The following is a 144,179-nucleotide window of genomic DNA, read 5'->3' on the forward strand; positions in this document are numbered from 1 at the left end:
TATATATATATATGGAAAAGGTGACATTATACTAAAACCTAAGCTGATGTTCTATTTTTAGCATATGAGGATGAGATGGCTGGATGGCGTCACTGACTCAATGGATGTGAGTCTGAGTGAACTCCAGGAGTTGGTGATGGACAGGGAGGCCTGGCGTGCTGCGATTCATGGGGTTGCAAAGAGTCGGACACGACTGAGCGACTGAACTGAACTGAACCACCCTTTTGCTCACTTCTGTTGTACATGACAGTCCAGACTTGACTGTGTAGGGACAAGAAAACTCGTCTGCCTGAAGTGGAGCTGATGATGGAAGTGTGACGTCTATTCAAGAAAGAGGATGAAGGTCGTCTTTTGCCCCTCTCCACTTTTCCTTTGATTATGAAACTGGAGCCCACTAATTTCTTTAGGTGCAGCACCCTCTTACCTGCCTGCTTATAAGTCATATAAACTTCATATTCTAATAAATCACTTCATATCTATCACATTGCCTCTTGCTGAATTCTTTCCTGCGCTCAGACATAAAGGACTTGGAGGCCTCAGAAATGCCACCTGGTGGTTACATTATAACCAAATTGAAACTGTGCACCCCATTCCTCTGTCCATGGAATTCTCCAGGCAAGAATACTGGAGTGAATTTCCACTTCCTTCTCCAGAGGATCTTCTCAACCCTGGGATGGAACCTGGGTCTCCCACAATGCAGCCGGATTCTTTACCATCTGAGTCACCCAAGAAGCCCACACAAAAACCAGTGATAAATGGATTATTTCCTGCCATATTAGTAAATAGTGATGTCACAGTGATCAGTGATTGCAGCCACAGCTGATGGTGAGCCGGTGTCCCCGAGGGAACTCAGGAAGGAAAAGAATATCTGCCTAGCAGCCATCAGACTATAGCTACACCCTAATTGAGCCCTGAGGAAACATGATGTGAAAACAAAGAATCCTGGCCCCAGATAGGTGAGATGCATATCAAAGGAATAAGATTTCAGTGAGCCCAGACTCTTGCATCTTCCCAAACATAGAAAGTGCCAAACTCCTTAACTTCAGATATCTAGTTTTCTTTTAGTAGCAGTAATCTTTTGATACTCCAAATACCTGCCCTTTGCTGCAAAAACGTCTATATATCCTGGCTCCCCCCATTGCCTCCTCAGAGCAGTTCTCTCAGGTTTACTTGAGAGCCTGCCTCCCAGGCTTTAAGTCCTAAAAATTCCTGCTGAATAAAATGTAACTCTCAACTTTTAGGTTCTAAATAATTTTTTAGTCAATGTATGCAACCCAGATGTGCCTGTGCAGAATGCCAATGACCACCTTTTTCCTCCATCTCCATCACCTTTCCCCAACTCTAAGACCACCCTGCTTATCCCATAAATATCCCAACTCCCTCATATTCTGGGAGGTGGATCTGAGACTTGTTCTCTCTTCCCCACTCTTGGCTGCTTTGTGAATAGACTCTTTCTCTGCTGCAAACACACCTAGTTTGGTAACAAAACCCCAGTCATTTGAAGCTAATTGTTTCAGGAGTTACTGTTTGACTTCCCAGACTATTGGAAACAGCAATCTGATTTCCTGCAAGTTGGCCTAAGACAGGCTGGCTTCCTTGGTTGGCCACCGCAGAAAATGGATTGGTTTCCTAGACAAGTCGCTGCAGCCTGGAGGTCAGATTTTTCACATGTGGTCTGACCGTTCACTGTACGTTAAGCCTCTGACAGCTTACAAAGAAGGGGAGGAGGTGAGGAAGTAAAGTAAAAGAGCCTTAAGTCCCATAAAGTATCTCCTGGTTTCACCAGTCTTAGGGAGGGGTAGGTTAATTTCTTCTTTCCTGCAGCCATTCAGAAGTGGGTAGGTCAGGGTGTCTCCCTGTGAAATGAACAAAAACAGTTATGTTTAACATTCAGGCAGAGGGGCAGGGTTCCCTGAGGTCCTGTGGGGGCCTTTCTGTCTCCTCTCCCCTTGGACACTGCAGACCTGCTCCTACAGGTGAAATCTCCTTTGATCAAAATCTGGTGATCTGCCTATGCTTAAATATGATCCCTCCTGAAGCTGATTCCAGCCTCTCTACCCCCACACTGAATTAATTTTTGGAGACAGATTTGGATGAAGTAGAAAAGAATAGCTTTATTGATTTTCCAGCCAAAGGGGGCCACAATAGGCTAATGCCTTCAAAACCGTGTGTCCCAGCTTGGAGAGGGTAGTGAGAAGTTTTAGAGTAATGATTCAAAGAGGACATGGTCAGTTTGCGGACATTCTTCTCATTGGTTGGTGGTGAACCAACCTCTGGTTCCAACTATACTGGAGTCTATGCGCTTATGGGCAACATATCACTAATTTCTCCCACCTGGCAAGAGTTTCAGTATCTGCAGAACAGCTCAAAGATATTGTTTTATACATCCCTTGATGGGGAACCAGGACCCTGGTCCAAAGCTGTACTATTGCCTCTCAACTGTTTCTCCCTTGTCTGAGCATCACCTCCCTTCCCTAATCAGCAACTGCTGGAACTCAGGAAGGGAGGCTGAATGAAGCCTATTTTCTGTAATCAAGAAACAGGGGACACAGAAAGGCTTTTGTGCTCAGGAATCCCACAAGATCCTGCTCAGTATCACTCTCTCCCCTTCCTTCCCTTGAGATTCCATATTGGGGTGGAGGTGGGGAGGGGAAGGAATATTCTCCCCAGTCGATGGTGCAGTGATAATATACAGACTCTGACTCCGCGTTGGATCTGTTTCTTTTACGTTGACCTTTGCTCTTCATTGCTTTTCTTCTGTCTATAGCTCTGTTGTCATTGTTTAGTCTCTAGGTTGTGTCCAACTCTTTGTGACCCCATGGACTGTATCCCACCAGGCTCCTCTGTTTGTGGCACTTTCCAGGCAAGAATTCTGGGATGGGTTGCCATTTCTTTCTCCAGGGGATCTTGCTGACCCAGGGATTAAACCTGAGTCTCCCGCACTGCACGCAAATTCTTTACCGCAGAGTCACCTGGCAAGCCCATAATGGCCTGCCTTGGGGACTGTGCCTCTCTACCTGAATGTTAAACCAAACTGCCTTTGTTCAGCTCACAAGGAGACACCCCGACCTGCCCTCTGAATGGCTGCAGGAAAGAAGAAATTAACACAACTCCTCCCCAAGACTGTGAAACCAGGAGATGTTTTGTAAGACTTATGGCCTTTTTATTTCACTGCTTCACCTCCTCCCCGTCTCTGTTCTATAAAAGAAATTAGCATCCAGACCCTGGTAAGATGGTACTCTAGAACTCTAGTTCACCATCGTTATGCCCAAGTCGCGAAATCTCCCAGTGACCACCAGGGAGCCGGTATCCGATGCAAAAGCAAGAGAGTTTTTATTACCAAGCTCGAGCTGGGGCTCCCACCCTTACCGATGCAGCGGCTAAGGAGAGGAGCCCCAAGTTTTGGGTTACACTGCTTATATAGGGAATATTCAGGTGAAAGGGTAACAATGGGAGTGTTCAGGCTGAAGGACTACTGATTGGTTACCCTCATCTATAGGGTTGTGTGTGGATTTCTGATTGGTTTTTTTACTTCCACGGTAGATCATTACTTCCAAGGTAAATCACAAAGGTAAATCATTACTTCCAAGGTAAATCACAAATTCTTGAACTTAAAGTCAGGAGGTTTAACCTAAGGGCTGATTGGCTCATGCACAGTGGGGCAAGTTTAGGCAATATCCAAAGTCTAAGTTTGTTTGCCCGGTACCTTTGCAAAATGGAGTTCTTTTACAAGATGGAGTAGCTCAGGCTCTTCACCATCTTCTTGGATGGCTAACTTTTTGATAAAGTCACTATTCTTTGTTATAGCTTACGGTGAATGGTGCCAAGCTCGTGGTCTCTAAAGGAGAAAATTTCACTCTGGGACCAAAGACACAGTCTCAGTCACTCAGAGCTTCATGCAGCATATATTTTATTAAAGTGAAAGGATAGAGAAAGCTTTTGACATAGACATCAGAAAGAGGTAGAAAGAGTACCCCTCTTTTTGAGGTTAAGCGGAGCTTTATACATTTTTCAGTTGGCTACTAAGAATAGGTAAAAGAATACTTCAAGATTGCAAAACTTTTGCCAGACCTCTTTCCCACAACATATATCTTAGATAATATCGGCATAAGATTATCCAAGGAGAATGGGCTCCTGGGCACTGTGTCTTCAAGTGAGAAAGCAGTGATATGGGAAAACAGACTCCAAGGCAAGATTTGTTACAAATATAATCATTAACGTGGAGCCTAAGAAAAGCATTTTCCACCAGGAAGATATATTGTGATATATCATTAACTCTGGCCTTAAAGAAAAAAACAATTTTCAAACAAGATATATTGTTGCAATGCAGAGCTTTAAGAAAAGTATGTCCTTGAGCAAGATGTATTGTTGCTTAAAGGGCCCATTGACTAAGGCAAACCAATGTGGAAAAAAAAAAAAAGAATGTCTGCCTGCTCCTCCTTAACGGGCCTTGGACTCTCCATCAACCTGCCTAAGCTTTAACTCTCTCACTTGCCTCAACACCTCGTCTCCCAAATTATTGGTCTGTCGTGTAGTGGGCACAGCAAGCTTGGACTTAGTAGCTAGAAGACAAAGGATTATCCACAAGAGGGTATCTACAGGTGGGATAAAAAATGTGGATTGTCCATCTTGTTTCTATTCCTTGAGGTCCTAAAATGCCCCCTTTGTCATGCATAGTGACATGGTATAACGGTTATATTTTTACATAACAAATTATTCCAAATTTTAGCCCTGAAATTTCCTCATCATTTCTTGGCTCAGGAATTCACATGAGCCTCAGACTGGTGCCTCCGGCCCAGGGTCTTTCCTGAAGTTTCAGTCCAGCCGTGGGCCAGTCAGCTGCACCTGAGGCAGGAGATAGATTGAGTTCTAGGTCAGACATTTGAAGATGAAGTTCCAATACCCTGACCACCCAATGTGAAGAGCCAACTCATTGGAAAAGACCCTGATGCTAGGAAAGTTTGAAGGCATGAGGAGAAGGGGATGATGAGGATGAGATGGTTGGATGGCATCACCAACTCAATGGACATGAGTTTGAACAAACTCTGGGAGATGGTGAAGGACAGGGAAGCCTAGTGTGCTTCAGTCCACGGGGTCGCAAAGAGTCAGACATGACTTAGCAACTGAACAATAGGTTAGACATTTACAGACATTAATAACTTCCAGATAGAAATAATAACAGGAACAAGGTAAATAGCTGGCTTTGCCTCTAGACAGACAATTAAGATTAATAGTAATGGCATTGGCAAGAGTCCTGTCCAGATAAGAGATAAAGACCACATATTTCTCATCCTCAAGGTCAAGGCGACCTTCCTGACTGCACATGCATAGGAAGGTTCCTTGGGGTGGGTGGTCAAAAGTGGAGGGAGTTGACGCCCTCCCTACAGATAGTGATGTCAACCTACCTGGGGGCCTCTTAGCTGGAATCCAACTTGGCTAAGAGATGTGTGCACACACGGGAGGATCCCGAGATATACCAGATACAGACTCAGAACCAGGTAAAGCAAGCTGATTGGCCAGAGGGAACCTGGAAGAAATGCCCCGTGTAAGTAATTCAAACTACCGTAAGGGCGTGACTCTGAGCCCACCCGTGTGTGTCTATTCACACCTACTCTTTTTTGTTCCTAATAAACACTTCACTTGGTTCACTCTTTCTGGAAATTTATTTCTACACAGCCAATGGGCCGGGGCCTTATCACCAGCCACTGGCCCCAGTGGTCTAACGGCTAGGATTCGGTGCTCTCACTGCTGGGGCCTGACCTCACTCTCTGGCTAGGGAAGCCAACCCTGCTGCAAGCCGCTGCAGGCCAAGGCCACCCCAGATCAAGTCCGTTTCTCTGAGCTCCATTACCCATATGATTTATTTTTGCAATCTTCCAGATCATGTGTGTAGACAAGTTAGCCCAACGCCTGTCGTGGTCACTCCACAGATGCTCCATAACCAAGAGAAGGCAATTTTAGCACAGAAATTCAACTTAATTCCATAACGCATGGAACTCAGTTGCAGGCAGAGGAGAAACTGAGTTGGAATTTGCAGGAATTTGGTATAAAGAACAGCCTGGATGGACCAATTTCCATTCCCCTAGGGAGAGTTCCCCGGAAGGCAGGTAACATGCACTGTTGCCTGCTCCATTGGAATATCAAACCTTCACCAAGTGATCACGACGAATGCCAGCTGGACAGCTGGCCCTTATCCAGGAAAAAATGATTTTGGAATGGCCACCAACCGTCCCCAGCGACTCCACATTGGGCCACATGAGAGCTTCTCCAGGACCTCAACGGTAAAGAATCTGTCTGCAATACAGGAGGTCTGACAGGAGACGCGAGTTTGATCCCTGGGCGTTCCATTCCTGGGTCAGGAATATCTCCTGGAGGAAGAAATGACAACCCTCTCCAGTACTTTTGCCTGGGAAGTCCCATGGACAAAGATGTCTGGTGGGCTACAGTCCCCGCGGTTGCAAAGAGTCCAACTGCGCAACTAACACCACCACCAAGCCTCGTCCCAGGGCCACCAACTCAGCTCCACCAGAGTGACAGACCCTGCGTTTCTAATAAGCTCCAAGGTGAAGCCGACACTGCTGGCCGCGGGACCTTCCCTTGAGAAACACGGATGTATGTCACACGCACAGAAGACAAAACGCGGCAGTGACACCAGGCACTCAGTCTCCAGGGGGGACTGACAGGGCCCTGACCAGCGTCAGAGAGGGGAGCATGGCCCTGGTGGGTCGGTTCCCAGGCCCCCCGGAGCCCCGCGCAACCCCGCGCTCCGTAAGAACTGCGACCGGGCTGGATGCAAGGTCCCAGCAGCAGCGCGGCCACAACGCGTCACGCACGAGACAGCCGGGCTGCGAAATGATCCGATTGGGCGGGGGGCGGGCCCCTAACTCCACCCCCTCCACCTCGGGCGGGTCCTTCTCTGTCCTGAGGCTCCGCCCCCCACCCCGCGCACCGCCCCCTTCTCTCCGGGTCCCTGGACTCCGGGGTGGGGCCAGTAGGACTTCCTCTCTCTGAAGCGGAGAAGAAGAAAGCGAAACCCAACTTGATAGACTGGGAAACCCGAGACTAGAAACTGAAAGGCTTAGGGGAACTCTCCGGAGGTCATGTAACCTCCGGAGTGGTCATGCAGACCATTCTGCAGCAGCAGAGCCAGTCCTCCGACTCTTCACTCACTCATTCTTTCATTCTAGAAACATCTATTGAAATGCTGTGTGTCAGGAACTGTGCTGGATCACAAGGATAGCAACAAACACCACCGACATGTCCGCCCTGTTGATGGCCTGGTAGCAGACAGGGCGTTCAAAAAAAGACCAAGGCTGTGCGATGAAGCCATGGTCGTAGGAAGCCGGGAGCTGGGGCGGGGGGCTCCCAGAAAGCAAGTCTATTAGGCCTGGAGAAGGATGGAGGCTGGCTGACTTCTGAGAAGAAGCCCAGGTGGAAGATGAGAGCCCTGAATTGGAAGTTCTTGTGCAGTGACGAGGCATTACATTCAGACAATGGAGGTGGAGCAAGGTGAGGCTGGGCATGCCAAGCTGAGCAGGTTGGAATGCCTCTACCCTCTCCCACCCCTGCAGTAGGGCGCGGCGGTCCGTTGGCTTCCCACAGGTATCTGAGGAAATGCACCAGTTACAAGTAGGGAGTGATGCATAGAAGACTGCTCAGCCTGGTTTCCCATTAACACCAGTGCACCTCTCCTCTGCAAAGCCAGGCCAGCAGCCGATGAGAGGGCTGGACAAGGGCCAAAGAGACCTACAGAGCCTTGAGCACCCAGGACTGCACAGGCAGGAGGGGTTCTGGAGACAGTGTGATTTTTTTTTTAGCCTCTGATATGCTTTCCTGGAAAAGACCCTGATGTTGGGAAAGATTGACAGCAGGAGGAGAAGGGGGAGACAGAGGATGAGAGGGTTGGATGGCATCGTCGACTCAATGGACATGAGTTTGAGCAAACTCTGGGAGATGGTGAAGGAGAGGGAAGCCTGGCATGCTGCAGTCCATGGGTTGCAAAGAGTAGGGCACGACTGAGCAACTGAACAGCAACAAATGCTTTCCTGTGGATGCTGTGTTTTCGCCAGACACTTTAATGATGTTAGGAAACAGTAAGAAGAGGGTAGGGGGCTTCCCAGGTGGTGTGAGTGGTAAAGAACCCGCCTGCCAATGCAGAAAACGTAAGAGACATGGGTTCAGTCCCTGGGTGGGGAAGAGCCCCTGGAGGAGGACATGGCAACCCACTCTAGTATTCTTGCCTGGAAAATCCCCATAGACAGAGGAGCCTGGCAGGCTACAGTCCATGAGGTCGCAAAGAGTGGGACCCGACTGAGTGACTAAGCACACACATGTTTACTAAGCACTCACTGTTGGTAGGTAGGTAGGCACTGGAGCATCCAAGCTTGATAGACCTTTATCAAGATGACAGCCTCACTGAGGACGTGGCCATATCTGCACTATTCAGAACATCCATCTGAAATGCAAAGAATCTTTGCTTGAGCTAATTAGGCCCACGGAAGGGGAGAGGTGGAAGAGGTGCGACCCAGGCTTAGAAGAGGTGCAAGCCGGGCTGGAAGAGGTGAGACCCAGGCTTAGAAGGAGCTGTCCAGGGTAGCTGCAGAGACAGGAAACACACAGCTGGGGCTTGGCCGGAAAGGAGAATGTCTCTGGGAGCCCAGGATGACAGTTAGGTCAGCAGAAGTGGGATCAGGGGTGGCGGGTGGTGAGTTGGGTGCTGAGCCTGGAGGGCAACTCTCAAGGGCTATGAGTTTGACACTTACCTGGTAGAATATAGTGTCTTTCTAGTAGGGGAAGAATAGTTCACAAATCAGGCAAAAGGCTGTGAACCTCCTAAGAGCCTCATCTTGTCAGCTTTAGCATGGAGAAAAGATGCTAGGGAACCCAGGCTTAAGAATAAAAATCTTGATTGCAGTCTAAGCTCCTTCACTTCCTAGTCAAGGGGCCCAAGAGTAACCTAACTTGTTGGCCTGTCTCCTCATATGTAACATGACTGTGATGATCTTACTCCCCTCACAGGGTGGTTCTGAAGTGAGTTATTTTCTCAAGGTGGCACCCACATACTATGGCCTAGAGCATACAAGCTATTATTGTCTTATTATTAAATTACATCCCAAACAAGCCCCTGGGCTCTTTAGGGAACTACCTTCTAAGGTGCATATAGAAGCAGCAGGTACCAAAATCCCAGACCAGGAGGCAAGAAGAGGAAGAGTGTGAAGCATCTGGGCACCAATGTTAAGGATACACTTGACCTACTGACAGTGAGTGATTCTTTAAACACTGAACTCCAGGCACCTCACTCACCTGTTCCTAGTTCTGGCCCAGGCAGTGACTTTTGCCCTGGCCAATTTTCGCTTTTGCCAGTGGCTCTTCCTGACTTCATTTCTGTACAGGAGTCAAGGGGAGAGCCTCCTGTGGTTTGAAGAAGTAGGATCATGCCTCAGATTTAAGTCTTCACTCTTCTTTGTATCAGCTGAAAAAATACATGCAACCCAAAAGTTTGGAGATATGCGTTATTCAACAGAAACTTTTAGGACTGCAAGCCCAGGAGACAGCATCTCAAGTGACCCTGAGAAAACTGCTCTGAGAAGAAGGGGGCTGGGGAGAAGCCAGGTTATATAGACGTTTTGCAGCAAAGGGCAGGTAGTTTGAATGCCAACATTTTTTTTATAAATTACAGAAAATAAGATATCCCAAGTTAAGGAATTTAGCGGCTTTTCTTTGTATGCGCCTAGTCCAAGCTATGGTTTTTGGTTTTTCCAGTAGTCATGTATGGATGTGAGAGCTGGACCATAAAGAAAGCTGAGCACCAAAGAATTGATGCTTTTGAACTGTTGTTCTGGAGAAGACTCTTGAGAGTCCCTTGGACTGCAAGGAGATCCAAATAGTCCATCTTAAAGGAAATCAATCCTGAATATTCATTGGAAAGACTCATGCTGAAGCTGAAACTCCAATACTTTGGCTACCTGGTATGATGAACTGACTCATTGGAAAAGACCCTGATGCTGGGAAAGATTGAAGGCAAGAGGAGAAAGGGATGACAGGATGAGATGGTTGGATGGCATCACCGACTCAATGGACATGAGTCTGAATAAATTCTGGGAGTTGGTGATGGACAGGAAGGCCTGGTGTGCTGCAGTCCATGGGGTCGCAAAGAGTCAAACACGACTGAGCAACTGAACTGAACTGAACTTGAACATTCTTTGGCATTACCTTTTTTGGTCATTGGAATGAAAACTAGCCTTTTTTAGTCCTGTGGGCACTGCTGAGTTTTCCAAATTTGCTGACATATTGAGTGCAGCATTTTAACAGCATCTTCTTTTTGTATTTGAAATAGCTCAGCTGGAATTCCATCATCTGTACTAGCTTTGTTTGTAGTGGTGCTTCTTAAGGCCCACTTGACTTCACACTCCAAGATGTCTGGCTCTAGGTGAGTGATCACACCATAGTGGTTTTTCAGGTATTAAGATCTGTCTTGTTTAGTTCTTCTGTATATTCTTGCCACCTCTTCTTAATACCTTTTGCTTCTGTTAGGTCCATACCGTTTCTGTCCTTTATTGTTCCCATTTTGCATGAAATGTTCCCTTGGTATCTCTAATTTTCTTGAAGAGATCTCTAGTCTTTCTCATTCTATTGTTTTCCTTATTTCTTTGCATTGATCACTGAGGAAGGCTTTCTTATCTCTCCTTGCTATTCTTTGGAACTCTGCATTCAGATGGGTTTATCTTCCCTTTTCTCCTTTGCCTTTCACTTCTTTTATTTTCTCAGCTATTTGTAAGGCCGCCTCAGACAACCATTTTGCCTTTTTGGATTTCTTTTGGGGGGGGATGGTTTTGATCACTGCCTCTTGTGCAGTGGTACAAACCTTTATCCATAGTTCTTCAGGCACTGTCTATCAGATTTAATCCTTTGAGCTTACTTGTCACTTCTACTGTATAATTGTAAGGGGGTTGATGTAGGTCATACCAGAATGGCCTAGTGGTTTTCCCTACTTTCTTCATTTTAAGTCTGAATTTGGCAATAAGGAGTTCATGATCTGAGCCACAGTCAGCTCCTGGTCTTGTTTTTGCTGACTTCCTCATCTTTGGCTGCAAAGAATATAATCAATCTGATTTCATTATCGCCATCTGGTGATGTCCATGTGTAGCATCCTCTCTGGTGTTTTTGGAAGAGAGTACCATGATGGCTGCTAGATGGCAAGTATTCTCCTTCCTGAGTTTCTTTAGGGCTCACCAGTTCACCGTAAGCTGTGGCTACAATGGCTGGTGACTGTGACATCCTTGTTTACTGATATGGCCGGAAATATTCCATTTCTCATTTGTAACTAGGAAGTAACTGAGGCCTGGGTGGGTAAGCAGCCATGCAAGGGTTCCTTGATAATTGCTGGGGAAGCCTGTGTTCTCCCATTAGACCCCAGCAGAGGGCCTCATAGAACGTGCCAGACTTCAGACCAGGGAGCTGCTCTGTGTGGCCCCCTCCCCTTCTTTTGGGTGCCACCACATTGAAATTGGTTCCATCCAAGTTTTCCCGATGGGGCTGAAGAATGTCACCAGCCATATCAGTAGACAAAAGATATTGCAGCCATCACGCCAGCAGCCACTGCATTTTTTGACCTGTGACTGTACGTCCTTCAGGGATTCAGGATGAGGAAAAGCAGGATGCTGGCCCTAGATGGCTAAGGTGCACAACAAAGGAATAATTTCAAGGAGCCCAGACTCTTGCATCTTCCCATACATAGAATAAGTGCTGAATTCATGAACTTGGGATGTCTGGTTTTTCTTTAATAACAGTAACTTTGTTAATATTTTCACTACCTGGATTTTGTTGCAAAAACTCCTATATATTCTGGCTCCTCTCTGACCTGTTTGCTGCCGTCCCTAAGAGCAATGTGAGAGGCTGTTTTCCAGGCTAAGTCCTCAGCAAGTCCACCAAGTAAAATATAATTCTCAATTTTTTTAGGTGTGTAGTTTTTTTTTTTAAGTCAACATCTGACCCCAGCACTTGGAAACGGGGCAGTTCTGGGTCTTTGTGTAGGGGGCAGGTGACTCTCTATAACCACAAGAGTCTTTGTGGGGAGGATACTTGTCCAGGCTTCTTAGCTGAGCCAAGGAGGATGGAGGTGGGCTTTCCAAAATGAAATTTTACTCCTCATCCCCAAAGCCCTCCGGGAAGGCTCATCTTTGGGTCTATTTGACCTTGGTCCCCCACTTTCTACTCATTTCCATCCTGAAGAAATCAAATGAGCTAAACTTCATGGAGGGCTTGGGACTTCCCTGGTGGTCCAGGGAACCCTTTGCTTCCAATTTAGGGGGCACAGGTTCCATCCCTGGTCAAGAAACCAAGATCCCACATGCCATGCAGAGCGGTCAAGAGATTTAAAGGTGGATGGAGGGGGCGGTGCTTGAAGAGGATAAGGAAAATTGAAAAAGGAGCCTGATGTAGGTCTGGGTGAGGAGGGGGCTAAGGGGGTAGCTCCCTAGCATGTTTGAGAATCCCTACCGGCGCTGGAATGTTCCCAGCGAACCTACAGCAGAAGTTTGATACCCAGTTATCAGTGCATCTGTTCAAACAACCAAAGGTTAAGGGACCAGCGAGGTTCCAAGCTACCTTTGGCTTTGGATGACTCGGGGCTGCTTGAGCAGAGGTTCTCAAACTGCCAGAAACTTCAGAAGGGCCGGATAAAGCTCGGGTAGCTGGGTCCTGCTCCCGAGTTTCTGGGGCAGCAGGTCTGGGTGCGGGCCGAGAATCTGCATTTCCCGCAAGCTCCTAGGGATGCTGTTGGTGCGGGGCGCACCTAGAGTGCTTCTTGGGAGGATACAGTTGAGGGTGCTGGGCGCAGCGACCTCGGGAGGCGCCGGTGCGCAAGTGCGCTACCCGTTCGGTTTCGGTTTCCTTTCCGATGCAGCAGCCCTGAAAACTCTACGAGTTTCGTTTCCCCGAGGCTGGGTGGGAGATGAGAGACGGGGAGGCGGGGTCAGCGAGCTGGGGGCGGCGCTAGCGCTGCATAAAGCCGAGGAGGGCCAGCGCCGGGAGTCCGCCGGTCACTGCGCTGGGGACGGGTAAGTGTAGCGCTCCTGGGTCTGGGCACCCTCCGCGGGTCGGGGCATTTGGGCGTTTGGCTGGGAGTTGAGCGCTCTGGGATGCCGGTATTGCGCAGACTAGGAGAAGGCGATGGCACCCCACTCCAGTACTCCTGCCTGGAAAATCCCGTGGACAGAGGAGCCTGGTAGGCTGCAGTCCATGGGGTCTCGAAGAGTCGGACACTACTGAGCGACTTCACTTTCACTTTTCACTTTCATGCGTTGGAGAAGGAAATGGCAACCCACTCCAGTGTTCTTGCCTGGAGAATCCCAGGGACGGGGGAGCCTGGTGGGCTGCCGTCTATGGGGTCGCACAGAGTCGGACACGACTGAAGCGACTTAGCACGCGATAGTGATGATGACATGATGATGGTAATACAGTGTTGGCTGGGTTCAGAGCATAATTGATGCTGCTTTCCCACCGACACGCTGCTGAGGCTCCTGAGTGACGCATCAAAAGCAGCAGGACGCCCCTCCTGTCCTCCAAGCACTTTTCTGCCTGAAGAAATAGGAAGGTGGAGCAGAGCATGTAAAAAGGGTCTCCGAGGGAGCTAAGGAGTGCAAGCCAAACAAGTCTACTCCGGGGAGGTATCCTTGGAAGCGCAAGGACCCAGGGATCTTCCCCAGTCTCGCTGGAAACAGGGATGTTGTAGCGGAGGGTCTCCGCGGACAGGTTTTGCCTACGGGACCGTCCCTATAGAGATGGGGCATGCGCAGAAGTGCCCTCCGCGGAGTACAAGTCACCCAGGGGATGGAGAGCTGCTTCCCCCAGCTTGCGCAGCGGGATGCAATGGTGTGGGGCCGGCGTACTTAGTTTTCCGGGTGGAGCGAGGTAGGACAGTCCTGGGGGCTGGCTGAAAGCCCAGGTATTGCTGAGACCTGCAACCCGCAGAGCAGCCGGGGGTGGCATTCTCGGAATTAATAAGTCAAATTTTAAATCAAGTTTTTTGTTGGACTTAGGGAAGTAGGAGGGGATGTGTTGATTTCTTCTTTATTGTAGTCATTCGCAGGCGGCTGGGTCAGGATGCTTTTTGTGAGCTGAAAAAAGTGTTTTAGTTTTACATCCAGGCTTGGGGGCCATTGTGCTTACTCTAAGCTGTAGGGAACATCCCTTTAATGATTAACTTGTGGCGAAAGCAATAGTGTTGCAGAAAGGGGGACCGCTCAGGGCCCGTAACTGAGCTCTTATCTAACACTCGGAAATGGATCGTCCAAGGAGACACACACGTGCTGACAAAGCAAGAGATTTTATTGGGAAAGGGTACCCGGTGGAGAGCAGGAGGGTAAGGGAACCCAGGAGAACAGCTCTGCCAAGTGGCTCGCAGTCTTGGGTTTTATGGTGATGGGATTCATTTCTGGGTTGTCTTTAGCCAATCATTCTGACTCAGGGTCCTCCCTGGTGGTGCACACCTTTTTCGGCCAAGATGGATGCCAGGGAGAAGGATTCCGGGAGGTGGTTGGACATGTGGTGTCTCCTTTTGACTTCTCTTGAACTCTTTCGGTTGGTGGTGGCTTATTAGTTCCCTGTTCCTTACCAAGACCTCCTGTCATAAAACAACTGATGCAAATGGTTACTGGGGTGCCTGGCCAGGGTGGGCGGTTTCAGTCAGTGTCCTTCCCCTAACAATAGAATATAAAGAGTAAAAAACACAGATCTAATATGGTGTCAGATTTGTTACTCCCTATCACAATCGTAAACAGTTTAAATGTCAGTGAGTTTTTGGAAGGCAAAACACTTCCATGAGAAAAAGCAAATGTAAGTTCTTAAAGGATTACCTGGACTGAATTATTTGGGCTGTTCAGTTCGGCAAGTGCAGCCAGATGCTGAATGTGACGAGTAAGTAAAACACTGATTTTTATTACTGAGATAGCTTTGCCCCAGAGATCCAAATTGATTTTCAAAGACTATCTGAGATAGGTACAGATATTTAAGATGTACAGACAAAACTCACAAGACTTGGTTTTCAGGGAATGTCACTTTATGAAACAAAGAGAGAGATTTTTGTTCTCAGAACTTCCATGGTCATCGAGTGCTAGCCCTGGGGATCAATGATGCCACATGACTGGGTACAGTAAGGTCAGCTGAGGTTGTGGTCTTTAACCCGGGGCCCCAGCTCCAGCCTAGGAGCCCCTGGACACACGAAATCTTTCCAAAGGCAGGGGGATGGATGGTGGTTAAGAAATAAATTGCCAGATTCCATAAGCATTCTTTAAAGTTGATCACCTTTCAAAATCACATTTCACTATACAACGAACAGAATCCATCCCTCCCCCACACTGTTGTTTTTTTTTTTAAACAAGCTGCCCTTTCAACTTGGCCTTTCAGTGTGGATCCAAAATCTGCATAGGCCTTGGGGGAGGGTCCCTAGAGAATATACAAGAAGAGTATCCGAAAAAAAAAGTGTTGATTCAGTACACTGACAGCAAGTCTCTCTGCTTTATCCTTCAACCTTAGAATTTAAATATTTAAGGTTTACAAAAGGACTCAGGGAACTGTGAACTTCCTTCAAAGCACATCCCCTCTGCATCTTCACCATTCTCAGCAATGGGATGTATGGCGATGAGCACTGACATGGATTGTATTCATCGGGTTTTGGTCTAATTTGTATGTTTTGCCTGATTCCAAGGCGGTGTTGGAGGAGAGCTCTGCATTTCTGCCAACTAATCAGCACTACATTGTCAAGTAAAAGGAAGGTATATTGAGGTAAGTGCTTTATACTTATTATAACGTTTATTTCAAGTCCTAGGAGAAATATATTTTCATTTACTTTTATCCAAGATTATTACATATTATAAGTCTTAATATTGAGAAGTTTATGGTCCCAGAAAAAAATTATAATTTTTTAACATATATTCCAGTGGTTAGGACTCAGCACTTTCACTGCTGGGACCTGAGTTCAAGCCCTGGTCAGGGAACTAAGATCATGCAAGCTATGCTATATATATGTGTGTGTGTATATATATATATATATATATATATATATATATATATATATATATAAAATGTGTGGGTATTATTAAATATTTAGAATCCCTCATCTACATTGGAAAGAGTCTTACAGTAATTTTATTTTTAAACATAAATTTTAAAATGCAGAAATTTCATTCTTTGTTGCTGTTTAACTTTATGGTGAAAAAATTTTTGATGTTCACCCTGTAATCATGATGGGAAATACAGAGTTTTAAAAAAGCTTTTGGCATCCGGAAGCATGTCTCTGAAGACCACTGAGCTGGGATGGAGCATGTCTTCATCTGACATTTGGTTCCTTGGAGTTCTCCTGTCGTTTCTTTCTGAGCTCCCCCTCTGCCTCAGTGTGTCTCATGGTGGGTTTGGTTCCATGATTGAATGTACCCAGCTCCTGAATTGTGTTAATCCTGATGTGCTTGATTTATGCTGAACTGATAAAGGAAGAAGATGGTTCTTTCTGACTTGGATATCAAAGAACCTGATTCACCTGAATCCAATCTAAATGGAAGTGACGATATGGTGAGGGAACATGAAACGGTAAGTTGATGCCTGAAAACCCCTATCCACATGACATGAACTGTGTTCACCTGTGGACTGCCCATTGGTAACAGTGATACCATTGCTGCCCAGGGATGCCCGCTTCCTCATCTTTCCAGGGGTTGGATGTGGATGCAAAGATGTGACTCATTCTGCTTGGGCCCTTCTTGCAGCCAAATGCCATTAGTGTTTTGCCTTAGCTGATCCTGAAAGTGGAAGTGTTAGTCACTCAGTCATGTCCGTCTGTAACCCCATGGACTGTAACCTGCCAGGCTCCTCTGTCCATAGGATTCTCCAAGCAAGAATACTGGAGTGGGTAGCCATTCCTTTCTCTAGGAGATCTTCCCAACCAAGGCGTCAAACCAGGGTCTCCTGTATTGCAGGAGGATTCTTTACCATCTCAGCCATCTGGTTGGGGTGCAATTTTGGTCTGGAAAATCCAGGCAAGAGGCCGATGGGCTGGTGTAAGAATTGGGCCCAGGCACTGGGCCCAAGGAGCCCTGTGAGATCACGTGCCCACACCTTAGTTCAGTCTCAAGCTCAAACCTCCTAAGTGTCATTGTGATATCTCCGACAGTGAAGCCATGTGGTGTCTTTTCTCCCAGGAATGAGACATATTTTTGGTGGGAATCAAACTTGGCTTCTGAAATCAGTTCAACCTAAATTTGATTCCACGCTGACACTTGCAGCTGTAAGATCTTGGGTGGTTACTCCTCCCTTTAGAAGCCTGGTTTTCCATTTCTAAAATGAAAATAATAAGAGCATTTACTTTGTGCAGCTGTTGAGAGGAGGTAGAGGCCGGGCACTTAGAAAGAGCTCTGTTTATTGCTGTCATATGTTTTAAAGCAATGGCTCTTCAGCTTCTTTCCAATTGACTCCATTTTAATCATCAGTGGCTAACAATACTTTAAACAATATTATAAACTACACCAAAGGATACAGAAAAATAAGAAATTCACCCATCTTTCCAGCACCATGATATAACTGTTGTCTCTTGCCTGGCTGTAACTGGCAAGGTATAGGGCAGTAGGAACTCATAATGCTCACACCCACATGTTTGAATGTTGTTGTTGTTGTTATTCTAGAGAAGGAAATGCAACCTACTCCAGTATTCTTGCCTGGAGAATCCCATGGACGGAGGAGCCTGGTGGGCTCAGTTGCTAAGTTGTGTCCTACTCTTTGAAACCCCATGGATTATAGCATGCCAGGCTCCTCTTTCTTCCATCTCCCCGAGTTAAATTCATGTGCATTGAGTCAGTGATGCTATCTAACCATCTCATCGTCTGCCAAGCTCTTCTCCTTTAGCCTTCAATCTTTCCCAGCGTCAGAATCTTTTCCAGTGAGTTGACTCTTCGTATCAGGTGAATCTAGCTTGGCCTTTCTGGCCAGGTTGAACAAGGTGTATCTTAGGACCCAGAAATTCCACTTCTAGGTGTTGACCTTGGTTCTCAGAGTATGATCCCCAGAGAAGCAACATTAATATCTCTGGGGAAGTTTGAAATGCAAACTATCACCCTCACACACCCTTCCCCAGACCTAGTGAACTAGAAATTTCAGGGGTGGGACCTACCATCTGTGTTTCTACAAGCCTTCTAGGTGATTTTTCTTTGTGCTGAAGTTTGAGATGCATTTTGCCATGTTTGTACAGCACTTTTTTATAAGCAAAACCAGAAATAACACAAGTGTTCATGAGTAGTGGAATGCATACATAGATTGTGGTATGCAGTAGAATTCCACACAGCAGTGAAAAGTAATGAGCTAGACTTCCAGGTATCGTGATGGCTGCATCTAAAAAACAATGGTGTGGCTGGTGACTCTATGGTTCAGGCTCAACACTCTAACTGCCATAGGTTGGATTCAATCTGTGGTTGGGGAACTAAGATCCCCTGGAAGCCACATGGCATGGCCAAAAAAAAAAAGTAAATAACAATAAATAGACTGTGGTGAATTCCCTAGAATCAGGTCACAAAAGAAATATACTGTATTATTCCATTTATATAAAGATCCAGGCCACCATAAGCCATGTATTTTTTAGGGAAAGATGGGTGAGTGGTAAAACGAATGAAGAGCAAGGACATAGTTTTCATAAACCTGGAAATAGAGGGACCCTCTAAGGTAAAGGGGTTTTAGGAGGAAGGTGCCTGGGGAGGGGTGGACAAAGTGTCTCAAGTACAGGGAATATGTGTTTTCTTAACCCAGGTGGCTGGCACGTGCATTTTGGCTAATTATTGTTCATGTTTTATAAACTCTTGGGAATGAGTGATATAAAGAAATGAAAACAAAAAGAACCCATAAGGAGGGCTCAAATAGGCCACTGATGAGTATGAAGGTACAGCCAGGTATGTGCATAGCCACCACAAGGCTTTCCCTGGGGATTCAAGCTCCAAATCTTTCTTAAGTGTCATTATTGAGAAAACTCACACAGGACACTTGTTTAAAAATAGTGGGGAAGATTTTATTCAAGACTATTGCAGTAGAGGAGAGAGCTTGAACTTAATGTGGATACAAGGACAAGTGGGCAGGATAGAGGAGAGAAGAAGGAATTGCCAAGAGTAATTTGGGAAGGGTAATGGGAGGTAAAGAATTGATGTTTTCAAAGTGTGTTGCTGGAGAAGACTCTTGAGAGTCCCTTGGACTGCAAGGAGTTCAAACCAATCAACCCTAAAGAAAATTGGTTACCACAGCTTTAATAATAATTATGGAAATCAGGTCATGTTAAGCCTCCAACTCTTTTGTTTTTCAAAGTCATTTGACTATTCTAGGAGTATTTAGACTATTTAGATTTACTGTGATTGTTAATATAATTGCACTTGGAAAGATCATTTTGCTATTTGTTTTCTATTTGCCTTATTCTTCATTTCCTCTTTTTCTGCTTTCTTTTGAATTAACCAAGTTTTTTATGATTTCATTTTATCTCCTTTGTTGGTTTATTGAGTAAAACTATTTTAGGGAGTATATCATGTCTTTAATTTACCAAGTCTACCTTCAAGCACTAATATATTATTTCATATATAATATAAGAACCTTATGATAATGTGTGTCCATTTCTCTCCTCCCAGCCTTCATTCCATTTTTGTCATGAGTTTTTATTTTATCAATATTTTAAGTCCCCACATTACATTGTTATTTTTTTTTGAAATGGCCAATGTCTTTTAAAGACATTTAAGTAATAAAAAAGTATAGTAGTCACCATTTCTGGTGTAAATTCCTTGGTGTAGATTAAAATGTCCATCCAATATCATTTTCCTTTGGCTTGAAGGGCAACCTAAACATTTCCTGTAGTGCAGGTCTGCTAGTGATGAATTCATTCATTTTTGTGCATCCAGAAAAGTCCATACTCACTTTCTCATTTTAAAAGATATTTTTTTCTGAGTAGAAAATTTTAGGTTGATGATTTTTCTCAGAACTTTAACAGAGTTGCTACACTGTCTTCTCATTTGCATAGTTCCTACTGAGAAATATGCTATAAATCTCATGTTTATTCCTCTGTACATAACATGTCACTTTCTGGCTGGCATTCTGTCATTATCACTGATTTTGACCGATTCGACTATAGTGTGCCTTGATATAGTTACTTTATGTTTCCTTTGCTCTGGGTTCATTGAGCTTTGGGGATCTTTGGGTTTTCATCCAGTTTGAGGACATTTTAGCTATTATTTCTTCAAATATTTATTTCTGTTTTACCCTCATTCTCTTGATTGGGGAGCTTTAATCACCTGTATACATTAGGATGATTGAACTTGTCCATCTTTGATGGAATGTGACCTGCAGGCTATGATAGAGATCTCCCATTCTGCCTCTTCCAGGAGTCCAAGGGCAACCTGTACAGCCAATATGAGGAGAAGGTGCGGCCCTGCATTGACCTCATTGACTCTCTGCGGGCCCTGGGCGTGGAGCAGGACCTGGCCCTGCCTGCCATCGCCGTTATCGGGGACCAGAGCTCGGGCAAGAGCTCCGTGCTGGAGGCCCTGTCTGGGGTTGCCCTCCCCAGGGGCAGTGGTAAGCACTTGCCTTCTGTGTTGGTTAGCTCAGGCTGCAGTAACAGAGGACCTCAGACTTGGGCTTAAACAATAGAAGTTTACTTCTCAAAATTTGGGAGGCTAGAAGCCCAAGATCAAGGTATTACCAGGGTTGGTTTCTCCCAAGGCCTGTGTCCTCCGCTTACAGATGACTATCTTCTCCTTGAGTCTTCTGGGGGATGGTGGAGAATGTTTGCAGAAGTCTGGGGTTTCCCACTGCTGTGTACCACCTGGGCTGATGGACAACACTGGGGTGAAGCAAGAGATCTAAAGTAGGGGATTTCAAGTCAAATTCCATCTGAAATGTAAATCCTAGTTGCACATTCTTGAGTCACCCCAGATAGGACGCCTCAGAGAGTCAAAGGGTGAGAACAGGGAGTTTGCAGTTTTGGGAGCCTCCCAGATGATTATATACAAATTTAAGAACCACTGGTCTAAGACCACCATATAGGACTGTTAGCAGCAGAGTATAGACCTGATGAGTAGTGGTTTCCTAGGTATTGTTACAAGATGTCCTCTCGTGCTGAGGCTGAAAAAACTTGAGAATGAAGGCGAGTGGAAAGGCAAAGTCAGCTTCCTGGACAGAGAGATTGAGATTTCAGATGCTTCACAGGTGGAAAAGGAAATCAGTGAAGGTAAGTGTCTCATGATTGTTCTTCATGCCTATTTGGATATCTGGTCAACCAGGTGAAATAGATGGGGTCTGCCTGTCACTGTCCCCACTCTCCCCTTTCTAGGCTTGTTCTGGTCCTTCAGGAACCTTCCCTTCCCTCCATCAGGCCCCCAGCTCTCTTGTATTTTCTCTCTCTCTCTCTCTCTCTTTTTTTTTTTTTTCACTCTCATTAAGACCAGTGCTTTGGACAGAATCTGACCTCAGTAATTTAGTACTTAGTATGTAAGTATGTATCTGAGCATAATGTGAATTTTGAAGCTTGTCTTCAAATATGGAGTATTTGTCCTTTATTCAAAGGCCTCCCCACTCCACAGATCTGATGTCAAGGTGTGGGGCCAGGGGACACCTTCACCTGTTAACAGCTTTCCAAAATGCTGGCTGGAACACCACTGAATCCTGTTCAGAACTGGAAGTCTTTTTCTTCCAAGAGTGGGATGCATGTGCTTGAATAATCCCCAGCTTAGAATAATATATGGCAGGTCTCAGTAAATGCACACCACAGAGATTACTGTATCCATTTGAAACATCTGAAAAGAGAAAATTGATGTAGATAGGGACAAAGTAGGGATACACTTAGTTGCTGCTGAGTGTGAGTGAGATGAGTAAGCAATTTTCCCTTATTGACTTTAATTTCTTCCTAGTGTGTCACGTAATTAAGTTCTAGTCATTTGGGGAAGATACAAAAAATGGTATGAACTGATATCCAGCAGTAGGAAAGAATGGATTTGACTCTATAAAAGTGGAAGCACTAACTACCATTTACTGGCTGTTGTGCAAAAATTAAATAATGTTATCATGAAGATGTTATTGTGTGTTTGTTGGGATTAGGTTGCCTGCAGAAAACGCAAAATTAGTGTGTATCAGTTAGTCTTTGGTGTGTAACAAAACAATCTCAAAACTTAATGGCTTGGAACAGTTTATTTCCTATGATTCAAAGGATCAGCCGGGCAGTTCTTTTCCTCTAGGATGATTTGTCTGGGGCCAAGAGTCTAGGATGACCTCAGGTACCAACCCAGTCCTCGACTGGAATGACCAGACCTTCCCATGGTCTGACAGTGGCCTGTCCCCCCAGGTGACTGGGTTGGGTTTTTTTAACATGTTGGAAGAAGGGTTCCAAGTACCAAGAGACCTGAGTTCAAATCTCTGATGTGTAAGCACCTTTCAGTGTCTACTGGAATACATTTTGTAACAACCTGTTACCCAAAGAAATTAATGCACTCAAGCCCAATTTCAAGAAGCAAATTCTCTTGATGGGAGAAGTGGCATTCTTTCTATAAAGTGGCATCCATATGGAGATGGGAAGGAGTGTAGAAGCCATTTGTGCAAGCAAGTTACTAACACAGTGGTTTAAACAATGTCAGTTTTATGTCTCTCAGAGCTGATGTAAGGGTTCCAAGGTTATGAACCCAGACTCCTATCTCATTCCTACACTCTGTGTGGCCTCTGCTCCCAAGGCCCCCTCATCATTCAGTCAAGTGCCTATTCCTGCCAGCTAGTCATTGGCAAAGGACCTATCCCTGTCTTAAGCATATTTCTGGAAGTTGCACATAGCATCTTCACATCTATCCCATGGGCCAGACAGTTTTATATGACCGCATCTCTGGGAAATGGATTTGGGGTGGGGGGCGGGGGGCGGAATTAGCAGATTGTGCTACATATACCATTGTTACTATTATTTCCTTCTACATTCTTGACTGATATAAAGCATACCAAAAAGACATTTTGGATGTATAAAGTGGTCAAGTGGTATTAGCTAAAAGTTTGATGAAATAAATTCTTATCTTGAAATTTTCATTATTAAGGAGGAAGGGACAGAATTAAATCTCTTAATGGAATATCAACAGCTAATGCTCAGCTTGCCTGAAACAAGCATGTACCACCACCCGTAGCTTTCCAGGTCATCTTTTAGGAGTCACCATTTTTTAAAATTTCTTTTCATTTTACCTCTTTGTTAAGTTCCTAGTATATCAATGGGAGGAATTTAGGTGTGGCACCAGGAAGAACTTACCTGCTCTGCCAGGTTAAGACTGGTTCAGTTGGGTGTCACCTACAGAGGTGTTCTTGCTAGTTCTCTCTGCAGACTATTCTGGCCACTGGCAATGCAAATACGGGATTATCCTTTGATATCCCTTTTTGTTTCAGAGAAATGAATCTGCTCCAAACATGCCTTACCATTGAATCCCAGCAGGTGGGTTTTGCCTTCAGAGGATTCACTGTAATGAGATATTCCATCCCAAGCTCTATTCCATTTTCCTTTTTCCTCTTCTCTAGCCCAGATTGCCATCGCTGGCGAAGGCATGGGGATCAGTCATGAGCTGATTAGTCTGGAGGTCAGCTCCCCTCACGTCCCAGATCTGACCCTGATAGACCTTCCTGGCATCACCAGGGTTGCTGTGGGCAACCAGCCACCCGACATTGAATATCAGGTGAAACTTCAGGCCCCATCCTGGCCCAGGTCTTGTGGGGGAGAGGCTGCATTAGAGCATCAGTGAGTCCAGGACCAAGCTTGAGGAGTGGGTATGGACAGGTGGGGAATTTGGAGCATGCATTGGTCGAAATTACTCCACCAAGTTGGATGGAAGCTTCTGTGGGAAGAGGCAAAGTTGGGAAAGCATTTTATTTGTGTTTTATTCAGTGACTCATTTTTGGTTATAGTTACACTCTATGCCATATCTAAATTGGCATGCATTAGGAAGGGGTTTTATGTGGGAAGAGGGAGCATTAGGAGCAAATATAATGATATTCCTGTATCAGTGAATCTCACCCTGTGGATTAAAGATTTAGAGAATAGTCAAGCAATTCTTTTGGCATCTTATTTTTCATTGTGACCTTCAGATTTGAGGTCTTGGGAAATGATTTGCGAGTTAAAACCTCACAGTGTTCCCTCAGAAAATGTAGTTTTTCTGCATTTCTCTGTGTTTGCTTCTTGGAAGAAATACCTCTGGGACTTGGAAGGCCTGAAGCAAGTCAGGACCTGTCTCAGCTCTCATACCCTCTCATTTTCTTATAGATCAAGTCTCTCATCAGGAAGTATATCCTTAGGCAGGAGACCATCAACTTGGTGGTGGTCCCTGCTAACGTGGACATCGCCACCACAGAGGCGCTGCGCATGGCTCAGGATGTGGATCCCCAAGGAGATAGGACCATAGGTAAGAAGAGTGAAATTGTTAGTCACTCAGTCATGTCTGACTTTGTGTGGCCCCATGGACTGTAGCTCTCCTAGCTTCTATGTCCTTGGGATTTCCCAGGCGAGAATACTGGAATGGATTGCCATTCCCTTCTCCAGAGGATCTCCCTGACCCAGGGATTGAACCCGTGTGTCCTCCATCTCCTGCACTGCAGGCAGATTCTTTACTGTCTGAGCCACCAGGGAAGAATCTAAAAATGGTAGATGGCTTGACAGTGGGAGAGCATCTCTTAAATCCAGTGGGTGTTTCTTGGTACACATGAGTGGGGACCTACACCCAGCAGATGAGAACCATTCAAGAACCATTGAGGCCAGATGACTCTTGGGCCACAACTGACTCTTATTGGCCATGGGTTGACCCATAATCCTTGTTTATCTGCTGATAAGAGGCGTTGTGGGTTCAGGGGTGGGGCAGAAAGTAGTTATATCAGTTGATAATGCATTTTATGTAGAATAACCCATGTGTCCCAGAAGGATGAGGGGATACACAGGATGTGAGGTATCCATACAGTGGGATAGTTCTGTGCTGTGCTTAGTCGCAAAGTCATGTCTGACTCTTTGCGATCCCATGGGCTATAGCCCGCCAGGCTCCTCTATCCATGGGGATTCTCCAGGCAAGAATACGGGAGTGTGTTGCCATGCCCTCCTCCAGGGGAATCCTCCCAACCCAGGTCGAACCCAGGTCGAACCCAGGTCTCCCATATTGCAGACAGATTCTTTATCATCTGAGCCACCAGGGAAGCTCAGTAATACTGGAGTGAGTAACCTACCCCTTTGCCAGGGGATCTTCCCAACCCAGGAATCAAACCAGAGTCTTCTGCATTGCAGGCAGATTCTTTACCAGCTGAGCTACCAGGGAAGCCCACAGTGGGACAGTATCCAACCTTAAAAAGGAGGGACATTCTGACACCTGCTACAATGAGGATGAACCTTGAAGACATTGTGCTCAATGACATACGCCAGTGCCAAAGGACAAATACTGCATGACCTCAATCATATGAGGGACCTAGTGTGGTCAGGTTCATGGACAGGAAGTGGGGGAAGGGAGAAATAGGAGTTAGTGTTTGGCGGTTACAGAGTCTCAGCTGGGGAAGATGAAAAGGTTTTGAAGATGAATAGTGGTCAAGGGTGCCCAACAACGTGAAAGTGTTTCATGCACCTGAAATGTGCGTGTAAAAATGGTTTAAGTGTTATGTTTGAAAAAATGCATTTGGCTGTAAATAGCAGAGAGCCTGAGGGCAGTGGCTGAAACAAACAGCAATTTATTTTCACACCTAAGAAGAAGCCTGGGCAGAGGCTGCTCACCTGTGTACCAGAGATGCTGTCAGTCCCTTCTGCATTCTGCTCCACCATCCTTAGCTGCAGGTTCTCATTCTTTGCTTGTCCTGCTGCCCATCCTGCCTGGGATGAGAATCTCTCAGCCAGGGCTGCAGCTACAAGTGGGCACAGTAAACCTCAGAGTTAATCTTGGGCTGGACAACCGCATAGTGCCTCACATGCAGATGGGTCCAAGCTCAGTGCAGGGTTGTGATGATGCCATCTTGGAATACTTGTTTAAACAGGTGTTCTGCATTTTCATTTTGCAGTGGGTCCTGCAAATGACCTAGCTGACCTGGTCAGACTCTTATTTTCCCAAGCGTGAGCCAGGCCCCACCTGCACCAATATTAACTGAATAATTTTTAGAAATGCAAGTCCCTTGATCCCACCGAATCTGCTGAACCAGAATCTCTGGAGCAGGGCCTTAAGGTGGCTTAGATGCACAGGGAAGTTTGAGACCCATAGCATGAGAGTGAACTCCTTTGCTGAACAGGAGGAACATAATGGGCCATTACATGCTGCTATCTCTCTGGCGTGAGAGCCAAGATCTGGATGAAGTGAACTTAAGGAGCACATAGGGGCTGAGCCTTGCACCTTCACTAGGCGAGCTACATTGTGGAAGCAAGCCCGGGGCCAGGGGACCTCGCTCCCCAGGAGGGGAGCTGACCTTACTCCTCACCCTGCGAAGATGTGAACATTCTATAACCAGAGTCTCTGGGTTGCAGGAATCTTGACAAAGCCCGATCTGGTGGACAAAGGCACGGAAGACAAGGTTGTGGACGTGGTGAGAAACCTGGTCTTCCACCTGAAGAAGGGCTACATGATCGTCAAGTGCCGCGGCCAGCAGGAGATCCAGCATCGGCTGAGCCTGGACAAGGCCCTACAGAGAGAGCGGATATTCTTTGAGGATCACACACATTTCAGGTATGTGCATGGAGCTTTCCCAGGGAGAAGCAAAATTAAGGACCTCCTTCCTCACAGGAGAAATGCATGCTGTCCAAGGTTGGCTGTTGAGAGTATCCCTGTGTGTCTGTTCCTTTACGGTGACCATGGGGAATCTGCCTGGAAGAGTAAAGGAGGAATTCACAAAGTAGGCAAAGAATAAATCTAAAACTTTGGAAGAAGGCGGAGACTTTTTGCAATAACTTATTATAGTTCTGAAAACAGGATATAAACGTAAGTATAACAGGATGGAAACAAAGTGGAAAACCCAGAAACAGACTCAAGTACGTACATTTGGTCTGTAATAAATGTGGCACTTCAAATTCCTGGGCTTTGTCAGTTTCATTATCAATCAGTAGCACTGAAATAATTATTTAATAGTTGGGAAAAGTTAAACATGTCCTTACTTAACATGGGATACCAAAATAAATATCAGTGGAAGTTTAAAATTAAGTACAAAGAAAGTACCACTTCTCAGAAGAAAATATAGGCGGAGAATTAATAATCCCAGGATAAAGGCCTTTCTAACCCTGATGCCAAAAATGAAATTTTTTTTAAAAAGGATGATACAGATAAACTGGTTATTTTGAAATAATAAGAAGGTGTAGAGTTGGTGGGAAAGGAGGGGTGTGGGCTTGCATCTCCGCTACCAATAGCGCGTACTGAGATCACACAGGTGTCCCTAAGGCTGAGTTCCGTTTCTAGGAATTCCACACAGGCAAGTAATCCGAGATGTGTTCAGTAATGTCCCCTAAAGCGTGTTCAGCACAGATTTGTTTTTAATTGTGAAGACTGTGGAATGTACATGTTGAAAATCATGGGATTTGTATGGTGAAATCAGAATAAGAGATCACAGGGCTGGCAACCATTATAGTGCTGTGCCAAGGAGATGCCAATAAAAAGATCCTTACAAGATGTTGAGAAAAAAGTGACACATTCACTGAGATCCCTTGTGTGTGCACATGTGTATGTGGGAGGAGACACATGGCCTTTGTAAACATTATCATATTGGATGTTCCCAGAAGCTTGCAGAGACACATAATTCAGAAGAGATCCTTGCAGTCCTATGTTCATAGCAGCGTTATTCACAATAGCTAAAAAAAAAAAAAAAAATGGAAGCAAGCTGAGTGACCACTGATAGATAAACACAATGTTTATCCAAAATGGATTAAAAAAATTCCATCCACACAGTGGAATAGTATTTGGCCTTAGAAAGGAAGAAAATTCTAGCACTCGCTATAACACGGCTGTACCCTGAGGGCACTATGCTCAGTGAAATAAGCCAGTCATGAAAAGACAAACACTGTGTAATTCCTCTTATACAAGGTCCCTAAAGGGGTCAAAACATAGAGACAGGACCTGGGGGAGGGGGTGGGGAGCTGCTTAATGGAAACAGAGTTTCAGGTGGGGAAGATGAGCTGTTTCTGGAGGTAGATGGTGGTGATGGTCACACATCAATGTAATTGTACTTAATACCGCTGAATGTGTGCCTACAGGCCTCCCAAGTGGCACTCACCGCTTGTGAGTAAAGGACTCACTTGCCAGTGCAGGAGATGCAGGTTTGATCCCTGGGTCAGGAAGATCCCCTGGAGGAGGGCATGGCAACCCACTCTAGTATTCCCACCTGGAGAATCCCATGGACAGAGGAGCCTGGTTGGGCTACCTTCCATGGGGTCGGAAAGAGTCAGATGTAACTGAAGTGACTTAGCTCACACGTGTGCACTTACAAATTATTAAAGTGGTGAATTTTATGTATATTTTCCCACAATTAAAAAATTCGACAGGTACAGAAGCTAAAACTTAGGTATGAGTGTACTCTTGCAAAGATATGTGTGAACTCATGTTTCCTGGCTGCCCTTCATCTTAAAAAGTCCTTTAACATGTGGAAAACTGTGTAGTAACTCACTCTACAAACACATATTTGGAAGGAGTGAGAGGAGGGCTTGGTCTCCTTCCCCAAGCAGCTCATGGTTTAAGTTGTCATTTTGGAGAAGTGTGGGTCCCCCAGTCCAGGCTTCATCCATGCACCTGTGTAAATATCTGTCAATATACGTTCATGAAGCCCACTACCAATATGCACTGCGTATACAGAAGGGTATGTGCATGTTATGGAAACATACCTCTAGGTGATATGTGAACTTTTATAAAGACCATTTGTAGTCAGGTGTCATAAGACACATTTACTACATCAGCTGGAAGGGATAATTCTATACCATTTTCGAAATATGCAACATTACAAAAATTCAGTCGTGATTCTGTGTGATCCAGTTGCAGGACATGCCATCCAGTGGGAAGTAACTGCACTTACTTTGGCTTTCCCCAGCAACAGAGAGCCAACCTGCGTTTTCTGGCTAGACCCAAGTGAACAGGAACGTTGTCTTCTCTTGCAGGGACCTTCTGGAGGAAGGGAGGGCCACTATCCCCTGCCTGGCAGAAAGACTCACCAATGAACTCATCATGCACATTTGTGTGAGTGCACGCAGAGCTGAGCAGAGTCTTGCAAGTGCAAAGCTAACCCATGTCGACACACATGGATCGCCTGGACATCTTGTGAAGATGTGGGCTCAGATTCAGGGGGCGTGGATGTGGCCTGGGATGCTCCCACGGGTGTGGCTATTGCCTGTCAGAGGATCACGTGCTGAGTGGGATGCTGATAAACTACCCACCCGGCCTAATTAAACATGAGCGTCTTGCAGGCGCTGGCCTAACCCTAGCCCTTCCCCATCGCCAACCGCAGCTCGTTCCCTGTTCATATTTATGTCTTTCTGTTGTTTTTCTCAGAAAACTCTGCCCCTGTTGGAAAATCAAATAAAGGAGACTCACCAGAGAATAACAGAGGAGTTACAGAAGTATGGCAAGGACATCCCAGAAGAAGAAAGTGAGAAAATGTTCTCTCTGATAGAGGTGAGTACTGCCAGTGGCGCCGAGCTGGGGAGCCGTACATCACTGTCCACAGGGATTGTGGGTGTCACGCTCATCCGTCTTCACTTCCCTAAAGCTGATCCAAACTCGTTCTGCCCACTTAGCACCAAAACGGGCCTGGAGTTAGAAGGCGGGCAGGGAGTGGTGGACCACCCCATGCGTGCCATTGGCTCTTCCTCAAGTGCGCTCCCTCACTGGGGACCCCCCAGGCAGTGAGGGGAGTTTGGGGTTCTGTGCTGCCCAGGCTTCTCTCCTGTCCTCCCACCTGGCCTGAGAGACAGCACAGAGGGACTCATCCATGCACACGACTGCCAAACTACCTTGCTCGGTTTAGAATGTCTCTGCGGATTGTTTTTTCCTTCTTGGCAGAAAATTGATACATTTAATAAAGAGATCATCTCAACAGTAGAAGGGGAGGAACTCGTGGGGCAGTATGACTCCCGACTGTTTACCAAAGTACGAGCTGAATTCTGCAAATGGAGTGCTGTGGTTGAGAAAAATTTCGAAAAAGGTGAGTCTGAGGCACCACGGTAAACACGTCAAGTTGAGCTGAGTCCAAGGCTGGGGGAGGTGGGTGATGGCGGTGGTCAAGGATGGCCAGAGTAAGGACTTGGTAGCGTGAAAGCCACATGTGCTGTTTCAAGTCCCTGAACTCTGGCCAGCAAGCATCAGGTTCAGATTTCAGAGGACACCTGGAGAGAAGATGCAGATTCAATGGCCCATGCCAATCACGACTCTTAGAAAAATCAGTTTTCCCTCAACAGTGAGCAGGTGAGCCTGCCATGTGTGTTATGCCCTTTGTGTTCCCAGTGGTGCTGCCCCTGAAATAATCCAGTGGTTAATCCACTGAGGCCTTGACACCTGGCGTGTCCTGTGATGGATCTTATAGTCACTGTTTCGCTGCCGTCATCCGGTGCTTTACAACCTCACGGACTGTAGCCTGCCAGGCTCTTCTGTCCACGGGATTTCCCAGGCAAGACTAATGGAATGGGTTGCCATTTCCTCCTCCAGGGGACCCTCCCAACCCAGGGAGCAAACCTGTGTCTCCAGGTTGGCAGGTGGATTCTTCACCACTGTGCTACCTGGGAAGCCCTTACAGCTGCAGTGATGGAAAGAAAATACAACAGCATCTTGCATCATCACATCCTCCGGAGTCAGAAAACGTGATCTGAAATTTATTTATTTATTTTTTTTTACTATTTTAAGAACCCTAAACTAAATCATACATTGACCAATGAGAAAACTGCAGCAGCTGAGGGAACTTTCAATTTGCTTTTATTCCAACAATCTGATGGTGGAGGGGGGCAGTAGGCGATGGTGGTGGTTTCATGATTTATTTAAACTGAGCAGAGGTTCAGATTGACAGTCCTCCTTGGCTTTGAATAATGAACAGGGGGAGAGAAATCAAGGGAGTTTCTACATAATTCAGAGGCTGCACCTTTATTCCCTGGCAGAGGGCACAGAGGGCAGCGTAGGATGTGAACCTTGGGGACCAAAGTCCAGGACAGTCATTCCTGGGGTGCTCACTTGTCACGTGTCCACAGTCTTTGTGCCACTTGTTGCTATTGCTCAGTTGCTTGGTCGTGTCCGACTCTGCAACCCCATGGACTGCAATACACCAGGCTCCTCTGTCCTTCGTAATCTCCCAGAGTTTGCGCAAACTCGTGTCCATTGAGTCTGTGATGCCACCCAGCCAGCTCGTCCTCTGTCACCCCCTGGTGCCGCTTACAGAAGCCAAGTCCTTGAGCAGAGAGTTGTACACCTGCTGTGGCAGTCTGTTCTTAGGTCAGGGAGGGGGAGCACCATGCTAACGCCTTTCAAAGAAAACAACAGTCTTTGGCTTCTGGAAGCTCCCTTGTGGCATTGCCTGGCCAGGTTTTTACGGAAAAAGTGCTTATGGCAGACAGCCTGTGAGAAAAATGGCTCATTTTTTAAAATGATCAATTCCTCCCAACAAATGATCAGTTCCATATCACCGAGTGTCCAAAAGTAAGAATTAAAAAATAAACTCAAAATGGATCAAAAACCAAAGTGTACAAGCCAAAACTATAAAACTCTTGGAAGAAAGCATAGATTTAAAACTTTGTGCCCTTGGGATTAGGTAGTGGTCTCTTTACCTAGGACATCTGAAGCAGAAGCAACACGAGGAAAAAAATGATATGCTGGATTTCATCAAAATTTAAAACTTGTGTGTATATCAAAAAACACTATCCAGGAGCACGATCAAGAAAGTGAAGACATTCCACAGAGCTGGAGAAAGTATTTAAAAATCATGTATATGATAAGGGTCTAGTCTTTATAGGACTTCACTTCCCAGGTGGTACTAGTGGTAAAGAACCTGCCTGGCAGTGCAGGAGACCTAAAAGCTGTGGGTTTGATCCCTGGTTCTGGAAGATCCCCTGGAGAAGGAAATGGCAACCCACTTCAGCATTCTTGCCTGGAAAATCCCCTAGAGAGGAGCCTGGTGGGCTACAGTCCATAGAGTCACAAAGAGCTGGACGCAACCAAAGTGACTTAGTACTTACTCACTAGTATTTACAAGATGTAAAGAACTCTTACAGCTCAACAACAAGAAGAGAAATAACTCAATTTAAAGATGGACAAAGGATTGGAATAGACATTCCTCAAAAAAAAAAGAAAAAAGATACAGGTATAGCTAATAAGATTGTCTTCCCAGCGGCTCAGTGGTAAAGAATACGCCTGCCAATGCAGGAGACATGAGTTTCCTCCCTGGGTTGGGAAGATCCAGTGGAGGAGAAATGGCAACCCACTCCAGACAGTGTCCAACCCTGGACAGAGGAGCCTCGGGGGCTGCAGTCCATGAGGTGGCGAAGAGTCAGACACAACTGAGGACGCACACACATATGGCTAATAAGCACGTGACAAGATGCACAATATTGTTAGCCATCAGAAATGCAAGTTAAATCCCATCTCACATGTCCTAGAGTGGCTCTTATGCTAAGTGGAAGAAGTGAGACACAAAAGGCCACAGGACGTACAATTCCATGTACATGAAATGCTCAAAACAGGCAAGTCCATAGAAATAGAAAGTGGATTAGTGGTCTCGGGGGCTGGGTAGAGGGAATGGGGAGTGAGTGCTGATGGAAACAGGGTTCCCTGGGGTGGTGGAAATGCTTGAGAATTAGATAGTGGTGATGTTTGCACCACTTTGTGAATATACTAGATATATACTTTAATAATGGTGAATTTATGGTATGCCAATTAAATCTTAATTTTTTTAAATGCCTTTCAGAAAGTATCTCCTGACCAAAAGAGGGTAACCAGGCTACTATCCCTGGTTAGTTCTTCAAAAAGAAGGAACCTTAGTCCTTCTGAATCATCCTCCCCCCACCCCATGAAGGAGGTTCTTCACACCCTAGTTTGTTTAGAGTAAAAAGAATTCCAAGAATATAGAGAAAAAATTAAGTGCTTTACGTGGTAAACAGTGATAACATGTCACATTAATAATCCAACTGTATTATCCCTCTGGTTTATAAATACGTTTTACTCCTGCTGCAACCTGGGAATATATGCTGAATCACTGACTTCAACTGGCGTTATGATCATTTCTTTATTTTTTTTAAGTAAGTCCACCTCGAGCGGCATGTGGGATCCTAGTTCCCCGACCAGGGATCAAACCCTCGCCCCCTGCACTGTGCCCACAGAGCCCTAACCACTGGACCACCAGGAAAGTCCCCATTTCTATTTTTTAAAGTGTCTGCAGGTCATAGTATTCTATGATATAATTTTCTTTACAAAATCAAATTTGATTTCCCAAATTTCCTACTCAAGTTACCTTTTCCCGAATATGTCTTGGGACTTCCCCAGTAGTCCAGTGGTTAAGACTCCACCTTCCAATGCTGAAGGTGGAGTCCAACTGAACTAGGGGGCCCTGGTTCAGTTCCTGGTCAAGGAACTAAGATCCCACGTGCTGTGGTATGCAGCCAAAATTTTTTTAAAATTCTGTCTTAGTAAGTTTCTGCATTTGCTAGTTTTCAGTGTCCTTCCCTGGCTTTACACGTGCCATCTTGAGATGACTAAGGACAGTTATCTCAAAATCTGTTTCTTTATTGCAATCCTTGCATCTTTTTCAATTTGAAAATCAGATTTGATTTTTTTTTTCTTGCTCCTCTGTATTTTCAGGAAGGTCAGAATGCTGCTGTGTTCAGCCAAACCAGCAAGGTTATTTCTGCAAAATAATTCAGAGCTATCCTTTCCTTCTGTAGGTCATGAAGCCATACGTAAAGAAATAAAGCAATTTGAAAATCGGTATCGTGGCAGAGAGTTGCCAGGGTTTGTGAATTATAAGACGTTTGAGATCATCATAAAAAAGCAGGTCATAGTTCTGGAAGAGCCTGCTGTGGACATGCTGCACACGGTGACAGGTGGGTTCTTGGTTTTACTTTAGGCATTTTATCAATATTTCTAGGACAGGGTCAAAGCCAGTACCTCCTGCTGGGGTGTTTTCCAACACAAGCAACCCAACCAGTCTTCTCCAGACTCTAACGGGTGTCCAACAATTCATTCCCCTTCTGACACTAACTGCCTGGAGTTTGCACAGGGCTCAAACTGTGCAAGGCTCAGCTCACAAGACCCGCCTCTGTGGATGGCAGCTCTGTGTCTGAAACTCCTGTATTGCTGAGTGACCAGCTATAATCACAGTTCCCACCACCCACTCCTGGGGTTCCATACTCAGCTGGAACAGCTCACAGAACTCAGGAGCATACTCTACTGGTTTGCTATAAAGGATTTGCTTACCTTTACCAGTTTATTAGTGGCATTTCCCAGATGGCTCAGTGGTAAGGAATCTGCCTGCCAATGCAGGAGCTGCAAAAGACACAGGGCTTCCATCTCAGGGTCGGGAAGGTCGCCTGGAGAAGGCAATGGCAACCCACTCCAGTATTCTTGCCTGGGGAATCCCATGGGCAGAGGATCCTGGCAGAGTACAGTCCTGGGATCACAAAGAATGGGACAAGACTGAGTAAGCACACACACGCACCAGTTTCCTGGTGTTGGATATGAAAGATTGCAAGTTTGCAATGAAAGTTTGCAAATGAACAATATGCATAATGTGTGATGTGGGCGGGTCACAAATGCTTCTGTCAGAGGAGTGGTGAGGGCGGGACTACCCTTTTGGCATGTGGTCATGTTCACCAGCCTGGCTATCTTTGAGCCCGGTCATTAAGGGTTTTTATGAAGGTATAATCAATTATACAGCTTCCCTGGTGGCTCGGATGGCAGAGTCTGCTTGCAATGAGGGTGACCTGGGTTCGATCCCAGCATTGGGAAGATCCCCTTGAGAAGGGAATGGCAATTCATTTCAGTATTCCTGCCTGAAGAATTCCATGGACAGAGGAGCCCCGAGGCCTACAGTCCGTGGGGTCACAAAGAGTCGGACATAACTGAGCTATTAACACACACACACACACCCACACACATAAAATCAATTATCCCATGGAAGCATAGTCAATTTTTAATCCAATCTCCAGCCCGTCCCCTAGCCCCTAGAAGTTGGGGAGAAGGGGGAAGCTGGGTTGGAAGTTCCAGGCTTCTAATCAAAGGCTTGGTCTTTTGGTGACCAGCCCCATCATGAAGCTGTCTAGTGCCACCTCGTTAGAACAAGCGATGCAAAAAAAAAAAAAAAGAACAAGCGATGCTCCTGTCACCCAGGATATTCTAAAGGGTTTAGGAGCTCTGTTTTAGGAACTAGGGACAAGAACCAGATGTATGTTTCTTATCGTACCTCACCTCCCTCTACTCCACCACTTGGCATACTTCACGCTCTCAAAACACTATTGTTTATTCAAAATCTCTGAGAAGTAAGGTTGACTAAACAGCTGTACACGATAGGAGTGGGCTGAGCCTCTAAAGTGCGGCATGAACCTGAGACGGTGTCACTGTGGTCACATGCCAACTGCAAGTCACATCGGCACTCCGGAGGAGAAGCACAGTCCCTCACAGTACTCACCACCCCCTTCTCCTCGAGAATCTTCACTTCCCGGATTCCTATTTCCTGCTCTGAGCTTACTGCGTCTCTTCTCTGTCGTCTCCTTGGCCGACACCCTCCTCACTCAGGCTTCAACTGTGTCTCATTTTAGCATCGAGTCATAATCTTGAGGATCTGTGAACTCGTAGGGGTGAAGGGAGGACAGCCTTTTCACAGTTGATAAGACATGTGTTTCTTCTTTTTTTACTTTGACCTTTTATTTATTTTTTGCCGCTCAGGGTCTTCCTTGCTGTGCACAGTCTTTCTCAGTTGCAGCAAGCGGGGGCTCCTCTCCGGTTGCCGTGAATGGGCTTTTCATTTCGGTGGCTTCTCTAGTTGAGGAGCGTGGGCTCGAGGGCCTGTGGGCTTCTGTAGGTGCAGCACGTGGGCTCAGTAAGCGGCTCGTGGGCCCTAGTGGTTGTGGTGTACAGGTTTAATTTCTCCTCAGCTTGTGGGATCTTCCTGGACCAGGGATCGAACTTGCGTCCCCTGCGTCGGCAGGCAGACTCTTGTGTACTGAGCCACCAGGGCAGTGCAAGTGGCTTCCCTGGTGTTTCTAGTTCAATTTTATCTTCGGGATTAATAACTATAAACCCAAATCTGCAATTGTGTCTTGTTGATCAATTGTGCATTCTTCCTTCAGTCCTGAAAAAAATACTTGTGTAATACTTCAAGGCTTTCTGAAAATTCTTCAGAAAATGTTAAAAAGTCTATATATTTATATATCTATTTCTGTTTAGAAAAATGTGATATGTAGCCAAAAGATTTCCAAGCATAGCAGCCAGTGGTTAGCACTGGTCCAGTGGTTAGGACCGGAGAAGGCAATGGCACCCCACTCCAGTACTCTTGCCTGGAAAATCCCATGGACGGAGGAGCCTGGTAATCTGCAGTCCATGGGGTCGCTGAGAGTTGGACACGACTGAGCGACTTCAGTTTCACTTTTCACTTTCATGCATTGGAGAAGGAAATGGCAACCCACTCCAGTGTTCTTGCCTGGAGAATCCCAGGGACGGTGGAGCCTGGTGGGCTGCCATCTATGGGATCGCACAGAGTCGGACACGACTGAAGCAACTTAGCAGCAGCAGCAGTAGTGGTTAGGACTCTGCACTTCCACTACAGGGGTGAGGATTCACTCCCTGGTCAGTGAACTAAGATCCTACATGCCTCACAGTGTGGCCAAAATAAAATTTCCAAGCATAAAGATACTGTACATCACACTAAGATAACATTCTGTGAGGAAGTCAAGTGGAAATATGAGTTTCAAAAATAAAATGAAATAATATAAGTTTTCTGATTGAAATGAGTTTGTTCACCTATTGCTTTCAAATGGATAACAGCTATTTTGATTCCATTGATGTATTTTAAAAAGTGATGTGTTTTACTATAAATATTAATATATTTATAATAACAGAAATTGCATTCTTTGCAACTATTTATACTTGGGATGAAAATGTAAACATCAGATAAATATTTCAGGGGACATTTAGATTTTTAAAATTCCTCCAGGATGTTTTTGAGTAAAAAAGCACACCTTCTTTCTTCAGAAAGAAAGGGAAGATTGGGGGTGGGGAAGAGGGAGGCAGGGAACTGTTTCTGCTGTTTTATCCTCTTATATTTTGCAATTTATGAAGTCATGGGTCCTTCCAGCAAGACTGGACTTCTCTCTCTTTCTTTCACCAGATATAATCCGGAATACCTTCACAGAAGTTTCAGGAAAACACTTTAGTGAATTTTTCAACCTCCACCGAACTGCCAAGGTAAAACTGACCATTAAGTTACTTAAAAAAAAAAAAAAAATGTAGGCCTGACACTAGAAAATAGATTTCTTAGATTAAGACTATTCAACCTTTATTATGTATTTGGAGAAGCAAACAGTCAAGATCAATAATGAATTTAAGATATGAGCAGTGATGTCTCGTTAAAGGCAGTAAGAGGGAAAGAAAGAGAAAGAATTCAGAAGGAAAATATTTAGTTACAGGAACAGAGGGAAGCCATAGTAAGTGTGGAACCCTGTTACAGCTGAAGAGAATGATACTGACTCTGGAAACTCATCGAGGAAACCAAATAGGAAAGACTCGTCCAATCTAGGAACAGGGGCTCCCCCTTGTCCTGGCTTGGGCTGCATAGCTAATACCACTGCAGACACTTAATATTTCTCATAGTCCAGGAGACTGGAATCCCAGATGGAGGCGCTGGTGGCCTTCTCATTGGTGTCTTCACGAAACAGGAGGCCAGGGGCAGAGGTAGAGAGAGAGCTCCCTGGGGTCTCTTCTCAGAGGGACACTAACTCATTTGTGGGGACCCCACCCTCATGACCTAATTACCTCCCAAAGACCCCCACCTCCAAATGCCATCCTGTTGAGGATTAGGCTTTCAATGTATAAATCTGGTGGGGACACCAACCTTAGCCCCAGCACCCAGCAGAGATGGGAAGACTGGCTCTGCCTTTTGCAAGCCAGAGGTCTTGGGGCTTCTTAACCTGCTTGGACCTCTGATTCCTCATCTACAGACTAGGACTAAGAGTGCCCTCTTATTCAGAAGGAACACAGAGAAGAAGATTTAGGACCACACTTGGCATCACACTCTTCCATTCAGTGAAGCCAGGGGGTCCAGGTAACTTTCTGTGTGAAGAGTCCCCTCTTTGACTTTCTGGCAGCCAGTTCCTCTAAACTCCAGGAACATGAAATATGTGGAATTTGACTGATGGAATCTGGCTCCCATCTTATCCCTGTGAGCTCTCTGGTAGAAAAATATTTCTCCTCCTCAGATGGAAAAGTCTGTAAAAGGGAAAAGGAAAAAAGCTGGATATCAGGCCTGAGAACAGAGCCCATGCAGGTTCCCAGGCCCTGGGGATGCAAGGTCTGGTCATCTGTGTGGCTCAGGCTTCCTGGGAAATTCTGACCCTCAGCCAGAATGGGAAGTCCCACTCCCTGCCCAGAGAAGCTATTGTGGGGTCAGAGGCTGCTCCAAAGCCACCAGCTCTTTTCTAGATGGCACCTGCTCGGGGTGGCCTTTGCAGTGGAGCTATCTTCCTGTGACCCAGTGATTTGTTTCTAGATGGAAATTCTGTTGTGTTTCTCTTTTGCTATAGTCCAAAATTGAAGACATTCGGTTAGAACAAGAAAACGAAGCTGAGAAGTCCATCCGACTACATTTCCAAATGGAGCAGTTGGTCTACTGCCAGGACCAGGTGTACCGACGTGCTTTGCAACAGGTCAGAGAGAAGGAGGCAGAAGAAGAAAAGAACAAAAAATCCAAGTATAATTACCAGTCTGAGGACTCGGAGCCCTCCACAGCTGAGATCTTTCAACACCTGATGGCGTACCACCAGGTGAGTCCGCTAGTCTCGGGACAGTGCTTCTCATCCGTTCTCTGTCTCTGAGAATGAAGAGCCTGTCTGTTCAGTCTTGTCTCTATAAGCGGATCACCAGCCCCATCTTTCAGCCCTTGGTAAGCCTCTGGAGGAGCAATTCAATCAGACATGAGAAGCGTTGTTACTTGGAGCCGTTTGCATCTGGTTTGGGCTGGCTGTGTGGCCCCAGTCGAGTTATTTAACCTCTCTGAGCCTTAGCTTTCCTCTCTAAAAGGAGGTAAAATGGCTACCTCCTCCCAGGGTTCTTGTGAATATTCAGCAGGAGGAGTGTAGAAGGCAGTGACCTCTGGCCCTGGAGAAGCTGCTGTTCACAGAGACTTGTACTTTGATTGCTACCCTACATTTTGGGCTTCCCAGGTGACACTAGTGGTAAAGAACCCGCCTGCCATTGCAGGAGATGTAAGAGACGTGGGTTCAATGCCTGGGTCAGGAAGCTATCTGGAGGAGGGCATGGCAACCTATTCTAGAATTCTTTCCTGGAGAATCCCACGGACAGGGAAGCCTGGCAGGCTGCAGTTCATGGGGTTTCACAAGAGTTGGACATGACTGAGCAATGTAGCACATGCACCTTACGTTTCAAATAACTCGAGGGTCCATCTAATTCATCTGGGGAAGGATGTGTAACTCAGAGCCCGGGGGGATGTGAAAGTCTGGACAGGAAGACAAATGGCAACCTCCTGGTTTACCAGATGTCTCCATCACTTTAGGCAGAGTTTCCCACACCAACCATTCTCACACATCTCCAGGACCTTCCGGAGATGCAGATGTGGTGGGGTGGGGGCAGGTCTGAGATGGGGCACAATTCTGCATGACTGACGGGCTCCCAGAGGATGCCATGCTGCTGGATGGGGATACACTCTGAGCAACAAAGCTCAAACGGTCAGACTCTGCAGACCTTGGGATGTGCACGGGTGTGCGTGAAGCCAGTAAAGGGCAAGGCGAGGGCAGCCAAGCTCACCCCCCAGTGCTGCCTGGCAGAACCTTTGAGAGTGAGCAATACACACACACACACATACACACATATTAAAGCCTCCACCTGATTGGGTGAGGCCCACCCACATTCTTGAGGATGATCTTGTTTACTTATTTAAAATTGACTGACTGGAGCTATTAACCACATCTACAAAATATCTCCACAGAGATACCTAGATGAGAGTTCCATTGAATAAGTGGGTCTACAACCCAGTCAAGCTGACACATGAAACTGACCATTATATCTGGGGAAAGGCTAGGGCTTGTTTTATATCGATAAGTATAAACAAGGGAACTGGCTTATACAATTATGGAGGCTGGCTCATCAAGTCCAAGGTAGGTAGGACAAGCCATGCAGAAAGCCAGGCAGGTGCCGAATCTGCAGACCACAAGCCAAAGTCCTTCTTCCTCAGAATTTCTACCTGCAGTGGAGGAGCTGACACCTTTGTGCCTTTAAATTTCCTATCGAAGAACATCAGGGGACCCCTGATGTTCCTTCTTAAATATCCTTTTGGGGAGTCACAGAAGTGTTTTCAAGTTCTCTTTGTGTAGGTGGTACACACACCTGGAGCTTATTCCTTCTTCTTTTCTCATCTTTGTACCTCCTATCAATGAGACTTTTCTTCCATGACATCGCGTTTGTTGATTTCTGCATGTTGTCGTACATTTGTTAACCATGCTGATTCTCTTAAACTGCCTGTGGTGGTTTTACATCTGTTTCTCCTGAGTTTTGCCAACAAACACTCATCCCTCTGCAGACAGTGGTGGTTTCACACTCTCCCTGATCTTTCCAGTTTTTATACCTCAAACTTTTCTTGCCCCATCTGGTGGTCCCTTCAGTACAACTTGAAACCACAGTAGACCAGCAGACAGCCTTGCCCTGTCCTGACTTTAATGAGAACTCCCTACTTTTCCTATCAAGTATGATCCTCACTGGCTAAAGTCAAGGTGTTAGCAGGGCTGGGTGCCTTCCTGAGGGTCTAGAGGGAGAATCTCTTTCTTTGCCTAGTCCAGCAGCAACAAAGGAAAAGAGTCAAGTAAAGCAAATTAATATCGGGTTGGCCAAAAAATTCATTTGGGTGTCTGCCTTTTTTCATTTATGTGATTAAATTTATTTTTTGGATAAATTTTTTTAATAGACCAAAATGAAGCAGAGGACATGGGTGAGGTGAGAAGGGGGTATTGTCTCAGGAAGGACTCCCTCAGGAAGAGGGAGAAAGGAAAGTTGAAAGTGACTTCCAGCGTGCTTAGAACTCGGAGGGGCTCCCTTCTGTGGCTTTTGATAGCCCACCTCCTTTTATGCTAAATAATTTCAGCCTTGATTTAAAACAAAAAAAGAGGTTATAGAATCTTTTAGGGAGAGTTGTAAATAATTTTAAAATGTAGGTTTTTTGTAAATTTATTTTTAATTGGAGGATAATTGCTTACAATGTCGTGTTGATTTCTGCCATACAACAAGAATCATCTGTAAATACACACATGTCCCCTCCCTCTTGAACCTCCCTCCCATTCCCTCACCCCCATCCTGCCCTCTAGGTCATTACAGAGTATGGAGTTGAGCTCCATGTGTTATATAGCAGCTTTCCATTAGCTATCTATTTTACATATGGTAATGCATATGTTTAAATGCTGCTCTCAATTCCTCCCACCCACAGACTCTGTCCACAAGCCTGTCCTCTGTACTTTTTGTACTGCACGCATTTACCTTCCTAGGGCACGTTTTGCCCTCTTCCGTCAAAAGTAACCATTTAGTGGTCCGGAGAGGCTGGCGGGAGCCCAGAGTCGGGGTTGGTCCCTAGCCTGGTGCTGCCCAGACCACAGAGGATGCGGGTGGGTTTGAAACCCAAGCGGGGACCATGCACCCATTGGGTCTGGGTCCCTGCCGGGGTGCCGTGGTGAAGTCAGGGTGTCCTGGCTGCCATGGCCCCTCACCCTCGTGTGAACTGTGCCTTCCTTCCTCGCAGGAGGTCAGCACCCGCATCTCCAGCCACATCCCCTTGATCATCCAGTTCTTCGTGCTCCGGACGTATGGGGAGCAGCTCAAGAAGAGCATGCTGCAGCTGCTGCAGGACAAGGACCAGTACGACTGGCTGCTGAAGGAGCGCACCGACACCAGAGACAAGAGGAAGTTCCTGAAGGAACGGCTGGAGCGGCTGTCCCGCGCTCGGCAGCGGCTCGCCAAGTTCCCGGGCTGAACCCGCCCCCCGTCCAGCCCCGGGTCTCCAGGGAGCAGGCCACCACCGACAGCTCCCCTGACGGCTGCACGCCCTTAGCTGCCCGCTTCGCAGATGCTTCAGTGGTCAGCCTGCAGCCGGAGTCTCTGCTGTCTCTCAGTGGATAAGCACACTGGCTTCAAACAGCAGGTGATTTCGTTAGATGCTTCAGGCCCACCCTGCCCCATCCCTGAACTCTCTCCACCCCTCTGTCAATGATCCCCACACAGCGCTATAGAAGGGTCATTCCAATGACTGTAATAGCCTTTCACACCCCATGTGTTCGGAACATGAGTGCCACATTTGTGAATGCACACAGAAGCCTATTTCTTCAATTTGTAATACACTTCTTTCTACCAGACATTTCTCTGACACTTTCTTTTCTAATGTTTATTTATTTTATTGTTATGTTGCTCGCACTGGGTCTTCATTGCTGCACTCGGGGTTCCTCTGATTGTGGCGAGTGAGGGCTGCTCTGCAGCCGTGCTGTGCGGGCTTCTTACGGCTGTGGCTTCTCACTGTGGCGGCTTCTCTTGTGCACGGCTCCAGGGCACGTGGGCTCAGTAGTTGCGGTGCATGAGCTTCATTGCTCCTAGGCATATGGGATCTTCCCAGATCAGGGATCAAACCTGTGTCTCCTGCATTGGCAGGTGGATTCTTATCCACTGTGCCATCAGGAAGCCCTCTCTGACACCTTCTTTCTTTGGGAGACGTTTGAAAATGACAGCAGGTGGGAATCTGTGGAGCAATCAGTGGACACTAAGGCTGCCCTCTGTACTGGGTCAGGTCAGAAGGAATGGTTGAGCAAAAGAACGTGGTGGGTTATTTATAAGAGGCTAGAAGGGAAATGGGGAATAAAGTTAAAAAAAAAATGGGACAGAAGGTGACGCAATCGGCATTTTTGTTTATAATGTATGCTGACCAAGCATCCAGGCTGCTTAATTGCTGGCCACCTAGTGTGGAGCTGAAAGGTGAAAGCCTAAGTCGAGAGAGGTCACTGCCCACCCAGGAGGATTTTACAGCAGATGCTGTTCTGGTCTGGGAGGTGAGAAGGCAGAATATTAATCACGTGTTATCCTGAAGGAGCAGTACGGGTCCTGACTGGCCTCCTTGGCTTGGACTAGGCAGCCATGGGGACATGCAGACACCCAGCCAGAAAGGGAATGGCTGCCTCATGAGCTGTCCATTCACTCCAGGCCAAGCTGGACAACAGCTTGTTGGAAGAGGTGGACTAGCTGCACTGTCCCTTCCCATCCAGCCCTGCCCCACCCCCACCCCTGGCCCCTTCTGACACTCATGATTCCACAATCCTCAAAGCGTGGGACAATATAAGAATTTCTGTACGAGATTATTGTATGGGCTCTGAAATTACTGCAGGTGGTGACTGCAGTCATGAGGTTAAAGGATGGTTGCTCCTTGGAGGAAAAGATATGACCAACCTAGACAGCATTTTAAAAAGCAGAGACATTACTTTGCTGACAAAGGTCCGTATAGTCAAAGCTATGGTTTTTCCAGTAGTCATATATGGATGTGAGAGCTGGACCACAGAGAAGGCAGAAAGGCGAAGAACTGATGCTTTTGAGCTGTGGTGTTGGGGAAGGCTCTTGAAGAGTCCCTTGGACAGCAAGGAGATCAAACCAGTCAATCCTAAAGGATATCAGTCCTGAATATTCATTGGAAGGGCTGATGCTGAAGCTGAAGCTCCAATACTTTGGCCACCTGATTGGAAGAGCTAACTCATTAGAAAAGACCCTGATGCTGGGAAAGATTGAAGGGAGGAGGAGAAGGGGACAACAGAGGATGAGATAGTTGGATGGCATCACTGACTCAATGGACATGAGTTTGAGCAAGCTCCAAGAGATGGTGGGGGACAGGGAGGCCTGGTGTGCTGCACTCCATGACACGACTGAGCAACTGAACAAATGTACCTGAAGGGATGCTCTGAGACTTGGAGCTGCTGCTCCCTCGTGGCTGGCTGAGTAACTGCTCCAGTATCAGGCATCCCATAGAATCTGCCTTGACTAGAAACAGAGGTGTCACTGTTGCCAAGGATTCTTCTTTGCTGTTGTTATAGTTTTCCTAGAGATTCCTAGATAGATGGGGGAAGAAAGCCAATAATATTTCAGAGAACAGGAATTTCCTTGGGGGACAAGCCCACTGAGGACTCACAAGGTGCTCACTTTCCTTTCATCAGAAAGAGCAGGTGTCCCGGAAGCCCTCAGATCTGTCCTGACTGGCCATCGATAGGGCAGAAGTACACTGTCTCCCCTCCTATCTGTTGAGGAGTCAAGCAGAGGCAGGTCTGGAGTCCACTCTGTGTGAGTCCATCACTCAGAGGGCAGTGGGGCTCAGGCAAGGGGCTGAACTGCCCCCCATCCTCCAACCCCCTTCTCCCCACCCCAGTCCCCCATCTCCTCTGTGAAGGGCAACACCAGGATCAGAGCCTGCCTCTCCAGATTCTGCTGCCGGCTCCACAGCGTCACCTTGAAGGTCCATCAACCTGGGCAGACTAAACTAGAAGAGCAATCAGGCATACTCAGGGACCCTTTCTCCAGGCAAGTCTGGGGCTCAGCTGACCCGAGTATGGGGCTGAGTTTGAAGCAGAGCTAGGAGAGGAGCTAGATAACATTAGTGACAGAACTAGGAAGCCTCGGTTTTCCAGAATACAGGGTCTGCTGGCGCTTAATAAATGCTGTGGGAGGGAGTGGGCAGAGGAGATCAGGCACAAGTCCAAATGACTTGCTGGTTGCTTGACTATCTTCTAAGATGCTACGGAGCAGCTACTTTTATTAGTTTCCTTCTTAGAGCAAAGACAAAAGCAGCCAGGCAGGAAAGTCCCCACAGTCAGTTACTGTGTGGGAGGAAAGGAATCCAATCCAACTGGTAAACCAGGAAGCCCTAAAAGCAGCTAATGGGGCACTGACGTTGGCTTTCCAAGGTTCAGTGGGTCCAAGTGATCAGTGGCTTTTCAGGGGATTATGAGTTCAGGTTCTTTAATCACAGCAAAACGATGGCTCAAACACCAATATTTATGGGGTTAGTTCATTTAAAATGAAATAGCTGGTACATTATGGGCTTTCGCAGATGTCCTAGTGGTAAAGAATCTGCCTGCAATGGAGTAGATGTGGGTTTGATATCTGGACGGGGAAGATACCCCAGAGAAGGAAATGACAGCCCACTCCAGTATTCTTGACTGGAGAATCCCATGGACAGAGGAGCCTGATGGGTTGTAGTCCATGGGGTTGCAGAGCCAGAGAAAGCAGGCACAGCTGGTACATTAGTGACTTTTTAAAACAAAGAATTGATGCTTTTGAACTGTGGTATTGGAGAAGACTCTTCAAAGTCCCATGGAAAGCAAGGAGATCAAACCAGCCAATCCTAAAGGAAATCGGTCCTGAATGTTCATTGGAAGGACTGATCCTGAAGCTGAAGCTCCAATACTCTGGCCATCTGATGCGAAGAACTGACTCATTGAAAAAGACCCTGATGCTGGGAAAGAGTGAAGGCAGGAGAAGGGGACGACAGAGGATGAGATGGTTGGATGGCATCACCGACTCAATGGACATGGGTTGAGCAAGCTCTGGGAGATGGTGATGGACAGGGAAGCCTGGCGTGCTGCAGTTCATGGGGTTGCAAAAAGTTGGACATGACTGAGCGACCAAACTGAACTGAACTACGTTGGAAGTAGCATAAATTGCACATTTTTCTTAAAACACTGGGCACACTGGGAGAAGAGCTCTGGCCTTTACCACATCATACATCACCCTGTCTGTGTCCAGAGCAGAAAAGGACTGTGGTTGTGGGATAGGACTCCAACTGGGAGTATATGTGTGTGTGTGTGGCACTTCACAAAACCAGGTCCAGGGTGAAGCCTTGGTCAGAAGAATAAAGTCTCTGAATTTTGAGCCAGATCAGGGCAACCCCAGGAGAACCAGGGAGGTGCTGAGAACAGACCAGGTGCCTGAATTTAAGGCAGGACTGTGCCCCCTCTCCCGTAACAGCGCAGTGAGAATCGAATCAAAGTTAATTCATTCTCCTGGAAATTCACCTACTTCCCCAGCTGCAAGAATCCACAAAATGATCAACACAGATTCCACACCTTTAGTACTTGTGTATTCTCCTGGAAATTCACCTACTTCCCCAGCTGCAAGAATCCACAAAATGATCAACACAGATTCCACACCTTTAGTACTTGTGTATTCACCTGGAAATTCACCCACTTCCCCAGCTGCAAGAATCCACAAAATGATCAACACCCAGATTCCACACCTTTAAGTGTCCACTTTAGTATTTTGGGTTAATTTATATTAAGCAAATTAATGTATGTCTCTTGTAAAGTTTTAAATACAGAAATATCTATTTCCCTAGTTTCAGCATTCAGGCTGGATCTTTCTTTGTTGTTTATATTTATTCATTTGGCTATGCTAGGTTTTAGTTGCCGCACGCAGGATCTTTGATCTTCGTTGTGGCATGCGGGATCTATTCCACCCTGGGATTAAACCCAGTCCTCCTGCATTGGGAATGTAGAGTCTTAGCTACTGGACCACCAGGAAAGTCCCCTGGCTGGATCTTTTAAGTGAAATCAGCTTCATTCAAAATTAAAGCCACTCAAGGAAGGACTCCAAAGTGAGAAATACAACTGAAAAAGATGTCAGCTACCCTGCCACGTGGACACTTTTAGGACACAGTCCCATCTTCATTATTCACAGATTCCTTACCGGTAGATCCACCTACTCATTAAAGTTGATTTGTTACCCCAAATGAACACTAGCAGCACTTTTGTGGACACCGGTAGAGGAGCAAAAATATTGAGCTGCTGATTGAGTTTGAAAATGGCTACCCTGCCTTCCTGTTTCAGCTCAGACTGTAAACAAGTATCCTTTTCAGTTTATTTAGCGCCATGTTGTTTGGCATTTTTGTATTTTCGGATAGTGATGTCAATGTTGAAAGGGCCCCAAGCAGCATGGGAAGTGCTGTCTAATCTCCTAAGTGCAGGAAGGCTGGCTGTACCCTCCAGACAAAACATGTGTGCTAGAGAAGCGTCCTTTAGGAATCAGTTATGGGGTTGCTGGCCATGAGTTCCATGTTAATGAATTGACAGTATCTACCAATAAGGTGTCTTTAAGCAAACATACAGTAAACAAAGTTCTATGACGACCAGGTGACAAAGACTGCTGGCCGGCAGGCACCTGCCCCTACTTGGCCCCTTTTGCTATGGTTGTTCAATAGCTAAGTCATGTCTGACTCTTTGCGACCCCACGGACTGCAGCACACCAGGCCTCCCTGTCCTTCACCGTCTCCCGGAGTGATCCGACTCATGTCCATTGAGTTGGTGATGCCATCCAACCATCTCATCTCGTCCTCTGTCATCCCCTTCTCCTCCTGCCCTCCCCTTCTCCTCCTGCCTTCAATCCTTCCCAGCATCAGGGTCTTTTCCAACAAGTCAGCTCTTAGCATCAGGTGGCGAAAGTATTGGAGTTGTAGCATAAAAGATTTTAAAGATGGCCCACATCAAAAACAAAACAAAAAATCTTTAAAAAATATTATCTAACAAAATATGTGTTTTCTTTACTTTTTTATTACAACTTTCACCGTAATTTTAACACAAACTGACATAACACAGACAGTTCTCTCCAGTCATCTGTAACACATTGGGACCTGCCAGATTTGGGCTATTTGAAGAACATGAATGGATTTCTCTTCCAAGGAGGAAAACATTTACCCTCTCTCTCTCCTACCTGTGGTCACAATTCCGGGGGCTGAGACACGTGTTAAGGAAGCAGCTCTGCTGCCATGAGCTCACAGGAATTTTAGGGGAGAAGATGCTACACTCAAGTTTGAGAAGACAGAATCTGAGGACTCTGGGGTCACTGGGCAGCGTTCTAGAAGGGAGTTGGGTCTCAGGGTCCATATCTGGGAGAAATGGGAGGTACAGGTGATGCTCCTTAAGGAGCTTGGTTACCTCCTATAGCAGCAGTCCCCAGCCCCTAGAATCAGTACTGGTCCAGGCTACACAGCAGGAGGTGAGCGCCGATGGGAAACTTCATTGGCCGCTTCCCATCACTCCATCTGAACCATCCCAGCTCATGAGAAAATTGTCTTCTATGAAACTGGTCCCTGGTGCCAAAAAGTTGGGGACTGCTGCCTTCCCTGGTGGCTCAGATGGTAAAAAATCTGCCAGGAATACAGGAGACCTGGATTCAGTCCCTGGGTTGGGAAGATCCTCTGGAGAAGGGAATGGCTACCCACCCCAATATTCTTGCCTGGAGAATCCCATGGACAGAGGAGCTTGGCAGGCTACAGTCCATGGGGTCACAAAGAGTTGGACAAGACTGAACAATTAACACTTTCCCACTTTCACTTTGCTGTCCTACAGGACAAGCTGTGGAGGCCAGCAGGGCAGCCAGAAGACCACATCTGCCCCACCACACCTGACCTCACTCCCTGCCAACCCACCACGCAGCGGCTGCCCTGACATCAAGGCCCAGTGCAGAAATGCAGACTGGTTCTGCTTGCCACATGTTTGGAAAAAAAAAATGCATAATTTATTTGTACAGTTTTTCACAATTGAATTTTACAGTTTAAAAAAGGTACAAAACAGAAAACAAACAGTGGTCACATAAATTAAAAGAAGGACTAAAGAAGGAATGCTTGTCACCATGACGACTTGGGAGCAGGCAGGTCAGGATGGCTCCTGGGGATGCTGCCGCCCGAGCATCCTGTTGGGATGCTCGTCCTGACTTCCACTCCAAGGCCAAGTCCTAGTGCAGAATCACTCAAGTTGTTCTGCGAAACCAGTGTGTCGGAGAGGAGGCAGGACCTCACAGCACCCGTGTTTACGCTTCACACTGGGTCACTGAAGCCGGACTCTCCCCTGCAGGGGAACTGGAGGAGTGGTTGGAAGGGGCCGGGGGGAGGCCCACGCACACCCCTCTCTCCTTTCTCACAAGCCCAGACGCTGTGCTTCAGGACAACATTTACAGAACATTAAACTGGGAGCAGTCACTTTGTGAAACAGCTCAAGTCAGCCACTGCTCACACAAGCAAAGGCAGCAGTAATTTAAAGCTAAGAGTAGGACTACGGCCCGCTTTCATGGGCACTGACTGAGGTAGTAACAGGTAGACACTTTACAGAAAACAGTGTTTCTTTAATTAGTATCCCTGATTTCCCTGGGTGAGCTCGATTTCCAGGTGAATGATTAGCAGGCTTTAAGAGGGTCAGCAGGCACCCACTCGGGGTGAGGACCTCAGTGGGGGCCCAGGGCATTGCACCATCTTCAAGGGAGGCCAGGGAGAGACTGGAGAGTAAGGCGGGTCTCCCTGGGTGGGGGGGCCCCCACCAATGCTGGGGGTGATCACATATGTTCCCAGGGCTCTGTCTACACACCCCGCGAAAGAAAAAGGTTTGGGTCCCCTTTCAAGTGGCTATCAAGTCATCACCCATGAAGAGCTGGTCCCTTTATCTCCAGCCAGCACTCTGGGCTGCTAAGAAGGCACTCAAGAATGTTCATCAAATTCCCTCGTGGGGAGACAGGCCCTGGGGCTACCCCAAGTGGCCTCACCGGCAGTGGCCCCAGAGGCTGGCCCCTGCAGGTTCTGCCAGGATTTTCCCCTTCCTTTCTCAAGCCGTCCAGCAGCTGAGAAGTCGCCAGCCCCCTGTGCATCCAAGAGGGGTCCCTGGAGTGGGGCTCAGAGGGGAGGTCCCCGCGGGGCAGACCCCGTCCCCTTGCTCTGCACTGGCTCTGCCGTCCACATCCAGCCAGCCTCCCCGGTCAGACGAGGAGGGTCTGGAAGGGTGGGCCTGGGGGTAGGGGAGCCATGGGGTCTGCACAGAACTGTGGAAAGGGCCAAGACATACAGGATCATGATCGAACAAAAGGACCTGGAATCACTTCAAAAAATACGTAATGCGTGGGGATTCAAAATCAGCCCCTTCTTTTTCTTGTGCAACGTTGTCAAGGACCCAGGCCGTACAGATTAGCTGTTTGCCTGTTCAAAAAGGAAAAAGAAACGATGTTACTTTCTTAAGACAAACAAAGGTAGAAAATTATTTTTCCCCTACACTGACAGGGAGGGCTTCCCTGGTGGCTCAGTGGTAAAGAGTCCACTTGCCAACACGGGAGACGCAGGTTCTATCCCTGATCCAGGAAGATGCCATGTGCTTCGGGGCAATTAAGCCCATGTACCACAGCTTCTGAGCCTGGGAGCTAGAGCCTGTGCCCCAGAGCCTGTGCTCCACCAGAGTACACGCTACGTTGCTTCAGTCATGCCGGATTCTTTGTGACCTCATGGACCGAAGCCCGCCAGGCTCCTTTGTCCATGGGATTCTCCAGGCAAGAATACTGCAGTGGGTTGCTGTGCCCTCCTCCTTCCCAACCCAGGGATCGAACTCAAGTCTCTTACGTCTCCCTGCACTGGCGGGCAGGTTCGTTACCACAGGGAAACCCCCCTATAAGAGAAGCCACTGCAATGAGAAGCTCTCTCGTGCTCACATCACGAGAGAGTAACCCCCGCTCACCACAATGAGAGAATGTCTGTGCAGCAATGAAGACCCAGCACAGCCAAGAATTAAATAAATACATTATTTTAAAAAATAAGACAAAGGGATTTTTTTTTTCTACAGCATGAAGGTTGGGTTAGACTGACAATGGAGGAGAATGGTTTGTGCAAAGGCCCAGGGACAGGAGGGGCCAGGATGTGGTGGGGTCCAATGACTCAGCACCGCTGGGACACAGGCATCTCTGGGCCAACCAAGCATGACCTTAGCCACTGGAAGTCATCCACGGTCTATGTAGTCCTGCTTTCTACCCCACCTCTTCTGTTGTCATCCAGCCACACCCCCTCCACTTCCCGCTGCTGAGCCACCAGCATTGCCTAGACACACGGTACCTGTTCGCGCGCTCATCCTGGAGGGACAGTCACCCCATGGCCTGCCTCACCTCCCCTCCAGTCCCCCCAGGACCCCTTCCCAGCTTCCCTGCATCATGCAGGTCCTCAGTGGGACAGTGGGGGTCATGAATTTCCAGAACTCGGCCCTTTGCGGGGTGGGGACTGGCTGGGCTCCAAGTCACTTGAAAGTGTTAGGTCTTAGGTTTTGGCTCAGGAGAGATGCAGGCCATGCCTCACCAGGCACTGCCCTTGGCTAGTGCCCTAGCACCTGGGCACCTTCAGAGACTTGAGGGAGACAGGACTTTCACCTGGAACCTAGCCCTGGAAGGAGCCAAAATCTGTGAGCACTGCCTAGTCCCAAGGCCCCTGTGATGGACAGACATCCGATCCTCACCCAGGATCTGGACAGAACCCAAGCCTGGGCCCCGCTGAGTATCATGCACCAGGCCAGGAGCCAGAGGTAGCAGGGGTGCCAGGAACCCCTGGGATCTTTCCCTTCTCATGCCCTTTCCTTGTACCAGAGACCCCAGCTGCTCCCCTGGGTGCCTGTGACAGCCCAGAGAAGGATAGGCCCGAATCATGCCTGGCAGCCTCACTCTGCTTTCTGCCCATCCCCAGGAGTTTGACGCAATGACATCTGAGTAGGTGAATGGAGCTATCAGAGCCAGAAGCAAGCCCATCACAGGTAACTCTGGACCCTGCAAAGCTGGGCCCCAGAAGTTTTCATCCAAACGCATACGGGGAGGGGTGCCACCTGTCACAGGACCACATCTCCTAGACCTCCGGGCTCTGACACAGTGAAGTGGGAAGCTGATCAGGATGGAAAGGTTACCCTCATTTGTCGATAGATCCAGTCTGTGAACACTGTCACGTTCCCGTACACTCCTGGTCGGTACGGCTTGGCACAGCCCGACCCCCAGCTCGTGTCTCCGATCAGCCACCAGACACTGCTCTTCTGTGTGACCAGAGGACCTCCACTGTCACCCTGGGGGACACAGCAGGTTACAGAACAGAAGTCAGTCCACAAGCCACACAGGCCAGAGGGCAAGAAGGTGGGATGAGGGCTCAGCGGGGTGATGGGAGAGTCTCCGGGTCTCCTCCAACCCCGGGTCCCAGGTAGGGGAGGGATGCACTTCATGGGCCCCGTGGGAGCCGGGCAAGGCCCAGCTGGTCATCACCTGGCAGGAGTCGACGGTGCCCTGCAGGTAGCCTGCACAGATCATGGCGGGCGTGATGAGGTTGTCGTACATATACTTGCTGTTGCACTTCCAGGGCTCAATGAGGTGCACCTTGGCCGCGTTCAGGTCATCCGAGGTCTTCCCTGCAATGAAAGACGGCATAGCTCTCACAGGAAGCCTGTCCTCACACGTGGACATATGGCCACGCCACTCCTCCCAAGCCGGCTCCTGGGGAACCCAGGTACCTTTCAGCTGCTGAGGCGTGTGTTTAAAGCAGCTCTAGATTGTGTTTTGGGGAGGACTACCTGCCTCTGGGCTGTGGACCAAGCTCCAGCTGTGTCCTAGAGTCGCCTGCTCATCGCCCAGCCACATGGTTCCCTGCCAGGGGCCAGCGTGAGGAACTCCGCCCTTGGCGAAGGTCATGAGGAAGGAGGCTAGGCATTATGCAAAGGCAGATCGAGCCTCAGGAGACCCCCTGTTCCCGAGCATCTACCCCCAAAACCAGAGTCTGTTTTATGCTCTCAGCTACACCTCTGACTTTACGGGGAGCTCTCCCCCATCACCATTTCTCTTGGAGAAGGAGTTAACTTGCAGCTCCAGTTAATAAAGATTCCTGGGCGTGACAAGAGTGTTTTTACTTACAAACTCCTCTGAAGGTTTTCTAGCCTGCCTGACCAGGTTCGTCCAGCCACATGTGATTGTTTACAGCCTCCCAACCGTGAGAGGCACGAGATGCTTTAAACTTTCTATATACAGACTATTTTGAAAAGTTAGAAAATTATTAGTATAGTACAGTGGATTGATTAGGAATTATATTGGTGAAGGGTTTTTCATTCATTGTGCCAATAATTACTGCTAATTCCCTGCCCTGGGTGTGACAAGGGTGTCTCAGGTCAAACCTCTCTGCTGGTAAACTAGCATGTGTGACAGGATTATCCATACTCCTGCCACAACGCACATGATTGTTTACTACCTCTCAACCATAAACAGCACAGAGAGTTCAGGAGTATTTTGAAAGTCCTAATTAGCATAGGGCTTTTCTCATTATTGAGTCAATGATTGCCGCCAGGCCTCCATATCCTTAGGTACCTGGGAATATATTAATCAGTGTATTTGGAACATAGAAAAGGAAATATAGTAGTTTTGATGTTAGCAATACTAGACTTTTTGAGTTAATGAATTTTCTCTTTTGTTATAGATCACTGTACTTTGTTATAAATCACTGTGTCCTTGCTATGTAAAAATGTAACTTTATCACTATCTTAAGACTAAATAGATCCTAAGGGGAATACTGGTGAAGGGTTTTCATTTGTTGAGCCAATATTTGCTGCTAAATCTCCATATTCCCTGCCCTTATAATGAATATAACTAGCATATCGGAAAAATAAGTATTAACCTTTAAGATTAATCATGTTAAACCTTAGGCTAAGTAAATTCCTTTCTTGATTATAACCCACTACACCCTCACCCTATAGGGATGCAACTTTATTTGGAGGGTGGTGCTTAGTTTAAAAAAAAATCACCCCTGGAAAAAATAAGTTTCTGGTTGACTGACCGTTATCAGGAAGGATCATAAAATGTCAGCAGGCCTCATGGCCAGAAGATGATGTAAAACCCATAAGACCTTTGTATAATTTTATATGAAGCACCTGATTTTGACAAGGGTCAGGTCTGCTGACCCCCGCATGACTCTGTATTCATCCCTATGTTTAACAAAGGTATATAAGCAAACCTAAAAATAAAGAAAAACGGATCAGTTTCTGGAAAGACTGATTCCCCCATGTCTTTCTTTCCCCTTCTGGCTGAATTCCCATCTAGTACGTGGGTACTCACCAAGCCTGCTAATTTTGCCTGGGCTTCTAAGATCGGCCCAGGAAGGCCTCAGTGCCTCCTCTCCTTTGGGAGAACGGAAAGACGCCTGTGGCCTACATAGATGGTGATTGGTATTCCACGTAAACCAAGTTATTCAGCCTCCTTTTCTCCACTAATTTTCCTACTACACTATCCGTTTCTAATCTCTCTCTATATCTGTAATTAAATAAGTTTTTTCCTAGGATGCCTACTCCATCTCCCCTTCGAATTACCCTGGATCCACGGGGGCTGGACCCCGGCAGTTCCCTGGGATCACTTCTCCTCCATTGCTGTCTCTTCTCTGGACAGTTCCCAGGGTGACACCAGGAGCTCCTGTGTTTCCACCTCAAGCACCCTAACCTTTCTCAACCCCACATGATGCTCCACTCCTGACTGCCTGCCCTCGCTCCCTGCATGTGGAGACCTCCAATCACTTGCAGGTCTGTGCTGTCTCCATCACCCACCTGCTACACAGAGGTTTCCTAGGCTCTGTGGGCTTGGGGGCTGAAGCAGAGCCTCTCCCGGAGTGCTCCTCCACCCTAAGCCAGGCCCCTTGATCCTCCTCAACTCGGGAAGTGGCCCCACGCCCCACCGTGGGGCTCAGATCACGAGCACGAAGCAGGCCCCCCGAGACTGCTCACTCTCCCGTGACACTCCATCCATCAGCAGATTTGGTGGCTCTGCCCCTACCCCTACACCCACCTCCCTGGTCTGGCCACCTTCTTGTCTCACAGGATGTGGTAGTGGTCTCCTCACCATGCTGTCACATTTTCTGTGAGTCCCTACTTAGCCGTCCAACCATGTCACTCCTTAGCAGCTCCCTGGCCCACTTGGATTAGAAGCCAGTGCTATCATCATAGCCTACAATACCCTATGCAACCTGACTCCAGACTGCCCCCTTGCCCCTGGTTCATCATGCCCTGGCCACACTGGTCCTTCTGTTCCTAAGACATTCTTGTCATGCTGATTTCAGCTCAAATGTCCCCTCTTCTGGGAAGCCCTCCCTGACCACCCCTCACTGTGACAAGCCTCCACTGTTTGAAAGCACCTAGTTTCTCATTTCCTATCTGAGCACAGTCTGTCCCCTAGCGCCCATAGGAGAATGTGAAGCTTCTGCAGGCAGAGGTTTTGTTTTAGTTTCCTCACTATTGCTCTCCCAGCCCTTGGAAGGTGCCCCACAGATCATGGCTGACTTTTCCTTTGGTCTTGGCTGCTGGGGAAACTTGCTCACAGCTGGAAGGATCAACCCAGGAGCTTCTCTAGTCCAGATGCCAAGATACTCAGCCCAGCTGCCATCTCTCCCTTCTTTCTCTAAGTCGTTCCACCCATGTACTATTTACCTTGCTTTAAATCAGTGGTCCCCAGCCCTCCTAGCACCAACGATCATTTTTGCAGAAGATAGTTTTTCCATGGACCAGGGAGGTGGGGGGGATGGTTTCAGGATGATTCAAGTACATTACATTTATTGTGCACTTTGTTTCTATTATTAGAACATTGTGATAATGTGGTGATGAAAGCAATAGGGAGCAGCTATAAATACGATGAAGCTTTGCTTGCTCACCCACCGCTCATCTCCTCCTGTGTGGCCTGGTTCCTAACAGATCACTGAATAGCGCCAGTCCATGGCCTGGGGTTTGAGACCCCTGCTTTAAAGAATTCCTTGTAGGCATTGCTAAATACTTCTGGAAGGATGTAAACAATATATTAATATAAATGTACCACTAACCACGTTGAAGGTCAGGAATGGTGACAGTAAAGAGATACCCCTCATCCAAGGTAAGGAGCAGCGGCTGTGCTTTGCTGGAGCAGCCATGAAGAGATATCCCACACCCAAGGTAAGAGAAACCCAAGTAAGATGGTGGTGTTGCAAGAGGGCATCAGAGGGCAGACACACTGAAACCATACTCACAGAAAACTAGTCAATCTAATCACACTAGGACCACAGCCTTGTCTAACTCAATGAAACCAAGCCATGCCTGTGGGGCAACCCAAGATGGATGGGTCATGGTGGAGAGGTCTGACAGAGCGTGGTCCACTGGAGAAGGGAATAGCAAGCCACTTCAGTATTCTTGCCTTGAGATCCCCATGAACAGTATGAAAAGGCAAAATGATAGGATACCAAAAGAGGAACTCCCCAGGTCATTAGGTGCCCAATATGCTACTGGAGATCAGTGGAGAAATAACTCCAGAAAGAATGAAGGGATGGAGCCAAAGCAAAAACAATACCCAGTTGTGGATGTGACTGGTGATAGAAGCAAGATCCGATGCTATAAAGAGCAATATTGCATAGGAACCTGGAATGTCAGGTCCATGAATCAAGGCAAATTGGAAGTGGTCAAACAAGAGATGGCAAGGGTGAATGTCGACATTCTAGGAATCAGTGAACTAAAATGGACTAGAATGGGTGAATTTAACTCAGATGACCATTATATCTACTATTGTGGGCAGGAATCCCTCAGAAGAAATGGAGTAGCCATCATGGTCAACAAAAGAGTCCGAAATGCAGTACTTGGATGCAATCTCAAAAACGACAGAATGATCTCTGTTCATTTCCAAGGCAAACCATTCAATATCACAGTTATCCAAGTCTATGCCCCAACCAGTAATGCTGAAGAAGCTGAAGTTGAACAGTTTTATGAAGACCTACAAGACCTTTTAGAACTAACACCCAAAAAAAGATGTCCTTTTCATTACAGGGGACTAGAATGCATAAGTAGGAAGTCAAGAAACACCTGGAGTAACAGGCAAATTTGGCCTTGGAGTACAGAATGAAGCAGGGCAAAGGCTAATAGAATTTTGCCAAGAAAATGCACTGGTCATAGCAAACACCCTCTTCCAACAACACAAGAGAAGACTCTACACATGGACATCACCAGATGGTCAACACTGAAATCAGAATGATTATATTCTTTGCAGCCAAAGATGGAGAAGCTCTATACAGTCAACAAAAACAAGACCAGGAGCTGACTGTGGCTCAGATCATGAACTCCTTATACCAAATTCAGACTTAAATTGAAGAAAGCAGGGAAAACTGCTAGACCATTCAGGTATGACCTAAATCAAATCCCTTATGATTATACAGTGGAAGTGAGAAATAGATTTAAGGGCCTAGACCTGATAGATAGAGTGCCTGATGAACTATGGAATGAGGTTCATGACATTGTACAGGAGACAGGGATCAAGACCATCCCCATGGAAAAGAAATGCAAAAAAGCAAAATGGCTGTCTGGGGAGGCCTTTCAAATAGCTGTGAAAAGAAGAGAGGCGAAAAGCAAAGGAGAAAAGGAAAGATATAAGCATCTGAATGCAGAGTTCCAAAGAATAGCAAGAAGAGATAAGAAAACCTTCTTCAAGCGATCAATGCAAAGAAATAGAGGAAAAGAACAGAATGGGAAAGACTAGAGATCTCTTCAAGAAAATTAGAGATACCAAGGGAACATTTCATGCAAAGATGGGCTCAATAAAGGACAGAAATGGTATGGACCTAACAGAAGCAAAAGATATTAAGAAGAGGTAGCAAGAATACATGGAAGAACTGTACAGAAAAGATCTTCACGACCCAGATAATCATGATAATGTGATCACTCATCTAGAGCCAGACATCTTGGAAAGTGAAGTCAAGTGGGCCTTAAAAAGCATTACTACGAACAAAGCTAGTGGAGGTGATGGAATTCCAGTTGAGCTGTTTCAAATCCTGAAAGATGATGCTGTGAAAGTGCTGCACTCAATATGCCACCAAATTTGGAAAACTCAGCAGTGGCCGCAGGACTGGAAAAGGTCAGTTTTCATTCCAATCCCGAAGAAAGGCAATACCAAAGAATGCTCAAACTACCACACAATTGCACTCATCTCACATGCTAGTAAAGTAATGCTCAAAATTCTCCAAGCCAGGCTTCAGCAATACATGAACCGTGAACGCCCTGATGTTCAAGCTGGTTTTAGAAAAGGCAGAGGAACCAGAGATCAAATTGCCAACATCCTCTGGATCATGGAAAAAGCAAGAGAGTTCCAGAAAAACATCTATTTCTGCTTTATTGACTATGCCAAAGCCTTTGACTGTGTGGATCACAATAAACTGTGGAAAATTCTTCAAGAGATGGAAATACCAGACCACCTAACCTGCCTCTTGAGAAATCTGTATGCAGGTCAGGAAGCAACAGTTAGAACTGGACATGGAACAACAGACTGCTTCCAAATAGGAAAAGGAGTACGTCAAGGCTGTATATCGTCACCCTGCTTATTTAACTTCTATGCAGAGTACATCATGAGAAACGCTGGACTGAAAGAAACACAAGCTGGAATCAAGATTGCTGGGAGAAATATCAATCACCTCAGATATGCAGATGACACCACCCTTATTGCAGCAAGTGAAGAGGAACTAAAAAGCCTCTTGATGAAAGTGAAAGAGGAGAGTGAAAAAGTTGGCTTAAAGCTCAACATTCAGAAAACGAAGATCATGGCATCCGGTCCCATCACTTCATGGGAAATAGATGGGGAAATAGTGGAAACAGTGTCAGACTTTATTTTTTGGGGCTCCAAAATCACTGCAGATGGTGACTGCAGCCATGAAATTAAAAGACACTTACTCCTTGGAAGAAAAGTTATGACCAACCTAGATAGCATATTCAAAAGCAGAGACATTACTTTGCTGACTAAGGTCCGTCTAGTCAAGGCTATGGTTTTTCCTGTGGTCATGTATGGATGTGAGAGTTGGACTGTGAAGAAGGCTGAGCACTGAAGAATTGACGCTTTTGAACTGTGGTGTTGGAGAAGACTCTTGAGAGTCCCTTGGACTGCAAGGAGATCCAACCAGTCCATTCTGAAGGAGATCAACCCTGGGATTTCTTTGGAGGGAATGATGCTAAAGCTGAAATTCCAGTAGTTTGGCCACCTCATGGGAAGAGTTGACTGATTGGAAAAGACTCTGATGCTGGGAGGGATTGGGGGCAGGAGGAGAAGGGGACAACCAAGGATGAGATGGCTGGATGGCATCACGGACTGGATGAACATGAGTCTGAGTGAACTCCGGGAGATGGTGATGAACAGGGAGGCCTGGCGTGCTGCGGTTCATGGGGTCGCAAAGAGTAGGATATGACTGAGCGACTGAGATGAACTGAACTGAACCACGAACCACATCCACACACTCAGCAGTGGCCACAGCGCTGGAAAAGGTCAGTTTTCATTCCAATACCAAAGAAGGGCAATGCCAAAAATGTTCAAAATATCATACAATTGCACTCATCTCACACGCTAGCAAAGTAATGCTCAAAATTCTCCAACCCAAGCTTAAACAGTGCATGCACTATGAATTTGCAGATGTTCAAGCTGGATTTAGAAAAGGCAAAGGAACCGGAGATCAAATTACCAACCTTCTTTGGATCATTGACAAAGCAAGAGAGTTCCAGAAAAGCATCTACTTCTGCTTTATTGACTACTCCAAAGCCTTTGGCTGTATGAATCATGACAAAGTGCAGAAAATTATTAAAGAGATGGGAATACCAAACCACTTTACCTGCCTCCTGAGAAATCTGTATGCAAGTCAAGAAGAAACAGTAAGAACTAGACATGGAACAACAGACTGGTTACAAATCAAAAAAGGCAAGGCTGTGTTTTGTCACCCTGCTTATTTAACTTATATGCAGAGTACATCATGCGAAATGCTGGGCTGGAAGAAGCACAAGCTGGAATCAAGATTGCCGGGAGAAATATCAAAAAACCTCAGCTATGCAGATGACACCACTTTCATGGCAGAAAGTGAAGAAAAACTAAAGAGCCTCTTGAGGAAAGTGAAAAAGGAGAGTGAAAAAGTTGGCTTAAAACGCAACATTCAGAAAACTAAGATCATGGCATCCAGTCCCATCACTTCATGGCAAACAGGTGGAGAAACAATGGAAACAGTGAGAGTCTATTTTGGGGGCTCCAAAATCACTGCAGATGGTGAATGCAGCCATGAAATGAAAAGATGCTTGCTCTTTGGGAGAAATGCTATGACCACCCTAGATAGCACATTAAAAAGCAGAGACATTACTTTGCCAACAAAGGTCCATCTAGTTAAAGATATGGTTTTTCCAATAGTCGTGTATGGATGTGATAATTGGACTATAAAGAAATCTGAGCATGGAAGAACTGATGCTTTTGAACAGTGGTATTGGAGAAGACTCTTCAGAGTCAATCAAACCAGTCAATTCTAAAGGAAATCAGTCCTGAATATTCATTGGAAGGATTGATACTGAACCTGAAGCGCCAATACTTTGGCCACCTGATGTGAAGAATTGACTCCTTAGAAAAGACCCTGATGCTGGGAAAGATTGAGGGCAGGAGGAAAAGGGGACAACAGAAGATGAGATGTTGGATGGCATCACCGACTCAATTGACGTGAGTTTGAGCAAACCCTGGGAATTGGTGATGGACAGGGAAGCCTGGTGTGCTGCAGTCCATGGGGTTGCAAAGAGTTGGACAGGACTGAGCGACTGAACTGAACTGAAGCACGTCCAATGCTCCATATAAAGGAAACAGCCTGGATCTCTTCATTTGAAAAAGGTTATCAGAGAAGAAACCAAATTATAACTGAAGGCAGCAAGGCCAGCCTCCGTCAGGAGAGTCTAGAGCCTCTTCCCCTCTGTGTGGTCATGCCAGGAGAACTAGGCTTTGATGACTTACAGCCAGTCACACAGGCCCATCCTCACCGAGACCGTTATCCTCAGCATCAAAGGCTGGCAGACTTCCAGGCAGCCCGTTAATGACTATGTGACTTAAACATGGTGGGCCATGTGCCTCTCATGTTTAGGTGGCCTCTACACTCCAAAACACAGTTTCCACTCACTGTTCCATTTGATTTGTTTTTTTAATTAATTTTTTGATGTGGACCACTTTTTTAAAAGTCTCTATTGAATTTGTTACAGTATTGTTTCTGCTTTATAGCTTGGTTTTTTGACCACGAGGCATGTAGGATCTTAGCTACCTGACGAGGGATTGAACCCACACCCCCGGAACTGGAAAGTGAAGTTTTAACCATTGGACCACCAGGGAAGTGTTTGCATTTGACCTTAATCAGGGTACTGTGATAGGTAGGGCAGGTAGGATTTTCCCATCTAACATGTAGAGAAACTGAGGCAAATAGCCTGGGTGAATCACCCCAAAATTATCCAATCACTCAGTGGTAGAAGCAGGATCAAAACCTAGATCTCCCACTTCTGAACCCATGCTCTGACTCATGGGGCCTGCCGACCCTGTGCCGGGAGACTCACCTTTCTCGTAGGTGGCCCCCCACCCGGAAATCCAGCAGGTCTGAGTTGGCTCTAGCATCATGCCTGGATTGGGCAGACACACTGGCTTCACTTTGTCTGTTTCATGAGAAGAAAACGCCATGAGTGGGTCTGGTCTAACTGAAGGCCCCGGGTGATGGTCTCCACCTGGACCTTCCCACGTGCATGCACCGGGCCTGGGACCACCAGCCTGTGGCCCAAGGAGACGTCTAGATTCCAATGTGCCTAGCATCCTCTTCCTCCCCCTGCCAGGACCCTTTTTCTAAGAGACGAGAAGTTCATCTCTGGAAGTTAGGGTTTGGGAAAACTGAAGGTCAACAGTCAACAGTCCTGTGATGCAGATAGTTGACACTGGGCACGGCAGGGCCGTATCAACTACTGACTAAACTGATGATGATGCAGGCAAATGATCAGTGTATTAAAACAAAGGCAGTGTCAACTGCCACTGACCAGACCCTGATTATGAAATGACTTTTGTAGACGTGCATGTGTGCTAGGCTGTCACTGTGTGGTGGAGGAAAAACGTGGTGGCCGCATCACTCGGTGGCCACAGGCACACTTGGGGGCGGCTCAGTCTCTGCTAAACCCTCTTCTAGCAGTCATCCCCTCCCCCAGCCCCGCACACGATAGCTCAATGCACATTTCCTCCATCCAGTCTTCACAGCAGTTTCATTTCCAATCAGCCTCTTAAGATTTGGTCCAAACTGTTCACACACCCCGGGCTGCTGAAACACAGGTACGCACCGTTGAAAGTCAGAGGCGTCTGCAGCTTCATTAGAGCGATGTCATTGTTCTTGGTCTTGGAATCATAATTTGGGTGGGAAATCACTTTTGCTACTCGGTATCCATTTCCATAGAACATGTAAGATTGTTTCAAGATTCCCGCAAAGGCCGCCCATATCTTGGGATTGTTAAGAGGTCTGGAAGACAGAGAGGAACACCGCTCAGCATGTAAGGATGGCAGACACACACCACGCATTCCACAGTTCTCAAAAGTCATCAGCCCCCGAGGTGGCATGACTTGTCAGAAGCCACACCAGAATGGTCTCAGGCTCTTCTCTCTCCCCATCTTACACAGCCTCACCCTCCCAGACCTCTCTCCTTTACTTCATCAGTGAATCATTTTCCTCCCGTATTTCTGTACCAGCCTGCAAACCCTCGCAATTCCAAGAATACTTATGCGTGTGTGCTAAGTCGCTTCAGTCATGTCTGACTCTTTGTGCCCCTATAGACTATAGCCTGCAATGCTCCTCTGTTCATGGAATTTTCCAGGCAAGCATACTGGAGTGGGCTGCCCTGCCCTCCTCCAGGGGATCTTCCTGACCCAGGGATCAAACCCATGTCTGTTACATTTCCTGCATCAGCAGGCAGGTTCTTTACCACTAGCGCCACCTGGGAAGGCCAACAACACTTATTCTTGAATCTAAATGTCTCCCTGAGGTTTGAAACCCCATTTCCAGCATGACTGGGTCTTACTTATCTTTATATACTAGAACATCTCCTGGCACACAGTAGGTGCTTAATAAATGTGTACCGGGGAGTAGACTCTGAGTCTAATAACCACTCAGGCACTACCTTCTTTTGGGTGCTTCCCTTCCAAGAAAATCCCAAGTCTTAGAGGCCATGGAATCTTGTGGATGGACACTCCTGAGTTATACACACTCCTTCCTTCAATCTTCGCAACAACCCTCGAAACAGCACACCTGACTTACAGGTGCAGACACTTCTGTCAGACACCTGGGGTGAACTGTCTGAGGCTAATCAGTCAGGGAACAGCCAAGTCAGGCCCAGCCTCACTCTAAACATGACAAACAGCTACCGTGAGTGAGGGTTTTTCAAAACATCCATGTGACCAAAAAAAATTCCTTGTTTAAGAAAGAAGGAGGAAGAACAGTATCTTCTACAAAAGCTAACACTATCAGTGATGGCCACCCTCACCCCTCCCCACCCATCTGTATGGGCAACTCTGGGGCCCAGGCTGCTTAATGGATCACAGAGAACCTTCCGGCAGGACAGCCTGAGGTGTGAGTGTCTCCAAGATTCTCTGAGTGTCTCTCTGGGGACGAGCAGCCAGGGAGCCCAAACCTGTCGAGAGGGCAGCGGCCTCAGGAAGGATAGGACCGAGCTGAGAAGACTGTGGACTGGAATTCGTCCTGATCATAGCATCACCCCAGCCTTACACTGCATCCCTGTGCTGACTCAAAGCGATGGACACACGCTATGGGATGTGTTGGCCACAGTTTCACGTGCTTCACAAGTCATCTGACCCTCCCTGTGACGCCAGGGAGGCGCCCTCAGAAGCCCCACCTGTCCCCAGGGAAACCGGAGCCTGCGGGAGTCAGGGACTTTGCTCAAGGCCTCCGGCAGAGGCACCGCAGAAGCCCAGGCTCCGCCCCCTACTCCTCTGGTTCCGCCCCTTCCCTCAGGCCACGCCCCCTTTCTCAGGCCCCGCCTCCTCGAGACTTACTCCTCTACACAGTGCGCGGCTGTCACGATCCACTCCGGGGTGATGATGGAGCCCCCGCAGACGTGGATGCCCTGCACGTGCAGGCTAACCTGCCAGGGCCATTCGCCCGAGTAAGCATTCGATCCCCCCACGATCCGGCTCTGGCGACTCGTCTTCACGGAGACCCCGCATTCTGACAGTGACAAGCACAGTGCAGCCGGCCAGTGAGCAAAGCAGGGCCGCCCCCACCCAATCCCACTACGCCCCTGCCGCCCCACCTTCCTGCCTCCCCCGGACACCTGCCACATTGTGTGCCCAGACAGTTCCCATCCCAAGGTTCCGATCCCTTGGGTCGGCCAGGGTGACCATTATCTCCTCTTGTGCCTGTTTCTTTGGGCTCTGACTTTAGAAAATGCTGCCTGGTCTCTTTTGGCTCGGCTAGGGGGGCCAGAGGACACTCCTCGAGCAACCACCCCTACCCCATCCCCGCAGCCACCTCCAGGAAGCTCCACTTCTGATAGCCCTGGATGCCACCTGTTGCTTGGCACTTGTGTGATTCCATCAGCATCTCCCAGATACCCATGTAGCAGGGCAGATAACAAAGGCCCTGGGACCCCCTTGAATGCTCAGAGACCCCAATATTCCTGAACAAAGCTAAGGAGGGCTTTTCTCCTATGCACTGCTCTCAAACCATCACAAGGTGGACAGCGTGGGCAGGAGGGCAGGGCAGGCACCATGCTCTCCTGGCACCTAAAGAAGCTTGAACCAACCTGTGTGGGAAGTTACTGCCAGGACCACTGGGGAATGGTGTTCACCCTGGAACGACTGCCTGCTTCACCTGTTCAAACTGGGAATCCAAGCTTCAGGACCGAGACCCATACGGGAAGAGGATGGGGCCATACCAGAGAAATGAGTTCAGGGACAGTATCCTCCATACCCATAAAAGGTTTGGAAAATGTGAAAGTGTTAGTTGCTCAGTCATGTCTAACTCTTTGCGACTCCATGGATTGTAGCCCATCAGGTTCCTCTGTCCATGGAATTTTCCAGGCAAGAATATTGGAGTGGGTTGCCATTTCCTTCTCCAAGGGATCTTCCTGACAGAGGGACTGAGCTCAGATCTTCCGCAGTGCAGGAAGATTCTTTACTGTCTGAGCCACCAGGGAAGCCCAAAAAGGTTGGAAACTATAAGTAGTCCAAACGCTGGAATGGGGACACCCATGGGTCTCCAGCCCCACAATGTGGACACCACAGAGAGGGCCCGTCCATCTCTGGAGCTTGTCTGTCCTCAGAGGACAGCTGGTTCTTGGACCAAAGCAGTAGGTATCTAAAGTTATCCAGATTCAAGAACGGGAACTCTTGGGCAGGGTGCTGGGCATGTCCTGACGCGTTAGTCCACCTTCTATCTCCAAGTCCCCCAAAGACACACTGGGATACATTTCAGTAAGGTATCAAATTTGATACTATTTGATTTTGGTATCAAATGGAATACCAAAATGTATCCCATTTTAGAAACACAAAACAGAAAACCAAGAACCACTTACCTATGCAGCGTAAAGAAACCACTGTTTTTGAAGAACAGACATCGCTGCAAAAGAAGAGGGGGAAATTCTGGTCACTATAACAATCAAGACATTGGATTCTCAAAATACTTGGAAATAAATATTTTCTTCCAATGTTCTCACTCCCTGCCTCTTTAGATATAGAAGAGTTTGCAATTGAAGACATGAATAGAGAAAGTAAATACATAGGGGGACAGTAGTAAAGAGTAGACACCAAGTCAAACTGGAAGGTTAAAATCCAAGCTGTGTGACCTTGGGCAAGGCACTTAACCTCACTGTGCCCCGATTTCCCCATCAACAGAATGGGCTAATAATAGTACCAAAGGTAGTTGTGAAGATAATCACACATTGTGTGTGTGTGTGTGTTAGTCATTCAATTGTGTCAAGTCAAAACACACATCATATCAGCTGTTATTTTTTTTCTTGGAGTTTAAAATCATCCTTTAATTTTGTAAGGAAGGCTTTTGTAAACTTCCAGCTTCTTGTAACTGCTTTATATGAACTGCACAGAAAACTATACAACCATTTGCCTGGGAACAGAAGAAGAGTTACTCCTTGGGAGGCAAACATTCCAGGTTACAGATGAAAAAGAACTAACCAATGCATTCCACTGTACACTGAATTTTCTCCGACATGTTGAAAAGAGAAGCAGCATTGATGCCCAGGTATTTGAAGCTGGCAGTGTTCCTTTTTTTTTCTTTCCTTTTTTATTTTTTAAATTATGGAAGTATAACACATTTACTGCAGATTTGGAAAATACAGAACAGTTACGTATCATTTCACTATATACTACAATTATTTTAAAGTAGATGAAGATTTTTCATTGGGATTTCAATATCAAACTCTCAAAAATTAATGGAATGAATGGAAAAGTAGAAAGATTTAGTAGATCTGAAAAACGCTATGTACTGAATGCCCTCCTGACACACTGAGAAGGAAAGCGGTGCTGACACCCAGGGACTTGAAGCTGGCGAGGTTCTTTGGAACATAATCAGTTCGTGTGGGGCCAGATCAGTGTTACATGGCAGAGCAGGACACAGGCACACCCATCACACAATCCCAGGTTGTTGTTCAGTCGCTCAGTCACATCTGACTCTGTGACTCCATGGACTACAGCATGCCAGGCTTTCCTGTCCTTCACCATCTCCTGGAGTTTGCCCAGACTCATGTCCTTTGTGTTGATGATGCCATCCAGCCATCTCATCCTCTGTCACTCCTTCTCCTCCTGCCCTCAATCTCTCCTCTGATGAGTCTTTTCCAATGAGTTGGCTTTTTGCATCAGCTGGCCAAAGTATTGCAGCTTCAGCATCAGTCCTTCCAGTGAATATGCAGAGTTGATTTCCTTTAGGACTGACTGGTTTGATATTGCTGTCCAGTGCCACAATTCAAAAGCATCAGTTCGTTGGCACTCAGCCTTCTTTATGGTCCAGCTCTCATATCTGTACATGACTACTGGAAAAACCATGACTTTGACTATATGGACCTTTGTCAGCAAAATGATGCCTCTGCTTTTTAATATGCTATCTAGATTGGTCATAGCTTTCCTTCAAACAAGCAAGCGTCTTTGAATTTCAAGGCTGCAGTCACCATCCATAGTGATTTTAGACCCCAAGAAAATAAAATCTATCATTGTTTCTAGTTTTTCCCCATCTGTTTGCCATAAAGTGATGGGACCAGATGCCATGATCTTCGTTTTTTAAATGTTGACTTTTAAGCCAGCTTTTTCACTCTCCTCTTTCACCCTCATCAAGAGGCCCTTTAGTTCCTCTTCACTTTCTGCCATTAGAGTCATATCATCTGCATATCTGAGGTTGTTGGTATTTCTTCCTGCATTCTCGATTCCAGCTGGTAATTCATCCCATGAACCTGGTCCAAACCTCACAGTGACAAACAGCCCCCTCTGCTGGCTGGCATGAGTGACTGCGCTTCTTTGCCAATCCCAGCAGTAGCCTGGCTTCATGCCAACCCACCTTCTGACAAAAAAGCATTGAGGTACCAACTATAGAATCACCCTCATTTCTGGACAGCATCCAATCCATGGCCAAACCTAGCTTCCTGGAACCTTCCCCAAATGACTCAATACAAGCCCACATCCCATTATAAGTCCCTTCCAACACCCTCCCACTGAGACCCCCATGGTTTCAAGACAAGGTGTGTCCTGGTAGCCTCTGGCTGGGTGGCACGAGATGCCAAGAGGAGACATGCTCCCATTAAGAGCGATGCTTTCTAAGGATCGTCAGATCATTCTCCCTGTGTGGAGGCGCACTGTGCAGCCACCAGACCCTGACGCTGGGAAGGACTGAAGGCAGGAGGAGAAGGGGGCAACAGAGAACGAGATGGTTGGATGGCATCACCAACTCAACGGACATGAGTTTGAGCAAACTCTGAGAGATGGTGAAAGACAGGGAAGCCTGGCGTGCTGCAGTCCGTGCGGGCACAAAGAGTCAGACACGACTAAGCGACTGAAGAAACACGCAACCTCAGGTCACGAAGCGATCGCTCAGACGAGCCCTACCAGGAGCCCGAGGTTCAAGCATCAAAGTGCTACGTCTGAAAGCAAACCGGAAAGAAGTCCTCCCAGCCCCCTGACAAGCATACGGGTACCATGCGCCTCTTCTTTCCTCCAAAGTGTGAAGCCTTGAGTTACCACAAGGCGGCAGCCTTCCCTCCCTTACTCAGCCCTGGTTCCAAGTAACGGAGCAAGACAAGGAGACGATATTTACAAAGAGCCCCAGGCAGCTGTGTTCAGCTTCTCAGGGGGGCAAACCACGGCCCGCTGTTTTGATGGCCACACCTGGCCATGGGCACCCTTCCTCTTAGGCTCAGCCTGTCACATTATTGGGGACGGCCAGGCTCAGGTGCCCCGGGCAGAAGGCAGCCCCCCGGGCCACCAGGAACACAAACCCACTCACAGAAAAGGAGGGGGAAGCTTGACTTGTACTTCTTTCCCTAAACACAGCACCTGGCAGCTGGCCAGCAGGGAGGGGACGGCATGGTTTGGGTGAGTGATGGGGAACTGGGAGCTGAGGAAGCTGTATGCTGTGTGTCTTTCCATTTGGATAACAGTATTCTATACTCCCTTGTGGCTCAGTGGTAAAGAATCTGCCTGCAATGCGGGAGACCCAGGTTTGGTCCTTGGGCCGAGAAGATCCCCCTGGAGGAGGGCGTGGAAACCCTCTCCAGTATTCTTGCCTGGAAAATTCCATGGACAGAGGAGACAGGAGGGCTACAGTCCATGTGGTCGTGAAAGAGTCAGACAGGACTTAGTAACTAAATAACACCAGCATGAATGATTCTAGGAAGACTGCAAACATTTTAAACATATGCAACACAAACTGAGTAGCTTAAGCCTAGCCCTCTCCCCCACCCTCCTAACTAGTCAAACGATCAACCCGTGGCACCAACTCAGGTTCACGTCCACCCACTGGACACACTGCGACCTTCCCAGCACTGCAAGTTGGCCTCCAGGTACAGAAAACACTGGCGTACTGGAGTAGCTGCTAGCTCCCAGGCCCACCCCTCACACAGCATCCTCTGACTCCACGGCTGGGGCTGGGGGACCAACCTTCCCCACTGCCTGGGCTGAGAGGACCTCTGGGAAGCAGAGTTTCCAGTGTGAAACCAGCAGGGTCCTGCGAAAACCAGGATGAGCTGATCACCCCAGTGGGGTCACGAGACATTCTTCTGGACCCCTAGACACACACCCTGACACACACTAAGATGCATCTCTAGTGTCTGCAGAGAAGAAAATCGGAAAGAGGAATCTTCATTCTGTAATGTTACCCAATACCCCGGAGGGCAGACAGCACACACAGGTGGCCAGTAGACCACAGCTGCTTCCCAAGGTGGCGCTGATGGTAAAGAACCCGCCAGCAATGCAGGAGATGTGGGTTTGGTCCCTGGGTCGAGAAGATTCCACGGGGGAGGAAACGGCAACCTACTCCAGTATTCTTGCCTAGAGAATCCCATAGGCAGAGGAGCCTTGTGGGCTACAAAGAGTCAAACATGACTGAAGCAACTTAGCACGAATGCCTCCCTAGAACGAACCCAGAGCTGCTCAGTGATGGGTCCTACTTAAGAGTCCAGTCTCCTCCATGTGAGGAACTCCAACTCTCACCAGCAAGAGAGAAATCAAACTCTAATGGTGATTCTCCCAGACATCCCCTACTCATCTGCAGTTTTTGAAAGGAAAAAAGAAACAACCATGCCCAATGCACCCATGAAAAGATGTTCAACATCACTAATTATTAGAGAAACACAAATCAAAACAACAACGAGGTATCACCTCACACTGGTCAGAAGGGCCATGATTAAAAAGTCTCCAAATAACAAATGCTGGACAGGCTGTGGAGAAAAGGGAACCTTCCTACACTGTCAGGGGGAATGTAAGTTGGTGCAGCCACTATGGAGAACAGTGAGGAGATTCCTCATTTCAATTTAGTTCAGTCGCTTAGTCGTGTTTGACGCTTTGTGATTCCATGGCCTGCAGCACGCCAGGCTTCCCTGTCCATCACAAACTCCTGAGCTTGCTCAAACTCATGTCCATCGAGTCAGTGATGCCATCCAATCATTTCATCCTCTGTTGTCCCCTTCTCCTCCTGTCCTCAATCTTTCCCAGCATCAGGGTCTCTTCCAGTGAGTCAGTTCTTCCCATCAGGTGGCCAAATTATTGAAGTTTCAGCTTCAGCATCAGTCCTTCCAATGAATATTCAGGACTGATTTCCTTTAGAATGGACTGGTTGGATCTCCTTGCAGTCCAAGGGACTCTCAAGAGTCTTCTCCAACACCACAGTTCAAAAGCATCAATTCTTCATCACTCAGCTTTCTTTATAGTCCAACTCACACATCCATACATGACTACTAGAAAAACCATAGCTTTGACTAGACAGACCTTTGTTGGCAAAGTAATGTCTCTGCTTTTTAATATGCTGTCTAGGTTGGTCATAGATTTTCTTCCAAGGAGCAAGCATCTTTTAATTTCATGGCTGCACTCACCATCTGCAGTGATTTTGGAGCCCAAAGAAATGAAGCCTCTCACTGTTAACCCGTCTATTTGCCATGAAATGATAAGACCAGATGCCATGATCTTAGTTTTCTGAATATTGAGGTTTAATCCAAATTTTCACTCTCCTCTTTCACTTTTATCAAGAGGCTCTTTAGTTCTTCTTCACTTTCTGCCATAAGGATGGTGTCATCTGCATATCTTAGGTTATTTATATTTCTCCCAGCAATCCTGATTCCATCTTGTGCTTCATCCAGCCTGACATTTTGCGTGATGGAGTCTGCATATAAGTTAAATAAGCAGGGTGACAATATACAGCCTTGACGCACTCCTTTCCCTATTTGGAACCAGTCTGTTGTTCCATGTCCAGTTCTAACTGTTGCTTCCTGACCTGCATACAGATTTCTCAAGAGGCAGGTCAGGTGGTCTGGCATTCCCATCTCTTTCAGAATTTTCCACAGTTTGTTGTGATCCACACAAACAACGAGGTATCACCTCACACTGGTCAGAAGGGCCATGATTAAAAAGTCTCCAAATAAGAAATGCTGGACAGGCTGTGGAGAAAAGGGAACCTTCCTACACTGTCAGGGGGAATGTAAGTTGGTGCAGCCACTATGGAGAACAGTGAGGAGATTCCTCATTTCAATTTAGTTCAGTCGCTTAGTCGTGTTTGACGCTTTGTGATTCCATGGCCTGCAGCACGCCAGGCTTCCCTGTCCATCACAAACAAAGGTTTTGGCATAGTCAATAAAGCAGAAGCAGATGGTTTTCTGGAACTCTCTTGCTTTTTTAATGATCCAACGGATGTTGGCAATTTGATTTCTAGTTCCTCTGCCTTTTCAGCTTGAACATCTGCAAGTTCACGATTCACGTATTGTTAAAGCCTGGCTTGGAGAATCTTGAGCATTACTTTGCTAGCCTGTGAGATGAGTGCAATTGTGTGATAGTTTGAACATTCTTTGGCATTGCCTTTCTTTGGGATTGGTATGAAAACTGACCTTTTCCAGTCCTGTGGCCACTGCTGAGTTTTCCAAACTCGCTGACATATTGAGTGTGGCACTATCACAGCATCATCTTCCAGGATTTGAAATAGCTCAACTGGAATTCCATCCCCTCCACTAGTTTTGTCTGTAGTGATGTTTCCTAAGGCCCACTTGACTTCACTTTCCAGGATGTCTGCCTGGGTGATCACACCATTGTGGTCATCTGGGTCATGAAGATCTTTTCTGTATAGTTCTTCTGTGTATCCTTGCCGCCTCTTCTTAATTTCCGCTGCTTCTGTTCGGTCCATACCATTTCTGTCCTTTATTCTGCCCATCTTTGCATGAAATATTCCCTTGGTATCTCTAATTTTCTTGAAGAGATCTCTAGTCTTTCCCATTCTATTGTTTTCCTCTATTTCTTTGCATTGATCACTGAGGAAGGCTTTCTTATCTCTCCTTGCTATTTTTTGGAACTCTGCATTCAAATGGGTATATCTTTCCTTTTCTCCTTTGCCTTTAGCTTCTCTTCTTTTTTCAGCTATTTGTGAGGCCTCTCCAGACAACCATTTTTCCTTTTTGCATTTCTTTTTCTTGGGGATGGTCCTGATCACTGCCTCCTGTACAATGTCCCAAACCTCTGTCCATAGTTCTTCAGGCACTCTGTCTGTCAGATCTAATCCCTTGAATCTGTTTGTCACTTCCACTGTATAATCATAAAGGATTTGATTTAGGTTATACCTGAATGACCTAGTGGTTTTCCCTATTTTCTTCAATTTAAGTCTGAATTTGGCAATAAGGAGTTCATGATCTGACCTACAGTCAGCTCCCAGTCTCGTTTTTGCTGACTGTGTAGAGTTTCTCCATCTTTGACTGCAAAGAATATGATCAATTTGATTCCAGTATTGACCATTTGGTGATGTCCATGTGTAGAATCTTCTCTTGTGTTGTTGAAAGAGGGTGTTTGCTATGACCAGTGTATTCTCTTGGCAAAACTCTATTAGCCTTTGCCCTGCTTCATATTCCAAGGCCAAATTTGCCTGTTACTCCAGGAGTTTCTTGACTTCCCACTTTTGCATTCCAGTCCCCTACAATGAAATGGACATCTTTTTTGGGTGTTAGTTCTATAAAGACTTGTAGGTCTTCATAGAACCATTCAAATTCAGTTTTACTGGTTGAGCCATAGACTTGGATTACTATGATATTGAATGGTTTGCCTTGGAAATGAACAGAGACCATTCCGTCCTTTTTGAGGTTGCATCCAAGTACTGCATTTTGGACTCTTTTGTTGACCATGATGGCTACTCCATTTCTTCTAAGGGATTCCTGCCTGCAGTAGTGGTCACCTTAGTTAAATTCACCCATTCCAGTCCATTTTAGTTCACTGAGTCCTAAAATGTCGATATTCACTCTTGCCATCTCCTGTTTGATGACTTCCAATTTACCGTGATTCATGTACCTAACATTCCAGGTTCCTATGCAATAGTGTTCTTTACAGCATCAGACTTTACTTCCATCACCAGTCACATCCTCAACTGGGCGTTGTTGTTGCTTTGACTCTGTCTCTTCATTCTTTCTGGAGTTATTTCTCCACTGATCTATAGTAGCATATTGGGCACCTACTGACCTGGGGAGTTCCTCTTTCAGTATCCTATCATTTTGCCTTTTCATACTGTTCACGGGGTTCTCAAGGCAAGAATACTGAAGTGGTTTGCCATTCCCTCCTCCAGTGGACCACATTCTGTCAGGCCTCTCCACCATGACCCATGCATCATGGCCCTACATGGCACGCCTCATAGTTTTGTTGAGTTAGACAAAGCTGTGGTCCATGCGAATAGTTTGATTAATTTTGAGATTCCTCAAAAGACTAAAAATAAAAGTGCCATGTTATCCTGCAATCCCACTCCTGGGCATATACCCAGACAAAACTGTAATTCAAAAGGATACACGCATCCCAGTGTTCAGTGCAGCACTATTTACAGTGTCAAGACATGAAGGCAACCTAAATATCCACGTGTTGATGAGCGTATGAAGAAGATGAGGTATATATACACAGTGGAATACTACTCAGCCATAAGAAGAAAAGAAACAATTCCTTTTGCAGGAACATGGATGGACCTAGAAATGATCCTACTAGGTGAAGTAAGCCAGAGAGAGAAAGACAAATGCTATATGATGTCACTTATATGTGGAATCTAAAATATGAAACAAATGAATTTCCTTATGAAACAGACAGACTCACAGACGTAGAAACAGACTTGTGGTTGCCAAGGGGAGGGAAAAGCAGATGGACTGGAATTTCAGGATTAGCAGATGCAAACTGTTACATATAGGATGGATATAAACAACAATGTCCTACTGTATACCACGGGGAATTATATTCAATATCTTGTGATAAATCACATGGAAAAGAATGTGAAAAAGAATGCATATATTTGTATGACTGAATCACTTTGCTGTTTGGTGGAATTGAACACAACTTTGTAAATCACCCATACTTCAATAAAACAAATTTTTAAAAAAAGAAATCAGCAAATTATATACCTGTGGTAGAGTTTTTTGTAGAGATCGATATTGTTGGCACTTATGTTCAGCTTCATAAAGCTTGTGGCTCCGCTGTCATCTGCTATCCCTTGGCTAGAATAAAAACTATTCCTAAAAAAAAGACAGAGAGTCTTACTTAAAATAATAGTTTTGCTGCGAGCATTTGCAAACCCTATGCTATAGCTATATCATAGGACTTCTCTTATACGACACGCAGGTTAAGAGCATTTTGGAAAACAAAAACACAACTTCTAATGAAGTGACACCACATTATAACCATCCAATAACCCTGAAGTGTCAGGGGAAAGTCCTCTATCAGTCGTGTTTCGAATCTAATCTGGATCAGGATGAAAAAGCAGTAAGAATATAGATGTGCGAGGACGTTTAGTGTAACCAAACATATAATGTAACCACATGTCCAAATGCTCCCAGTGGTAAAATGCAGACCCTGAACCATGATGAGACATCCCTACGTCATTCACAGTGACACACACTTCAACTAGGGGGAGAGTGGAATTTGGAAGCAGTTCCCTAGCTAAGATGGCAACTTTTTTATCCGGTGATAATTCATTTTGAAAACTAGCATAAGGTGAACAGGCTAGATTTGCAGAGAAGTCACATGGGGACGTGCCCAGGGAGGAGATGGGGGCAGTAAAATGGCCCAGCCTCTCCCTGGAAGGCCGGGCTGGCAGGCGCGCTCCGAGGAGCTCCTGGCTGGAGCCTTCTCTGGTGGCTACATGAGGGATGTATTCTCTTACGGATAAACCCAGTGATCAGCTCTCTCTGTTCAAAAGCCCTCAGTGTCTCCTGCACTCCTGCAGTGAAGCTCTCACAGATGTGTTCCCTCCAACCTCCCCCGCAGTCCTCCCCACTGGCCCCCACCTCCAGCCCCCACCCAGGAGGCGAGCTGAATCGAGGCTTCCACCTTGCCCTGGAGTCTCCTCAGGAAATGAGTCTCTCAAGGCCCTCAGCCAGCACCCGGGACCCTGGTGACCTCGGCGCTGGACAGCCCCGAGGAACCAGGAGCAGATGGAGGCCCAGGAGGAGGTGGGGCTGGGGGTGTGGGGCACACGCTCCCCTGCTGGTTCCCTGGGGCAGCTTTGGGAAGAAGACAGAGGTGTGTGGTGTCTATGGGCTGGCACTTCCAGAGAGGGGCAGAGAGACGCACAGATTCCATGCTCTGTGCCTGTCACCATCACCAGGGAGGACAAGGGGCTCGGAACTCACCGGTAGCCCATGTCCTGGCAGGCCGCCCTCCCGTAGCTCTCACTCCAGTCATCCTGGCACACGGGGTGCCAGGACTTCCTCTGTGCTGAGTACACCTGAAGGATGAAGTTCGGTCCATAGAGGCGAACTGCGGGAAGGGAGGCTCTGTGAGTCCCAGACCATGACCTTCATCCTGGCCTCACGCGGGCCCCACCCTCCCCGGACACAGAGGCTCCAGAGGGCTTGGCTCCCCCTCCCCAGCTACACACAAGAGATGCCCAGAATCTAGCCTTTCCTCGCAAAACGTGCCCTTCACCCGACAGAGCTGAAAACAGGTGTTCAGACAAAAATGAACATTGTGCACACATGTTCGTGAGAGCATTATTCACAAGAGCTCAAAGCGGGTAACATCCAAATGTTCATCAGTGGAGGAACACACAGAATGCAGTCCTTGCACACAGTGGGACGTTATTCTTCCATGAAAGGGGGTGAAACACTGACACGACCCAACAGGCATGAACGTTCACACAAGATTGGTATCCTCCTGACTGAAAGAGGTCAGGCAAAGGTCCACACACGGTAGGACCCCATTTCTATGAAACATCTGGAGGAAGAAGTCTATGGAGATGGAAAGCAGATTAGTTGTTGCTTAGGGCCTGACATCCAGGCTCAGGCCGCCATGGAGCAACCAGCTTATTTCCTGATGCGTCCGTGGTGAGCGATTCCATCCACCATGTGAGTGGATAAACCAACTGTAAGGGCATCCAGACAGTGGAATATGATTCAACCCTAAAGAGAAATGAGCCACCAGGCTGTGAAGAGACATGGAGGAAGCGTAAGTGCTCGTCAGTCAGTGATGGAAAAGGCTGCATACGTCCTGTAGGATTCCAACTCTACGACACTTGGGAAAAGGCAAAACCATGGAGACAGTAGAAGGATCAGTGGTTTTCTGATGAGAAAGTGGTTTCAAGACAGAGGGTAAAAGCTTCTACCCATGGCTCAGTCTTTGAGGTGACCAGCGCCCACAGGAGCCATTCAGGGGCCACCCAGAATCACCTCGTAGAACAAAAGACCCTTCTACCACCCAGGAAATGACAAGGGCCTTAGGAGCTCGGTGTCAGGAGCTGCGGTCAGGGACCAGATACCAGAACAAAAGATGCACCAGGTGGTCTCACCACTTGAAAATCACCATGGTCTCAGGAGCCCTGTGCTGGGAACTGGGGTCAGAGACCAGCACCTGTCCTCTATCTAATCTCACAGTGTATGAGTGTATGTATTAGTATCTGTGAGCACGAGACTGTGTTTGAGTGCGTTACGTGAAGTGGTAGGTGAGATTTTTCACTCCGTACCCTTAGCTACTTCCTGAATTTTGATCTATTTGAAGACATTAACTCTTAATAGTATTTAAATAAATACAACTTCAACATTAAGAAGAGAAAGTCACTCCAGGCAACATCATGAGTTGGTCTTGCTAGAGTTATTGACACGTGAGTGGACACAGGTATTACAACATCAAACACCATTCCATCCAATAGAGTAACCACGTCTGCTCAACCTCAGAAACTCTCCACTTTAGTTAAGAAAATGGTGACAAATATACTATCACCCATAAAGGCAAAGCACTATGTGGACACTTTGCAGAGTGAGTGAGTCTGCCAAGTGCAAATCCTCTGCTGTAGGCGAGAACTCCAGGAACTCCCAGTGCAGGGGAATCCACGGGCAGGACAGCAGTGTCTCACACAGGTGCCCTGACCTGGACCTGGGATATAAAAGAGAACCATCTCCCCAGGATGGCTACAGAGGATGGACAGCTCTAGGGAGGAGCACAGCCTCTGTCTGCATCACTTGTACTCAAGTTAACGGCTCCCAGAGCATGCAGCAAGCTTCAGGCTTTGGGTAAGGCCTTCAGCAGATATCAGCGCAACCTTCATCCTTAGGCATCATTTCCCTGCTACACCTACTTTGTGTTCAGTTGTGTCTGACTCTGTGCGACCCCATGGACTATAATCCGCTAGGCTCCTCTGTCCATGGGATTCTCCAGGCAAGAATACTGAAGTGGATTGCCTTTTCCATCTCCAGGGGATCTTCCCGAACCATGGACCGAACGCATGCTTCTTGCGTCTCCTGCACTGGAAGGTGAATTCTTTACCACTAGCGCTACCTGGGAAGCCCACAGCTACTGAAAAAGTCATTGAAAATAAAAGCAGAAGCAGTGTCTACCCTGTGACAACAGACATAGGCCACCCGAAAAGCAGCTTGCTTAGAAAACACAGAGCCCACTCCCAACTTGCTATTTTAAACAGTTTGCTGTTTTAGTCACATCCTGTGGCAGCTGGGGCATGAATGTGGCCTGGCCCTAGGCTGTGGTCTCCCATCCCCTGGCTGTGTGACTCCAGGTGGGAGCTCACCCCCTCTGAGCCTATCTCCTCATCTGAAAACTGGGCTCGCATGCAAGGTTCAGCCTCCAGGAATGGAGTCGATGGGGGAGTGATTGACGTGCGGGATACAAGCCTGGCACCGTGCGCCTGCCTTGCTGTGGCCTCTTTGGGGGCCACCTGGTGCCCAAGCCAAGCGGCCCCTCCCACAAGCAGCCCTGCCACTCACCGCAGCGGTTCTCGTCCTCGCCACCGGGGCAGTGCAGAATGCCATCGCACCAGAGAGAGGGGCTGACACAGGTCCCGGAGGAGCCGCACTCCATCCCTGAGCACTCGTCCTCCACTTGCAGGGAAACAGAGGGAGACGCCCATCAGGTGAGAAACCAAGGAAACCCCCAGCCCTGGGGACAAGAGACAGCAAGCCGTCCCCCTCTATTTTAAAAGGAGGGAGTGGGTCCTTGCCGACAGCATATGTCAAAGGAAGCGGGGCTGCCCACAGCCATGGTGAATCCCCTAGGTTTATTACTTCCGGTTGGAGACGGATCCCTAACCTGGGATATGGACAGCAGTTCCCCGTGCCCCCTCCACACAGGTGAGTCCTGTGACCCATGATCCCCACCCCAGGCTGGTGGAGGAGGCCTGGCTGTAGGTATAGGAGTCCCCTGGGGTGGGTGGCCTCCAGCCACCACCATGTACACTGAAAAGCAGGAGACAGGTGTGCCCCGAGGTGCGGGTGCTCACGAGTGCCAGGCCCCACCCAGGGTCCTAAAGCACAGGGTGAGCTCAACACGCTTCTCCCCCACGTGTCAATACCACACGAAGGACATGGGATCTTGACAACCCACAGGCGAGGAAGTACGCCAACAGGACTGGCGGCTTCCAAGAAAGGTTTTCCAAGCATCTTATAGTCAAACAGGAAAGAGACGGGAAACTTCATGAGGGGCTGGGGGTGGGCCCCTGGTCCAGGCAGCAGGGCTGCTGAAGGGCCAGCACAAGGCAACTCAGCCCTGGCCCGCACTTACTGTACTTCCAGAGGAGGACGGCAGCGAGGATTGCTCCTGCCAGCAGGGCCGCCAGGCTGAAGGTGATGCACAGGGCTTTCTTGGTCTCTGCAGGAAAGGCAGTGAGTACACAGCTTAGTCACCTGGTTTCTTAGACTCTCAAATTTCATGCACTACTGTTATGGTGTATTTTACCAAGGAATAATACACTTAAATGGGGCTTCCCTGATAACTCAGTTGGTAAAGAATCCGCCTGCAATATGGGAGACCTGGGTTCGATCCCTGGGGTAGGAAGATCCCCTGAAGAAGGGAAAGGCTACCCACTGCAGTATTCTGGCCTGGAGAATTCCATGGACTGTATAATCCATGGGGTCGCAAAGAATCGGACATGACTGAGCGACTTTCACTTACTTACTTACTTACACACTTAAATATTATTCAGCCATAAAAAGAATGAAATTGAGGCAGCTGTAGTGAGGCAGATGAACCCACAGCCTATCACACAGAGTGTGAAGTAAGTCAGAAAGAGGGAAACAAACATCGTATTTTAAAACATATCTATGGAATCTAGAAAAACGGTGCTGATGAGACTATCTGCAAGGCAGGAATAGAGATGCAGACAGAGAACAGACTTGCGGCCACAGTGGGGGAAGGGAGAGTGGGACGAACGGGGAGCAGCGTGGACATATACACACCAGCACGTGTGAAACAGCTGGTGGGGAGCAGAGCACAGGGAGCTCAGCTCGGGGCCCTGCGGTGGCCAGAGGGTGGGGTGGGGTGGGGGCCAGGTGAGAGGCAGGGCCACGAGGGAGCGGACACATGTCCGCTTGAGGCTGCTTCTCTTTGTCGTACAGCGGAAACTAACACAACATTGTAAAGCAATTACATTTCCATTTTTTCAAAGTGACTTTTCTCTTTAGGAACATATCCTGGGAGGCCTTGTTTCTTCCACAGAGTTGAACTAAAGCTAACTTTTTGGAGAACCAAAGCAGGCAGCAGTGATATAAAGCAAACATACATTGAAGTTAAGCTCTTTAAAAAGTAAGATAGTCTTTTGGTCTCAAGATAGTCCAAAAAATGATGAATGTAAAAAAATTGGTTGAATGAAGGAAATATACCTTGCTCCAGTAACTACAAGCATAAGCAAAATAATAAGAACACTCCCCAAATCGTCATCTCCAGGGACATCCCTGGCTGTCCAATGGTTAAGACTCCAAGCTTCCAATGCAGGGAGCCCAGGTTTGACCCCTGGTTGGGGAGCTAAGATCCTGCAAGCCACAAAGCACAGCCATTCTCTCATCTCCGTGTCAGTGATACTCGAGGCAGAGAGAGAAAAGCCTCTTCCTCAAGGCACTTTAGGGAATGGATGGGCCAGAGTCACACTGACTCACTGACTCACAGTCACTGGCCTCGGGTGGCTATTTTCACCTTAATTAATTCTCATGTTAAATGATATTAAATCATTCTGTAAATTCAACTGCTTGATAGTCCCACATGGCCAGTGGCTGCCGTGCTGGACCGTGAAAAGGAAGGATGATCTATCACTGTGGGAGTATCTACAGCGCTGGGGTCGCCAGCGCTCACGTTTCAGCTAAGAAGACAAGCTGTAGGACAAGGTCACCAGTGTCCTCTGCTGCTGCTGCTGCTGCTAAGTCACTTCAGTCGTGTCCGACTCTGTGCGACCCCAGAGATGGCAGCCCACCAGGCTCCCCCGTCCCTGGGATTCTCCAGGTAAGAACACTGGAGTGGGTTGCCATTTCCTTCTCCAATCATGAAAGTGAAAAGTGAAAGTGAAGTCCTTCAGTCGTGTCCACTTCTTCGCAACCCCATGGACTGTAGCCTACCAGGCTCCTCTGTCCATGGCAGTTTCCAGGCAAGAGTACTGGAGTGGGGTGCCATTTCGAAACAAACCAACACGCCGCTGTTGGCCAGAGCCTAAGCCACAAGTCGTGCCAAGCTTCAGAGTAAGACGTCCACCACCGCCACCCCCAGCAGTTCCTGTGCAGAGAGCACCCCAGGGCCGGTGCTTCGCTCGGGAGATGGGTGGACAGGCAGAGGAGAGGAGAGCCAGGGCCAAGGCTCTTATACAACCTACTTCTCCTTAGCTCCTACAGGAGGACACCGGGCGGCAGAGGTGGAGCCCATGGGGAGGCCCTGCACCCCACCTGTGCCCATTTTTCCTGCCAGAAGTCCACCAGACCAAGAAGTCCAGTTTCTGGAGTCAATCGAACCACTGGACCTGGGCATGAACCCTCACCCCTCATTTTGTTACCACATTCTGCAAATTCCACAGTCTGTGCTTAAACCTGCTTAGGAATCACCTGCGGAGCCTGTTACCCAGAGATTCTGACTCAGCTAGGGGAGAGGAGGTGAGTCTCAGACCTACAGGCTCCTGGGTGAGGTCATGGCCGCCGGTCTGAAGAGTGCCATGTGACACCAGCCACGTGTTATCAGGGCTTGGTTCACGGTCAATGTGTCTGGCAGCAGGCAAGGTGGGGTCGCCAAGGAGGCTCAGGGGAAATTCCAAATGGTCAATTTGATCCATCAGTAAAGGGTGATTTCTTCCTTTGGGTGACTTCCCTGTGTGTCATAGTATCCAAGATAAGATACCATGCTGGTGAGTAGAAGGATATTAAACCAGGTGTCCTGAACCTTTCATTGAGAGGGTATCTTGAACTAGGTGTCCTGAACCTCTCCTGGACAGGGTGGCAACCTGCCCGGCTTTCACTAGGAATGTGGGCAGTGGGGGCCCCAGATCTCACTGCTGGTGGACAACTATTTCGGGATCAGTGTCTGGTCGATCAGACTGGACTGGGTACTGGTTTGCAGTTGTACCTATTTGGGTGTAGGTACAACTGACTAATCATTTGCTGCTGTTATTGTTGTTCAGTACCTAAGCCATGTCCGATTCTTTGCAATTCCATGAACTGTAGCATGCCAGGCTTCCCAGTCCCTCACTATCTTTTATAGTTTGCTCAGACTCATGTTCATTGAGTTGGTGATGCTATCTAGCCATCTCATCCTCTGCCACCCTCTTCTCCTGCCTTTAATCTTTCCCAGCATCAGGGTCTTTTCCAATGAGTCGGCACTTTGCATCAGGTGGCCAAAGTACTGGAGCTTCAGCTTCAGCTTCCAGTGAATATTCAGGGTTGAATTCCTTTCAGACTGACTGGTTTGATCTCCTTGCAGTACAGGGACTCTCAAGAGTCTTCTCCAGCACAATTTGAAAGAATCAATTCTTTGGCACTCAGCCTTCTTAATGGCCGAACTCTCACATCTGTGCATGACTACTGGAAAAACCATGTGTGTGTGTTAGTCACTCAGCCGTGTCCAACTCTTTGCGACCCCATGAACTGCAACCCTCCAGGCTCCAATGTCCATGGGATTCTTCAGGGAAGAGTACTAGAGTGGGTTGCCATTTCCTTCTCCAAGGTATCTTCCCAACCCAGAGATTGAACCTGGGTCTCCCACATTACAGGCAGATTTTTCACCATCTGAGCCACCAGGGAAGCTTCTGCCCATATGGACCTCTGTCAGCAAAGTGATGTCTGCTTTTTAATACACTGTCTAGGCTTGTCATAGCTTTCCTTCCAAGGAGCAAGCATCTTCTAATTCATAGCTGCAGTCACCATCCGAGGTGATTTTGGAACACAAGAAAATAAAATCTTGTCATTGCTTCCACTTTTTTCCCTTTCTATCCACCATGAAGTGATGGGACCAGATGCCATGTCTTAGTTTTTTTAATGCTGAGTTTCAAGCCAGCTTTTTTCACTCTCCTCTCACCTTCACGTTGTTACCAGTTGCTGATGTAGCCCTTCTGTGACCAATGTCAACTATTTGCCTCACAGGATTGTTGACCTTCGAGCCTCCCAAACCCAAACGCTAACACATGTATTAAGGTTCAGTGTGAAAGATCTCTTGCTAAAACAAACAGAACCAGGAAGATAAAAAGTCCCTTGTACTCTTGCTGAGGATCTCTTGACTTTGTGCTTTTTAAGTCACTTGCAAAATACTGTCAGGCTCTGACAGGCTATGTACTGCTTCATGATTCCAACTCTACACTCTAAAATTTAGAGACAAAATTACGGAGACAAATCAGTGGTTGCCAAGAGTTAGGGAAGGATGAGCTAAGACCATGAGGGGCTAAGACCAGCGGTCCTCAGCCTGGGTACCATGGACATCTTGGTTGGGCCATCCTTGGTGGTGGTCATTCTGTGCACTGGAGGATGTTCAGCATCATCACTGGCGCCTCCCGAGTAGATGCTGGTAGCAACCCCACCCCAGTTATAGCAGCCGAAACTGTCTCCGGACATCGCCAAATGCCCCTGAGGGCCAAAATCACCCCATTAGGAGCCACCGGTCTCAATCTAACAGCCACCACCAGAAAGACATCAGTGCAGAGACAAGTAATTTCTTGAACCAAGACGAACTGATGGAGGGAAAGAGAACCACACAGGAAAGGGGTAGGAGTAATTAAGGAGAAGGCATCACAAAGGGGTGGAAGACACAGGAATGGAAGAGAGTAGCGGTCGGGAGAAGGAAGGATAAAGAGCCGTCTGTGAAGCATGAGGGGGACAAGAAAGGACAGAGAGAGAAATCCAAGAGGGATGGCGCTCGTGAAGAAACTCCGGGAGATGGTGATGGAGAGGGAGGCCTGGCGTGCTGTGATTCATGGGGTTGCAAAGAGTCAGACACGACTGAGCGACTGAACTGAACTGAACTGAGGGAGTTCTGAGGAGAGGAATCTTCAAAGGGTACAGATAGAACCTGATGCCACTGTTTATGGTGCGTTGTTGGCACATGGAAATTCACCCTGTCATAGATCTTTAACTGTGTGAGTTGTATGTGAGGGTATGTGTTTCTCACAAAATAAAATAAAAATGTCATCAATGAAAATGTTCCTTGGGCCAGCCCCTATACTAGCTCTGTGCTCATATAACGGGCTGTACTCGTCCTGTCCGGGCAGTGCTTACCGCATCAACTTGCCTGCATTACAAGCTAGGGGAGGGGGCACAAAGGGAAGGGATCTGGATGGAAAGAAGATAAAATGAAATGTAAGGAGGGCAGACAAGGATTTCCCTGGCAGTCCAGAGGTTAAGACTCCGTGCTTCCGATGCAAGGGGCACGGGTTCAATTGCTGGTCACAAAACTAAGATCCTGCGTGCAGCATAATGGGGCCAAAACAATTAATTGATCAGTTGGAAGTTTGAACTACTGAAAAAGAAAGCAGACAAATGAGAGGGCATGAAAGACATGGAACTAAGGGGTGGGCAGAAGACACACCACCTACAGTCCCTCACCCTCTGTAAGACCTTCCAAGCCATGAGAAAATGTTGCAGATGCTTCTGGGCGACAACCCCACCAGCCACTTCCTTCACTGAATGCACAGCACTCATCAAGCACCTTGACCGTGACTTGTAGCATCCAGGAAATGCATACGTAGAGAAAGGCTGTTTCTTCCTGCGCTGGGGGCTTACCATCTACTCAAGATGACACAGTGGTAAACCACGCAGACAAGAAGGAGTTCAGAGAGGCTGGGTGGTACAGGCCAAGCTGGTACAGGAGCGTTGGTGGGAGATGAAGGTCTTAGCTGCTGTGTGCGTGTGCTGTGTGCTTGGTCATGTCCGATTCTGTGTGATCCCATGGGCTGTAGTCCGCCAGACTCCTCTGTCCAGGGGATTCTCCAGGCAAGAATACTGGAGTGGGTTGCCATGCCCTCCTCCAGGGGATCTTACCGACCCAGGGATCGAATTCAATGCTCTAGCATATCCTGCACCTGCAGGCAGATTCTTTAACACTAGCGCCATCTAGCTAAGAGGCTCCTGAAGGCCCCTGGGAGGTGAGAACCAGGGTCCACAACTTTGACAGAGACGCGGAAGGGAGAGGCATGCACACCAGCCCTGCAGACAGAGGAGAGCCGGCACCAAGCTGGTGGGGGCAGAGGGCACACTGGAGAAGGCAGACCCCAAACTCGGCTCCATTAGAGAAAATACAAGCAAAAAGGGTCCTACTTGAGGTGCACGCCGTCCTGGATGGAGGTTTGGGCTGCCTGTAGATTACAGGTGTCGAGGCGTGCGTCTGAACCCTTGGGGTGTACTGGGGCACCATGGGCGGGTAGTACTGAGCGGGGTACACCTCGTAGGCAGGGGGAGCCGTGGGCAGCTGCTGAGGGTACAAGCTTTCCGGCTGGTATCCATGGTTCTCATAGTAAGGCCCAACACCTGGTGATGATCCCTAAATGATTAAAAAGAAAATGAATGATACAAAGCTGTAATTATTCCAAAGCTTAAAGAAACATTCCACGGCACTCAGTCAATTCATGGGTTCAGCACTGCAGACTCCTATGTGAAAGTGAACCTCTTAGCTACTCAGTCATGTCTGACTCTTCCCAACCCCATGGACTATAGCCCGCCAGGCTGATATTCACGGAATTTTCCAGGTAAGAATACTGGAGTGGGTAGCCAATCCCTTCTCCAGGGGATGTTCCTGACCCAGGGATTGAATCAGGATCTCCTGCTTTGCAGGCAGATTCTTTACCAAAGATACCAGGGCATCTTTAAGTATGCCAAACCCTCACCTAGAATGAAAACTCACCAGGGTGTCCAATTAATTGGCAATAGTGTTTGGTTTTGTTTGTTTGCTATTCATTTTTTGAAATAAAGAAAACATAAGTGGCTGGCATTGAGACTGAGTAACAAACTAAAGAAAAAATGTGTAGAAGTCTGGGAATGAGCCGGTACCCCAGCCCCTGAGGCTGGGGTACCAAGTTATGGACTAGCAATACCAGAATTACAATGAGACTAATAAAAGCTAACATTAGAAAACTTACCAACTTGGGCATCTGTATTCAAGCCTCCTTAGAGCCTGACCATAACCTCCTAAGATGGTACAGGTGTGATGGGTATACTCAGACAGGAACGTGAGTGACAGAGGCTACGAAATCTACCTGAAGGATTTGCAGCTGGGGGCAGCTAGCTGCTCTGCTGCCTCAGGCATCCTTCCATGGCACAAGTGTCTGTGTGGACAGCACGTGGACTCTGGCGGCTCCACCTCTGAGTGGTATTTCTGGGGTGTAGCGTACACACACACAGACATGGAAGGGACGCCCAGTCGCTGCATCGCACTCTCAGCTCCATCCTTTGGCTGCTTCCTATCTGCTTTTCTTTTCAAATCTATTCTCTTTGTACCTAGCATTGTTTTCTTATCTAGTTGCTTCAAATTAAACGTTTTGATAACAAATAGGAACATTTTTTCATGAAATGGTAATGATCTGGGGGGAAGGTGTATCTGCTATGCCATAAGTTCTTTCCAAGATTTCAGCAATGCTGCGGTTGGCAACATTGATAAAGGTCCAGGATTTTCCAGTATTTATAATCAGAGTTATGATTATCAAAAAAATAATATTTTCTTTAACAAGAAGTATTGGTTTATGCTTTTTACCAAAGTTTCTGTTGGAACCTTGTGTGTGTGCTAAGCTGCGTCAGTCGTGCCCAACTCTGTGTGACTGTAGCCTGTCCTCTGTCCATGGGATTCTCCAGGCAAGAATGCTGGAGTGGGTTGCTGTGCCCTCATCCAGGGGATCCTCCCAACCCAGGGATCGAGCCCGTGTCTCCTGCTCTGCAGGTGGATTCTCCACCCCTGGGCCACCAGGGAAGCCCATTGAAATCTTCAGTTCAGTTCAGTCGCTCAGTCGTGTCCGACTCTGCAACCCCATGAATCGCAGCACGCCAGGCCTCCCTGTCCATCACCAACTCCCGGAGTTCACTCAAACTCACATCCATCGAGTCGGTGATGCCATCCAGCCATCTCATCCTCTGTCATCCCCTTCTCCTCCTGCCCCAAATCCCTCCCAGCATCAGAGTCTTTTCCAATGACTCAACTCTTTGCATGAGGTGGCCAGAGTACTGGAGTTTCAGCTTTAGCATCATTCCTTCCAATGAACACCCAGGACTGATCTCCTTTAGAATGGACTGGTTGGATCTCCTTACAGTCCAAGGGACTCTCAAGAGTCTTCTCCAACACCACAGTTCAAAAGCATCAATTCTTCAGCACTCAGCTTTCTTCACAGTCCAACTCTCACATCCATACATGACCCCTGGAAAAACCATAGCCTTGACTAGACGGACCTTTGTTGGCAAAGTAATATCTCTGCTTTTTAATATGCTATCTAGGTTGGTCATAACTTTCCGAAATCTCAGTGTTCTACCAACTAATTTTTGTGAACACTCTATGATAAAGTGGTAAATCTTTTCTTTAAAATGTATTTTCTAGCTTGTCATTTGCCTTTTAATTTTGGTTTTACTGTTGTTGTTTTTCTTTTCTTTTCCCACTTCTCTCCTCCCCTTATGCCTACTTAAAATCTGCCCTCTCCAAACCCCAACCCCCCAGGGCAACTGGGGACCCCAGGAGCTTGAGAACTTGCTGTGCTTCAGACCCACTCCTGCCCCCACAGCCCACCCACTGGCTAGGCTGCCCTGGGAGCCACACCTGCCCTCTTATCTAAATGTCCACTTGCAACACTCCTCCCCACTCAGTAACGCCTCCTCTTGTTCCTGGCTGTCTGAGAGCTCAGAGAAGACTAGTATTCTGAGCATAGGTGACTTAATGCTGAGAATTTTAAATGAGGCCTCCAGGGCAGCATGGTTAGAAAACAGTGAGCCAATCTTGAGTTTAATAACTCACCAACGTGCCCCTTCCAGAGTTCGAAGACTGCACCCAACACCAGAGCAGTAACAGAAAGGGAAAACAGAAGGTAATCTCTCATCTAAATGAGGAAGCCAGAGGCCAAAAAGCAGAACAGGTCTCCATCTGAAGCATCTGAGAACACGCTGACCTTCCCAGGAAAGGCGGCAGCGGGCACAGCGGTCTGACCCTGTGAGTTCCTGTACCGTGGGTTTGGAATTTTAAAAGGATCCAATGGAAACTATCAAATACAGGAATGGGGAAAGCAAAGGTCTGTTTTCCAAATAGAGAGACCTCTGTTGTCAACCACAACTTTTAGTAATCTAAATGTAAGATAAGTGAGATGCGATGGGGAAGGTACAGCCAGTCAGTCAGTTCAGTTTCAGTCGTGTCCGACTCTTTGCAACCGCATGGACTACAGCACTCCAGGCTTCCCTGCCTATCACCAACTCCTGGAGCTTGCTCAAACTCATGTCCATCGAGTCAGTGATGCCATCCAACCATCTCATCCTCTGTCGTCCTCTTCTCCTCCTGCCTTCAGTCTTTCCCAGCATCAGGGTCTCTTCCAATGAGTCAGTTCTTTGCATCAGGCGGCCAAAGTATTACAGTTTCAGCTTCAGCAACAGTCCTTCCAATGAGTATTCAGGACTGATTTCCTTTTGGATTGCCTGGTTGGATCTCCTTGCAGTCCAAAGGACTCTCAAGAGTCTTCTCCAACACCACAGTTCAAAAGCATCAATTTTTCAGTGTTCAGCTTTCTTTATGGTCCAACTTGCACGTCCATGACCACTGGAAAAACCGCAGATTTGACTAGATGGACCTTTGTTGGCACATATTTTCTTTTCTTTCTTTCACCTTTGTTGGCAAAGTAATGTCTCTACTTTTTAATATGCTGTCTAGGTTGGTCATAAGTTTTCTTCCCAGGAGCAAGCATCTTTTAATTTCATGGCTGCACTCACCATCTGCAGTGATTTTGGAACCCAAGAAAACAAAGTCTGTCACTATTTCCATTGTTTCCCCATCTATTTGCCATGAAGTAATGGGACCGGATGCCATGATCTTTGTTTTTTGAATGTTGGGTTTTAAGCCAGCTTTTTCACTCTCCTCTTTCACTTTCATCAAGAGGCTCAAATGTAAGGTACATTTGTATCCAAAGTGTGTGTTTGGGGGGGTGTTTCAGGAGGGGGCGGCCAGCCCTTTGCTTCAGCTATGGCCTCTCACAGGATTCCAGTAAGTGAGGCTACACTGTGCTCGGCTGGCCACTGGTGTCACAGGCATGCTCTTTTAACTGGGAAAGAATCGTCCTGCAATGTGGGAGACCCGTGTTCAATCCCTGGGTAAGAAAGATCCCCTAGAAAAGGAAACGGCAACCCACTCCAGTATTCTTGCCGGGAGAATCCAATGGACAGAGGAACCTGGTGGGCCACACACAGTCCATGGGGTCACAAAGAGTCGGACATGACTGGGTGACTAACACACACACACACACACACACACGCCCTCTCACTACCATCCTGCCTCTGTCTCCACATCTCACCCCTGCCCCCTGCTCCATGCTGATCAAAGCAGGAAGAACCTCATCACCCACACAACCCCTGCAACTGTACAACTGCCACGCGGCTCCCCCCGCCCCACTCCTGATCACCCTTGAACCCCAGAATGCCTTCACAGCATCCCAAGCGGCACAGGCATCCAGCAAGCAGCTCTGACATTGCTGACCAGCACACGCCGCCACTGGAAAGAGCAGAAGGAACCCAGGACAGGGCAAGGCCAGGGAGGTAATGATTAACCACTTACTGAGTTTAAAGCCATCCTGATGTTATCAGCAGCATCGGGTAAAGGGAGGTATTTGGAACGTTCGAGTTGACCTAGAGGAAAGAACGACAGGACTGTTTTGCTTCTGTGCCTGTGAGTTTGCTTCTGCGCCGGTGAGTTTGCTTCTGTGCCGGTGAGTTGGCGGGAGAGGAGATGGGAAAGAACCTGAACAAGCCATATGAGGTGAGAGGGAAGTTCAAGAGGGAGGAGACATGTATACGTATGGATGATTCATGTTGATGTTTGGCAGAAACCAACGCAATACTGTAAAGCAATTATCCTTCAATCAAAAATAAATAAATTTTTAAAAGCAGAAAAAAACAACAACAACACACACACATACAAATAAGCCACATGGAGTCGCTGCAACCTTAATCAACACAAATGTATAAAAATTCTATAAAACACATTTAAACTCACTTGATACTCCACTTACTATTTCCAAATCCAGAAAAGAAGGAAATCCAGGACTAACCATTTGAGTGGTTTCTAAGGATATCAGTCCAAGAGACTTTTCAAGCAAGAATACTGGATTGGGTTGCCATTTCCTCTTCCAGGGGATCTTCCCGGCCCAGAGATTGAACCCACCGTCTTCTGAGTCTCCTACATTGGCAGGCAGATTCTTTAGCACTGAGCCACCTGGGAAGCCCTATACAATACGCTTATCAATATATAAGGAAATCGGTCACGAAAAATAAAGCCCTTGGTCACTTTGTTTGCAGACGTTTCTGAACAGTGGTATCTAGGAAGACCATCAACATAAAAAGCTTTATAGTAAAGGCCCATCTGATGTCACTCTTCCCATCATAAGCAAATAATGGCTTTTGTCCACCACTCCTGGCTGCCTTGAATTGATCAAACAGTAACTCCAAGAAACAGCCTTCACAATCACCCATCCACAGGACCTGTCCCGGGTGAGAAAGCTCCGAGCTTCAAAGCTGGCAGATCTGGTCAGAGCATCTTTCATCTGTAAAGTGCCTGGTGCACAGCCGATAAGGGCAGCAAGGCAGGATGGTTGAGCCCATGACTCCTGGGACCAGACTCTGGATCCAAACCAAACTCACTCACACTAGCCATGACCTGGGGGCGAGTCTAATAAGGCTTCCGGGCCTCGGTTTCCTTGTCTGTAAAACAGGGAAATGGTTTAACAAATCAGTAGGGTTGGTTTGCCTAACTCACTGCTTTTTAAATGTGGTTTCACTGTACATAATACAGAAGTTACCTAAGACATACTAGAAACATCTTTCAAAAGAATGTAGTTTGGTATGTACTTAGTATAAGAGGTTTTTGCACAGTGTAACATACTGTTTACAAACCTGTTTAAAAAAAAAAAAAAAGGAGGGGGAGAGGATAACAGTGGCACCCAATACAGGGTTGAAAAAGAAATAAAAGGAATCCAAATTGGCAAAGAAGAAGTGAAACTGTCACTGTTTGCAGATGGCATGATTCTTACTATACATAGAAAACCCTAAAGACGCCACCAGAAAACTATTAGAACTACTCAATGAATTCAGTAAAGTCGCAGGATACAAAATTAATACACAGAAATCACTTGCAGTCCGACATACTAACAATGAAAGATCAGAAAGAGAAATTAAGGAAACAATCTCATTTACCATTGCAACAAAAAGAATGAAATACCTAAGGAATAAACCTACCTAAGGAGGCAAACTGTGGAAAATTCTTAAACAGATGGGGATACCAGACCACTTTACCTGCCTCCTGTGAAACCTGTATGCAGGTCAAGAAGCAACAGTTAGAACCAGACATGGAACAACCAACTGGTTCAAAACTGGAAAAGGAGTACATCAAGGCTGTACATACAGAGCCGACTCTGTGGCCCACCAAGGTCCCCAGTCCATGAAATCTTCCATGCAAGACTACTGGAGAGGGTTGCCATCTCTACTCCAGGGGATCTTCCTGACCCAGGGATCGGACCTTTATTTCTTGAGTCTCCTGCATTGACAGACGGATCCTTTACCTTTAGTACCGCATGGGAAGCTCTTAAAATTGATCATAAAGCTGATAATGTTGAACAGCCCATAAAGGCAGGATGGGCCTGATTGGCAGCTTTTATAGATTCGCAGATCTGTATCTGCAAAGAATGCCCAAGATACCAACAAGAAATCCACCAGCTCTGAAAAACCCACTGGAGCTCCTGCTGGCACTGCCTCTCCGAGTCCCAAGCAAAATTATTACTTGACTCGTTACACATCAAAAAAAAACCCCTCAAACATTAACTTGGATACATAAAAATATAAGTAAGTGTGTTTAATCTCAGGAAAACTTGTTGAACAAGTCACAAGAAAGATGTACCAGGTCATTCATTTACTTTTCATGTAAAGATAAAAGAACCAGTTCGTGCTGACAGCTTTGAGATTTTTTAAGATTAAAAAAAAAAGAGTCAACATGGTTCCAGGTATGAGGAAAAAAACCTGACCATACACAGGAAGACGAGATCAGCATGTAGAATACACACGATGTTTACATCTTTACGTGGGTGTGATGATCACGTATTAATAACCTTTCCTACTTCAGCTCTGTAATGAGAGACGTTTCTGAGACTTGACAGCAGGACAGAATCCTCTCATCTAAGCAGGAAAAGCTGGCACCTTCCTCGGATTAGTTTCAGATGAGTCCTGCTCCGGCCAAGGTTCTCAGCCCTGGTTTCTCTGCCCTTAGTGGCAGGCACTCCCCGGGCCTCTGAGCTATCTCACCAGTTATAGGTTTGGTTGGAGTTTCAGGAAATGAAAATCCGATCTCATTGGCAGCTTTCCCAGTTTGAGAGCCCTCTGAAAAGAGTGATGAATCAGTGCCCGAAATCCACGTTCCCTAGTCATTCAAGATCCCACACAGTGAGACCAGGAAGCCAGGAGCTCAGGGGCACTGGGAGCCGCAGCTGTGAATTGGCCCCTATACACCAGGACCCAGAAATAACTACAGCACAATCCTCTGTCACCCAGAGATCCCACAGCTGGCAGATCCTGAGGACCCAGGACACCAAATGAGCCCAGACGGGCTGCCACGGACTCTGGAAGAGAAGACGAGTCAGAGTGCTCCTAACTGTCAGTGTGTGTGTGTTAGTAACTCAGTCACGTCCAACTCTTCGAAACCCCATAGACTGTAGCCTGCCAGGCTCGTCTGTCTATGGAATTCTGCAGGAGGGATACTGGAGTAGGTTGCCATTCCGTCCTCCAGGGGATCTTCCTGATCCAGGGGTTGAACCCAAGTCTCCCGCACTGCAGGCAGATTCTTCACCATCTGAACTGCCAGGGAAGTCTAACTCTCAGGGGCCAGAGACAAAGCCAGGAAGAAAGGTCTCCCCAGGGACCTGGATCTGATGGAGACGCACTGCTGTCCAAAAAGACCAGGGGCTCACATTCTGTGCGATTAATTTCCCAAACAGGCAATTCCACTCCCTTACGAGGTAGCAACACTCTTTAGCTGGTTTCTGAAAGGAACAAGACAATCCAGATGGCAGAGACAACACCGCCTCTCGAATGTTCTCTCCGGTCATCAGAGGACACCCGTGAGTGCTCTTGATTCCGGAAAGCCAGCCTCAGGGAAACGCTTTTCCCCAAAGTGACCGAGACTCACGTGTGACGAAGCTCTGCCCTGCTGCTTGCTCCTGGCACGCGTCCACTTCAATGTTGCCCACTTGAGTCACACAGCAGAGCATGACTGCCCCAGGCCACCCTGGGCTCTCCTTTCAGGGGACTGACTCAAGCCTCAAGTCACCTGCCGGGCCACCACTCAACAGGATGGTTTTGTGGAATACCACCTGTCTCCCATGATGTGATGAAGCTATTTCTAGACAAGGAGGGTCCCTCCTTACAGTATCTTTACTCTGGACCTCAGAACACATTTGCTGGAGATTTATTTTGAAAACTACCAAACCAGTGGAAATGAGGTCAGAGAGGTAGATACCAATGCCCACACAGGAGTCAGGGGGTTTCCCTATTATGAAGGCTCCACTGACTTTCCCTCACACATCATTCATGCATGGGCGCCTGCACCGGGCCCGTTCTAATGCCTTCCAGATGCCAGTCGTGTGATGAGGTGTGACAGGTGGAAGAAACCCCACCTTCCTGACCTCAAATTCGGCGTGCCTTCTTCAAACTCCAAAGCAAACACCACCAACAGATACTCCCTATCTGAGGGTCCATGATCAATGGAGCCCCTTACGTCTCAGCCACTGCATACAATCACCTTACATTTGGAGAGGTTTTCATATCCCATTTGGGGACAAAATACACTGTGAGAGGGAAGTTAACAGAGACAGTGGTGGATTTAATTAACAGTTCAATGTAAACAAATATAAGACTATCAGAGAAATGGCACACACAGTGACTGATGCAGGAAGGAGAAAGACAGAGGGAGGGAGAGAGCCGCTCAGGAGAGGTACTGCCTACATCATCCAAGTTTCTTTTTCTATGAATGCCTCATTGTCCAAACGAGATTGCAAACTTTTTAGGGCAGGAATTGAATCTGGTCCTTTTTCTTTCAGTCTAGTTTTGTACCATACACAGAAAGTGTTCCATTTTTTTTTTTTTTTTTTTTTTTTTGCATCCGAAAGGCCAAATGAGTAAGATGAAATTTAAGACAGAGAGAGCCAGAAAGCCTGCAGCTGGACAAAGCAGACACCAAATTGAGGATGTGAGTGACCTTACAGGTCCAGGTGCACAGAGCTGACCGAATGCCAGCAGGCAGGCTGGAGAGGTTGCCTGTTCCGCGATAAAGTACAAAAGCCACTGTCTAAGGTTCGAAGAACTTGCCTGAGTCGATCTGTGAAATGGGCATGCATGCAGGCAATGCGTGCTGAGTCACTTCAGTCATGTCCAACTCTTGGCGACCCCATGAACTCTAGCCCGCCAGGCTCCTTTGTCCATGGGATTTCCCAGGCAAGAATACCAGAATGGGTTGCCATTTCCTTCTCCAGAGGATCTTCCTAACCCAAAGATAGCAGATAAATGGGGTTTTGTCCAGATTAAGTGTGTTCACGGCCTAACATCATACCCATCACATGATGAGCCCTCCAGAATAACATAATGGCAGTAGCTAAGGGACTGATGTGTGGGAAAAGGACTCAGTTTTTTTGTGTGAAGATCCAAAGGAAGAACTCAGGATCAAAAAGTTCAGAAATATCAGGAGGGCAGATTTAACTCAATCCAGGGAAACCAAGTTCCAACAATGAGGAAGTTTCAGTATCCACTGGTTTCCCTTGTGAGAAACAGTTCCTCAAACCAAAAAAAAAAAAAGTTTGATCCAACACTGGAAGGCTGTGTCTACAGCACATTCTAGAACCAAACTGGGCTTTCGCTGAGAGGCCAGACACGATGATCTTTTATCTTTTGTGATCAGAAACACAAATCTATCCCTAGAAAACACAGGCTCCACATGCCTGGTGTTCAGATCAAGTCTCAGATGAGGCCAGGTGCTTGCCCTGCCAGGCGGGCCCCTCCGAAAGCAGGGAGCTTAAAGCAATGCTGATGTGAGGTGACATCCAAACAAGGCACCATAAAAGCCTGGGCTTCATCTCACCTTCCAGATCAGAGCTCCCTAGGAAATATTTCTCTAATGGACGTCCACCAGAAGACCAACGGAGTGCCTTTGCAGAAGCTCCCGGACTTAAGCTTTTGTTGCTGTTTACTTGCAGATAGCTGCAAGAATTAATGTGAATTGCAGGGCTTCCTTTGTGGCTCAGATGGTAAAGAATCCAACTGCAATGTGGGAGACCTAGGTTCAGTCCCTGGGTTGGGAAGATCCCCTGGAGGAGGGCAGGGCAACCCACTCCAGTATTCTCGCCTGGAGAATCCCCATGGGCAGAGGAGCCTGGCAGGCTGCAGTCCATGGGGTTTCACAGAGTCAGACACAACTGAGCGACTAAGCACAGCACTTGCTAAGTCATGTCCAACCCCTTGCAACTCCGTGAATTGTAGCCCACCAGGCTCCTCTCTCCAGTAATCCAAGAATATTGGAGTGGGTTGCCATTTCCTTCTCCATGCCTTTCAAACATTCCCTGCGTCCTTATCACATTTCTGCACCCTTGTCCCTTCTGCACCCCACCCCTACACACAACATAAATGCCTGGAGTTTCCACTCATGGCAAGTCCTTCCCTCCTTCTCCTTGACTGACCTCTAACAAGAGCATAAAGCTCTGCTTTGAGTCACCTGCCCTCTTCAAGATTCACACTGTTCACAGTTCAGGGAGCTGCCCACACGCCCACCAGAAAATCAGGGCCTACCATTCTCCCTGAATGTCTCTAAGACTGCCCATGACATTTTTCATGCCCCTGGTTCCTCTTCTCTGGACCTCTGTCCAGTGGCTGGGGTAGACCAAGTCCGAGGTTACCTCCCCTTCCTCCTGATCTCCAGTTCTGCCTTGGGGTTATTCCTCAGACCTGTCTGTGTGATCAGCTGAGCCCTCTGCTACTGCATTTGGGACCAGGCTGGCCATCGGCATGGTGAGGGCAGGGGCACTGGGAGTCCCTTCCCCCACATCCAGGCCCACAGTCCTGAGTGGCTTGCAAGCCAGATCCCCCAAAATGGCCTATATGTAGGGATCCCCAACCTCAAGCTAGGAAGGGACTCACCAAGCCTGGCCCAATTCACATCTCAGCACCCAGGTGTGTGACACCTCCCATTCCCTCCCCAGAGGCCCCTTAGCTCATGTTGGGGGTCCCCTAGGGGGTGCCAGGAAGGGCAGCAAAGACTGAGCAATTGTGGGAAGCAAGACCACCCAGCAGACCCAGAGCTGAGAGAGCAGCAGAGGGTGGACGAGCCCTGAGTGCCCCACCCCCACATCAACAGAGCCGGCTTCCCCTCCGTAAGTAAGCAAAGCTGACCAGACACTACTTTGACCCAGTCGCCTTTCCTTTTCCTACTTCCATGCCTAAGGATTGCATAATTCTGGAGGGCTTCAAAAAATAGATTTCCTATTCCATCAGAATCTGATGCAGCAACTGAAACAAGGGCAATGACCCTCAGTGGTCACAGAGGCCCCCAGGACTCCTGCCAAAGGCCTAGGTGGAAAAGAGTGAGAGGCACCAGCCTGGAGCCCTGGTTTACACATCCTGGTAGACCCCGTGTCCCTGGCTGGGTCGAGTCTCTGCAACAACCATTATAGTGTCCTTCGCGTGTGTAGGCTTCACCGCCAAGATGTTTGCACCCTCCGTCGCATCACCAGAGATGGTCACCCCTCTGCACTGCCCCATAAAGGTACAAGATCTCCTGCCCAAGTCACCCTGGAAATGGGCAGCTCGGAGCCAGCGGGGCAGGGGTAAGGGGGAGGGGGAAGGGAAGAGGCTCTGCTCTTGGATCATGAGGAAGTCAGCCTGGCCCTAGAGCCACCCTCTTTCCCACGAGGATTCCAGGCCTCACGAAGCTTCCCTGGAGCCATCTGGCCTGCCTGCACCCCCCTGGTCTCCCTACAGGTCATGGGATCGCCTGGGGCAAGTTATTTCCCCTGTCTGCCTTAGTTCCTCACAACTGAGTTACATGCATCATAAAGAGCCTGGAAGGATGCCCAGTTGAAAGTAAAGGCCACATCCACATGGGCTGTTCCTATGATAACAGGGGTGCAACTCAATGTTCTCCTACAATTAAAGCAGGAGTCCAGGGTGGAGCAGCCCAGGGTGAGCGGAGGCCAATCACCAAGCAATTCTGAGCCCCGTAGGCTCCAGGCAACTACACAATCTTGTAGGAAAAAGACTGACCTTGGAGGAGTCAATAAGAAAGGCATGGCTGGGGATTAAACAAACAAACCTCCCAGTCAAGAACAAAGGGCTCCTGCTGCTAGCCAGCTCACGGTTTTAAAACGGAGAGGGAGGTGTCCATAGCCAATCTCCAGGCAGAGCCCCCACCGCAGCTCCCTGACTCCTGTGGTGTGGCCTTGCTGGTGGTGCCCTGGCCTCTCACATTGACCTCAAGGGTCCAGTAAGGTTGACCGTGGTCGGGGGTTGCAGGCAGGCCCACCTCCGGAAAAGCTGTGGAAGGTGGGAGCAAACCTCCACCGCCTGCTTGGGTTCCCCAACCCCTGCACCTCACTCAGCAGCAGCAGCAGCAGCAGCGCCTGCGCCCCCAGGAAGCCGGTTCATGTAAGCCGGGCTCCCACTCCCAGCCCCCGCCCTCCTCCAGGGGAGATTGGCTCTGTCCCCACTTCTGGAGAACCTTCTGAGACCTCCCATGCTAAGTCAACAACCCTCCCCTCACTTCAGGTTTTCTAAACACCTTGAAGCTCTCCTTAGTAGCCTTTGTAATTTTCCATCAGTTTGTTGGCTCTCTACAGCCCGGAGCCCAGGGCGCCTGCTGGCTGCCCCAGTACTACCACGCGGGTCTGAATCCAGCGGCAATCGGGCGGGATTCGCAGGCTCGAGGCAGAGCCCCGGGTGACCCCTGCCCGACAGGCAGGTCTCGAGTAGCTCTCTTTTCCCTCCCAAACTATCCACTGGGCTTCCACCTGACTGGCCCGCAGCCACCTGCGCGTCCGAAACGGAATTCCGGATTTGGGATCACCGGCGTGGTGGGCCCTTCCCAAAAGCCGGGGCGCAGGCCAGGGCAGGCGGCCGCCCTCAACCCGTGCTTCCCCTCTGGGGCCTGGAAGCGCGAAATTTGGGGCCATAAGGCAATTCTTATCGGTGCCCACTGCCAAGCTGGTACGTTCAGCCGCGGTGCCACGGCCCGGGGTCCTGCCGGATGGCATGCGGTGGACCGAAGCGCCCAGGTGTCCGGCCTTGTCCCTGGCACGGAATGTGCGCCGAGAGACCAGGACCGCTCCTTCCGGCACTGGAAGCTCGGGGGACCGGAGCGGGGGCGGGGGGCGTTGCCGGCTGTACAGGCGGTCCAGCCCTGATCGTAGCCTCCGGGTCGCCGCATTGGGGCCAGGGTTGTGGGAATTGCCTTCCTGGGGCCACCGAGTGGTTCGCACCTCGCCCGGAGGCCCTCCAGGCCAGTCACCGCCGCGCCGGCGTTATCGCTCCCGGCATCTCCGAGAGTTTCCAGTTTCTCCCCACTTTGGGAGGGAACCAAGAAACAGGAGTTCAGGTAACACTACGAGGCTGCAGAGATTTTCCCGAAACAAAGAAGCGGATGGACAACCCTCCCTCCCTCCTCATCCCCGAAGGGAAAAGGCGCACCCCTCGTTCCCAACTCGGAGCTAAAGGGGCCAGGGGAGCATGAGCCGATTTCAGCCAAGGGGACCCACTCCGAGGCACCTTTCCGGCTACCAATTGGCTAAGGACCGGCAGAGTAGCCTGCACCAACCCAGTGATGCCAACAGAACAGCCGGGGGGCCTCTGACCCCAGCGCCAACGCGTCCCGGGCGCGCGGAACCCTCCCGACCTCACGCAGGTCGCTTTGCACGGCTCAGCCCAGTGCGTCCCGACGGCGGGAGGACGGACCCACCGGGCCGAGGCTGCTCACACCTGGCTTCACATCCCGCTACTCCTACCCAGTCCGGGCGCCCAGGTACTCCCTTGCCCCCGCGATCTCCAGCACAGAGAACCCGTCGCGCGAGCCACTTACCTGCTGCCCTCCGGGGCAGCTCCCCTCCCCTCACCCCTTCTTCCTCCTCCTTCTCCTCTGCCTCCTCTGGAGTTCGCTTCTTTCTCGGCCCAGCTCGGAGTCCCCGATCCTCCCCGGCACTCGCTTTAATCCTGGGAGGCGGTGTCCGAGCGCCCAGGGCAACACCCCCAAGCGCCGGTCCCGGGTCACCTCGGACAGAGGGAGGGGACGGACCGGAACGGCTGTCCCGGGCGGGGCTGGTCGGGGCGAAGGCGGCGAGAGGAGGAGTTTCCTCCAGGGAAAGCCCGGCACGCGCTCCTGGAGGGACCCAGAGGGAGCTCGGGGGAGGCTTCCATCCCCGGCGGGCAGTCTAGAGCTGGGGAGGAGCGCGTCTCCCTCCCGCATTCCCTGGGACCGGGACCGGGACCGAGCCGGTCGCCGGCGCCTTGTGCCCGAACGCTCAAGTTTGGATTCGGCAACGGGATTCTGGGGAGCGCTGACCGAGTCTCCTGTAAACCGGCCGAGCCCTGGCGCAAGGGATCTGCCTGATCTCTGCACCCTAGGCGAGGACCCAGGAATCTGCTTCCGGAGGCCGCTGGCCCGGGCGCTAGAGCCCAAGGACCCTCCCCAGTCCTCTTGGGGGGCCTTTTTCTGCCCTCAGGTCCCAAGTCCCTCCCCTTCCCTCAGAGCGTCCCCAGGAGTGGCTTGAGGTCTTCCTGCCCCTACTAAGGCAGAGGGTGAGGGAAAAGGGTGAAATAAAGCTTAGCTTTCTGCTTCCTTTTAAGAGGCTCTTCCCAATGTCGTTTGCAATACAAATACGTCTGGATTGCTTTAGAATCAGGTAGAGGCAGAAGAAGGCCCGATTCATGCCAAGTCATGTGCTGCCTTGGCACAGCATTCCTTCCTGAGCAGGTGTCCTGGGACTGGACTTGCCTAGTAAGTGCTTCCCAGCCTCTCCTTTGGCACCCACCGTTTGGCCCATCCCATCTCTCATCCTTCGCGGTGTACAGGTTGTCGAAGTAGAAGACCCTTGAGGACTGCTTCAAGGTCAGTGTCAGCTCACTGGCAGGTTAGGTGGTCTTCTGGCGGTGACGCATCTATTGCTGTTTTGAACAGTGCGTTTGGAGTCTGCTGGGAACGGCACCGTTGTTCACCAAAACTCAGTGTCCACCACACATCAGGAACTACGTGTGTCTCAACCTTCATCCCCTTAGTGGTTGTTTTCTCACTGTCCATTTCCCTTTCTTTCGGCAACTTTCTGGAACGTTTGTTCCCAGGAGCAAAGGACTAGCTTGGGGAACCACCTCAGTTCTGGAGGTGAGCACATGGCCAGTGTCTGGCTTAGCAGCTAAATCCCATCCTTGCCTGGATTTGTGCTTCAGGGATGAACACACAAACCACCTTTGCACCTGAGTCTAGAGTCAGCCTGGGGAAGCTGGAATTTTTTTCTCTAATACTGGAGCCTTCAGAGACCCTCTCCCTTGTGCTTGGAGGAAGAAGCAAGTAGTCACAGGAATTGTTGATAGCTGTCTTTCCATCACCAGGGAGCTAGTACCACAACAAAGATAGCTTCTCCACCAAGAACCAAAGCATACACCTCACACCAGCCACAATGGCCATCATTACAAAGTACAAGTAATAAATGCTGGAGAGGGTGTGGAGAATAAGGAATGCTCCTACACCACTAGTGGGAATGTAAATTAGTGCAGCCACTGAGGAAAACAGGATGGAGGTTCCTTAAAAAGCAAGATAGAGCAACTATGTGATCCAGAATTCCCAGTCTTGGGCATATAGGTGGAGAAAACTCTAATCTGAAAATAAATGTGCATCCCAATGTTCACTCCAGCTCTACTTAAAATGGCCAAGATATGAAATCCACCTAAATGTCCATCAACATAGAAATAAATAAAGAAGTGGTACATATATATAATGGAAAATTCAGTTCAGTTCAGTCGCTCAGTCGTGTCCGACTCTGCCACCCCATGAATTGCAGCACACCAGGCCTCCCTGTCCATCACCAACTCCCGGAGTTCACTCAAACTCACGTCCATCGAGTCAGTGATGCCATCCAGCCATCTCATCCTCTGTCATCCCCTTCCCCTCCTGCCCCCAATCCCTCTCAGAATCAAAGTCTTTTCCAATGAGTCAACTCTTCACATGAGGTGGCCAGAGTACTGGAGTTTCAGCTTTAGCATCAGTCCTTCCAATGAACACCCAGGGTTGATCTCCTTTAGAATGAACTGGTTGGATCTCCTTGCAGTCCAAGGGACTCTCAAGAGTCTTCTCCAACACCACAGTTCAAAAGCATCAATTCTTTGGTGCTCAGCTTTCTTCACAGTCCAACTCTCACATCCATACATGACCACTGGAAAAACCATAGCCTTGACTGGACAGACCTTTGTCGGCAAAGTGATATCTCTGCTTTTGAATATGCTATCTAGGTTGGTCATAACTTTCCTTCCAAGGAGTAAGTTTCTTTTAATTTCATGGCTGCAGTCACCATCCTCTGAGATTTTGGAGCCCAAAAAAATAGCCTCTCACTTATTCCATTGTTTCTCCATCTATTTGCCATGAAGTGATGGGACCAGATGCCATTATCTTAGTTTTCTGAATGTTGAGCGTTAAGCCAACTTTTTCACTCTCCTCTTTCACTTGCATCAAGAGGCTTTTTAGTTCCTCTTCAATTTCTGCCATAAGCGTGGTGTCATCTGCATATCTGAGGTTATTGATATTTCTCCTGGCAATCTTGATTCCAGCTTGTGCTTCTTCCAGCCCAGCGTTTCTCATGATGTATTCTGCGTAGAAGTTAAATAAGCAGGGTGACAATATACAGCCTTGACGTACTCCTTTTCCTATTTGGAACCAGTCTGTTGTTCCATGTCCAGTTCTAACTGTTGCTTCCTGACCTGCATGTAAGTTTCTCAAGAGGCAGGTCAGGTGGTCTGGTATTCCCATCTCTTTCACAATTTTCCATAGCTTATTGTGATCCACACAGTCAAAAGCTTTGGCATAGTCAATAAAGCAGAAATGGATGTTTTTCTGGAACTCTCTTGCTTTTTCCATGATCCAGCAGATGTTGGCAATTTGATCTCTGGTTCTTCTGCCTTTTCTAAAACCAGCTTGAAGATCAGGAAGTTCACGGTTCATGTATTGCTGAAGCCTGGCTTGGAGAATTTTGAGCATTACTTTGCTAGCGTGTGAGATGAGTGCAATTGTGTGGCACTAGTCAGGCATAAAAATGAATTAAATAATGTCATTTGCAGCAATATAGATGCGAAGAAGGCAATGGCACCCCACTCCAGTACTCTTGCCTGGAAAATCCCATGGACGGAGGAGCCTGGAAGGCTGCAGTCCATGGGGTCGCTGAGGGTCGGACACGATTGAGCTACTTCACTTTCACTTTTCACTTTCATGCATTGGAGAAGGAAATGGCAACCCACTCCAGTGTTCTTGCCTGGAGAATCCCAGGGACAGGGGAGCCTGGTGGGCTGCTGTCTATGGAGTCACACAGAGTTGGACATGACTGAAGCAACTTAGCAGCAGCAGCAGCAGCAGCAGCAATATAGATGGACCTAGGGATTGTCATATCAGGTGAAATAAGTCAGAGAGAGGAAGACAAATATCATATGATATCACTTATATGTGGAATCTTAAAAAAATGATACAAATGAACTTATTTACAAAACAGAAATAGATTCACAGACCAAGAAAAGAAACTTAAGGTTACTAACAGGGGATAGAGGAAGGGAGATAAATTAAGAGTCTGGGATTAACATATACAGACTATTATATAAAATAGATTAACAGCAAGGACCTGCTATGTATACAGTACAGAGAACTATACTCAGTATCTTGTGATAACCTATAATGGAAAAGAATCTGAAAAAGAATATGTATATAACAGAATCACTTTGCTGTACACTTGAAACTAACAGAACATTATAAATTAATTCAGTTCAGTTCAGTCACTCAGTCGTGTCCGACTCTTTGTGACCCCATGGACTGCAGCATACCAGGCTTTCCTGTCCATCACCAACACCCAGAGCTTGCTCAAACTCATGTCTATTGAGTAGGTGATGCCATCCAACCATCTCATCCACTGTCATCCCCCTTCCTCCTCCTGCCTTCAGTCTTTCCCAGCATCAGGGTCTTTAACTTCAGCTAAAGAAAAAAAAAAAAAAAAACACAGTATAGAGATGACAGGGAACCCTAATTCTTAATGATATCATTGAACCACTGCATCCAACCACTGAAGTTAAGCCTCCTTTACCACATCTTCCATGAGTATAAGTAGAAATCAGAATTACCAACCAAGGGGAGTAGACATATACAATAAAACAAAACAATATTCTTCTATATTAAAAATGCTCTGTGCTTAGTCCCTAGGTCGTATCTGACTCTGCAACCCCATGGACTGCAGCACACCAGGCTTCCTGTCCTTCACTATCTCCTGGAGTTTGCTCAGATTCATGTCCATTGAGTCGGTGATGGCATCCAATCATCTCATCCTCTGCCATCCCCTTCTCCTCTTGCTCTCAGTCTTTCCCAGCATCAGAGTCTTTTCCAATGAGTCGGCTCTTCGCATCACGTGGCCAAAGTATTGGAACTTCAGCTTCAGCATCAGTCCTTCCGATGAATATTCAGGGTTGCTTAATGGAGGGGGACTAATGCTTTCCTGAGAATTTACAAGTGCCAGGAAGCCTTTTACAATAATTCAAGTTTTGAACCCTAATTCCCACCAACTTTGCAGTCAGAGAAACATCAAGTCAAGAATTTAATCAAAAGTGGTCCCTGATAGGTAATGCCCCAGGCAAAGGCAGAAGCAAGCCTCTCTAGTGGAATGCCACTTGTGATGAATAATTTTATGTGTCAACTTGCCTAGACTAAAGGATACCCAGGTAGCTGATAAAATACTATTGCTTGGTGCAATAACACCTTGGTGAGGGTGTTTTTGAAAGAGATTAGCATTTAAATTGTAGATAAAGAAAAGATCTGTCCTCATCAGTGCTAGTGGGCATCATCCAAGTCTTTGAGGGCTTAAAATAAAAAAGACAGAGGAAGGGCCAGTTTTCCCTCTCTGCCCAACCTGAGGCATCCATCTTCTGCCTACCAGCATCAGTATTCCTGATTCTTAGACCTCTGGGCACAGACTAAATTATGCCACTGGTTTTCCTGGTTTTCCAGGTTGCAAACAGTGTGTCCCAAGACTTGTCCTCCATAATCTGGTGAGCTAATTCCTATAATAATAAACTCACACACGCATACACATACACACATAACATATATCTTTTACCGGTTCTGGAGAGCTAATATATTCTGATGACTGATGTATTCTCCAACTCAGGAAAAATGTCCAGTCAATTAAAATGAGCTTAATTAAAATCAACAAGCATAACAATAGCAGAATCAGACCATAGATACTGGCATTATTAGACACAAATGACAAAATAAGTATATTTGCTATATGAAAAAGTAAAGCAGAGACTCTAAAAATGAATAAGAAGCAAGAATTGTTTAAAATGAAGAGAATTGGGGGTAAAATTCTAAGTAGAACTTCTAGAAACAAACCACAACATAAATTTTCAATAGCTGAAGAGGGAATTAGTGACTTAGAATATATTCCTGAAGAAATTATCCAAAATTCACATAGAAGGATGAAATTACTCTAAAAAAGATAAAATTATAAGAAGCTAAGTAGTATGGAGGATCAGAAGATCTAATGTACACCTGATTAGACCTCTAAAATGTGATAATGGAGAAACTTTAAAAGCAATAATGATTAATTTTTTTCCCCAAATTGATAAGTCATGAATCCTTAGATTACTGAAACACGACAAATTCTGAGCAGAAAAAAAATGAGAAATCAGAGTTAAATTGTAATATAGTGAAACTTCAGAACTATTAAAAGGAAGGAAAGATCTAAAAAACATCCTGAAGCAATAGACCTAGCCCCCAAATGGAAGGCAGAATATGGTGGAATAAAATATTCAAAGTGTTTGGACAAAAAAAATGACTGTTAACCTAAAATTTTATATCCTGTAAAATATCCTTCAAGAAAGAGGGAAATGACATTTATAGACAAATTAAGACAGTGTTGATCACAAAAAGAAATTTGAAAGTTATGCAATCCAAGAAGAAGAAAAATAGTCCCAGAAGGAAAGTCTGACATGCAAAAGGAAATGGTGAGGTAATACAATGCTAAAAATGCAAATAAATCTCAACATACATTGACGGCATAAAAAAGGCACCACTGATAATGGTGAATACATGGAGGCAAAGTGACAACAACAAAAAGTAGGACAAAGATATTGGAAAATGCTTCAATCCTGTTGCTCTAGGTGGGAGAAACAAAATCACAGCATTATAATCGTTGCAATCTTCTGGAGGAGCATAAACACATGCAGGAACATGTGACTTCACTGAGTTAAAAGGAAAATTGGAAAAGAATAAAAATAGAGTGTATGTTGACCTAGTCCAAACCTAACGAAGAAACAATGAGATAAGGAGGAAAAAAAACTCAGTGAAATTTAATAAAATAAAGGAAAGAAAGATAGGGAAGGCAGAGAAACAAAACCAGACCCAAAAAGAAGACAAATAAAAGCCCAAAATATAACCTAAAAATATATACAGATGCATCCGTAATCATAGTACATATAAATACTCCAAACTGTCCTGATAATATGAATAGATTTTTGAAAGGTATAAATTATCAGATAGTCTAATTTTTAAAAATTGAAACATGTAATTTGTGAGAACTATGTAGAATGGACATATGAAAAGGAAAGCTGGCTTGGCTAAATTAATAGTGGGTAAGATAAACTTTTGAAGAAAAGGCTTTATTGACTTTGTCACGGTAAAAGAAACAAGTCACCTGAGAAATGTAACAGTTGTGAACTTGCTGCTGCTGCTGCTAAGTCGCTTCAGTCGTGTCCGACTCCGTGTGACCCCATAGACAGCAGCCCACCAGGCTCCCCCGTCCCTGGGATTCTCCAGGCAAGAACACTGGAGTGGGTTGCCATTTCCTTGTACCTAAAAACATAGTCCCCCAAAAATGTACAAAGAAAAGTTTATGGAAGAGGAAAAAGATCTTTTCAAATCCATCATCATCTCTTTCAGTAATGACAGGTCAGCCAAACAGACAATCAAAAACTTAGTAAAAATAAAGATTTGAAGAATAAAGATTTGAGCAAGCTCTAGCCCATCCCCATGGAAAAGAAATGCAAAAAAGCAAAATGGCTGTCTGGGGAGGCCTTACAAATAGCTGTGAAAAGAAGAGAGGCGAAAAGCAAAGGAGAAAAGGAAAGATATAAGCATCTGAATGCAGAGTTCCAAAGAATAGCAAGAAGAGATAAGAAAGCCTTCTTCAGCGATCAATGCAAAGAAATAGAGGAAAAGAACAGAATGGGAAAGACTAGAGATCTCTTCAAGAAAATTAGAGATACTAAGGGAACATTTCATGTAAAGATGGGCTCAATAAAGGACCGAAATGGTATGGACCTAACAGAAGCAGAAGATATTAAGAAGAGGTGGCAAGAATACACGGAGGAACTGTACGAAAAAGATCTTCACAACCCAGATAATCATGATAATGTGATCACTCATCTAGAGCCAGACATCTTGGAAAGCGAAGTCAAGTGGGCCTTAGAAAGCATCACTACGAACAAAGCTAGTGGAGGTGATGGAATTCCAGTTGAGCTGTTTCAAATCCTGAAAGATGATGCTGTGAAAGTGCTGCACTCAATATGCCACCAAATTTGGACAACTCAGCAGTGGCCACAGCACTGGAAAAGGTCAGTTTTCATTCCAATCCCAAAGAAAGGCAATGCCAAAGAATGCTCAAACTACCACACAATTGCACTCATCTCACATGCTAGTAAAGTAATGCTCAAAATTCTCCAAGCCAGGCTTCAGCAATCTGTGAACCGTGAACTCCCTGATGTTCAAGCTGGTTTTAGAAAAGGCAGAGGAACCAGAGATCAAATTGCCAACATCTGCTGGATCATGGAAAAAGCAAGAGAGTTCCAGAAAAATATCTATTTCTGCTTTATTGACTATGCCAAAGCCTTTGACTGTGTGGATCACAATAAGCTGTGGAAAATTCTGAAAGAGATGGGAATACCAGACCACCTAACCTGCCTCTTGAGAAATCTGTATGCAGGTCAGGAAGCAACAGTTAGAACTGGACATGGAACAACAGACTGGTTCCAAATAGGAAAAGGAGTCCATCAAGGCTGTATATTGTCACTCTGTTTATTTAACTTGTATGCATAGTACATCATGAGAAACGCTGGACTGAAAGAAACAGAAGCTGGAATCAAGATTGCCAGGAGAAATATCAATAACCTCAGATATGCAGATGACACCACCCTTATGGCAGAAAGTGAAGAGGAACTAAAAAGCCTCTTGATGAAAGTGAAAGAGGAGAGTGAAAAAGTTGGCTTAAAGCTCAACATTCAGAAAACGAAGATCATGACATCCGGTCCCATCACTTCATGGGAAATAGATGGGGAAACAGTGGAAACAGTGTCAGACTTTATTTTTGGGGGCTCCAAAATCACTGCAGATGGTGATTGCAGCCATGAAATTAAAAGACGCTTACTCCTTGGAAGAAAAGTTATGAGCAACCTAAATAGCATATTCAAAAGCAGAGACATTACTTTGCCGACTAAGGTCCGTCTAGTCAAGGCTATGATTTTTCCTGTGGTCATGTATGGATATGAGAGTTGGACTATGAAGAAGGCTGAGCGCCAAAGAATTGATGCTTTTGAACTGTGGTGTTGGAGAAGACTCTTGAGAGTCCCTTGGACTGCAAGGAGATCCAACCAGTCCATTCTGAAGGAGATCAACCCTGGGATTTCTTTGGAAGGAATGATGCTAAAGCTGAAACTCCAGTACTTTGGCCACCTCATGCGAAGAGCTGACTCATTGGAAAAGACTCTGATGCTGGAGGGATTGGGGGCAGGAGAAGGGGACGACAGAGGATGAGATGGCTGGATGGCATCACTGACTCGATGAACATGAGTTTGAGTGAACTCCGGGAGTTGGTGATGGACAGGGAGGCCTGGTGTGCTGCGATTCATGGGGTCGCAAAGAGTCAGACACGACTGAGCGACTGAACTGAACTGAACTGATTGGAAGGTAGATTGGCAGGGGGCACAACTGAGGGACTCTGGAGAGGCTACTCCTCAGCACGTCCCAAAGGAGCTATCTGCCGAGCCCCAGTAGCTGTTACACAAGCCAGAGGGGGTTCTTCTGTGCCAAGGATCAGACCAATGAAACGAAGCACCACTTAGATATTTAGCAAATTTTCCAGCGGGCTATGAAGGGAATTCCTTGGCACGTTTTTCCCACTGCTTTTTCCTCCTGTCTTTCAGCCCTCTCCAGGGACTTGAGCCTTACCAAAACCCAGAATAGCTTCGGGTACTTAAAGCTCAGGCTCTGAGTTCTCATTGCAAAAATTCATTGAGAGTCAAAGCGATAGATAGGAGGTAGACTTGTTAAGATTCAGAGAGAAGAGCCCACTCTACAGGGTACTGGCCATGGAATGCGGCCTGGCTAGCCTTTGTGAGGGGGGTAAATTCATATGCTAATGAGTGGGAGGGTCATCCCAGCCGTTGGGGAACCACCCACTCCTCTGTCTTTCGCCAGTTCCTTAGAGCTGTTCTGCCACCTCTGGGTGTGTCTGTCTTTTGGCTTACAGATTGGAGTTTAAGGTTTACTTGACTTTGACTTGTCATCTTGGACCCAACTGATTTTAATCGGTTTGTGTTATGCTGTGCTATGTCATTCTTTCAAAGGTTGTGCCCTGCTCCCTTCCCTCCTTTTTCATGCTCTTTTCCTGAGCCCTGTCCAGGCCCATTTGTTGCCTCTACAATCTTCTAGAGGGACAATCAGAAAATAGCTGGCCCTTGGGAGGCAAATTCTGTATAATATCCGGTCCCTCTAGATATTCAGCCCTTCATCTTCCATGTTTCCTACAACATGTACAACATCAGCATCTCCCAGTGAACCCGCTAGGGCGGGCGACAGGCACACAGTGCCTGCTGGAAGTCCATCGGCTGGCATCCCTTCAAAGACGACTGGGCTTCCAGGGATAAAGTTTGCCTCTTCAAGGGTTAGCCCTGCAGGCTGTTTGGGCCCAAACCCTTACCACCCTTCTAAAGTTACAAACATATCCCTGGATCAAATCTCCACTCCACTTTTATGGAACATCTGGTCTGTTGCCTCTTAACAAATTTGTTCTTAAGCCAATTACTGACTCCTATAATTAGAACCCTTCCGCTTGTAGGCAACATTGCTCTATACAGTTCAGTTCAGTTCAGTAGCTCAGTCGTGTCCAACTCTTTGCGACCCCATGAATCGCAGCATGCCAGGCCTCCCTGTCCATCACCAACTCCTGGAGTTCACTCAGACTCACGTCCATCGAGTCAGTGATGCCATCCTGCCATCTCATCCTCTGTCGTCCCCTTCTCCTCCTGCCCCCAATCCCTCCCAGCATCAGAGTCTTTATATTTCACCACAAAAACAAAGATACCAGATTAGCAAAAATTAAAGTTACTCAATACCATGTGTGGCCCAAACTGAGTCAGCTGGAGGGGAGGGGAGGGTAGAGGGAGAGGGTGTAACTGGAAGCCTTTTCAGAATTCTGCATTAACACTGAAGTTGTTGAAAACCCTTCACACAGCAATCTTACGCCCAAGTATGTGGCCTGAAGTATTCCTGTGAAGTTTCTACAGAAATGTTTACAGAGGCACAATTGCTATTGCAAAAGCCTGGAAACAACCTAAATATTGACAGGAAAGCCCTGTCAGTTCTTCTCATGGGAAAAGAAATAAGTATGTGTTGGTCTAATTCACATGATGCAATGAAACTGGGCAAATGATAAGGGTGTGCTTTACCACAAATGAATCTCACAAAATGCGGAGCAAAAAAGTGAGCTGCAGAACAACAAACAGAGGATTCCCTTTATGTGAAGTTCTAAACATTCAATGTTAAACGATGTTTTTAGAGGTATTTACATATATGGTGAACTGTGTAAAAGAGAAAGAAGAAGTGAATTTACATATATGGTGAACTGTGTAAAAGAGAAATAAGAGAAAAAAGTGTAAAAGAGAAAGAAGAAAAAACTCTGTACTGAGGTTTTTCCCCAGTGGGAATGGATGAGGTTCAATAAGGAGAGATGCAAGCTGGGGAGACTGGACATAACCCATATTGTATTGATGACAATATGTTTCTAAGCCTGGCTGGTGACGACATAGGTATTCTCTTTATATGTTTTTTATAGCATTTTGTATTATATATATATATTTTAAAAGGCTAAGTGCTAAAGAATTGATGCTTTCGATCTATGGTGCTGGAGAAGACTCTTGAGATTCTTTTGGACAGCAAGGAGATCAAACCAGTCCATTCTAAAGGAAATCAACACTGAATATTTATTGGAAGGACTGATGCTGAAGTTGAAGCTCCAATACTTTGGCCACCTGATGCAAAGAGCTGACTCACTGGAAAAGACCCTTATGCTGGGAAAGACTGCAAGCAGGAGAAGGGGACAACAGAGGATGAGATGGTTGGACGGCATCACCTACTCAAAGGACATGATTTTAAGCTAACTCTGGGAGACAGCGAAGGACAGAGAAGCCTGGCATGCTGCAGTCTATGGGTCTCAAAGAGTTGGACACGACTGAGCAACTGAACAGCAGTATGCTACTGTTGGGGCTTCCCAGGCGGCTCAGTGGTAAAGAACCTGCCTGCCAATGCAGGAGACATAAGAGATGCGGGTTCAGTCCCTGGGTGGGAAAGATCCCCTGGAGGAGGGCAAGGCACCCCACTCCACTATTCTTGCCTGGAAAATCCCATGGACAGAGGAACCTGATGGGCTAGTCCATAAAATAGCAAAGAGTCGGATATGACTGAAGTGACTTAGCATGCACGCACACATATGCTATTGTACATATGGAGTATTTCATAATTTTACAAATGATGTATGTGTCATTAAACTGTTTTGTTTTGTTTTTAGAATGTGTACAGCTGAACATGAATGCCTTTTAAAAATATTTATTTCTATTTATTAAGCTGTGCTGGATCTTAGCTGTGACATACTGGTTCTTTAGTTGCAGCATGTGGGATTTAGTTCCCTGACCAGGGATCAAACCCAAGCCCCCTGCATTGGGAGCACAGAGGCTTAACTGCTGTGCCATTGGGAAGTCCCTGAACATGAATCCCTTGATGAGAATGATGAAGCTGCTCACCGTTTGGCGGTAATAAGACCATCTTGGCCCCATGGTGCTTCAGATGGAGAGGATAATTCTGTGTTGTGGTTTTGATGCTCACCAGAGTCCCATGGGTGCCCAGAGTCAGAAGGAGTAAGAAAGAATCAAGTACCTTGATAAACAAGGATGCAGGACACACAGGATTTATTCCGAACCAAAATGACGAGGAAGACTGTGCGGAAGCCTTACGATGCCATGCCCAGTGAGCTCAGGACTTCGGGCCCGTCCTTCCAGAGTTAATGAAGCCCCTCATCAAACACCACGGCTGAGCAAACAGCATCTCTAGCGGCTGCTTGGGATGGTCTCCATGCTTTCACCAAGTTCTTTGGGTGAGCCCAGATCCCACTTGTTCACACAAGGAAAAAGTTTTCAGCAGTTGTTTCTCTTGACCCAAGCCAGTTTAGTACGGCTTTGCGCCAAGGCTCAGCAAGTCCTGAGTCTCTGACCCTGTAAAAACAGTTCCCTTTCATTAAACATTTTCTGCATCAGTCATCACGCTGGGGTTTACACTACCCCATTGTGGGAGAGGAGCATTGATTTCCCCAGTTTTTACAACTGAGGGTCCTGAGGCTCTGGGAGAGGGGGTGCGCCAGACCTTGCTTCAGCACACGGGTGGGGCTAAGGCCAGAACTGGGTCTCTGGGCTCGGCCGTCTCTTGGGCGGCGGCGTCAGGTAAGGGTAAGGCGCTCCTAGTACCCGGATGTGGGCGGGGCCTGTGTTCCCATCTGTTCCAGGTTTCTGGGCTCCCTTTGCCCCAGAACCCAGAGGGAGGCAATTGCAGGGGCAAAGGGTGTGTGGGGCAGGCGGGCAGGGGGAGGGGTGGGGGAGGGGGGACCGCCCACAGCAGCCGCAGCGAAGAAGGAACAGCCCTCCGTCAGCCTCCTCCTGGGCCCTGGGTCCCCTGCCTCCTGCCCTGGTCCTCCCGCCTCCGTGAGGAATCACCCTGCATCCAGGGACCTAGGCTGGGGGACTGGAGGATGTGCATTCACTCAGGGCAGCAAGCCTCTTTGGCTCTGGGGGCTAAGTTCCCACTCTGTCCCTAGAGGCAGCAGATTCATAACAATGGAGCAAAAACAGGACAGTGCGGGCCGGGCGGGCGGCGGGGGAGCCGCTTGGAAAGGGGCGGAGAAGCAGCAGCATTTTATTTGGCGCCCACCTGGCTGTGCCTTACTGCCGTCCCTGCCCTGCTGTCTGGGAGGTGCTGGTGGCCCCAATTCTGCCCTGGACCCACTTCCTTTTGCCAGGTCAGGGGGAGGTTTTACGGTTTTTCTGTGCTGGATGGGGCATCACTGGAGGTACAGACTCCAGGTCTATGGCCGGCTTGCTGGACTTCGATTTCCATCAGTCGGTTCTGGTCAGACAGGCTAGACTCAGGCGGGTCCTTGGCTCTGACTGGCCACTGTCCTGGTGCACAGAGGGAAGAATGCTGGGGAGGGGTCCCACCACCTCCCGGGGCCTCCCCTGAGCCGGCCGGACCCAGTGCCTGAGCCACAGTCTGGCTCTTTCCACGATTCTGTGACTTTCTCTCCCTTGATGTTCTTTCTCCTCTGGAGAACATGAACTCCTGAGCTGAGAGGTTTATACTGACTGTCTTCTCTCACAGCCATGAAGAGACAGCCCTGTAACCCTCTAACTGCAGTGCCTCAAAACACACCGGCTCTTCCATGGGGTCCTAAGTGGCTCCTGACCAAATTCCCATCTCCAGCCTGGGGCACCAGATCCCCTCCCAGGACCCTCCTCTCCCAGGACAGCGTCTGCACCAGTTACCGGTGGGTAGTAGCCCCCACTCCCTGGGGGGTGGCCCAGGCCTCTGGGGTGATGGCACCACAGCTTAGCCCTTCACTCCATCTTAAGCTGCTTCCTTCTGCCCCATAATGTTTAACACTCCTGAAGAAACTTCCTGTCTGCAGGGAAGCTGACACAGGAGGGAAGTCATCTAATCTCTTAGGGCTACAGTGGAAAAGCCATAGAGAGAAAGTTGGGTTTAAATGAGTAATGGCATGTAAAAGGTTTAGAAAGAGTATCACTATCACGCAGTTATTACTACTGGTGCTAACTGGGTTTGCATGTGGTACTCGTGGTAAAGAGTCTTCTGTCAATGCAGAAGACACAAGAGACGCAGGTTCCATCTCTAGGTCGGGAAGATCCCAAGGAGGAGGAAATGGCAACCCACTGCAGCATTCTTACCCGGAGAAATCTCATGGACAGAGAAGCCTGGCGGGTTACAGAGTCAGACACAACTGAGCAACTAAGCATTCATGTACTGCTGGTAGTCCTGCTCCTAATACTCAGGACACACCACTGCCTCCTAGCCCATGACCTGCTGTAGCTCTAGCAAAACCCCCACCCTGGCTCAAACCCACATGCTCATGGCGATGTGTTCTAGATGCTCAAGATGTACCCATGCATCGAAGAACCGTAAACTAAGGATATTCACTGCTTACGTATGTGAACTCATCCATTTCTCATTAATCGACTATGGAATTAACCCCCTGATGGAGGAACCATCAACCCCGGTCTGGGGAGTTTCAAGCTCTGTCTCTCATCAAACCACATTTCCAACTCGGAGCACCGAAAATCCTGTTATCATCAGAGCCCCCTATATGGACCTTCTGTCAGGAGCCCAGTGGACTGTGTTCACACTGCCTTAGGGACTTGAAGATTTTTTCATCAGGTCAAGACTAATATTTCCATCACATAGTTGAATGCCAACACTTTCAGACAAGAAACCGGAGCAGAAGTTCAGGTAGAATACAAATGCCAGCTCACAGGTTAAAGCATTTTAGTAGATGGCCCCCTGCTCTCAGAATAACAATTTATTGTTAAACAAACTTCCCTAAAGGTTAGCCATCAGAGTTAGTTTCAAGCCCACATCTTGGATTTTCTGAAAACCTCAAAGCTGAATAAAAGGCAAGGTGCTGAGGCATTAAAGGGCGGGACAGTTTTCAGGGAGGTCATGGTCACAGATCCTTTCCTTTCAAGCTGCATGCTTTCAGAACAGTGAGACCAGCACACGTGCTGGCCAGCTCATCCCTTGGAGGCTGTCCAGAGGCTGGGAGTTCCCAACCGGGACCAGGACTAAGGCTGACAGCCTCGGCAAGGTGGGGGAGGTGGGGACCAGTGAGTGGCTCCAGTGGGCGACAGAGACTGCACGCAGGAGCTGCTTCTCCCCTTCCCCAGGCAGGGAGGCCTGGGACCACCGCATATGCTAGGGGAGGCCCAGGTCCCGTGGGGTGTGGAGGCCAAGGTGGGGCCATCTGGCTGATCTGAACTCTCCTTTTCATCCACGAGGTCTGCTGGGGCCATCTTGCAGCATGTGCAAGATTTCACTGGAAATGTGCTGCTGCTCGACAAACCTTCAAAGGTGGGCTGGGTCAGACTTCCCTGGTGGTACAGTGGATAAGAATCCGCCTGTGCCAACGCAGGAGACATGAGTTCGATCCCTGGTCCGGGAAGATCCCACGTGCCCCAGAACAGCTAAAGCTCATGTGCTGCCAACTACTGAAGCCCTCGAGCCCAGAGCCTGTGCTTGGCAACAAGAGAAGACTCCGCAATGAGAAGCCCGCACATCGCAACCAGAGAAAACGTGTGCAGCCACAAAGACTCAGCAGAGCCAAAAATAAATCAATAAACAGTGGGCTGGATCAAACCTCAGAGACCTCACAGACCTGTTCAAAGAACTTAGTTGGACCTCAATGCAGGGGCATCCTTGAAGAGTTAAAATGGGACATGAGGTGGATTTGCACCCCTGGTTTCTGCCCCCACCCCTGCCCTACCAGGTACGTGGCAGGAAGGGGAAGGTGCTCATGGGGGAGGGGTGCTCAGTGAGATCAAACACCCTGGAGACTCCTGATAAGTTTCATTTGCTTAGCAAATAATATTCCACCCCTCTTACTTTTAGCATTGTATTAAAATTTGTTTCTAAATGAGCTATATAGTTTTTATTATCTTTGCAGGACACAGCTTAATGTCATGGGAAATCAAAATGTTTTCATTACCAAATGTGACATATTTTCAGGAAGATTTTCTGATGAAACCAGCCCCACTGAACCTCTATGTGAGCCCTGGGTCTTCACCCTGCTGACACCCCCACGCTACAAAGAGGGGTATCACTGATCTGGATAGTTTTCTTCTTTGAAAAAGAGAAAAATTAGAAATGTTATTCCATTAGTAGTAAGTTCTTAAAGATCTAAAAAATCAGAGGTTTTGTTTTTCACAAGTGTTCCTCATTCTAAAACATGCTTGATGTGACTTCCCTGGCAGTCCAGAGGTTAGGACTTTGTCTTCCAATGCAGGGGGGTCCAGGTTTGATCCCTGACTGGGGAGCTGAGATCCCACATACCTCAAGGCCAAAAACCAAAACACAAAACAGAAGCAATGTTGTAACAAATCCAACTAAGACTTTAAAAATGGTCCACATCAGAAAAATAAAAACGTGGATTGAAAAAAAAACGAAAAAAGGCTTGATTTTTTCATGTTATACTTGATTTCTCTCTTCTGGCTCAAATCCAGGCAAGTAACTCTTTTGGAAAAGATTAAGCCTGGCCAGTGATGCTACACGTGCTCTTTTTGGTACTCACGCTTAAATGCCCTTTCAGACTTTGAGGAGACACTGGGGATCCCCAAGCTTCCATGCTCACGCCTTGGCACTGGCTAAATTTACCTCCCCCAGTTCCCTCCCTCTACCAAGAGCCCCTGATGCTCTGAGTCAGGAAGGCAGCTTAGCAACCTGCATCTATTTTTCCTGGTAATGGCTGTTCAAAGGTTCATAAAACTGTTCAATCTCTTTCTCCCCAGAGAAACACAATGTCCAGTCATGAATCTATGCACAATGTGAAAGAGACAGCTGCTTTGTTGGGTTGGGGGCCACAGGCTACAAAGCAGAACAAGAGCAACCTGGGGGTGGCCGGCAGCTTCAGGACTGCCTGGTCCTTTTCCCACTTCTTCAGGCTCAGGGATGCTCTGGGTGTGGCTACCTGTGCCCAAGAAATAAACTGTAACCGATCAATATGCCGCATGGTTCATCTGGTCTCAAATGCCTCCAGTTCAGTTCAGTTGAGATGTGTGACCCCGCTGAACACAAGTTCAATATCTATGCACGTTCAATATCTATGCACTTGTGTGTACTCACGGGGCTGCTCTAGGTGGCTCAGTGGTAAAGAACCAACTGTAAATGCAGGAAACGTAAGAGATGTGGGTTCGATCCCTAGTGGGGAAGATCCCCTGGAGGAACCAACCCACTCCAGTATTCTTGCCTGGAGAATCCTGTGGACAGAGAAGCCCGGCAGGCCACAGTCCATTGGGTCGCAATGAGTTGGACGTGACTGAGCACAGACGAAGCCCTGTCATTGTGTACACACATAGCCTTGTCACGTGTACACATACGTATGTGTGCATAAACCCATACACGTGCAAACACAGACATCTATACTGTATATGTAATGTGTGTGTATACATATGTAAACATGAAAATACAAAGATGTGCCTTTTTCTCACTGATTTTTAGAAACTGTAGCTGCTTCAGTGACTCTGTCCTTTAAAATATGAACACTGAAACCCCCCATGCCTCATGTCCATGCCCGTCTACATCAACAAGATTTTATCCAACACCTTAATTAGCATGGCTGCTATTCCAGGAGGCTTAGGCAAAAGACTTGGTCATTCATTCCAGAAACCTCCCAAAAGGCCCGCTTTCAGTAGGATGTGTCAACAGACAGTTCATGCCCTGAGGTTCTATGAACCCCTGCCTTAAATTCCCTGCCTGGCTCTTCCCACCAATGTGGCTCTGGTAACATGATCTACATCTAACCCTAATCATACCTGTGCCCTCTGGCCCCCCACCTCCTAAGAGCCCCCAATTTCCATTCCAGGGCAAATCTCATCTGCCTCCCTCTGCCACAGGGGTGAGCTCTGCCTTATCACCAGGACTAGCAAGCTGGTGAGTGAGTGGTGTTGAGGAGCCTGAGCCTGACATTAATGGACCAATTTTCTGTAGTTGGACAGAGAGAAATTATTCAATAGGGCTAATACCGCAGTCGTGTTCCTGGCTGCAAAGATCTTTCAGTCCTGGATACAAATCATCTGCTGTGAAACAGTAAGTTACTGCGCATTAAAGACGAAAGAGGGGACCTCCCTGCTGGTCCAGCAGCTAAGACTCCACACTGCCAATGCAGGGGGCCTGGGTTTGATCCCTGGTCAGGAAAATAGATCCCACATGCCAAAACAAAGACCTAGGGCAGCCAAATCAATAAATATAAATATTTTTTTTAAAAGATGGAAGAAGACAGCAACCTCTTTTCTCCTTTACCAACTATGACCTTCAAGAAGGAATGGCTCCCAGTTCCCCCAGACACCCCCAGGGAGTGCCCTGGGAGGGACTGGAGATGGCCCCCAGTGCGTTCTGGGTGCCAGAACGGGAGTGAGAGAACCAACTGCCCAAGAGATGGAAGAGAAGGCCCAGAGACACCAGAGTGGGCCCTCCCAGGCCTCCAGGGATCTCTGTGGTCAGAGCACTGAAGTCTGCACTCCCTCTGCTTCTAACTCCCTCTGTAATCTCGTAGGCAAGTTGCTTACCTAGTTCCTTTATCCACAAAATAGGCAAAACAACATATTTCTGTGTCGTGGAATGTTAGATTAACCAATGAATGAGGAGAGACTTTGCAAACTGGGAAGAGCTAGGCAAATCCAAGGGTTCATCTTTTCCAAACTGGTGTGCCTCTGGGATGGGCTGGACAGAGGCCACCACCCCTAGGGTGTCATGTGTGGTTGTGCAGGTTGTGGACTGCACAACTCCAGGGGTGCCTTTCACATCTGTAGTCATGCGAGATGCATACTTTTAAATGACAGCATCCAGCAGCTGCCAGAAAGGATGATTTACTCTAATTCATGTGAAGTGTTGAGCAAGCTTGGGTTGAGGTTGCCTGTCCAGCGGCATCTTGTAAGATGGGAGGAACAAACCCAATGGCAATATCCTCCTCTACCAGGTTTGCAAAGTTAAATCACTGTTTTAGTGTCCTAACCTTTCTATGACTTAACTCTATGGCTAGAGGCCAGAAGGAAAACCATCAATCACTTTAAAACTGTGTCAGGTCACTTTAGACTGATCTAGAACCAAGCTCCTAATTGTAGTGGTCAATCCAGGTATGACTCATCCTTCCAGAAACACAGAAGTCTAAAACCATTTTGAAACAACATTTTAAAATAGGGAGACTTCACAGAAATCCAGCCCTCTATCTTTTGAGAGATCTGGCTGCTCGGGCCCCATACCTTTTAGATGCCGCAGGGGTGGCCCCAGCTGCCCTGAACCTATTAACTCAAAGGAAAAAATGGAAGGCTCCCCAGGTGGTCTAGTGTTTAAAAATCTGCCTGCCAATGCAGGGAGCACAGCTTTGATTTCTGCTCCAGGAAGACCCCACATGCTACCAGGGAAGAAAGCCCTAGAGTGCTACAGCTACTGAGCTTGCGCTTTAGAGCCGGGGGCCGTAGATGCTGAAGCCCTCATGCCTAGAGGCTGTGCTCCTCGACAAGGGAAGCCACGGCAGTGAGAAGCCGTTCACCTGCGCCCCAAAACAAGAGAAACCAAGAGCAGCCCCCACGGGCTGAAACGAGACAAAAGCCTGTGTGCAGCAACAAAGACCTGGCACAGCTGAAAATGAACAAATAAATCTTTTTTAAAAAGAAAGAAAAAAAAACGCAACATAGCAGAGTTGAGTTTAAGTTTTATCCAGGGACCTCCTGAGTCCAGGATATAGCCTATAGCAGCTCTGAGCGAACTGCCCCCAAGAGGTTGGGGAGAAGCTGGTTTATACATTATTTTTTGGCTGGAAAATACCTGCAGTCAATCATAATCTTGGTAAAAGTTTATCCACTGCTGGTCACAAAAAACAGATATTTAGAGTAAGTGATGTTAGTACTTTTCTATATACGGGAAGATGCAGGAACCTGGGGTCATTGACATTCTTCCTGAGACACGCATGGAGCTATCTAGGGGCGGCTTGTTCACAGTACAGGGCATCTCCTCCCATGGGTACCTTCCATCCTCTCAGTGCCCAGTCAGTGGACACTGCCATAGGTTGCAACTCCACCCTTGTAGAACTGAGTGCTGAGCAGTCTTTGCTGTCCTCTATGTGGGCATCTGTGTGGCTGCTCCTGGCATGGAGGACCCTTGGGACCACCGGAAAACCTGTTCCAGAAGCTCTGGGGTCCGGTCAGTGCTGAACGTACAGCACTGAGCTTTGGATACCTGTCTCCCTGGAGCCTGAGACCAGAAGCTGCTGCCAATGCCCCACCTTCTCTCCTCTGTAGCCTCCCTACTCCTTAAATCCTTACTTAGTGGGATGAGGAGAACAGAGGAGGGTCCCCACCCCCACGCCTGCTTCTGCTCTTGGACGCCCCCACAGTTACTGAACATCTGCCGCTCGCCAGGCTTATGCTGGGGGCTCAGGGAGGGTTTGCCCTCGTGCAACTGTTTTTCCACCAGAAAAGGCTGAAATTCACAAGCAATAAACACATAATGTGGAGTGGGACTTAGAGCAAAAAAGAAAAATTAAACCAGGACAAGGGGGCAGAAAGAGGCTCCTTCTCACATGGGAGTCAGGGAGGCCCTGACAAGAGGCTGGAGAGAAACGGGTGGCCCTGTGTAGGGCAATAGCTTTCCAGGTAGAGGCTCAGAGAGCAGCCCTAGAGGCCGCATGGAGAACAAACAGGAACCATGAAAGATAAGAGATGGGAGATGGAGGCAGGTTGTGGGAGGTCTTGGGGCCTCAGGAAGAATGCGTGTTACATTCCGAGTTGGATGGTAACTGAGACATCACAGGGTTCGGTTTACACTTGGAAGGAGCACTCTGCCCTCTGCCATGTTCAGAATAAATTGCTGGTGAGCCACGTGGATGAGGGAGGTCCACAGAGAAGCTGCGTTTGGTGGGGCCAAGAATGCTGGAGGCTGAGGCAGTGACAGACTGATGAGATCAGCCTTAGTGAGTGGCTGCGGGTGAGAGGCAAGTGGGGAGTCAGAGAGGACCCTGAAAATGACCCCTGGAAGGGAGGGGCCATTTACCGAGATGAGGAAGCAAGTTTGGGGATGGTTAAGAATGTGGTCTTGGGAAGATTGAGTTTCATGTGCTTTTATGGGCTGAATTGTGTCCATTCGCAATTCATATGGTGAAGCCCTGACCCCCAGGACTTTGAATGTCCTGCATTTGGAGGTTGGGCCTTTAGAGTTGATTCAGTGAGGATGACTCTAATCCCATCTGATTGGCATCCTCAAGAGGAGGAGAATCTGGACACAGAACAGGGATGTGATAGAGAGAGGACCACTGAGGACACAGCGAGAAGACAGCCACCCACAAGCCAAGGAGAGAGGCTCAGGAGAAGCCAGACCTGCCAACACCTTGAGCTTGGGTTTCTGGCCTCCACGTTGTAAGGAGCTGTGTTGTTCAACTCCTCAGAGCACATGGTATTTAGTGACAGGTCCCAGGAAATTGACACGGCTGCCAACTGAGCCTCTAAGTGGAGATGGTTACTCTGTGTCAGAGCTGAGGGAAAGGACACTCAAGGCTGGAGTTACCAGCAGAGGATGCTACTGAGACCCCAGGTCTCGACGGGCCCCCAGGTAGGGTGTGTCCCCCATGAATGGACCTGGTGTGGGGCAGGGTTTACTCAGGGGAAGAAGGATAAGAGGGAAGAGCCTGAGATGGGGGCAGGAGGGACCAAGCGGGGAGAAGTCCCAGGAGGCAGAATGAAGAATGGGTTCCAGGCAGAAGGAGCAGCTGGCCCGTGATGTGAGGGTGGACTAGTTGGATCCCAGCCTGATCCAGGGACTACGGTGAGGGTGATTCCAGTGATGACACAGATCGGGTTGCTGGGGAGTTGAGAGAGTGAGTGGAAAGGATGAGGTGGCACCTCAAGTCCTTTAGAGGCACAATCTTAAGGCCCATCCAATATTGGAGGGTTTTCTTCTATCTTACTTACAGAAGGAAAACCCAGCCTAGGAATGGGCATTGCTGTGGGCTCTCCCTGTGGGCATGGACCCCTCATCACACACAGTCCTGTCTGTGTCTGATGGAAGGATGTATCTAATCTGGTCCCTCTGGGAAGGACCATCAGCTCCCAAGAACTGCTGGGCTGCCCCCATCACCCTTGGTTTCCAGGAAGCTCAGAAACAAACTTGCTGTGTTCACCTCTACAGTCGGGGTGCTCTGCTTCCTCTTTATCCTTCCAGTTTGCTTGTTTACTCTAACTTCCTTATTGCTCAGGTCTTTTTATTCTCTTTTGCAACCTTGCATCAGACTTTTGCGACAGGTGGCATATAAATCGATCCCAGCAAGGGAACACCTGTCCAGTCCACCCAGGCCTCCTTGGAGGGACTCTGAATCCTGAGCTTTCTTTTCAGGATGTTTCATTATCATGATGACTACATTAAATTCTCAAACCAAATGAATTTGCTTATTTCAATATAAAACTTTAAAGATAGGTTCCAGGTCCCTCCTGCCCCCAATCACAGGCTCTGCTGTCTTATGCTGCCCCCTTGGGCTCCCCCCGACACACCAGTGCCATCCGTGGTGGCCATTCCCTTCCTGGGGTCCTGTCTAGACCCTAGCTCTCAGTAGAATCCTCTTCCCTGGGGATCCTTTGGTTAAGACTTTGTCTTCCTGTGCAGGGGGTGCAGGTTTGATCCCTGGTTGGGCAGCTAAGATCCCACATGCCTTGTGGCCAAAAATGAAACAACGTGTAAAACAGAAGCAATATTGTAACGAATTTAATAAAGACTTAAAATGACAATAATATTTTTTAGATAAATAAAAATAGATACTGTGCAACCCCATAGAAAGAAAGGTACAAAGGTAAAGAACAGTCGGAGATAAGGAATCACTGCTGGTAGCTGCCTCCGTGGGCCCCATGGTACTGGGAGACGCCCCATCTGGGGAAAAGGCAAAACCAACAGAACCATGGCACTTACTACTCAGGGTTCCCGACTGTGTAACTGTCTCAAACAGAAACCCAGATCCCCGTGAAGCAGGTGACCAGAGGTCTATAAAGAGGAAGTGGAAACACTCCTCTCTGCTTAGAAAAGGGCAGAGTATAGGCACAAAGCACCACACCCCAGTCCTCTCGTCTCTTTCTCAGCTAATTCTCTCCTCCTTTCAGTTTACAGCCTTTTAAAAGAATGCTCCATAAATAGTTGTCCTAGAGATTTAGACTTTGGGACTAAAAAAAAGGAAAGAACCACTTCTGGTCACTTCTCTCCATCTGCCACCTCCTTCTCCAGGAAATAAAAGTCCACAGCCAGCTCGAGCCAGGAGGAGGTGGGAAAGGGGAGGTGTAAGAAAATATGAGTTAATATCTCAACATATGTAATCTGGAAAAGCTACTGAAACCTCTAAGCCTCAGTTATCTCACCCATGATACGGGATAAGCAGCATCTGCCACCATGGGGTTGTTGCAAAGACTGAAGGACACAGGCTGTGTAGCAGTCATGGCGCTGTGCTTGCTAGGCTCTGCACAAGCAGCTTGTTATTACTGTACGTGGACAGCATCTGACGATTCTTTCACTGTGTTCTCAGGTTCTATTTAACCTAAGAGGATGGAGCCACAAGGAAAGGGTCTTACTACCTTGAGGAAATAACAGTGATGATGGTTTGATGCAGAACAAAAGGATAGGAGCATGTGGGGTACCAGCCTGAGAAATCGAAACACCAAAGGCCAGGTCTCAGGAAAGAAGCCTGCCGTCCAGTTCTCAAGACCTGGGCATTTTTGTCTGGTTTCATCAACATTAAACTCATCATCTCACCCACAGCATTGGTGATGTGACCATAGACCAGAGCTCCTACCTAATGGTAGTTTGACTTACACATATAAAGTATCTTCCCTCATCCTGAAATTTAACCAAGAGAAGTGAGAGGAGGACCACATGTGTTACAGTTTCTGGCAAAGCCTGGACTAATGTAATTTCCTGTAAGAAGGCATTAACTAAGCATCATTTTATCGGGCAGGATTTTGGGAGAATAAATGAATTTCCCTGTTGGTTCTTATTCGGTGATAGCAAACAAAGGACACCCAAAGCAATGGGAAAAGTATTATAGAAGGGAGGGGTTTTAAAATACTGAAAAATCATTTATTTTATTTTTTAAAATATTTATCTATTTTTGTGGTTCACTGGGTCTTCATTGTGGTGCGTGGGGTTCTCTCTAGTTACCCCATGGCATGTGTGATCTTAGTGCCCTGACCAGAGATCAAACCAGCATTCCCTGAATTGCAAGGTGAATTTTTAACCACTGGACCACCAGAGAAGGCCCCATGGTCAATATTTTTGGAAAATACAATCTTTCTTACCAATGGTACTAAGTAACAACAATAAAAATTCAAATTTCTATTTCAGATTAAAAATTGTCATTACATATAATGGAAATGTAATCCATAGGTGCTATAGGTTTGTTTGAAAGTGTTAGTCACTCAGTCGTATCCAACTCTTTTCAAGCCCATGGGCTTTGTAGCCCACCAAGCTCCTCTGTCTGTGGAATTCTCCAGGCAAGAATACTGAACTGGGTAGACATTGCTTCTCCAGGGGATCTTCCCGACCCAGGGATTGAACCCAGGTCTCCTGCATTGCAGGCAGATTCTTTACCATCTGTTCCACCAGGGAAGCCCATAGATTTGTTTGTATTCCCCCAAAATTCATGTGTTGAATTGTCAACCAAAAAAATTATATACAAGAACCTAGAGATTGTCATGAGTCCTACAGAGAAAGACAAATATCATGTGACATCACTTACATATGAAATCTTAAGAAGTGATACAAATGAACTTATTTACAAAACAGACCCACAGACATAGAAAACGAACTTATGGTTACTGAAGAGCAAGTGGGGAGGGATAAATTTGGAGTTTGGAATTAACAGATACACACCTGTATACACAAAATAGATAAACAACAAGGACCTACTGTATAGCCCAGGGAACTACATTTAATATCTTGTAATAACCTGTAGCAGAAAAGAATCTGAAAAAGAATATATCTATATCTATGTACTGGAATCTCTTTACCACTAAAAGCGAGTAGTTGGAACACCAAAAGATTACTGTTAATTTAGTGCTTTTCTTTATATGGGAAGATGCAAGAGTCTGGGCTCATTGAAATCATTCTCTTGGTAAACACCTTAATTATCTAGGGCCAGGGTACATGGAGGTGGGGGACAGGCTGCTGCACTGGCTGATGACTTGATGGCCATAATATCCTTTGTTTCACTACCCAACTTCGATACTATAAAGCTACGGTGAAAGAAGGCTGAGCACTGAAAATTTTATGCTTTTGAACTGTGTTGCTGGAGAAGACTCTGGAGAGTCCCTTGGCCTGCAAGGAGATCAAAGCAGTCAAATCTAAAGAAAATCAACTCTGAGTATTCATTGGAAAGGCTGTTGCTGAAACTGAAGCTCTAGTACTTTGGTCACATGAAACGAAGAGCCAACTCATTGGAAAAGACCTTGATGCTGGGAAATATTGAAAGCAGCAGAAGGGGACGACAGAGGATGAGATGGTTGGATGGCATCATCGACTCAATGGACATGAGTTCGAGCAAACTGCAGGAGATAGTGAAGGACAGCGAAGCCTGGTGTGCTGCAGTCCATGGGGTCACAAAGAGTTGGGCACAACTTAGCTACTGAACAAAAACCATTGGCAGGTTACATTCTTCATACACAAATCCTGACTCCCAGTGTGATGGTATTAGGAGTAGGGACTCTGGGTGACTAGGTCATGAGGATGAAGTCTTCATGAATGTGGTCAGTGTCTTTATGGAAGAGATCCAGGGGAGCTGAGGACCCAGTGAGAAGTCAGGCATCCACGGACCAAGGAGGCCCTCCTGACCACACACTGAACATGCTGGCAAGCTGATCTTAGTTTCCCTGGCCCAGCAGCCAGAATTGTGGGAGATGCTTGCTGTGTGAGCCACCCCATCTGCAGTATTTATGTTATAGCAGCCTAAATGGATTAAGACAATAGGCTTAATTTTCTGAAGTTTGAAGGATCACCATGTGCTCTGTATGTCTGTGGTGCCTCCTGAATGTGAAGGAGTTAGGTGTCACTAGCCTGCTGGACTGATGAGGCCCAGAGTTGGAGCATCTTGTTCAAAGTCCCAAGGTGGTCCAGGCTGTGGCAGGGAGGGGCTGGAGTCCATGCCCACTGTGAATCCTTCAGTGTAAGTGTGTTGTCAGGCTGGGCACCTGTTACCAAGTGCAAGCTCACTCTGCTCACTGCATGAGAAGTGAATGAATCCAAGACAAGCTGTTGGGTTCAGGAAGGGACTTTATTCAGGAGCCAGCTGATGGAGAAGATGGCAGGCTAGCTCCTCAAAATAACCATCCTGTCGGGGCCTGGTTGCCAGGTTCTTTTATGGATCAGAGATGGGGGAGGAGGTGAGGAAACAAAGTAAAATGACGGTTCAGTCCTTGCAAGTGTCCCCTAGAACGCCAAGCCCCAGGCAGGGGGATGTGCTAGTTTCACTTCCTTACTGTCCTTCACAGGTGGGTGGCTCAGGCCATCTCCCTCAGGCAGGCCATTATGCATGCATACAAAAGTGGCAAGACGTGGATTAAAGTCACAGCAGATCCAGTGTAAATTCAAAATTAACCCTTCCCAGTTAAAATTCCCCCTTCTCACTGCGCATCCCAAATCTTGTGGGAGAAGGTGGCGGGGGCGGGGGGGGGGGGGGGGGGGGGGGCGGGGGGACAGGAGCGAGGCATTTTGCTTGTCAGATGGATCTTCCTGGGAGTGGCTGCCCTTGGTGCTGGAGTTTTAAATGTTGAGACTTGTCTTCTTTTGTTCTTGGAAAAATGCATTCGTTACACCTGTAGACTTAGAAATAATGAACTTGAAACATAGGAGGCAGCATCTCAGGTTAAGAAACTTACCTCTTCTCTATGCATGGGAAGAAAAGACCCTGAAAAAGACCCTGATGCTGAGAAAGGTTGAAGGCAGGAGGAGAAGGGGACGACAGAGGATGAGATGGGTGGATGGCATCACTGACTCAATGGACATGAGTTTTAGCAAGCTCTGGGAGATGGTGAAGGACAGGGAAGCCTGGTGTGTTGCAGTCCATGGGGTCGCAAAGAGTCACATGATTGAGCGACTGAAAAACAACAATGTATGGGAAGATGTAAGAGTCAGGGCTCATTAGTCACATTTTATATACCTTAGCTACTGGGGCCTGTAGTCCTGCTTTCTCAGTGCTTCTCAGGACTCACCAGAGGGAGTGGCTGCAGTCTGATACTTCGGATAACTAAAAATATGACTGATAACATTATACCAGGACATATCAGATTCTTAGGTTCTAGAATATCTGTACCATCTACCACAGAATTCGAAGTTTATTAGTCATTTGACAACCCTTCCCTTGTAATTTAACATACCAAAAGAACCTGATTTAATATCTCCCTTTGGGGTCCCTCAGAGGCCCTTTGAAGCACCCCAGAGTTAGCTGGAGGTCAAAGGCACTTTATTATAATTTGATTTGGGAAGTCTTGTCAAAGGAGTACCAAGTAACATTTTAAAATACAACCAGACCATGGGTCACCATGAAACTTAGCTAAAGCAATAATAGAAGATTTTAAAGGCAAATACAGATTATTTAAAAGGTAACTAGAACTCTGTTATCAAAAGGCAGTTTAACATCTTCAGAAAATTTGTCCATTTTAAGAGAAGGAAAAGTGAAATTTATTTTTCACATTAGCTTAAAGTCTCATTTACTCAGTTAAACTTGTCTAAACCTTAGTCAAACTGACTGATCATGGGCAAGAGCATTATATCATTATCGTAGCACAGTTTTAACTTTTAAGTTGTAGAATATCCAAAGAGGTTCTAAAACATTATTTCTAAAAGTTCTTTTCCATTTAATGGGGCCTCCACCCACTTGTAGGTGTATCACTTAGCTTGCTGATGTGTTATAAAGAGTGTGTGTTGAGGCTTAAGGTCCAGTGGAAATTGACTAGTCCACCGTCCTGGACCTATTTGCTTATATTCAGCCTGTGTAATGTCCTTGGACTATGTCATTCTTTCAGATGGTGTCCTGCCCCCTTTCCTTCTGTTTCATTGCCCCCCTCTGAGAATTTATTCTCATATTCGTATGAGAAGTAAAGGGGTACCTACCTTCTGTAGTTGCTTTAAGGCTTAGTGAAGCTTTGACCTTGCCTGTCAGGGGAGCAAAAATCCCAGAATACCTGGTCTAGGGGCCCAGGGGCAGGACAGCCTTGTTTTCATCTGTATGGGCTGGAATCCTCACACAGTCGTCATTTTCATGTGGAATTGCTGCAGCTGCTTCCATGACCTTTCTGTGAATCTCCCGGATAATGAAGCCCATACTATAGAGCATCAGAGTACAAAAGTATCTATAAATGACAAAAGACGTCAAAGTCACGGTTAAACATCCGATCAATTGACAAAGGCGTTTGAATAAAACATAATTCTTAACCAAAGTAACCAGAGATCTCAAAAGCGAATAAACATCACTTAACCAGGCAGAAACATAAAGTCTTGGGCTTCCCTGGTGGCTCAGATGGTAAGGAATCTGCCTGCAATGCAGGAGACTCGGGTTCGATCCCTGGGTCAGGAAGATCCTTTGCAGAAGAGAATGACAAGTATTCTCCACTCCAGTATTCTTGCCTGGGAAATCCATAGGACAGGAGAGCCTGGCAGTCTATCGTTCATGGGGTCGCAAAAAGCTAGACACAACTGAGGAACTAACTCATACAAAGGCAAAAATCTCACATAATCCATCATTGAAATGACACTCCAGGAAAGCTTTCCTCTGAACAGAAAGAAAAATCAAATCCACATCCTAGCTTACTCTCAAAAAAGACTCATTTACCCAACCAAACTCAACCCAGTCTTAGGAGGTCTTGATCATACATAACTCTTCAGCATATTTTTATTTCTCACACCTTCTACTGAAAGCACATATCTTAGTTTTCTTAAATTTTTTTCCACATTGAGGTACATTTTAGCTCACAAATTTGTAATAGATATAATGCCTCGTTTATGCTAAACCTAGGCACAATGAAAGTATTATACTTAATATTAAATTTAATATGTTGATGACTCAAAACATGTCTATATCATTATTATTAAATCAACAAACTTAAACATGAATACCATGTACTAATTTAATATCAAATATTTCCCAGTTCACGTGAACCTGAAACTCAAAATAACCACAGCAATATGATTAAAAAAAAAAAAAAAAAAAGACACACACAGACACACAGTGAGACCTCAGTTCTTATTTTGGTTTCAATCCTGAGTCAGGTAAAGTACTATAAAACCCATTAGTTTGCACAAAGGTTGGATTGATATTGGGTTACCAGCAGATTTTTATTTTTCCTGTTCTAAAATCACATTGCAAACGACAGCTGAGAGGAGACCAGATAGGACACCTGCACCTCCAAGATACACAGAAATGTCCACTTCCCTCTAGGGGCTCTCCGTTTTCCTTTAAGGAATCCCCACTGTTGTTAATTTAGATGGTTTTTCCCTCTTCCCTCTGATGCAGCAGCCGATGGAGTTGGGGTGCCCCATGCATTGCTGCTGGGGCATGCCAACTTGGGGTGTGACCGTGAACGTGACTCAGGCCTCACACAAGCCTCTGGCCCCAACAAAGTGAAGCGAGGGGGTCTGAGTGGGCTCAGACCCGGATACCTGGTGAGGACGGAGCCTCAGAGGGGGCCAGCCAGGCACTGGGACACTGGTGAAGAAAGAGCATCAGAAGAGGACCGGACTTGGCTCCACCACCATCAGTTCCCTGTCATGTGCATGGGACCGGCCCTGCCCTGGACACTGTGGGCTGCAGCCAAGAGACCACTTGTGGTGCCAGCAAGCTCTCAAGTGGGAAGGAGGGGAGCTGACCAAAGACGCCACGGCTCTATTTTGCCCATTTAACTAATATACTAATGCTTTCCTTCAGGACTGATGGAGTATTCTCCACTTCTATAAGCTTCATAATACCAAAATGCTAAAGACCTACACATATTTCAACAAAAATGGCACAAATTTCAACATCAATGCTCCAATGAGCCAGGGCTCAGAATAGGTGAGTAGGCTTCACCCTACAGAACAAATGAACCAGTTTTGGCTAGATAGCTTCAGTTCAATTCAGTTCAGTTCAGTTCAGTTGCTCAGTCATGTCCGACTCTTTGCGACCCCATGAATTGCAGCACACCAGGCCTCCCTGTCCATCACCAACTGCTGGAGTTCACTCAGACTCACATCCATTAGCTCCTCAAATGAACTGATTCTGGTTCCCACTCAGGTAAATAGGCTTTACCTGATAGAAAAGAGGGCTTCGCTAGTGGCTCAGATGGTGAAGCATCTACCTGCAATGCAGGAGACTTGGGTTCAATTTCTGGGTCAGGAAGATCCCCTGGAGAAGGAAATGGCAATCCACCCCAGCATTCTTGCTGGGAAATTCCATGGACAGAGGAGCCTGGCAGGGGTTGCATGGGGTCCATGGGGTTGCAAAGAGTCAGACACAACTGAGCAACTAACACATTCCAAATATGCTACAGAACAGATAGCTCAATTCCAGCTAGGCATCCTACCCTACAATAATTATTTCCCAGATGAGCCAGTTCCCACTCGGCTAGCCCAAAAAACACCTTCCCCCTCCAACAGGGTACCCCAACCAAATTAGCCTGTCCTGTAAAGGAAATATATTCCCAGGGTGCACACTGGAGTGATCTATCCTACAAAAATTGAGCCCATCAACTTGTAACACAAAAGCACATGAAAACTACAAACCAGTTATCGGATTATGTAGACTAACAGACTGCTTACCCACCCCAGTATTCTTGCCAGGAGAATTCCATGGACAGAGGAGCCTGGTAGACTACAGTCCATGGAGTCACAAAGAGTTGGACACAACTAAGAGAGGAACACTTTCACTTTCAATTCACCCTACAAATTAAGTCAGTTCCTGGTCCCAAAGGCCAAACGCTGGGAGTAGCCAGCACTGCTTTCAAGGGGCCTTGAAGGAAAGATTCCCAAAACAAATGGTCCTGGCAGCTCCGGATATTGGTTTCAATACCCCCGACCAGGGCTGGCTAGCCAGGAACAGCAAGCAATGCTCCTGCACTGGTGCTCCAAATTGTTACCCCAAGTCCTCTCTGCTCACCGCAAGATAAGGAAGTGTTGGGATCAGAAAGGGACTTTTTTCGAGAGTCAGCCAGTGAAGAAGACAGCAGGCTAGCACCGCAAAATATCCATCTAGTCTGGACCTGGATGCCAGGTTCTTTTATGGATCAGATATGGGGGGAGGTGAGGAAACAAATTAAAAAGGCTATTCAATCCTTGTAAATGTCCCCTAGAATAACAAGCCTCAGGCAGGGGAATGTGTTAGCTTCACTTCCTTACAGTCCTCCACAGGTGGGTGGCTCAGGTTATCTCCCTGAGGCAGGCTATTCAGTTCAGTTCAGTCACTCAGTCCTGTCTGACTCTTCGCAACTCCAAGGACTGCGGCACGCCAGCCTTCCTGTCTATCACCAACACCCAGAGCTTGCTCAAACTCATATCCATTGAGTTGATGATGCCATCCAATCATCTCATACTCACTCATCCCCTTCTCCTCCTGCCTTCAATCTCTCCTACCATCAGGGTCTTTTACAATGAGTCAGTTCTTCGTATCAGGTGGCCAAAGTACTGGAGCTTCAGCTTCAGCATCAGTCCTTCCAAGGAATATTCAGGACTGATTTCCTTTAGGATTAACTGGGTGGATCAGTTTCCTTCAGGATTAATTGGTCTGATCTCCTTGCAGCCCATTATGTATGTTTATAATAACAAACGCGGCAAGATGAGGGTTAAAGTCTCAGAAGCAGCTCCAACATAAATTCAAAATTAACCCTTCCCAGTTACACACTCATGTCCTGGGGGCTGTGGTCAAGAAGGGTGCCAGGCCAGCCCCGTACCTAGAGAAGGTAGGCCACAAAGTCAGGCCCAGGCCCGAGTCCTAGAGGCCGTCCTCCCGCCCCCAGGTGGTCAAGCACGTGGGTGGGCAGGTTCTACGTTCCAAGTTTACTTCTAGGCCACAGAGCAAGTGCTGGCCAGATTGTTAGAAGTGCAGTCCCGTGTCCTGTTTGGAAGATGGGTTGACAGCTAGGAGACTGGATGGGAGTTGGGACTGGTAGAAATGGAGACTCAGCAAGAGACTGAAGTGAGTCCTGACCCTTCCTCGGCAGGGCCTGCATGGCCGCATCCACAGTCGGGGTTGGGGGACTCTGACCGCCCCCCGGACAGACTCCTGTTCTTCCCCCAGTGGACTCGCTGCTTGCTAAATGTTCGCCTTCTCTGCTTCTCCCCTCTCTCACTAGCTGCACAAGGAAACACTTTCCCTCTTCCCACTGGCCCATCACCCAGAGCCTAGCCTGCCTGGTTTTTCCAGTTGGACCAGAAACAGCCGGCTGCAGAGGTAATTAACCCCTGGGGCCCCTGGGGTTCTTTCCCTGGGCTTGGAGGAGAGAATGGCTCCCTGAGCAGGCTCTGTCATAGCTGGAAACCTCAGGCAGGGTCCCTCACTGGACATGAACACGTCCAGGCTGGGACTGTAGTGTCCAGGATACCTGGGTTTGGGTTCCAGTCTCCTAGGTTCCAGGGGTACAGCTGTTGGCCAGTGACCATGTCCTGCTTTGTAACGCAGGGACTCGGGGGTGAGCCTGTCCCTGCCCGTGGTGCCAACAGTTCCAGGAAATGATGGATCTGAACAGGGTTTGAAAAGACAACAAAGAGCAAACTATTGCACAGTTCAGTTCAGTTCAGTTGCTCAGTTGTGCCCGACTCTTTGTGACCCCATGGACTGCAGCACCCCAGGCATCTGCTATTGCACAGAACCAAACAAAACCACCACCCCAGCCGGTAGAGACCAGCACCTGGGGCAGGAGGGAAGCCTGGCTTTTTTTGGAATCAGCTTGTTCCAGCTCTCCTTCTATGTCAACAAAGCCGCTGTTTACACAGCTCTGGGAACCCAGTACTGTGTGGAGGGGAATGCATATTTGTAAGAGACTCTACTAGGGCCAGACCCACACCACATAGGGGGGTGGATCTTCTCTGATTTGAAAAGATCCCCTGGAAGGCGTAAAATCCAAAATTCTAAATCCAAAAGCAGATCAAAAGCAGATGTCTATTTAAAATGAGAATACATATTGCAATGATACCCATTAAAGGAAGTAAAATCAGTGATATAACAATCAATATTATGATGCTGAAGCTGAAACTCCAATACTTTGGCCACCTAATAGAAAGAGCCAACTCATTGGAAAAGACCCTGATGCTGGGAAAGACTGGAGGCAGGAGGAGAAGGGGATGACAGAGGATGAGATGGTTGGATGGCATCACCAACTCAATGGACATGAGTCTGAGCAAGCTCCAGGAGTTCGTGATAGACAGGGAAGCCTGGCGTGCTGCAATCCATGGGATCACAAAGAGTTGGAAATGACTGAGCGACTGAATAACAAAGGAGATGCTGCTGCTGCTGCTGCTAAGTCGCTTCAGTCGTGTCCAACTCTGTGCGATCCCATAGACGGCAGCCCACCAGGCTCCCCCGTCCCTGGGATTCTCCAGGCAAGAACACTGGGGGGGGTTGCCATTTCCTTCTCCAATGCATGCATGCATGCTAAGGCTCTGCAGTCGTGTCCGACTCTGTGCAACCCCATGGACAGCAGCCCACCAGGCTTCTCTGACCAAGGGACTCTCCAGGCAAGAACTCTGGAGTAGGTTGCCATTTCCTTCTCCAATAACAAAAGAGAGGGAGGAGTAATTGAAGTGTTTGAATAGACAAAGTTCTTGTCTATTGGAACAGGAATATGTGCACGTCAATAGTGGTATTTTTGTAGTCTGAAGATAACCATGAAATACTGATACCAGAAATATTTAAGAGTAATTGCGTTGCTTGTAAGAATCTGTTCTGCAATAAAAGGACTGGAGATTTAGTTATTGGCTTTTCATTCCTTTTGTGCTGCTTCATTTTTATACTACATACCATGAGTTCATTTTTTAATATAATAAAACATAGAGCAGAAGTGCTTAGAGATATGATTAAAGTGTTTCATTTCAAAAGAATTAAAAAAAATGAGTAACCGCAATAAACTGTGAATTCTAACAAGCAGTACCATGATAGCATAATTCAGAAGAACAGACTAAGGGTTTTATTTACTCTATAATATCTTTTAAACTACATTTTAGCGGTTATTCTTTGCTTGCTTCTTATAACAGCAATTTAAAATAACATTTCTTTAAAAAGTATTTTATGTATTTGTTCCTTTGTTTGTCTGTGCAAGGTCTTAGTTGTGGTCTGTGGGATCTAGTTCCCTGACCAGTGATTGAATCCAGGCCCCCTGCTTTGGGAGCATGGAGTCCTAGCCAGTAGACCACCAGGGAAGTTCCTGAAAACAGCACTTTTATGGAGAAGAGGAAGAAGCCTCTGCCTTTCTCTAGCAAGGCAGCCTCTCGCTCTGTAGATCTAGAACCTTTGCTCTGCTCCACTTCCCACAAAAGGAGGAGTCTGGGCACCCCAGGACATGCTGCACTCATGATGAGGAGACACCTGTCTTGTATCCTTGTACCTTAGCCGGCCCTATGGGTGGCAGGAGCATCCTAGAAGCTGTTTCCAGACCCCACAGTCAACAACAAACTACCTACACACGAGGCAGACAACATAAAATGTATTCATCCCAACTGAAACATATCCCCAGCTCAGCTTCCCCTGAGCATCCATCCAAACGTGCCCATGGCAGCTGCAATATCACCAGGAAAACTGGACTGGAGGTGAGAGTGGGCAGAGCAGCTCACCATGGCAGCTATAAAATCTTTCTCATGCAAAACATTCTAGTCATATGAGCACCACCCTCCCAGGGCCCCAAGGCTTCCACCTGATTTGTTGTTCAATCACTCAGTTGTGACGAACTCTCTGTCACCCCAAGGACTTAGCATGCCAGGCTCCCCTGTCCTTCACTATCTCCCAGAGTCTGCTCAAACTCATCTGCATTGAGTCGGTGATGCCATCCAACCATCTCATCCTCTGTCGTCCCCTTCTCCTCCTGCATCAGGGTTTTTTCCCAGTGAGTCAGCTCTTCGCATTAGGTGGCCAAAGTATTGGAGCTTCAGCTTCAGTAACAGTCTTTCCAAGAAGACATGGGATTTCCACCTCATTAGTGTCCAGGTAAATCCTCCTCTGTGCTCCAAGATGAAGCTCTGGAAGCAAGCCCGGCCTCTGTGTAGGGCTGTCAAGTGCTGAGTTTTTGCCAGAGGACAGATGCTGAGCTGGCACAGGCCTGCCAGAAGCATCACGTGGATGCTCAAGCCCTCCTGCCTCTGCTTCCGCCGGTGATGGGGAGACAGCACCATGCCCAGACAAATCAGCCAGCAGCACGTCTCTGGGCCTTGATGTATCTGCAGGCTCAAACGGTTAGTTTAGAAGAAAGGTATTCAAGCTCATTGCTGTGCACTACCAATTAGTGAGAAGACCAGTCTTATGCCTCAAGGTTCTTGATCTGACCTGTTAGAAGGACAGAGTTGTCATCTACTGAGCTGAGAAGGGGTCAGTTGGGGGAGAAATAAAGTCTCAGGTTTGGACAAGTTGCATCTGTGATTCTTGCTTGACATCAGATGGAGACATCACAGAGGCAACTGAGAACTCAAGCCTGGAGCTGGGGAGGGTAGGGTGGGAGGGGAAATGTAGGAGTCACTTGTGTACAGAAGTGGAGACTGCGACCTCTAAAACCTGCAGTCTGGTGGGGTCACCAAGGGGAGGAAGTCAGAGAAGGGAGTTCTAGATGGAGGCCCAGGGGCAGCAGAGAACCTGGAAAGAGCCAGGAGGAAAAGCAGGCAAGGCGAGGCTATGGGCTGAGTTGTGCTTGCTCCCCCCCACCAGATTCACATGTTGAAGCCCTATTTCCCCCACCCCTACCCCAGCACACTGCTGAATGTGACTATATTCAGAGATAGGGTCTTCAAAGAAATGATTCAGGTAACATGGGGCAAGACCCTTGGGTGGGTCTTCATCCCATCTTCTGTTCTCAAAACAGATGTGGATTCAGAAAGGCCCCAGGTGTGCACATGTACAGAGAGAAGGCCACATAGGGGCAGAAGTTTTCCCTTCTTCTCTTCTAAATTCTTTGGTCTAATAATTAAATTGATGTGGCATCCAGTCCCATCACTCCATGGGAAATAGATGGGGAAACAGTGGAAACAGTGTCAGACTTTATTTTGGGGGGCTCCAAAATCACTGCAGATGGTGATTGCAGCCATGAAATTAAAAGACGCTTACTCCTTGGAAGAAAAGTTATGATCAACCTAGATAGCATATTCAAAAGCAGAGACATTACTTTGCCAACAAAGGTCCGTCTAGTCAAGGTTCCAGTAGTCATCATGTATGGATGTGAGAGTTGGACTGTGAAGAAGGCTGAGTGCCAAAGAATTGATGCTTTTGAACTGTGGTGTTGGAGAAGACTCTTGAGAGTCCCTTGGACTGCAAGGAGATCCAACCAGTCCATTCTGAAGGAGATCAACCCTGGGATTTCTTTGGCGGGAATGATGCTAAAGCTGAAACTCTAGTACTTTGGCCACCTCATGCGAAGACTCGACTCATTGGAAAAGACTCTGATCCTGGGAGGGATTGGGGGCAGGAGGAGAAGGGGACAACAGAGGATGAGATGGCTGGATGGCATCACTGACTCGATGGACTTGGGTCTGAGTGAACTCTGGGAGTTGGTGATGGACAGGGAGGCCTGGAGTGCTGTGATTCATGGGGTCGCAAAGAGTCGGACACAACTGAGCGACTGAACTGAACTGAATTGAACAGATGAACAGGAGAAAAACAAATTTGATTTTATATGTATGGGATCCCCATATGAGCCCCAAAGGCAGTCCCATAATTGAGGCCAATATACCACTTGGAGTTAAGAACCAGAGTAGGGGCCTGGCCTCCAAAGGGGAGGAGGGTCACTCTCAGGATGCTAAGGAGGTCCTGTCATTGGCTGTTTGCCCTGCTGCTCAGGTAAGTCTGTCAGATAAAAAGTCATCTCTGAGAAGAGCTCCCTTTCTAGGTCAGTGTGTGTGTGTACTCAGTCAATCACACTCAGTAGTGTCCAACTCTTTGCAACCCCTATGGCCCATAGTCTGCCAGGCTCTTCTGTCCATGGGATTTTCAGGCAAGAATACTGGAGTGGGTTGCCATCTTCTGCTCCAGGGGATCCTCCTGACCCAAGGATTGAACCCATGTGTCTTATGTCTCCTGCATTGGCAGGCAGGTTCTTTACCACCGAGCCATCCAGGAAGCCCAAATCAGGCTCTCTGTCAACATCTTTCAGGCATTTAAGGGAGAAGTAAGTTTTTCATAAGTCAGCTGGGTCTTGATTGCCTTCCCCTCGAAATAATCCACATGGCTAAATGGGCACATTTTGGGGGTCTATGTTCTGCTTCCCTCCAACCGTGTGGGGACACAGGGAGAAGATGACTGTCTGCAGGCCAGGGAGAGAGGCTGCAGAGGAAACCCACACTGCCCACACCTTGATCTCTGACTCAGAACGATGAGAAAATACATTTCTGTTGTTTAAGCGGCCGGTTTGTGGTCTCTTGTGGCCTGATCACACTGTTCTGGGTGGGGTCCCGGAGACCCAGGAGAAATTGTGCCCTGATCTCACTGCTCCAGGTGGGGTCCCAGAGACCCAGGAGAAATTGTGCACTGAGGGGTGAGATCAGTGATGATCGATGGATACAGTGTCACCAGGGGTCAAGTCAGGTGAGGGCCTGAAACCCGCCTCCTTCCCAATTTGGGATGAGGGGTTATCCCTGTGGGCCCAACCTAATCAGGAAAGAACCTTTCCAAGCCAGGTAAGAGAAAGTTGTTAGTATGGAGGAGGATCAGAGAGTCACAGGTGGCTGGCTTTGAAGATGCAGAAAAGGGCCACATATGCTAAGACGCTGGAAAAGGCAAGATAACAGATTCCCTCCTAGAATCTCCAGAAAGGAGCATGCTCCTGTTGACACCTTGGTTTTAGCTCAGCGAGACCTATATCTGACTTCTGATTTCCAGAACTCTCACGTAACAAATGTATAACATTTAACCAGCCAGTGTGTGGACATCTGTTAGAGCCACAATAGAGAAAAAGACTAAAAAAGAGAGAGAGGCATGTGTGGGCACACACACACACTCACATACACACCTTTGTTGTGTGTTTAAAACTGGTTAAGCTGTAGGTGACCACAGTAATCATTGGAGGCTGGGTGTCAGAGTATCCATGTCTCCTGCAGGAAGGGAATACAAATTTTGGTGTTCTTTACATTTTAAAGAAAATGTGTACTCAAGACTGCACGTTCAAAAAAAGACCGTTGCTAAAGGTCTTGTAGTTGTATCACTTTGGAACTGTTCAGAGAACCACAGACAGATCGGTGTAATAGAACAGAATACAAAAGAACCACCCCACGCATTGGTGGGCAACTCATACAGGCTACAGGTGTCCTGACAACAGTGGGGATTGAGGGACCATTTCATCAGCAGCCCTAGGACTAGCCTGGGGAGGAGACTGGGCTGGGGAGACAGTGGGTTTTGAGAGTTGGAACCACCTGATCTGCAGCAGAAGAAAGCTGTCCATTTGCTCACCCTCAAAACTCCCCACCCTCAAGAACAAGCTCATTCTGGAGTGACAGGCATGACTCTGTCGACTGAAAAAAAAGCACAACCTGAAAGTTGAGAATTATGTTTTATTCAGTGAACAGTCGTAGGACATAAGCCCAGGACACAGCATCTCAGATCACTCTGACAGACTGCCCCAAAGAGGTCAGGGAGGAGCCAGGGTATATAGGACTGTTTACAACAAAGACCAGATAGTCTGAAGATCAAAAGATGACTGTTAAAGCAAACCAGTCATATCAAGTTAATAAATTTAGCACTTTTCTAGGTGTGGGAAGATGCAAGAGTCTGGACTCACGGCAATCATTCCTTTGATGAGCGCCTGTTCTACCTGGGGCCAGAATCCTCTGTTTTCTCATCCTGTGTCTCCTCAAGGTGCACCATGGGAGTGGCTGCAGCAGTTGACTGCTGGATGGTGTGGGGGTGGGGCATCCTGTGTCCATCCTGACTTCCCTCAGGGTGCCCAGGTCGGGGTGGCTGCAATGCAATGGCTTGATGGCCACAACCTCCTTTGTTTACTGACATGGCAGGCAATAATTTATTCACTCACAGCTCTACAGGAATAGCGGCAGTTAGAGCTAGGTCTGCACTGATGCCTGCCCTGGAAGGCTTTTGGCTCAGAGATTGTCAGGGGGCCCAGGGCTGGGCAGAGGCTCTGGGGAGTAGGGTGGGGGACATCTGTCTCCACATCTGGGGTATCTACCTGAGGTCTGGCCAGTGATGAGCAGGGAATCTCATCCAGGCGCATTTACTGGGCTGCTGCTTCGTTCAGTGGCCAGGTCCCAACCTGAGACCTAGTTGAGTATCTGTTCTGCCTAGGTCTTGCTCTTGTGAGATCAGTGGAATGTCTATTTTACCAAGCTATTTTACTGAACTCAAATATGCTAAGAAGCTTGAGTTGCTGCATACCTTATAAGTGGCTGGGCCGGAGTCTGAACCGAGGGCACTGAGGGCTCTTTAGGTCTCCATGCCTCCAGCAACGCAGATCAGGAAACACATCCCTTGACGCACCCCCTGTAAGTGGCTGCCTTCACGTCTGTTGGGAATGCAGCTACAGCCAGCAGAGGGAGGATCCTTCAGGCATCTCCCAGGCCACTGCCGAGATCATGGAACAACTGACAGGATGTCTCGGAAGCTGGGGAGGTTTTCAGGAAGGGGTAGGCTCTAGGGAAAAAGTGAAGGTGTTAGTCGTTCTGTCGTGTCTGACTCTGTGACTCTATGAACTGTAGCCCACCAGGCTCCTCTGTCCGTGGGATTCTCCAGACAAGAATACTGGAGTGAGTTGCCATTCCCTTCTCCAGGGATCGAACCTGCATCTCCTACATTACAGACGGATTCTTTACCATCTGGAGAAAACACCTGTATTTGAATGCAGACGTCCTTTGTTGCCGTCAAAGGAGAAAGGCGGCTCAGAGTAAGGCTGCCCCCATGGGGCTGGAAGAAATCCAGGTGAAGCTTGGGGGAGACTGGCTGCAGAGTCAGGGGTGACAGAGAGTCACTGGTGGCCACTGGGCAAGGATAGTGTCAAGGTCACTGATGTCCATCTCTTCACCCTCCAAATCTGCCTGCCCACTCAGACTGCTCTCCTGAGAGGCAGCTAATAACACATCCCCCTCCCACCTCCTGACCTCACCCTGTCCCTGTTTGTCGAAAGTGGGAGGAGGTGAGGGTCCAGTTCCCAGGCAGGCTTTAAACACAGGCAGATGAGGGACCTGAGTAGGTCATCAATGAGAGATCACTGAAAGCATGTTGGTAATTATTTATCACTCGGGGGAGCCCCTCGCATGTGCCAGAAGCTATTGGTGGACCCACTTACATAGCCCATGAATCCCCCCACCCCTGAGGGCTGGACAGCACTGAGCCCACCTGGCAGGTGGGGAGACCGGGGCAAGGGGGTGTCATGACCTGTCCTGGGCCACACGACTAGCGAGCCTGGCCGCCTGGGTTACATCATGCAACCCTGGCCCAGCACTCGGAACAAATTCAAAGATGAATGGTGCAGCTGGACCGGACCTCCTGTTCCCATCTTCTTACTGAGGCCAGCAGGCTTCTCAGCCCTGACGTTTGTAAAACAAAGAGCAGCAATCCAGCTGATGCCAACTTCTAGACTTCTCACTCTTCTAGAAACCTAAACCAGGTAGGGAAACTGGAGCGGCCTTCCCCCTGTATTCTCATGGCAAGCTAGACCCTGGCTCCCCACGGAGCTGGGCAGTGTAGCAGAAGGCTCCCCATGGAGCTGGGCAGTGTAGCAGAAGGCAAGGTCGGGATTTTGTGTGGAAGTCAGGTTGGGGGGAGAGAGAGGGGTTTGATTAGCATTGGGCAAGATGGTAGGATGAGCAGAAACAGCCAGGAGACGATTTTGAGGTGAGGGGTTTGAAACGATCTTCAACTGTCTGTGGACACTCGCCACTGACAGGTTGATGGGCTTCTGGGAAATTTCCTGAATGAAAAGATGGAGGTTTCTGCCTGGGAACAGACAACAGGAGGGACAAAATTGTGCTATGAAGACAGCGGGTTTGAAAGGTTTCAGTAGCCAGAGCTGTGGGTGCATGTGTTTCTATTCTCAAATCAGATCATCTCATTAATAGCTGCATTTCCAACAAACAGTTACTAAACACAGAACTTACAATCACATTAAAGTCTATACTATATACTTACATTGTCATCATCAGTGACATCGCATTAAGCATTGTGACCGAAACTTACAATTCAAGATATTTTTTGACACTCAGTGCCCTACACCTCAGGCAATTTGAAAATTACACTTTCTTCCAAGGAAGTGTGACAGGTTAATCCAAAAAGCCATAAACACATATTGTCAAATGAAAAACAAATTAAATCCAGACTTAGCAAGGAAAGGCCGTATCCGAAAGGCTACTGCAAAGAAGGAAAAAGGCCTCTTGCAATGGGTGGGCTGCTCTGAGCAAAGATGTTCAGACATCTCATGATGCAAAAGGGGGTTTCTTGCCTAAAGTGGAGGGAACAAAACTAGAAAAGAACAGGGTGCTGGGAAGTGAGACAGATGAAAGAAGGGGGCTCTGGCAGGGGTCCTCAGGAGGGGCTGCCTGACAGCATGGGCCAAGTTCAGGAGCTTGGATGGAGAGAAGCCGAGCTCTGGGTAACCAGTGTTTCATCCTCATGATCAGTGGGGACAAGTGGTTGAGGTAATCTTTTATGAGGCAAAGAATGGGAATGTGAGGGGTTCTTCACACATCATTATCCAGGTAAACAACAGAGGCCTCTAGGTGTTTTGCTTCCCATGTGTCTCAGTGGCAAAGCATCCACCTGCCAATGCAGGAGACACAGGAGATGTGGGTTTGATCCCTGTATTGGGAAGATCCCCTGGAGAAGGAAATGGCAACCCATTCCAATATTCTTGCCTGGGAAATGCCAGGGACAGAGGAGCCTGGCGGGCTACAGTCCACGGGGTTGCAAAGAGTCGGACATGCCCGAGCACACACATGACCTAGGTGTCTTATTAAATCTTATGAAGAAGGGAGGGGATTCCTTGCAATAAACCGTTTACTGGAATATGAAAGGGTCAGGGTCAGGGGATGTCTAAAACTTCAAGTAGAATTCAACCTTATCAATACTAAACAGATTATTTGGGATGGACCTGAGAGGGTCACAATAGGATGGAAATGCAAGTTCAAGGAGAAAAAAAAAAAAAAAATCCACATGAAATTCCTGACTGTAAAAGAAAAGCTGGTTCTTGTCCTTTCTGAGTGGTCACCGGTGGGGGTCAGATCCTTAGGTTATTTAGATTCAGGATACATTTTCAGTTCAATTCAGTCACTCAATCGTCTCTGACACTTTGAGACCTCATGGACTGCAGCACACCAGGCTTCACTGTCCATCACTAACTCCCGGAGCTTACTCAAATTCATGTCCATTGAGGCAGTGATGCTATCCAATCAACTCATCCTCTGTCGTCCCCTTCTCCTCCTGCCTTCAATCTTTCCCAGTATTAGGGTCTTTTCCAATGAGTCAGTTGGGCCAAAGTATTGGAACTTCAGCTTCAGCATCAGTCCTTCCAATGAATATTCAGGACTGATTTCCTTTAGGATTGACTGGTTGGATCTCCTAAGGGACTCTCAAGAGTCTTCTCCAACACTACAGTTAAAAGCATCAATTCTTTAGCACTCTTTCTTTATAGTCCAACTCTCATATCCATACATGACTACTGGAAAAACCATAGTTTTGACTAGATGGATCTTTGTTGGCAAAGTAATGTCTCTGCTTTTTAATATGCTGTCTAGGTTGATCATAGCTTTTCTTCCAAAGAGCTAGCATCTTTTAATTTCATGGCTACAGTCACCATCTGCAGTGATTTTGAAGCCCCCCAAAATAATCTCAGTTTCCATTGTTTCCCCTTCTATTTGCCATGAAGTGATGGGACCAGATGCCATGATCTTAGTTTTCTGAATGTGGAGTTTTAGGTGATAAAGAAAAAATATTTAAAACGTTCTTATTCAAGATATGGTGGATTCCATGCTTCACTTGTTAGATGTATAACAGTTGTTTCAATGTCAGCTTAGGCAGTGCAAGGGGGCACCTGGTCTCTCAAAAATATTTTAGAAGTTAGAGAAGTAAAAATTTGAAGACCATTGCCAGGAGTGGATGGGATTTGAGTCTTAAATGTGACTTTCAAAGGCCTACAGTAGTGGGGTGGGGGTGGGGAGGTGTGGGTTAGGGTTACTGTCAAGAGGAGAGCCCCTCAGTTTAGGAGAGGGTGTGGGGCATGGAAGGGGTCTGTCAGTCTAGGAGTCAGCCCTCTGGCCTGTGGGCTGCTGGCAATTCTTCTGGACAGACTGGCCTAGCGTCCACCTTCACTCTGCAATCCTAAGGGAAGCAATTTCCTACCCCAGGCGGTGCTCAGCTCTGGCCACACCTTGCACTCACCAGAGGCTCCAGGGAAACCAGGCATGCTCAGGCCACACTGGGGCCACTCAGGTCCAAACCACTGGGGACAGGACCTGGGGCTCTGGAGGATTTTCTTCTGCCAGGAGGTTCCCAGGGGAGCCCAGTGGTGTGCCTCTGCCTGAAGGGACCTGCTGTACGGAGAGCAAAGTGTGTGAGAAAACACAGCGTGAGTTTTTTGTTATTAAAAGGACCCCAGCCCTCAAGCCCCACCTCTCCCATCTCCACCACTCAGATGCAGGCTCTGCAGTGGAAAGACTCTGAGTTAGAATGATTGGTCAAAGACCACCTGGAAACTAATCCCATCACCATAAAACCCGACATTGTGAGCCACACGGCAGAGCAGTTCTCCTGGGTTTCCTTACCCTACTGCTCTCCACCCGAGTGCCCTTTCCCAATAAAATCTCTTGCTTTGTCAGCAGATGTATCTCCTCGGACAATTCATTTCCGAGTGTTAGACAAGAGCCCAGTTTCGGGCCCTGGAAGGGGTCCTCCTTCCTGCAACACAACCATCTCATCCTCTGTCGTCCCCTTCTGCTCCTGCCTTCCATCTTTCCCAACATCAGGGTCTTTTCAAATGAGTCAGTTCTTCGCACCAGGTGGCCAAAGGATTGGAGCTTCCTTCCAGTGAGTATTCAGGACAGATTTCCTTTAGGATGGGCTGGCTGGATCTCCTTGCAGTGTTCCCTGCTTCACCTAAATTCAGGAAGCTGCCTTATGTCCTTAAAGGTGGTGACCCTGATCATTAAAGATGTTTTTAGAGGAGAAAAATCTGTAAAAGATGAATAACTCAGATTAAATAGTCAAATCTTTCTCTGAAATACAAAATTTATTGATTTCCCTATATAAAATATCTGGTATTATATATATCAATTTCAAATGACCATAGTGCTGATTTTCCAGGCTCCTGTTCAATGAAGTATTTCATTCAAATTCATTACCTGCTTGTTTGTCATGCAGTTTCCTTGTGACTTTTGAGCTCACAGTTTTTTGGGGCACATTGTATAGTTTTCAGTTTTGTCTCAATTCCTTGAGCTCCAGCCAGCCAGCCAACTCAAGCCGGGTGCTGTCACTAGAAACTTTATCCCAAACTATCTGTTTACACAACATCAGACCATTGCTTCTTTTTCACTCCTTTTGTAAGCAAATTTACATAACATAGATACCCTATTGCTTTTAATGTGGTTTTTCAAAGGCTTGTTTTAACACCCTGGATCAGTCTCTGTGTGTGAGATCATTCCTTCCAGAATAATTCAATCCCTGTTAAATGTCTTTTCTTCTTTATCTTTTGTGAGTGATTCAACCAGGTGGTTACTTTAAGCCCCGCAACCAAGCCCTGAGAGAGGTCATTTCAGGCTATTGTGTTTTCAGGAGAAAGAAGCTTGCTTTTTGTAAAAAAAAAAAAAAACAACCGGTGATATATTTCACAATAAAAACTTTAATTTAAAAAGCAAGTATGAGTACCTTGTATTAATAACAAGAGAAGCAGTATAAGAACTTAAACCGAAGGCAACCTTATCTCTACTAGGGGACGAGTTTTTTAGGAAAAGCACTTTATTTAGTGATCTGTGCAGTGATTTCTTAAATTTTTTCTTTCTTGGCATCTTTAGAGGTGTTTTAAGTTGGCTGTGGCTTTTGGTTGCTGCTGTAATTCTGTCTGCTTAGAAATTACTCTTTTGGTAGAGTTTTCAGTATCAACTGGAGTTGTTTGGTTATTTAAAGAGTAATGCATCAATAAGATTTTTGGTCTAGAATTTTCTAATAATTAAAACCTGTGCCCTGAGGTTCATGTGTTACCTGAACCCTTCTTGATGAGCAGGGGTGGACAGAGGGCCCAGGGAGCTCGA

The 144,179-nt window shown here is 47.3% G+C and overlaps 2 protein-coding genes across 2 annotated transcripts; one reads left to right on the forward strand and one right to left on the reverse strand.

Annotated features, from left to right (window-relative positions):
- Positions 1 to 13,016: 13,016 nt before the first annotated feature.
- On the forward strand, positions 13,017 to 42,249 carry MX1 (MX dynamin like GTPase 1). The gene is made up of 15 exons (XM_052649848.1): positions 13,017 to 13,058; positions 15,707 to 15,783; positions 16,488 to 16,584; positions 20,391 to 20,583; positions 21,101 to 21,238; positions 23,548 to 23,702; positions 24,287 to 24,425; positions 26,507 to 26,705; positions 29,114 to 29,192; positions 29,505 to 29,627; positions 30,015 to 30,156; positions 33,872 to 34,030; positions 37,312 to 37,388; positions 38,723 to 38,962; positions 41,941 to 42,249. Exons 3-15 carry the CDS (start codon positions 16,495 to 16,497, stop codon positions 42,169 to 42,171), a joined length of 1,965 nt encoding a protein of 654 aa, XP_052505808.1. The 5' UTR covers positions 13,017 to 13,058; positions 15,707 to 15,783; positions 16,488 to 16,494; the 3' UTR covers positions 42,172 to 42,249.
- Positions 42,250 to 51,670: 9,421 nt separating this feature from the next.
- Positions 51,671 to 89,024, reverse strand: TMPRSS2 (transmembrane serine protease 2). The gene is made up of 13 exons (XM_052645693.1): positions 88,965 to 89,024; positions 84,497 to 84,719; positions 78,507 to 78,593; positions 77,714 to 77,827; positions 75,131 to 75,257; positions 73,904 to 74,014; positions 65,360 to 65,403; positions 63,840 to 64,011; positions 62,117 to 62,292; positions 61,355 to 61,450; positions 52,257 to 52,399; positions 51,911 to 52,063; positions 51,671 to 51,715 (listed from the first exon to the last, which is right to left on the reverse strand). Exons 1-13 carry the CDS (start codon positions 88,977 to 88,979, stop codon positions 51,671 to 51,673), a joined length of 1,506 nt encoding a protein of 501 aa, XP_052501653.1. The 5' UTR covers positions 88,980 to 89,024.
- Positions 89,025 to 144,179: the final 55,155 nt, after the last annotated feature.

The sequence above is a fragment of the Budorcas taxicolor genome, chromosome 1 (assembly GCF_023091745.1).
Source record: "Budorcas taxicolor isolate Tak-1 chromosome 1, Takin1.1, whole genome shotgun sequence".
In the NCBI taxonomy this organism is placed as follows: domain Eukaryota; kingdom Metazoa; phylum Chordata; class Mammalia; order Artiodactyla; family Bovidae; genus Budorcas; species Budorcas taxicolor.

Bases quoted from the DNA above. Each gene is read 5' to 3' on its own strand.
- MX1 (XM_052649848.1), top strand. From the start codon at position 16,495: ATGGTTCTTTCTGACTTGGATATCAAAGAACCTGATTCACCTGAATCC. The intron at 16,585-20,390 runs GTAAGTTGATGC...TGCCTCTTCCAG, and splicing joins TGGTGAGGGAACATGAAACG to GAGTCCAAGGGCAACCTGTA. The intron at 34,031-37,311 runs GTGGGTTCTTGG...TTCTTTCACCAG, and splicing joins CATGCTGCACACGGTGACAG to ATATAATCCGGAATACCTTC.
- TMPRSS2 (XM_052645693.1), bottom strand. The intron at 61,451-62,116 runs GTGCGTACCTGT...CTCATGAAACAG, and splicing joins GACGCCTCTGACTTTCAACG to ACAAAGTGAAGCCAGTGTGT. The intron at 52,400-61,354 runs GTGAGTCTCCCG...CTTTCATTGCAG, and splicing joins GGGGGCCACCTACGAGAAAG to GGAAGACCTCGGATGACCTG.